This window comes from Bos taurus, chromosome 2 (assembly GCF_002263795.3).
Source record: "Bos taurus isolate L1 Dominette 01449 registration number 42190680 breed Hereford chromosome 2, ARS-UCD2.0, whole genome shotgun sequence".
Classification (NCBI taxonomy): Eukaryota; Metazoa; Chordata; class Mammalia; order Artiodactyla; family Bovidae; genus Bos; species Bos taurus.
Genome location: NC_037329.1, coordinates 112,581,210 through 112,725,388, shown reverse-complemented (window position 1 = coordinate 112,725,388; position 144,179 = coordinate 112,581,210). Strand labels below are relative to the sequence as shown.

At 38.2% G+C, this 144,179-nt stretch overlaps 1 protein-coding gene and 1 long non-coding RNA gene across 4 annotated transcripts; one reads left to right on the top strand and one right to left on the bottom strand.

Moving 5' to 3' along the window:
* Window positions 1–22,675: 22,675 nt before the first annotated feature.
* Window positions 22,676–25,439, bottom strand: LOC132343300 (uncharacterized). The gene is made up of 2 exons (XR_009492050.1): window positions 25,019–25,439; window positions 22,676–22,846 (listed from the first exon to the last, which is right to left on the bottom strand). It is a non-coding gene; the product is annotated as an uncharacterized lncRNA (long non-coding RNA).
* Window positions 25,440–25,760: 321 nt separating this feature from the next.
* CUL3 (cullin 3) lies at window positions 25,761–138,563 on the top strand. 3 transcript variants are annotated; one of them, NM_001192806.2, is made up of 16 exons: window positions 25,761–26,150; window positions 64,079–64,276; window positions 85,910–86,023; window positions 104,234–104,394; window positions 105,043–105,157; window positions 107,863–108,091; window positions 112,034–112,179; window positions 112,927–113,103; window positions 114,482–114,652; window positions 115,266–115,373; window positions 119,225–119,349; window positions 119,936–120,032; window positions 125,070–125,204; window positions 131,752–131,938; window positions 135,708–135,853; window positions 138,063–138,563. In NM_001192806.2, exons 1-16 carry the CDS (start codon window positions 26,085–26,087, stop codon window positions 138,192–138,194), a joined length of 2,307 nt encoding a protein of 768 aa, NP_001179735.1. In that variant the 5' UTR covers window positions 25,761–26,084; the 3' UTR covers window positions 138,195–138,563. The 3 variants fall into 3 exon arrangements, with proteins under 3 accessions (NP_001179735.1, XP_059731228.1, XP_010800729.1); XM_059875245.1 differs by lacking the exon at window positions 25,761–26,150 and adding an exon at window positions 26,354–26,929 and having other exon boundaries at window positions 138,063–138,532; XM_010802427.3 differs by lacking the exons at window positions 25,761–26,150; window positions 64,079–64,276 and adding an exon at window positions 64,858–65,560 and having other exon boundaries at window positions 138,063–138,532.
* Window positions 138,564–144,179: the final 5,616 nt, after the last annotated feature.

Here is a 144,179-nt window from a genome sequence, read left to right as displayed (position 1 = left end):
GTAGATAGTTGTGTATATCTCCAGTAAAACCAAAAGGGTTGGGGTCACCAATTGCAACATGTGGCTCCTCTTAATTTTGAAATCTGGATACAGACTTCTGTGTTGACTCTTAGGTTACAGACACAGTTGCAGCCAAAATCATTATTTTATGTCAGACTCCTATGGATCCCTCAGATCTCAATTCAGATGTCTCCCTCAAGGAAGTCCTCTCTCTCTTTCTCTACAGGCTAGGTCTGGTCTCTCTAGAAATGCTCTCAAAGTACCTGGTAGCTTTTGTGAGTGTGTGTAAGTCACTTCAGTCATGTGCAATTTTTTGTGACCCACGGACTGTGGCCCACCAGGCTCCTCTGTCCATGGGATTCTCCAGGCAAGAATACTGGAGTGGGTTGCCTTGCCCTCCTCCAAGGGATCTTCCCAACCCAGGGATCGAACCTGCATCTCCTGTGGCTGCTGTATTGCAAGTGGATTCTTTATCCTTGAGCCACTGGGGAAGTCAGGTAGCCTCTGTACATGGTACTTATCACACTTGTCTCTTACGGGCTTTTTCAGTGGCATTATTTGATTACTACTATTTTTATTATTAGTAGTATTTGGTGGCATCATTTGATTACTAAGAAGCATTCTGTTTTACCTTGTTATTCCTGGAGCTTAACACACAGTAAGCTTTGGTAAGTGAACACCATAGCATTAATGAGTAAAGGAATAAGGACTTACTGTATAGCACAGGGAACTAGACTCAATATTTTATGATAACCTATAAGGGAAAAGAATCTGAAAAAAATATATGTATGTATGTGCATAACTGATTCACTGTGTAGTACAGCTTAAACTAATACAACATTGTAAATCTACTATACTTCAATTAAAAAATAAATAAATAATGGAGAAGGAAATGGCAACCCACCCCAATATTCTTGCCTAGACAATCCCATGGGCAGAGGAGCCTGATGGGCTAAAGTCCATGGGGTCACAAAGAGCTGGACACAGCTAAGCCACCAAGCACATTACTAAGCAGGAAGGGAGAGTGCCCAAAGGGAAAATTTCTGTGTCTGCAATAAAATGGGTATATATTTTAAACAGAGTAGTGGAGAGATATTTTTCAAATAGAGCTTTCATCAGAATGTTAAAGAGGTCTATTGAAATTTATAAATTAAAAAAAACACTGTTCAGAACAGCATCAACTATTTTACTATGTAAATATATAGATTAGGGGTATCTTTCTAGATTATCACATGTCTGTGCTGGAGCAGGAAAGTAGAAAGTAATAAATAAGCAGAGGTTCAGTGCTGTCATATATATAATATCAATGCCATTTGATAATGATGGTTTATTATTTTAATTTACCCTCTTAAATCAATCACTTTACATAAGTTAGTGACTTCTTTTTCATGCACTCTACTGATGATGTATTACTTAAAAGATTTTTAAGCAATTTAAAATTGTATCTATCCCCTCTTCTTCTTTCATCATTTTGGATTCTAATCTCAATTCTTTTTGAGAATTAGTTGAGTTTTGCTTTTCATAATTAATTTCAAATTAATAAGGCATAGTAAACATCAAATAAATAAATAAAAGAATAAATAAATGTTGACTTTTTAAAATGGAGTTTAATGTCCAAGGAAGAATTCAAAGAAAAAGAAGAATTAAAATCCATTTTCAGAGGATATGAATTGATGTTTACATTTCAGAAGTAAGAATAATTTTAAAAATTTAAATAAATGCAGCAAAGAGATATTTCAAACAGTAATTACTAAATAAAGATGTATTATTTTTATAAGTATGTATATACACAGACTACTTAAAACATTTAAAATAATTTCTTAGCATCCATAAATCTGTAATACAATTTGAACTTATTTTTTAACTTGACTTATGTACTTTCTTAATAAGAGCATCAGTTAAATCATGAATTTTTTTTTCTCCCTAATGATCTGTTTTTAAGATAAAAACATTTGATTCATATTATCTATAGCAATATGTTTTATTAAAATGATGCTGAGAGAGGGAAAAAAATGGCTAGAAAATTCAAGAAATAAAAATAATGCTATAGTATATATGAATTAAGTTTATATGAAATTTTATTCTACCTCCTACTTAGAAAAATTTTATAGGCCAGTAAGACATCAATAAAAACTTTTTTAAGTTGACTAATGTAAGAAAAGAATGATTATAGGTTTTTCTAACTTCTCTTGGTCTATAATAAAAATAAGTAGCATTTAATAGAATTCAAATGTAAGACATTTAAATGTGGAAAAAAAGAAGTACCTAAAAATAAAACGTCTCATTAAAACTGTCAAAATCTTTCAGTCTAAACACTGGTAAGATATTTATAGAAAGATTACAGTTTTCTTAACTTTTAAAAAATATCCACATATATGTGCATTAAGATAGCTTCAGATTTAGACATAGAAAATAATATCTAAATTAGCAACTGCAAAAGTGAAAAAGGATTTTGGACAAAAGGCTTGAGACAATTTCCTCAATATAAAGACTTAACATAAAAACTTAAAAGTCTTAATATAAAGACACATAATACATATATAAAAGTGAGAATTCTTTAAATAGATTAAAAGTCAAAGCAGAGCAAGGCAAGAGGACTGTTTGGGGACAATTAAAGGTAATGGAGATCAAGGATTTTATTAGATTAGGAAATAGGCAAATCTGTAGACTTTTGAGGGCTTCCCTGGTGGCTCAGCAGTAAAGAATCCACCTGCAACGCAGGAGATACAGGTTTGATCCCTGGGTCGGGAAGATCCCCTGGAGGAGGGCATAGCAACCCACTCCAGTATTCTTGCCTGGAGAATTCCAAGGACAGAGGAGCCTGGCAGGTTATAATCCATAGGATCTGTAGAGTCACACATGACTGAAGCGACTGAGCACGCATGCATCCATAGACCTTTGAAGAGCTGGTTTCCATAAATATGTCTGTTCCTTGGTAAACTGTGATTTCCTTCTCTTGTGTTTAGCATAACAGCAGAATTTAACCAAGAGAATTACTAAAATTCTTGAGTGTTTTCCTTTGGTGAATTCCATAGTTACCATGATGCTGATTTGCAGGAGCCTGACATAAATGATACATAATGCTAGAAAATTGAGTTTAAAATATACTTCTTTTTTATAGTCTCATTCCCATAATAGAAGAATAGAAAATTGAGTTTAAAACTGCTGTGTTACTGACACTTCAAATAAAGTTTAATTGGTTTCTCTGACAAAGCAGTTAATCTTTAAATTAAAGAGTTTAGGAGTGCCTAGCCCCATAAAATTCTCTAAGGAAATTTAAATAGGAATAATAAGTTTTAAACACATCTTTCTTGGTACCTCCCATGAGACAGCCAATGTTGGCCCTGACAAATGGCAAATATAAATACACCTTGAATCTGTTAACAGTCCATCACAGGCAGTTACTAAAATCAGACTTCTTGATGTTTGGGCATTAGAAGTCGACCTCCAGAATATCAGAGAATGATATGGAAATACTAATCAATCAATAAATGTCATCTTCTTCTATAACAATAGCCAACATTTTATTATGTGCTTAGGAAACGCTATGACCTACTTTAAGTATTTTACATGGATTGAATCTGGAATCCTTCTCTCAACCCTAGGTGGTTGGAGCTATTATTATTTCCATTTTATGGAGGATGAAACTAGGGCTTAAACAGGTTGAGTGACCTCCTTGGAATATATTGATAGAGGATGTCTGTAGCAAAGGCTGTGGGTGTGCCAACTATAGTTCCTTGGCCTTATCAATGTAGTGCACACCCAGGCCATACTTCCAACTGCCAGGGCCTGCTGCAGGCCGCTCTGTGTACATTTTGCTGTATGTGAGACAGGCCAGAAAAACTTAGAATCTGTCCCAACATCCTCCCAGGAGCCCTCAATCAATGATGAATGGGATTTGGTATAAAATATCTCAGGTCCCTCACCCCTCAGACACATGTTCTATATTGCCTACTAAGAGTTTCTGAGTGGAATTAAACTTTTGTTACCCATAGTCATAACTTACTTAAAAATTCATCATTTATTGGCAGTCTTCCCTCCCCTTTTTTTATTTCCTTAGTTCCTACCAGTAATTTCTGGGATTACCTCCCAAATAAACTGTTTTCTCTCATATCCTTATCTTAGAGTTTGTTTCTGGAGGAATTCAAACTAAAAAGAGCCCTAGACATGATTAGAACCCAGACAGTCTGGCCACAGAGCCTAGTGTTTATCCCTACCACATGCTTCCTATTCTCCCCAAAAGATGATATATATTTTGTAAACTTGGTCTCAAGACATGAGAGGCAAAAGAGTTTTGTCTCTGTTATACATCCCAACTTCTTATCAAGAACTGTGAGGGGTCTGAGATTTTACATTTCTTGCCAACAAAGAAATTAGCCTGCCATAGGCTAGCAGAGTTTTGCCAAGAGAACATGATGGTCATAGCAAACATGCTTTTCCAACAACCCAAGAGCTCTACACATGGACATCACCATATGGTCAATGCTGAAATCATATTGATTATGTTCTTAGCAGCCAAAGATGGAAAAGCTCTAAAGTCAGCAAAAACAAGACCTGGAGTTGACTGTGGCTCAGATCAGGAGCTCCTTATCGCAAAATTCAGGCTTAAATTAAGAAAGTAGGGAAAAATCACTAGGTCATTCAGGAATGACCCAAAACAAATCCCTTATAATTATACAGTGGAGGTGATGAATAGATTTAGGGATTAGATCTGATTGACAGAGTGCCGGAAGAACTACGGATTAAGATCAATAACACTGTGCAGGAGGCAGTGACCAAAATGATCCCCAAAGAAAAGAAATGCAAGAAGGCAAAATGACTGTCTAAGGAGGCTTTAAGAATAACTGAGGAAAGAAGAGAAGTAAAAGGCAGGGAGAAGGGGAAAGATATATCCAACTAACTGCAGAGTTCCAGAAAATAGCAAGGAGATATAAGAAGGCTTTCTTGAATGAACAATGCAAAGCAATAGAGGAGAACAATAGAATGGGGAAAACTAGATATCTCTTCAAGAAAATTAGAGATATCAAGAAAACATTTCATGCCAGGATGGGCACGATAAAGGACAGAAACAGTAAGGACCTAAGAGAAGCAGAAGAGATTAAGAAGAGATGGCAAGAATACACAGAAGAATAATACAAAAAAGGTCTTAATGACCTGAATAGCATGATGGTATGGTCACTCACCTAGAGTGGAACATCCTGGATTGCCAAGTCAAGTGGGCCTTAGGCAACATTGTTATTAATAGGAACAAAGCCAGTGGACATGATGGAATTCCAGCTGAGCTATTTCAAACCCTAAAAGATGATGTTGTGAAAGTGCTGCAGTCAATATGTCAGCAAATTTGGAAAACTCGGCAGTGGTCACAGGACTGGAAAAGGTCAGTTTTCATTCCAGTCTCAAAGAAGGGCAATGCCAAAGAATGTTCAAACTACCTTACAGTTGCACACATTTTGCATGCTAGCAAGGTTATACTTAAAATCCTTCAAGCTAGGCTTCATCAGTACATGAACCCAGAACGTCCAGATGTATAAGCTATGCTTCGAAGAGGCAGAGGAATTATATATCAAATTGTCAACATTCGATGACTCATGGAGAAAGGAAGGGAATTCCAGAAAAATATATACTTCTGCTCCATTGACTATGCTAAAGCCTTTGACTATGTAGGTCTCAACAAACTGCAGAATTCTTAAAGAGATGGAAGTACTAGATCATCTTACCTGTCTCCTCAGGAAATCGTATGTGAGTCAAGAAACAGCAGTTAGAACCAGACATGGAACAATGGACTGGTTCAAAACTGGAAAAGGAGTATGTCAAGGCTGTATAGTGTCACCTGCTTATTTAATTTTTATGCAGAGTACACCATGCAAAATGTCAGGCTGGATGAATCCCAAGCTGGAATCAAGATTTCTGTGAGAAATATCAACAACCTCAGTAATGCAGATGATACTACTCTAATGACAGAAAGTGAAGAGGAACAACAGAACCTCTTGATAAGGCTGAAAGAGGAGAGTGAAAAAGCTAGTTTGAAACTCAGCCTTAAAAAACTAAGGTCATGGCATCTGGTCCCATTTGCTGCTGTTGCTAAGTCGCTTCAGTTGTGTCTGACTCTTTTCAACCCTTTGGACTATAGCCTGCCAGGTTCCTCTGTCCACAGGATTCTCCAGGCATGAATACTGGAGTGGGTTGTCATGCCCTCCTCCGTGGTAAATAGAAGGGGGGAAAGTGGAAGTAATGACAGATTTTATTTTCTTGGGCTCCAAAATCACTGAGGACAGTGACTGCAGTAATGAAATTAAAAGATGCTTGCTCCTTGGAGGAAAGCTATGGCAAACCTAGACAGTGTATTAAAAAGCAGAGATACCACTTCATTGACAAAGGTCCATATAGTTAAAGCTATGGTTTTTCCAGTAGTCATGTATGTATGTGAGATTTGGACCATAAAGAAGGCTGGTGTGCTCAGTTGCTCAGTCATGTTCGACTGTTTGCAAACTCATGAACTGTAGCCCACGAGGCTCCTCTGTCCGTGGGATTTTCCAGGCAAGAATACTGGAGTGGGTTGCCATTTCCTTCTCCAGGGAAATAAGGCTGAGCATGGAAGAACTGATGCCTTCAAGTTGTGGTGCTGGAGAAGTCTCTTGAGAGTCCCTTGGACAACAAGGATCAAGCCTGTCAATCCTAAAGGAAATCAACCCTGAATATTCAATGGCAGGACTCATGCTGAAGCTGAAACTCCAACACTTTGTCCACCTGATGCAAAGAACTGACTCATTGGAAAAGACCCTGTTGCTGGGAAAGACTGAAGGCAAAAGGAGAAGGGGTTGGCAGAGGAAGAGATGGTTAGATAATATCTCTGACTCAATGGATATGAGTTTGAGCAAACTCTAGGAGACAGTGGAAAACAGAGGAATCTGGCATGCCACAGTCCATGGGATTGTAAAGAGTCAGACATGAGTTAGTGACTGAACAACAGTTTCATGAAGACTGACAGAAGACACAAAACTCCTGGGTCAGAAACAAGAGCTCTGTTCTATTATATACAGCAATGATAGTAGCTAAAAAATCTGCATTTGCTCCCCAAGGTCCATTTCTCACAGGATGACACAAACAGGCCCAGATGGATAACTACACACACAGAGGACTGTGTTATGAGAGAAAGGACCCTGAGGTTAGAAAACCCAAACCTTTTATACAGGACAATAAACATGACTGTTCTTTGCTCCAGAGATAGTCACTACTTCTGTCTTTCAAGGCTGTTACCTATACTAAAATCTTTGAAAAGATAGTCCGTAACAGAGGATATCAGCGTCTCACTTGAATGTGTGCAGCTATGCAAGCCACCCATAAAGAACTGTTTTCTTTGTTCTGAAATCACAAAAGTTTGTTCCTAGTTTCATCACACAATGGAAACATAATTATGCCTTACAGAAAATGGCAAAAACAAATGGCAAAATTTAAGAACTGTTCATTGCATGGTCTTAGTTTTTATGGTTTTGTCATTTTGCTTTCAAGGTATAAGCGGGCTTTCCTGGTGGCTCAGATGGTAAAGAATCTGCCTGCAATGCAGACCTGGGTTCCCTCTCTGGGGCAGGGAAATCCTCTGCAGAAGGGCATGGCAACCCACTCCAGTATTCTTACCTAAAGAATCCCTTGGACACAGGAGCCTGGGGAGCTACACTCCATGGGATTGAAAAGAGTTGGACACAACTGAACGACTAACACTTTCACTTTTCAAAGTATAAACACATTTTCCTTTGATGCCAGCAATAATCCTGTGAGGTAAGTAGTTATTTTATGACTGACGGAAAAATGACTTGGAAGATAAAGAGCTTCATTATACTCCTCTAGTGAGTGGTGGGCCCAGAGGTTAAACCCAGGATTTCTTATTTCCAAACTGCCAAACACTTGACCAATAGCACTAGAGCAGATGAACATTTGCTGAGAACTTAAAACCTGAAAGCTTTAGTGGGTCTCTTCATTTCCTCAGTGCTGCCACACTCCCATGGCAGAATTTTGGGAGCAGAATTGAAGACATAAGCTGGAGGGAACACAAGTGGAGGAGAGGATATAAATATGCCCTCTTTGTCTTTTGATGCTCAACTTCCCTTTTCTACATTCATTTTTTTTTCCTTTTGGTGGTTTGCACTACATAAATCAGTCATTGCTTAAAAAAAAAAAAATCCCACAACGACATGAATTTGGAATTAAACTGTGAAAAAAAAATCCATAGTTATCAGAATGATAGCATTTTCATTCAAATGGATGGATGCAATACATATTTTATTTTAGAATTTTGTGTGTTTCTCCCACCGGAGAAGTATGCACAATTTCAGTGCATTCAAAACTTCAAGGGAATTTACATTTTTTGGACATACGGTTCATAGCATCTTGGTGCTGCTGTTTATGACATATACAATACCTGAAAAAAGTACACAGATCAAATTCTGCTACATTGTATGATAGTTGGAGTACATTATAGAAATCTGTTACTTAAAGGAATCCTATAGAGAATCCATTTTGTAACAAAAACAAAAAAACTGTACCTTGAGAGATATTATGACTTGTGGCAAAAACCTTGATCAAAGAGTAGAAATTCTGGGATTCTAGTGCTACATCCCCTTTGTGTCATTTTTACCAAGGAATGGGAAAATATAATCTCTAAACATCTCTAATTTAAATGTCCTTTTCCTGGGGACTTCCATGGTGGTCCAGTGGTTAAGATTTCACACCCCCAAAGCAGGGGGCCAAGCTTCAATCCCTGGTCAGGGGAATAGATCTCACTCATGGCAATGAAGATCCCACAAGCCACAACTAAGATCTGACGCAGCCAAATAAATTAACTTTAATAATAAAAGATTTGCCTTTCCTGGAGTGCAATGACTTATGTGGTTTGCCTCTCAACTGTGTAGCTTACTGGATATACACTTTCCTGCAAGTCATGTAACTTTTTTATATCTTATCCTAACTTGTGAAATAAGGATGATAATATGTACTTCAAATAGTAATTGTATTATATTAAATTAGATAATGGGCTTCCTGGTGGCTCAGCAGTAAAGAATCCGCCTGCAATGCAGGAGACGGGTTCAGAATCCCTGGGTCTGGAAGATCCACTGGAGAACGAAATGGCAACCCACTCCAGTATTCTTGCCTGGAAATTTTCATGGACAGAGGACCATGGTGGGCTACAGTGCATGGGGTTGCAAAAAGTCAGACATGATTTAGCAACTAAAGAACAACTACAAAATTAGATAATACTTATTAAGCAGTTTGTACATACTAAGCACTCAATAAATTGTAGTCAATACCATTAATTCTACATTTTAATGTATCAAGTTCACTTACAGTGAGACTTCCTATAACACATACATTTTTTGGACTCTTCAATTAAATCTGACTATAAGCAATTTTTTTCAGTAGTCACGTATGGATGTGAGAGTTGGACCATAAAGAAGGCTGAGCATGGGAGAATTGATGCTTTTGAATTGTGGTGCTAAAGAAGACTCGAGAGTCCCTTGGACTGCAAGGAGCTCAAACCAACAATCCTAAGGGAAATCAGTCCTGAATATTCATTGCATGGACTGATGCTGAAGCTGAAGCTCCAATACTTTGGCCACCTGATGCAGAGAACCAACTCACTGAAAAAGATCCTGATGCTGGGAATGATTGAAGAAAAAGGAGAAGGGGGCAGCAGAGGATGAGATGGTTAGATAGAATCACTGACTCAATGGACATGAATTTGAGCAAGTTCCGGACGTAGCAATAGACAAGGGAGATTGGTGTGTTGCAGTCCATGGAGTCGCAGAGTTGGACACGACTTAGCAACTGAACAACAAAATAAGTAATTTAATCCACACATTCATATTTTTTCTAACATTTTATTGAAAAATTTTAAATCTACCTAAGGTTGAAAGAAATATGCCATGAATACCTATCCAACCATGGCCTGGATCGTACAATTAACATTTCCCTGTGCTGTGCTTAGTTGCTCAGTCATGTCCAAGCTCTTTGTGGCCTCATGGACTGTAGCCCGTCAGGCTTCTCTGTCCATGGGGATTCTCTAGGCAAAAATACTGGAGTGGGTTGCCATGATTATCAAGGATATTTATATTATCACTTATCTGTCCACTTATTCCATCCACCAAAGCTTCTTTTCTAATGCAGTTCATATTCTATGGGAAACATCAGTACACTTCTCTCCCAAAAAATATCAGCCTGCTTATTGTTAAATAGAATCCAGACTTTGTTTGGGAGTCTTTTTTTCCCACTTGGGGTAAAACTTTACATATAGGGAAACTCAACATTCAGAAAACGAAGATCATGGCATCCGGTCCCACCACTTCATGGGAAATAGATGGGGAAACAGGGGAAACAGTGTCAGACTTTATTTTTCTGGGCTCCAAAATCAAGACAGATGGTGACTGCAGCCATGAAATTAAAAGACGCGTACTCCTTGGAAGGAAGGTTATGACCAACCTAGATAGCATATTGGACTGTGAAGAAGGCTGAGCGCCGAAGAATTGATGCTCTTGAACTGTGGTGTTGGAGAAGACTCTTGAGAGTCCCTTGGACTGCAAGGAGATCCAACCAGTCCATTCTGAAGGAGATCAGCCCTGGGATTTCTTTGGAAGGAATGATGCTAAAGCTGAAACTCCAGTACTTTGGCCACCTCATGCGAAGAGTTGACTCATTGGCAAAGACTCTGATACTGGGAGGGATTGGGGGCAGGAGGAGAAGGGGACGACAGAGGATGAGATGGCTGGATTGCATCACTGACTCGATGGACATGAGTCTGAGTGAACTCCAGGAGTTGGTGATGGACAGGGTAGGCCTGGCGTGCTGTGATTCATGGGGTCACAAAGAGTCGGACACGACTGAGTGACTGATCTGATCTGATGCATTTCTTCTTATATTCCAGGGTGATTTAAATATTTCAAGTCAACTCTTTTGTGGTGACTTAAATACTCAAGTTAAATCGCCAATTATATTTGCTACAACCCATAATATAATGCATTGAAATGCCTTCAAAATCCTGGTATCAAAGAGCAAGCTTGTCTGATAGGTCAGCTGAACCATATCAAGTTTCTCTTTGCTGATTGTTTGATTTGGGCATTTTCAGTTTGATCTTGTGTCATAAATCCAAATCCATCTGGTATATCCATTTGTAATTTAAAACATAAAGAAGTTCCACCACAAGAAAAAAAATTGTAAATTTGTAACTACATACTGTGATGATCATTTCACAGTAATCATCATATTGGACACCAAAAATAAATAGAATGTTACCGTGTCAATTATATCTTGATTTTTAGAAAGAAGAAAAGGAAATAAACCTATAAATATGTAATAAAACCTCAGAAAATAGAAAAGACAATGAATATTGCAAGTCAATAAAATTAGCATGATGACAAGGGTCATGTTCTGGTTCTCCAGCTTTTGTTTGATTCTACCATGTCAGAGCACCTAACTCAATAGTTCCCACATGTAACACTATGGGGACAATGTGGACAATGACTGATGAGATCCCCTACCAAAGGAAGGGTTTTGACAATCTTAGTCTTTTTATGTGTGCTCCAAGAAAAAAGATTTCAACAAAATTATCCTCTAACATGTGCCTGCTCAGCGTATTTTATAATTCACACCTACTTCTTCTCATAATATAATTGATGTAGAAAGTAAACCCTGGACAGAAAACAAAAACATTCCAGTACTGTTAATGAAAAAAGCAACACATAATCACAGTTGGGACCGTCTCATCTATCTATCTATACATTCTGGTGAGCTAAAGAAATGAATTTCACTCCAAAATCTCTGTTGAAACTTCAGTTCTTTTCTCTACCATGTGAAGAACATACTCAGCAAAACAATTTTTCCTAGCTAACTTATATCTTAAAAGACATAGAGATGGTCTGCGAGTAAAGATCACAGCAATCTTATTACATTTTCAGGTCATCACTGAGAATGGCAACAAAATACAGTTATCTCTCAGTATTCAAAGGGGATTAAGCTCCAGGACCACCACGGATGCCCAAGTCCCTTCTGTAAAGTGGTGAAGTATTTGCATATAACCTATGTACATCCTCCTGTGTACATCAAATCACCTCTAGATTACTTAGGATATCTAATTCAGTGCAAAAATAATTGCAATGTGTGGCAAAGTTTTGCTTTTTGGAACTTGGTGGAATTTTTTTCGCCAAAATTATTTCATTCCTTTAATTGGCTGAATCCCTGGATGCAGAAACCTTGGATACAGGGGGTCAATTGTAGTTTGTCAGTAAGACCCCTAAGGGGGTTTTAGGCATGGACTCTCCATCATTCAGCATTTGGCAACATCCACTTAGGGCCCTTAAGTACAGATCACTAAGGAAGATACAAAAAAAAAAAAATTCCACTCTCCAAATTTTAGGGAGCTTCATCCTATTATCCTGTGTGGAACAGAGCAGTGAAATAGATGATTCAGCAGGAAAATTTACTATTTGTGAAAGATGCAGACTCTAGAAATGGATAAACCTGAAATTAGAAAAAATTGTTCGAATTCCTCTCTCATGATTTATTAATGCAGTGACCTTAGGCAAATAACCTCTCTCAAATATGACAAGTTACATAATCTCTTTGAGATACGACTTTCTGATAGGTAAAATAAGAAAAACAATAAAACAAGAGCAGATTTCTATTCAGTTCTTATTATTGCACAGTCTAAACTTGAACCAAGAGTGTTGAAGATTCCTTAACTGATTTAATTTTTAGAGCAATCTCATGAGGTAGGTTACTATCTTCTTCTGTAGGAGAGCCCAGGTCGTTCAGCTTGAGTGCAGTACCTGGGTTTGAACCCAGAGCTCTTCATCATTTTATCCTAGTAAAACGGAATTGCAAAGGGTTGCTTTCAAGAGAAGTGGGCAAAACTGAGGCATGAAAGACATGTGTTACTGCTAAGTCACTTCAGTCGTGTCCGACTCTATGCGACCCCATAGACGACAGACCACCAGGCTCCCCCATCCCTGGGATTCTCCAGGCAAGAACACTGGAGTGAGTTGCCATTTCCTTCTCCAATGCAGGAAAGTGAAAAGTGAAAGTGAAGTTGCTCAGTCGTGCCCGACCCTCAGCGACCCTATGGACTGCAGCCCACCAGGCTCATCCGTCCATGGGATTTTCCAAGCAAGAGTACTGGAGTGGGGTGCCATTGCCTTCTCTGTGAAAGACATGTAGTAGATGTTCAATCAACGGTAACCCCCTCTCCTTTGCAATCTGAATCAGAACATCCAGAACTTATACTTTAGATATTTTTAATCTATTTATTATTGAAGTATAATTGATGTACAATATTGTATGTTACAGATGTACAATATAGTGATTCACAATTTCTAAAGGTTAGATACTTTCTTACTCTTAGGAAGTTAGTGAATCAAGCAAACAAAACAACAATAGATCAAGAATCGATCTGACCTAAACATAAAGTACGAACTTCTATTCCCAAAGGAAAGCTTCCTTGTTACACTGGCTCTTTACATCTTTGGGGGACACACACCTTTGCTATCAAATAGTAAAGACAGGATCAAGAGCCAGAAGGGCTCCAGAATGATTAAAAAACCTTTTGACATCAATGAAGTACAAACATTTCTGAGCTAAATATCCCGATACAAAGTTCTCACATTCCTATTCATTCCCTTGTTGTTGTTTAGTGGCTAAGTCATGCCTGACTCTTTTGCAATCCCATAGACTGTAGCCTGCCAGGTTCCTCTGTCCATGGGATTTCCCAGGCAAGAAGACTGGAGTGGACTGCCATTTCCTACTTCAAGGTATCTTCCTGACCTAGGGATTGAACCCTCATCTCTTGAGGCTCCTGCATTGGCAGGTGGGTTCTTTACCTCTAGCACCACATAAGAATACTGTCGTGGGTTGCCATTTCCTTCTCCAAGGGATCTTTCCAACCCAGGGATCGTACCCATGTCTCCTGCATTGGCAGGCAGATTCCTTACCACTGAGCCACCAGGAAAGCCCACTCACTCCCTTAGGAGGGTCTAAAATGATCCCAAAGTCATAGTTGATTCTTGGGAATATTGATTAATTTCCATTGTAGTGTGGAGAGCAGCCAGTCTCTCACCAATAAGCAGGAAGTGGGGTAAAGAACACAATCCCAGGATTCCCCTTGGAAGACAAGCCAGGGAAAGAGGAGATCCTAGAGGGCCACCGACCCTCTCCTGACAGGCTTAGTTCCTGGTTTCTTCCTCATATATTGGTTCAAGTAGGACACACGTTTGAATTTCATCATCACATTATTTTCTCATGTGTTTTACATAGACATGCTTGTCTTACTGGAAATCTAAGCAAACTGATAGAGCAGTTGTATCTCCCTTTTTAAAGATGCTATCCATCTAGGAAATTTGCTTGTTTTCAGGTACACTTAGTTTCTGTGATGTAACAATTAATGCCAGGGTGTTGGTGGCTTAATGTAATCTAATTCCCATAGACATTTACTTTTTCGGTGTTTTTTTTCTTTTTTTAATTGGAATATAATTGCTTTCAGTGTTGTGTTAGTTTCTGTTGTACAGTGAAGTGAATCGGCTATATGTATACATATACTCCCTCCCTCCCCCCTCAACCCATCCCACCCTTCTAGATCATCACAGGTCATCACAGAGCACCAAGTTGAGCTTCCTGTGCTTTACAGCAGGTTCCCACTTGCTATTTTATACATGGCGGTGTGTATATGTCAATCCTAATGTCCCAGGTCATCCCACCCTCCCCTTCCCTGCCTGTGTCCAAAAGTCCGTTCTCCAAGTCTGCATCTCCATTCCTGCCCTGGAAGTATATTCACCTGTACTATTTTTCTAGATTCCATAATGTTCATTGCAACACTATTTACAGTAGGCAGGACATGGAAACAACCTAAATGTTCAACAGCAGATGAATGGACAAAGAAGATGTGCTGCATGCATACAATGGAATATTGACTCAGCCACTAAAAAAATGAAATAAGGTTTTTTGTAGAGACATGGATGGACCTAGTGTCTGTCATACAGAGTGAAGCAGGTCAGAAAGAGAAAAACAAATATATTAATGCATATATGTGGAATCTAGAAAAAGCATTACTTTTTGAAAAAACCTGTAGGCATGCTTTATACAGTAGTGGTCAGAGAAGGCAATGGCACCCCACTCCGGTACTTTTGCCTAAAAAACCCCATGGACCGAGGAGCCTGGTAGGCTGCAGTCCATGGGGTCGCTAGGAGTCGGACACGACTGAGCGACTTCACTTTCACTTTTCACTTTCATGCACTGGAGAAGGAAATGGCAACCCACTCCAGTGTTCTTGCCTGGAGAATCCCAGGGACGGGGGAGCCTGGTGGGCTGCCGTCTATGGGGTCACACAGAGTCGGACACGACTGAAGTTACGCAGCAGCAGCAGCAGCATACAGTAGTGGAACTGATGTCTTTGGGCTGAGAATGGGGTACCACGGGGGCTTGGAGAGACAGCACAGAAACTCTCTCCATATTTCATGGCTAGCTAGCTTCCTTGTCCATCTAAGCAGATGGCTAGTTTGATTTCTCTGTGTTTTTGTGCATTTCATTTCCTTTGTTTTTGAGGGGAGAATTCTGGAGGGTGGAGAGGCCTCTCCATTGCCTGTCATGTTGCTCTGTGTGGGCACCCACCTTGTGTGCATTTGCCTGTGGTGGTCCTGATCTATAGATCCCATTAAAACAGGGAGCAGAGAATAAGGTTTCTTCAGTACCTCTGAAAGAGAAACCTGTGACCCCTGAGAGAAGTGTGAAAGTGTCTGCGTACATGTGCATGCCCGTGGCATCTTTTTGAAACAAGCAACATCTTTCTGTGGATCCCTGGCTGTGATACACTTCTCTTCGATTTCCTTTTCTGTGTTTGAGAGCTATCCTTTCATTTCATTGTAGTTTGAGGCCTGAGATCATGCCCCTTTATTCATACACACACACACACACACTCCCTTTCCTTAATCTCCATGTAGACTCTCTTCACAGATAAATAAATGTGTTCTATACTAATAGTTGACTCCAAAAATCCATTTTACCCCAATGATTAGCATAAACTAAGGTCACTCTCCTTGCTACTGAGTGGGTTAAAATATACATGTAATCTAGTCTTGGCCAATGAGCCACAAGAGAGTCTCCTGCTTCTGGGAACACTTTCTGGCTCATTACACAGAGAGACAATTCTCTCCTTCCTGCTCTGTTGACTTTGTTGTGTCTGTAAGTGATACAGACACACATAGAGATACAGAGGTGACTGCAGCCACCTCTCCATCAGTCCAAGACCAGGGCCAGGAAGATTGTCACAGGCTGGACTGGAGCCTTGATGTTCCTACCTAGAACCCATGCTAACTTTGGACTTGCTATGTGAGACAGCAGATTTGATTGTTGCACATGCCTGTCTGAGTTGAGTTTTCTCTTACTTGCAACAAAATTAACTTGGCTGATTCAGATGCACTACTTTTTAAAATTTTATATATTATTTGTTTGTTTTGGGCTGTGCTGGGTTTTTGTTGTTGCACGCAGGCTTTCCCTAGCTGTGGTGTGTGGGCTTCTCACCGCTGCGGCTTCTCTCATTGCAGAGCACAGGCTCCAGGCACATGGGCTTAGTAGTGTGGCACAGGGGCTCCTTAGTTGTGGTTCATGGGTCATAGAGAAGGCAGGCTTCAGTAGTTGTGGCTCATGGGCTCAGTAGTTGTGACACATGGGTTTAGTCGCTTCGCGGCAAGTGGACTCTTCCTGGACCAGGGATTAAAGCTGTGTTCCCTGCATTGGTAGACAGATTCTTATCCACTTCACCACCAAGGAACTCCTCAAGTGTACTATTTTTATGGACAACCACAATTGTTCCTTGGCTTTGGTATAACCACTTGATAACTGCTAATATTCTTTAAGTTTAGACCATATGCCAGGTATTTCTATAAAGGAGAGTGTGCTGGCTTGTTTTAAAAAGTGATGTTTCTCATAATCAATTCATTCATAATCCTTCCCCATTCCTATGCATGGTCACTTGTTACATTAGTTCAAATGGTAGATGTGTAAATGCACCAAAAATTGATGGTGAATAAGTTGATCAAACGAGAGTCTTGTGGACCATTTCTATTACTTCTAAAAGTCTGGACACAATTATGGAAAGAACTGCCTACTTATCAATAGATATAAAAATACTTTAGATTTTAATATAGCATCATGCTGCTGCTGCTGCTGCTGCTAAGTCGCTTCAGTCGTGTCCGACTCCTAGCGACCCCATGGACTGCAGCCCACCAGCCCCCTCCGTCCATGGGATTTTCCAGGCAAGAGTACTGGAGTGGGGTGCCATTGTCTTCTCCGATATAGCATCATACTTTCAATCAAAACCTTAAGGACGAAGTTGTTATCTGAGATTAAATCAATGCAAGAGTGTCAAGGGGAGTTTTCTATCCACTCCTTTTAAACTGAGGTTTCCCAGGTGGCTCAGTAGTAGAGAATCCTCCTGCCAATGCAGGAGATGTGGGTTTGAGCCCTGTGCTGGGAAGATCCCCTGGAGAAGGAAATAGCAACCCACTCTAGTATTCTTACCTGGGAAATCCCATGGATAGAGGAGCCTGTCAGGCTACAGTACACACGGTCACAGAGTTGGACACGACTGAGCGACTAAGCATGCACGCCTTTTAAATTTGCATTCTGTTAATATTATTGGCAAGTATTAGGATTAAATGAAAATTTAAAAACATGTGCTGAAATATAATAAAGGTGAAAAGTGATGAGAACACAAAAAGCTTAAGGATTAATTTAATTTGTCATGTACTTAACACTGACATGAGACATAATTTTTCAGTTGTCAGGATGTCGGTTCGAGCCTTGCTGCTCTCTTGTGCACAACAAAAGTGACATGGCAGTGGAGAGAGAAAAGCGGAAGTGCAAATGATGATGAATTGCACCACATGTAATGTATATACCCAAGGTTTGTGCTTTGTATGCTTTGGAAGGTAAGAACACAGCATAAGACAGACCATGACAAGGGACAGTAGGGTTATATTGCTTTGTGTGTTTATTTTTCCAAGTCAATTTTCAGCCCTTAAAATAAGCATAGTAGATTTACAGTTTTAATCCTAGAATTGTGGTAAAGTCAAATCTTAAACTACAGAAAGGATATCCTAATAGTATAGAAGTTAGTGAAGATTTTGACATGACTGGAAAGTCAAAGCAAAATTCCCATCATTGTTTCTCCTTTTCAGTCGTTTTAGAAGACTTGCTGCTCCTGGGTCTCCCTGGGAAGACAGATACCGTGGGAGCAATGTTCATAGGTAAGAGACAGCTAGGAAATAGGCCTAGAGAAGTGAAAGTTGCAGGGAAAATGAAAGCTGATTGGAAAGTGATATGATTGACAGGATGATGGTAGTATAGGTAACCAGATACAGATGACAGAAAGGCTACTGTGTAAGTGCTGATGGTACTGGTGCCACCAAGGAAAGGATCAAGCAAACCGGATACTGGTGGCTGCAGGAATGAAAGTCAAAACACAGGGTTAGAAATTAACCATGGAACAATTCTTGTCGGTGTTGTGTCAAATACTTTACCTCCATTGTTTGTCTTAATCCTCATGTTAGCCTTGTCAAGCTGGTATTATTATTAACCTGATTTCACTGATGAAAATAAATGGTACATTTACAACAGACATGAACTTGGGCACACTTCAGGAGATGGTGAGGGACAAAGAAGCCTGGCATGCGGCAGTCCATGGGGTCTCGAAGAGTCAGACACAACTAGGTGACTGAACAACAACAAAAATTGATACACTGCAGAATTTGGTTTAGAATCCAGGTGCTCTGATTCCAGCATGGGCATGCTTAAGCACGGTGCTATTTTCTTTCATAGTTTAAAACTTTAGTGTATAGGTAATGCAATCACTGTTTGTCTACATGATAGGTTTTCAAAATAATTTTATTTCGTTGTGCTGCGTGGGCTTCTCGCTGTGGTGGCTCCTCTTGTTTCAGAGCACAGGCTCTGGGACTCACCGAGTTGTGGCTCCCGGGCTCTAGAGCACAAGCTCAAGAGTTGTGGCACGTGGACTTAGTTCCTCTGTGGCACGTGGGATCTTCCCGGACCAGGAATCAAATCTGCATCTCCTGCATTGGCAGGTGGATTCTTTACCACCGAGGCACCAGGGAAACCCTATATGATAGTTTTAATACAAATTAGAAAAGACCAAAGGGTCCTGCCCACCACCGAGGGAAACACAGACTCACAGCTGCATAGTTTAGAGGGCAATTGGCACTTCTGATCAAGGAAATAGGTTTCCTTCCTTCAAGTAATGACAGCCCTTGCAAGCACACCTGCTTTGGATATCACTTCTATTGACCTCCTCAGCGAGGCATCTCCTTATTGTGCACAGACTTTACAACTACATGAAGGGGTTTAAAAAAATGTGTATTTTATTTTTATCAGTTAAGTCTTATTCACAAGAACTCTACACAGATATTCCCTGTTCCCTTCTCCATTCTGCTCTGTGTTCAGGAAGGCTAACCTTTATGGGATGCATTAATGAGCTTCCTTGCCTTCTGGCTTCCAGTTAGCTTCATCCAATGGAGGTTACCAGCCAGAAATCTGGAGGAAGGAGAAGAGTAAGGCTCGGGTATTTTCTCCCGTCTGCCTCCCTACTGAGCCAGCAGCTTGGGTCCTCTCCTAAGGTCTCAGCTTCTCAGACAGCCCTGTTCCAAGGCTTCAGAGAGAATTCTGCCTCCAGGTTCTGGTTGCCATTTCTCATAGCCCTTCTAGTCTGGAAGGGATGCAAACCTCCCTTCTGTTGTTAGTCTTGAGATGCTTCATCATCCTGTGGTCACTCCCTAAATCTGCCCACACTTCTGTAAATAGTCGCCTGAATTAAACTTCTGAATTAAACTCGCCTCAATTTCCCTGTATGAGTGAGCCATCTGTTTCTTGCCAGGACCCTGACTGATACACAGTGGAAACAAACTTTAACTATTTTAAGTGAAAATGGAAATTGGGGAAAGCATGTTAGGAGTCACAGAAAGGCCAGGGAGGTGGGAAGATCAGGGTTGGAGAATAAGCAGGAACCCAGGGATCTCTGGAAAGCTGAAGAGCAGAAATGACACTGAAGTCATTCAGTGGGAGGCACCTAGGCCACCCACTGCCACTGCCCGTATGCCCACCAAATGTCCCTGTGTCCTTCAGCCACCAACTCAAGGAGAAGGCCCACTCACCTGAGTCTACATAATACATCCCCATGTTGAGCTGGGCAGTGGAAAGTGGGCATCAGGCCCCCTTGGCTATTGCGATAGGAAATGGACACCACTACCCACCAAGACCACACTCAACAGTTGAATCCTTTAAAACAAGAAATCAGGAGATGCTAATAGGAAGTACCACCCCCCAAACAAGCACAAACATAACTATAAAAATTAATAAAATAGCGTGAAACTGCCTTAACAATATGAGCATCTAAAGCAACTTTCCCCAAAAAATGAAGGTTCATGCAGAGATAAGCACTTCTCAACAAAGTCCCTTAGCAGAGAAGGACAATATCTAAAGTTCTTACACATGAAAAATTTTTACAAGGTTTTAACCTGGGTGAGATATAAAGTTGCCTGTTTCATCTTAACAGGGTGTCCACATTGTCCGTTTCTTAGAACCATCCATTCAGTGGATTGTCTGCCCCAAAACTAGCCATTCAAGAACCAGGAGGTTCAGATACCAGTAACTAACTTCAAATCAACTTATTGGTGGGAATTAATTGATTATATCAACTTGGGGCTAGAAATCGGCCCCAACAATTTAAAACAATAATCTGTAAGTTTCTTAACGGTAATTCTTCATCTCTACCAGCACTATTGAAAATGTAACAATAAAGAATATAGGTTTACTGTGAACTCAAAACAGTTTATTGAAGAAATTGAAAGATAATACTATTTTATTTGTTGACTGTTGTATTTATAGTTCACACAATTACTAAATGTAGCATAAAATTTAGACTATTTACATTTATAGTCCTTTGGAACTGCATTTTATCTCATCTTCAAAATTAACTTACTTCACAAAGACAGAGCTGAAGAGTTATAAATTTCAACATGCGTTTTACTCATCACGAAAGAAAGAGCAATACATATCCATAATTGTCCCCCAGAGGATTCTTGATATAGTTACTGTTATCAGTAAGAGGAAATTATTTGTCTTCAAAATAAAATTACATTGACACGATGCCTATAATTTTTAATTGAGAATATGTATTCTGTTAAATTAGGTTTGTCGGTTGTATATATAGACATTTTTATTTTCAAAATATTAATTTACTGGATAAATGTGGAGTAAACAGAACACTGTCCAGGCTAACTAGAAGATTTCCAGAGCTTCCAGTGAGATGATTTTGTTTAGCATGACATGTGATAAAAAATTGAGATGGGTTTTTATGATACAACGGGCATTTAAGATTTTAATTCAAGATGTAACTTGTTTCCTATGCTCATAGGTCTTACATGCTCTTGTATAGATGATATACATATAAAAAAACAGTAAAAAGTAGAAAAGATCTACAGTTTTTATGTCTGTGATTATGTTGTCAATCCAATACTCCTATGACATGTCATCTTATAAAGCAAACATGAATGCTACTGCTCTAAACATGTACAAATTTAATGGCCTACAATACTTACTAGTTGCCTGGTGGAGACAAGGAAGAAAGTAGGTTGAGCCCTTCTTTTCAAGGACGTGATAATATCTACAGATCTTTCCCTTCCAATTTGAAGAATGTGCATCTTCCCCTAACACAGCCTTTGCTGTTTAAAGCCAATGAGCAGATCTTTCCAAATAAATTGGTAGGCTGTCAGCTGTTTTAATAAGCAATATCTGCAGAATCAAATCACTAGGTATGATGCAGTGATTAATGTGGCTTGGTATCCTGGATACCTGGAAATTCATGGCCAAGAAGAAGCTATTGCCTTTCACTGGCTTCTCACAGTCTGTACTGCCCATCTCTAGACTGGGATGTAGAAAAGAGGCTGGTCCACTCAGCCTCCTGGCTTCTCTGACTGCACGTGCTCCCTGCAAATAAATGGAAATGGGGCCACAATTCTCCTGTGTCAGGACACGGTCAGCATAAGTGGGAATACCAACTGGCAGGCATGTAACATCTAGTTGGTTCCTAGTCCCGCGCTCCTTTCTTTGCTGGATCAGGTGGCAGTTGACAGAAAAAGGAATATCCTGAAAGTTCATTTGCTATTTGCAGGGCAGGGAACACGACTGGACTAGGGGCCTACTGCTGCTTTAGAGGGTATTTCATAGGCATTTTGAGGATGTTTATTTTCTAGGAAGGAAAAGCTCTGATTTCTGGACTACAGTGTATAAAAAAGTTATTGCCAAATCCAGCGTGGACCTGTCGTTTCCAAGTTTTGGGGATGGCGGAGGGAGGAAGGACTATATATTATGTGATGGTAGGTCTCATCTGTCTTATTTACCTTACCGCCCGATATATGGCAGCCATTAAATAAATATTTCTTAAATAAATGAGCAGTAGAATTTTCTATGGCAGTGGCAGACAAATTCATTTTTAAGAATTTTTCTGGGTCTTTGTGGTTAACAACCTAAAGGGAGACAGTAGAGAGTGATTCTTCTAAATGCAGCTAAATTTTGCTTAAGTAAAACCATAATATGAAAATCTGAGTTCACAAAACAAAAGGACATTATACGATTCACAATTACATGGATATATGCTTTAATGCAGGGGGGTTTCCTAAATGCTGGCTTTTAGTGTGGTGTTAATGCTGGTGTTTTCTCAGGTTCACACTGAAAGAAGAAAAATCACCTCAATGTATTGTTCTAAAGAACTGTTCTTCATTCACAAACTGATCTTCCTCCATTTCTGTGGTTAAAATACATAAAAAAGCAAAATAAAATAATGAAGCTAGTCTATACTTCCGGTTACTTATTTTCTTTTAATGCTCTTTGTTGTTGCTGTTTTACTGGCTAAGTTGCGCTCAACTCTTTTGCCACACGATGGATTGTAGCCTGCCAGGCTCCTCTGTCCTTGGGATTTCCTGGGCAAGAATACTGAAGTGGATTGCCACGTCCTTCTCTGGGGGATTTTCCCAGCCCAAGGATCAAACTGGCATCTCCTGTGACTCCTGCGTTGGCAGGGGGATTCTTCACCACTGAGCCACCTGGGAAGCCCTTTAATACTCTTACTTGCCAAATAACACTGGTTCTCTAATGTTTGAAAAAACTACTTTATTGGTTTCTGAAATCCAAGTAAGATTCATTTTGTAAAAGCATACAGCATTCTTAAAGAAACCTACATATTGAATAAAGGAAGACAGTATAAGCTGGGCCTTAATTACCAAAGATAATAGCAGCCAACAGGTTTTGAGTGACTACTCTGTGCTGAACACTGCTTTCAGGGTTTTAAAAAATGTATTTATCATCTAAATTTGAGTAGCCCAAGGAAGAAACATTCTTTTTATCTCCATTTCACAGATAAGGAACTCTAGACAAACAGCCTAGCCCTTGCCCCTAAAGACACAGAATACATCCAGTGAAAGAGTAGAAGGGCTTCCCAGGTGGTTCAGTGAAAAAAGAATCCTCCTGCAATGCAGAAGTGGGTTTGATCCCTGGGTCAGGAAGATCCCCTGGAGGAGGGCATGGCAACCTACTCCAGGATTTTCGCCTGGATGATCCCTTGGTCAGAGCAGTCTTCTTACATTAGAAAGAAACTGAGCCACCTGACCCTGCAACCAATACAAAAACATTGGTTGTTAGTATCATCTAATGATTATGGAAATGAAGTTTCAATCAGCACATAGATTATAAACTTCTATCCAAGACTCATGTGAAGTGAAGTGAAAGTGGCTCAGTCGTGTCCGACTCTTTGCGACCCCATGGACTTTCCATGGAATTCTCTAGGCCAGAATACTGGAGTGGGTAGCCTTTCCCTTCTCCAGGGGATCTTCCTGACCCAGGAATCGAACCGGGGTCTCCTGCACTGCAGGCAGATTCTCTACCAACTGAGCTTTAGTACGGTGAAGTCACTCAGTCTTGTCCGACTCTTTGCGACCCCATGGACTGTAGCCTACCAGGCTCTTCCATCCATGGGATTTTCCAGACAAGAGTACTGGAGTGGGTTGCCATTATTTAAATCAGAGTCCCTCCCATTGTTAGCTTATCAACAAAATTCTTGACATATTTTTAGCTTCAGTATTTACATAGATATTGCTTCAAGCAATATCCTTGTTTCTTAAGCTCTGTTTTATTAGCAAATACCAGAAAACAAAACAAGAAAATGTTTTCAATGGGGCATTTCAACCAAGTAAGGGGTGAAAGCACAACACTGGTGAATCTAGTTATCAGGATTAAGTTAATTTAGGGAAAATCCAACCTTACAGTGAACAAATCAAAAAGGTATATTCCAGTTCATTTATTAAAAAAAATAATATAAAAACCCCCAGAGTCCAAATGCTTAAAAAGATTTAAACTTCATCTTAAAAAAGGCATTAAAAATAAAATTTAAAAGTATTAATATTCTATTAATATTCATTCCAACAACAGGTTCTTACTTAAAATGATATCGTAAACTTTAGTGGGAACTCACATATTCCTCTGCAGTCAGAAATCCAAATATAACAATACAAAGAAGTAAATTAGGATGTAAAATTCATAATGAAAAGCAAAACTGATGAATCAAACTAGACTTTTTGAACGCAATGCCAAACTTTTATTCCCCCAAATTATCAGCAAACTGAAATGAAAGACAAAAATTTTGGCTTTCAAAATGTATCATACTCTTGAAATGGTAAAAATGATTTGGCAGGTTAAGGTTAGGTTTCTATCATTCTATTTTATATTTAACACCATTTACCAAAATATTGCACTGCGTTAAGGGAGCTGTTATTTCAATGGCAAAGAAATACAAATTTTAATACTAGTAAGTTCTAGGTCTCTCAGACAATAGTGAATCAAGAGCTTGTGCAGTTTAAGGAAATTTTATGGATTTCCACCCCTCAATCCTGACAGCTGGAGTGTGCACATCCAATCCGAATACCTTGTTAGGCATAGAGGACTCTACTTTCTGACACTGCATATATTAATAACTCCTGCACAAACTCTTCTTTCAACTTTCTGGCTTCTGGTCAAGTATCCATCCCTAGTCCACATGCCCTAGAAAAACACAGGAACCAGTTTCAGGACGTGGTTATCCACCTAGCACCCTACGCTCCACCCCGAGACTACCCTCCTCCCGCTCTAGCCCAGCCCATCCAGGTCGGCCCAGCTAAGCAGAGCCGAACACTGCCTACTACAGTCCGGCTCCGGCTCTCGGAACTTCCCCCGCCCACTCGGTCCACGTGAACAGGACCCCGCCCCCTCGCCGGCGCTCCACCAATCAGCAGCCCCTTCACCCAGGATCCGGTCTCCAACGCTCCCCTTTCAAAAAGTAAGCTCACTCCTCCCTCCTCAGTCCCGCCCCTTTCCTACCTCTCCTCCCCGCTGGCCCCTCCCACCTCCCCAAATCCCCGTTCCCTTCCTCCTCTCCCGTTGCCCCCTCCCACTCGCAGGCTTCGCCCCGCCCCGCCCGGGAAAGCGCGCTCGCCCTCTTCTCGCGAGACTTGAGCGTCCCCCTCCTCCTGCCGCGGCCGCCCGCCTCCCCCTCCTGTCCTCCCACCCCCCCTCCCCCCAATCTCTCCACTCTCCGGCTCTCCTCCCTCCCTCCTCCCCTCTCCACCCTCTGGGCCGGATCTCGTCTCGCTGAGGCGGAGGAGGAGAAGGAGGAGGAGGAGGACGTTCGGCCTGCGCAGTGAGATGTTTGTCCGTCGCCGCCGCCGCCGCCATCGCGGAGGAGCGCGATAAAGGGAGCCGAGCCGGGCGTGAGGGGGACCCCGCGGAGCCGCCGCGCCAGCGCAGTCCCCCAGCCGAGCCCGAGCCGCCGGATACCGAGCCGCCGCTGCCCCCGCCGCGGCCGCCCAGGGGCCGGCCAGCTCCCCAGCCCAGCCCGGGGGTCGCGCCGCCGCCGCCGCCCCCAGCGTCGCCCCTCGCCTGCCCGCCCGCCTTAAATGTGACACCGGCGCCTCGGAGTGCGACCCGAAGCCGCCGCCGGGGAGGGGACGAGCACCATGTCGAATCTGAGCAAAGGCACGGGCAGCCGGAAGGACACCAAGATGCGGATCCGGGCCTTTCCGGTGAGTCTCTTCTCGGCGCTTGGGACCCGGGGTCTGGGGGCCCGGCCGACAGCCGCACGCGAGGCCCGGGCTGAACTCCCCCCAACAGGCCGCAGGCCCGGCCTCCCATCCCCCACGCCGCCGGCCGCGGGGCGCGAGCCTTCCCGGCAACGGGGCGGCGCGGGGCCCCGGCACGGCCGCCTTCCCGGGCCGTTCCCCGCGCCCCCGGCGTCCGAGGCCGGCGCCGCGCTCCCGCCCCAGAGCTGCGCCTCCGGTCGCCCCGCGGGCGTCGGCTGCGGCCGGGGCCCCTCTGCCGGTCCCGGCACCTCGCCGCGCTCTTGGGGTGTAGGCCCAACCCCTAGCACCCCGCTCCTGCTCGGTCCCCGGGGCTCTCAGCCCTGCAGGGACGGGGACCGTCTACGTCCTCCCGGTGTGGGGCGTGTGTGTAACTTTTCACGTGAGGTTTCGCAGCAGTTGAAAAAAAATCACCATGCCTAAAGGATGGCCTGCTAAAAGATGCCGAGGTCGGACCTCTCCCGCTCTTCCCCTCCCCAGGAAGGGCTCTGCCGTTCACCTACCCTCGACGCGTTGACAGACGTTCCGCGTAATGCTCTGTAGTAATACACTAACAACGTCGGTGTGTTTACAGAATCTTTCATCCGCAACCTTCCAATGCACTTTACAAACTCTCCTGTGCAGGAATGGCCTAGCCACTCAAGGGGAAGTAAGAGAAAACAAATGGGACGATTGGTTCTTCATTTCTTAGCCATGGAAGCCCAAAAGAATAAGTAGTCACCACCGTGAGTTGCTTTACTCTAGGTTTTAGTGACAGCAAAAGTAATTTTGTTTAGAAACTTTTTTGGCCTTAAATTAAGTCATACCCCTGCGGTGTTTAGTATTACAGGGTATAACTTTGGATGTCATATCTGAATCAGATAGCCAATGGCAAGCAATTAGAGTGTACTCCTGGGACAGAGAAACTGGACATACTTGCTCATGGCCGCTTCTGTAACAAGTAGACGTCAAGGTGGACAAACTAGCAATTGAATAGAAGATTTTAAACCAGGAAAACTAGAGAAGAAGCTGTGGTTTCCTGTCTTAGAATCACAAGCACATTATATTGTGTGGTGGGGGGCATTGAAGAGAGGGTTTGTATTCACTTCTTAAAGCATGCTTTTTCTAAAGTGTAGTTCGCACTTTAGTGGAGAGATTAATATAATTGTCCTAGTTGAGTAAGAAACTGACTTAGAAAACTTGAGGACCTCCCTGAATTCTTTCGAAAAAATACACCTGATGCAGAATTCCCAGATGGTAATAAGAAAAATGTTAATGCCTATGTGAAAACTCTTGGGACTTTACGTAAATAAAGGTAGGATATAATCAGGAGAATTAGATGTTTTAATGCACATTAAAGGGATTTTTAATTTCTGAAGTTTTTTTCCTTAAGTAATCGTGAGAAAGTACAAAGAAAGTAAGAAATGTTGACAGAAGAGCACTAATGAAGTTCACTTGCACGTTTTCCTTTATAATGATAAACAATGAACTGGGTTTATGAATTCGTGAGTAGGGATAGTTTTCCTACTGAATCAGTTCCTACTAAGTGAGCAGAATCTAGAATTATTCAGAATTTAAAATAATTTTATACATTTTTAAGAAAAGTTTGCTATTCTTGAAGTCTGACTTCTAATACAGATTATTGTTAAAAGGTGAAATAGCTCACACTTGACATCAACTCACTGTTGTGGATATTCTGATTAATCAGCTCTGTCTTTATCTATGTGTAATCAACTCTTTGATCTCTTGGTTTGCCTGTCCCTACCTGTTCTTCCACTCCATTCATTTAGGAAATACTGAGGACTGTGTGCCAGGTACTGTTCTGGGGTCTTGGGATGTATCAGTATAGCTTCAGAAAACAATATCCCTCTTTTCTGGATCTTGTACTGTTGGGAAGAAGCTGTGGGAGAGAATTTTGTTCTTCTTTTAGCTAAAGAGTATCAGAGTATGTGACAGGTTACCATACAGCACTGAAACTGACTTTTTTTTTCAGGAGCATTATGGTCATGAGCTAATGTAGGCCTTTTCTTATCTGTAATTTGTTGCCCTCTTAAGTTTGTCTAAAATCCTTAAATGAAGTTTGCAAGTAGCTAGTGTTTGATATTCAGTACTTAGTATCTGCTAATTTTTAAAAGTGTCTAAGAGTTTTAAATTTTCTCATGGGTATTAACATTACTCATAAGTAGTTCCTACAATGAGAACCATTGCATTTCTTTAATACATAAATTTAAAAAATCATAGTTCTTTCAACTTTCATTAAGAATGGCTACATAAAACCTCAGTGGTGTGATATTTCACTGATTATTTGGTAAATGAATACTTACAGACTTTCAGAATTTTTTTTTCCTTCCAGGTTAGCAGTCATTTACCTAACTGTAGTCTGCATGGATTGCAAGTCAGAAGTAATAAATGCATGTTATTCCATAAAGAAAATATGGAATTGTGTATTCATGTGTGCAAAACTACTATATTTTACCATTTGAGATAAACAGCTACTCTAAGGGAAATTGTAGTGTAAGCAGAGGCCTCAAATACTCCTTTCAAAGTGTTTTATAAAACTGATCGGTGAAACAGTGTAAAAATATGTTTGAAGATTGTTTTGTTATCTTTACAAAATAGTAAGTGATGGTACAGGATATTTTGTAAATGTGTAAACCTACCCCAGCTGTAGTCTCATCAATAAAATCAGGTTCTGAGAAGTTGGTTCTTTTTAAGATGGAAAACAATGCAGAACTTTCTGTATGTAACAGATTGACGATGGAGGAAATATTTTATTCCAGTTTGTAAACTTTGCTGCAGTGGACAAAATATATAGCATCTCATATCTTTCGGAGTTTTTTGGTACCCAAAATGACAGCAAGTGACACAACACTTTTTTAAGAAAGGAAGCTGTAGTTGTGAAACTCCTGGAAACTCTGTGGCTTTGGACCAAAGAATGCTGTCCCAAGAAGTTCCTGCCCTTATTTCCTTGCTGTTGCCATGTGTTTCACTCTGTAGGATTAGTTGCTGTCAGGTGAACTTTTTGTTCTTATCTTTATAATAGTCATTCCTCACCGTCTGTGCTGTAGTTGGGTTGTTTGTCCACATGGGCTTGAAAAGCTTGATTGTATTGGAGGGGATATGGTTGAATGGGAATACTGGTCTCCTCTGATTTGCCTTTTTTGACTTAGACTTCAGAGTTTAGGAGACAAATTGTGAAAGTGATTTTCATTAGAATGTGATCTGAAAATGGTTTCACTTACTGGTTTATAGAAGCATCGTCAATCATGATAAGGAATCTCTGTCTGTGATGTGCATGCAGTAATTCTAGATGAGCACCACCTGTGTGGCATGGACAATAAGAGAAGTTATTGTTAAATGGAACCCACAGAATGACTGATACTCATTTGTTATGTTCTTAAATACTTAAGAGCACAAGAATTTAAGGACGAGGGAAAGTTAATGTTTTTGTTTCTCCTAGCTGTAGTGATATTTGTTAGATTTAAGGGAACAGCTTTAATGTTCAAAATAGGTTTCTTTTATTTACCACCTGGACTGTACATACAGAGAGATTGAATAAGAGTTTTGCAAATCACACAGGGTGCGGAATTAACCTCTCAAGTTTGGTTTGTTTTTTATTCTTTAATATTTTCTTATAGGGATGTTATGGAGATATAGCATTCATTAAAGTATTGCTTTCACTTAGACTGATTTTTTTTTTTTCTATAATGGTTTTAGGACAGCCAGCTGTTATAGTTAGTACCTCACAGGCTTTAGAAGCTTAAAAATAAAAAGATAAGTAGTTACAAAGTGTCTATTTTGTATTATCTTAGAAAGCAGTTCTGAGGAGCCAAGAAAATTATTACTACCAAATTATTAGTACTAAAGTTACTGAATTTGAAACAGTTTTAATAGTATAGAGTATAATGTGTGAATTTGACTTGTTAAATAATACAGTAGTCACACAATAAGTTCATTCAAACAAAATAGAGAAAGTTTCATTCATTAAATGCAGCTAGGTAATAATAGTGTTTTCTCTATTTCAACAAGATTATATAATTAAGGCTAGAAAAAATAGTGTATCTTCTCATTGTGTTATAAATTGGGAGACCTCAGAGATAATTTTTTGCTGTTATTCGAAAAAAAATTATCTGTTAATCTTAACAGCAAAACAAAATTTTGAAGTTTTGCTAGATTTTTATAAAAGTTCTGAATTTGAATGATGCGGTTGAAAGGCAGAGTCCAGGTCTTACGCAGTGTTATCATAGGCACTTTACAGGTGAGGACGATAACACACAGAAACTGTGAGCCACCGAACCACAGTTAACAGAGATGAAGTGTCATTTGAAGCCATTGGAAACTAATGAGCAATTAGGAGGCAAATTGTGATTCAATATAATAGTTACGACTTGTCTAACTACCAAAGTTTCATAACAACAGGCACCTCAGTGGGGTTCTGAATCCCCTGTGCCCAGGAACACCCAGGAAAAGAAGTAATAATACAATAACATCTTTGGTTTACATCCACTTTATGATTTCCAAGGTGCTTTATAGGGAGCTTCCCTTTCTTTTGGACTTGATGGCCCTGCTGCTTGTTTCCCACCTACTCTGGTCAAGGACTTCAAACCGCATGCAGATTATCTTGCCCTGCCCACTAATATCCACTGTCACTGACACTTGAGCTGGTTTCAAATGGTCGCAAAAGTTTTTTGACAACTGAGCAGCATTTGAGGAACCATTAAGCTGTATTTGTGCATATGTGCTCTTCATTTATCCATCTGCTCATTCAACTAGTGGTTATTGAACATCCATGATGTGCCAAGCGCTGCCTGGGTGCTAAGGATACAGCAAGGAAGAAGGCACAGCCTATGTAGCCACAGTTGTCCACAGCCCACTCATAGTCTACCCATCCTGGAGGTCACCTCCAGACAGGTCACATCCAGGCCAATGGCTTTCAGCCACTCTGTGCCTCAGGGTTTTCTCTGGTCCTGGCATCCTTGGCCACTGCAGAGGAGCATCCCTCAGCCCAGGGGAGGAGGAAGCTAGTGGATATGTGCCCCAGCTTCCTTGCCCTTAGGTGGGACAAGGTGATGTATGCCCTTTATAGACTATTCACACCTCGCCCCCAACAGAACTGAGCCCTAGTTCTAGAACCCAAATCTGAAATGTCATTCATGCTCCGTCCATTGTCTCTCCTTCATTTCCTATCTCACTTCCTCACTTGCTCACTGTGCTTCTTAGGATCATTTCCTAAATAAACTAATTACACCCCCCCCCAAAAAAAAAGTTATTGGACAATTTATAGCTTTAAATAACGGAACTTTCATAATAGTTCTTGTTTATCATTATAAAGTCAACAAAAAAGGTGCTACTAGTAAGTAATCACTGAGCTGAAACATTAATTACAGTTAATGTCTGTAAGTATATTGTGAAAATTATTCAGTTGTAGTCTAGCAAAGCTATGAATTCATTTTAGTAGGTTTTCTAGTTGTAAAAGTGATGCATATTCATGATAGAAAACTTAATAAGTATCTGAACTTCTAAGTAAAGTAATAGATAATCACCTGTAACCCTGCCACTTGGAAGTAAGCTGTATTAACCTTTTGATGTGTTTCCTTATAATCTTTCATACATGTGTAAGCACACAGTAAAATTGAGGTACCATCTTTTTATATACTGCCTTTTAAATACAGTATCTTACTATATTTATTTTATTTCCATTAATTTTATTTCTGTACTATATATATTTATTTCCATGTTAAATATATCAAAAACATGATTTTGAATCTGCAGTACTTTGGCTTATCCATTTCCTTGCTGACAGGTTTGATTGATTCCAGTGAATACATGCTTTCTCTATTACAAAGAATGCTTCCCCTGGTGGCTCAGACAGTAAAGAATCTGCCTGCAATGCAGGAGACCTGGGTTGAATCCCTGGGTAGGGAAGATCCCTGGAGAAGGGAATGGCTCTCTACTCCAGTATTCCTAGCCTGGAGAATTCCATGCACAAAGGAGCCTGGCAGGTTATACAGTCCATGGGGTTGCAAAGAGTTGGACATGACTGAGGGACTAAACAGTTTCACTTTTTCACTTATGATTATGGAATTACTGGACTCAACATAACTGATACATTGACCAACCACATTGACCTCCAGAAAGGTAGGAATAATAATAGTTCCACTTGCTGAATGCTTATAATGTGCCACACGCTGCTCTCTCTGCTTTGCATGTGTAAACTAATTTAATTTGCATAACTCTATAGGGTTCTATTATCATCTTTTTTACAAAAGAGGTCTTGAGATGTTAAGTAATTTGCTTAAGGTCACTTTGCTTGGAAGTACGAGAACCTAAGGTTCTTTTTAACCTAGGCAGTCTGGCTCTAAAGTGAAGGCTGTAGGAATTAATTATATCTCTCAAGGTTGTACTTCTACCCTGTAACAGTGTCTTAGATAAGATATCTTTAATTTCATAGGTGAAAAAATAGTACTTGAATGTTTTAATTTTTATTTCTTTGCCTACATATAAAACCGTGGATAGTCTGTAGGGAATTTTCATTTAGTTTCACATTTGAGTATTCAGCATAGGTTTAGAAACCTGACTAAAAAGTAAAAAGACTAGAGAGCATGAGTGTGGGCTCATACACTATCAGAGTTTAAATGTCAGCTGTGCCTCTTTCTAGTTGTGTGACCTTTAACACGTTACTTAACCACTTCTAACCTCAGTTTTCTCCTCTGTAAAATGAGGTTGTAGGGCCTGTCTTACATGGCTGTTGTGAGATAAAGAGAGTCAGGCATTAGAACTGGACCTAACATACAGTGAACAATTGTTATACCAGTATTTAGTCATGATTCTGCCACAGTTTTGGAGAAGGGCATGGCACCGCACTTCGGTATTCTTGCCTGGAAAATTCCATGGACTGCGGAGCCTGGTGGGCTACACAGTCCACGGGATCGCCAGGGTTGGACACAACTAAGTGAGCACTCATGCCACAATTTATGTTAAAATTGAAGGTTATTTTTGCAAGTAATTTTATTTATACAGTTATTTTAGTGATGCTGCCAGTTTTGGGTACTTAAATTTTTAGAACTTAGGTTTTGAGAAGCTTATAGATTCAATTTGTGGACCACATTAAGAAATCAGTCTCAAAGTATATGGGTTTGGTTACTGCTGGGGTGTTTGAAAAGAATGCCACTGGCTCTTGTGGGGTGGGGGTAGATTGAAAAGAGAAAATACGATAGTGATGGTTACTCATTGGGGTAAGTGTATAACCTTTCTGGGATAACTTTATTGAAGGAGTAAACACTCACTTGGTGTGTACATTCTAATATGTACATTAAAGGAAGTGTTAGTCGCTCAGTCATGTCCCAACTCTTTGTGACCCCTTAGACTGTAGCCCGCCGGCTCCTCTGTCCATGGGATTCTCCAGGCAAGCGGGCTGCCATTTCCTACTCCAGATATGTACATTAAGTGTTTATCTAAAAGTACATTTTGTTTTTATTTCCTTCCTTCTTTTCTTCCACCCTCTTTTTTTTTTTTTTTTCACTCATGAACTAGGTTATGGTTCCTGCCCAAAGTTTATACCAGATCCCCTTTTCAATCTTGAAGTGTTAGACATAGTGTGGATGGTTAGTGAAATGATTGATTAAATGAGAAACTAGTCCTTGAAGCCAAACCACAGTAATCAATGACTTAGCTAAGTCGATTCTGGGAGTATTCCAAAATATTTGAACTCTTTCAGCTGTAAGTGAAGCCTTAATTTGTAGGTCATTACTGATCATGTGGCACTTTTCCTTAAAGGTTAGTTAGCCTAGTCTCCTAAAACAGTGACTTGAAAGTAAAGATGTAGGTATGTATTAGCAGTTACTTTGGATTGCGTGTCGGAAGACTTACTTGCTAGCCTAGTCTTTTCTGTTCACGAGCTTTCTCTACATTTTACTCCCTCCACCATGACTTCTTCCTCCCAGCCAGTTAACCATAGCTGGTAAGGCCCTTCTTTCACGGCAGATTGACTACCATCTGTCATCTCTACCTGTTCTGGGAATTCTTCACCCTCTTTTCATCTGTAATTTACCTTTGACCTGAGGATACAGGCTTATCTTCTTGAATTGAGGTGTCCTCTTTCCTTATAATCCATGAATCATTGGGCCCAGATGCTAATGATTGCAACATCTATCACTCTTGCGGCTTGGCCCTTCTGTACCGTTCTTTGAGTGATTCCTGTGACTGTCTCCTAACTTCTTCCACATGCTCCCTCAGTCATTGAAGACTTGGATGCATTCTTCACAGATATTCTCTCTAGTTTAAACTAACTTTATCCAGTGTGTGTGGGCAGGCATTCATTTATTTATTTTAATACATGTTTATTACGTGTTCCTACTGGCACTAAATGGTAACGATGGGACAGATCTGGCCTCTTCTCTATTACTGTGGTCTTCACTCTGTCTTGAAACTTGTTATCCGCTACTTTAGAAATCTTAAAACTTCATACTACAGTCTGTCCTAGCTCCTTCATTTATTAGGTATAGGACTTGAGCAAATCACTTAACCTCTGTCTGTTTTCTCTTTTGTAAAAGAGAAGAAAACAGTAGTACCTACCTCGTAAGGCAGTTGTAAGGATAGGGTTAATACATACAAAGTTCTTACAAGTGGCACATAATAAACACTATAAATAAATCCAACCTGTTATTATTGAATTATTCTATCCTACGTGTTGCTTGTTTTCTTCTCACATTAAATGTGCTGTGGGATCTCAAGAAGACCCTTTTCATTCTCCCAGGATGTGGGGCCTGATACCATTTGCCACTTCTTTCCTGTTGTCTCCCAGGGTAAGGCCAGAAATATCAGCAAAAAGCATCTTGAACCATTCCATTCATCTGTCTTCATTGCTCATATTTTTTAAGACTATTGGGTACTCCTGGAGAAAATTACAAGATTGTGGTCTCTAACCTTGCTGGACTTTTCAGTGCCTCTGGGCAATTTTTTGTGTCCCTGTGAGCTTTGGCTCCCTTTTTCCTGCTTGAACTATTTCAAACTTTAGTCATTGTCCTCAAGCTCTTTATTGAGAATTCTCTTATCTCTCTTCTTCAGGAAATGTAACTACCAAAGTTATCTTGTGTAAGTACCTTCAGCTTTGATCTCTTGCAGTTTCATTCATTAACCTGTATCTTTACTTATTCTCAACTCCTTCCCTTGGGTCTCAGAGAAGTAGGATGTTCCTTTTTCTGTCTTCTCTACCATGGTAACTACCATTCCATCTCCTTTCATAGCCCCATCTTCAGAGAATAGTCAGTATCTCCTGTATTAGAATATGATTTTCTTTACAGAAGGCAGCAGATCTCTTTGTATTGATCTTTGTCAGTGCTTTACAGTAGCAACCAACAATGTTGAGTGAATGAGCTGACAGACTCTTTATAGTTCGTTTTCCCATCTTTTAGATGGGCACTATAGCAATCTTTCTCACAGATTAATTGTGAGGAATAAAAATAATATTAGAAAGTGCTTGCTAATAAACAGTAACATCACTGAGACTGCTAAAATCATTTTCTAATCATAAAGTTAGTATTTTCAAGCATAAGAGTAGTGTGTTAATGTAGAACAGTTATTGTCAAACTCTTACAGGGTCTCTGCTTAGTTCCTCAGTTGTGTCCGACTCTTTGCCACCCCGTGGACAGTAGCCCGCCAGGCTCCTCTGTCCATGGGGATTCTCCAGGCAAGAAGACTGGAGTGGGTTGCCATTCCCTCCTCCAGGGGATCTTCCCAACCGAGGGATCAAACCCAGGTCTCCTGCATTGCAGGCTGATTCTTTACCATCCGAGCCACCAGGGAAGCCCTAGGACTCAGGAAGCCTAAGAGGGGTGGAGTAGGTATCTTCAGAAATCTCCCTCTCTAGCCATTTAGAGCCATTTTTGTATTGTTCTTTGTATAGAAGACTTCATTTTAAAAAGTTCTCTGTTGTTTTAGAATCAGTGACCAATCCAGTGTTTTTAAAGTTGAGAGTCCTACTTTCCTAAGTTGCTGCCATTAATGAGAAATTGAGAACAGTCTAAAGTTGCTTTAACCACTAGTCCAGAGCCTTTTGCTACAAGAAAACATTCCTTCTTTCTTTTTTAAAAGTTGAAAATATAATTAAAATTTATTAATTTGACTTCCGTTTATTTAAGTGAACTTTGAGTAGGGCTTGGAGCTGAGTTTGCTCTTTAGATGAGAAAGGTTACAGCTAAGCAAATGAATAAAGACTTCAAAGAGATATCTTTTACCTACTTTAAGAAAATACAAGATTCCTTAGAGATGCTTTTCTGTAAAAGCAAGCCATCATTTCTAAGAGGAATGCTTTAACATCCTGATTGCAAGTCATTCTTATCTAAAGCAGCTCTTAACTGAGCAATACTTAGCCTCTTCTCTTCTCCCTATCCTCTTGAAAGTAATAATGAAAAACTCTTCCTCCTCTCCTTTTCAGTTTAATAGTATGAGAAATTGCTTTATAAGATTAATAACTGCATTGTGTTGAATGTCTACTTTGTGCTAGGCTCTGATTTAGGCTGTTTGAACTGTAATCTCAAATCCTCACAACAATCTTTAGATGTTACTTCTGAAGGACTGATGTTGAAGCTGAAACTCCACTGCTTTGGCCACCTGATACAAAGAGCTGACTCATTAGAAAAGACCCTGATGCTGGGAAAGATTGAGGGCAGGAGGAGGAGGGAACGACAGAGGATGAGATGGCTGGATGGCATCACCAACTCAATGGACATGAGTTTGGGTAAACTCCAGGAGTTGGTGACAGACAGGGAGGGCTGGTGTGCTGCTGTCTGTGGGGTCGCAAAGAGTTGGACATGACTGAGCAGCTGAACTGAACTGTTCTAAATCTGTCCTGTGGCTCAGAGTGAAGTCAAAGTCGCATAGTCGTGTCCGACTCTTTGCGACCCCATGGACTGTAGCCCGCCAGGCTTCTATGTATATGGGATTCTTAAGGCAAGCATACTGGACTGGGTTGCCATTTCCAGTAAAATAATGTGTATTACATATACACCTACGGAAGGGCAGAGCTGGGATTCAGATCCCAGGTGTATCTGACTCAGAAAATCATGTTCTTTCCATTACATCACACTGCCTTAATTATATTCAGTCAAAAACTTGCTGGATTCTGAAGAAGGAAATGGCAACCCACTCCAGTATATTTGTCTGGTAAATCCCATGGACAGAGGAGCCTGGCAGGCCACAGTCCATGGGGTCGCATGGAGTCAGACACAACTTAGCGACTAAACCGCCTTGCAATATATAATAAAAGTACTGGTTTTAAAAAAAAATTTACTAGTTTCTGATATTTACTTTCCTAATAGGAATATATTGGGAAGTTAATTCTAAGCTTGCCATTTAAATGATTACCCAGGGGTTAATCCAGGGCCCCTGAAGCTTATACACTTCAGTACTCTCTTTATAAAAAGAACTTAAAATTAGTTTCCAAGTCTTGGAAGGAGCTTTTGCAAGTTTAAACCTCACTAGATTCAAAGTGTGTGTACGTCTCACATACAAGTTATAAGAACTTTGACTCAATGGAATCCTATGTTGTTCAGTAAAATTTGACTGTATATATTGATTAAGGGGGTCCTAGTGTGTATTGACTTTAATAAAGCAGTCAAAATAATAGCCTATAAGAAAGATACATTAGTTGATGTATTTCTAAGTTAACACTTTTCTTTTTAAGTTGAAGATTCATAGTACACATTTTTAAACTTTTTTCAGTTATTAGAAATTTATCTTGTTAAACATTTTAAAAAGTGATTCCTTGAAGTTAATGTATTTAAGTGAAGGTGAAGTCCCTCAGTCATGTCCTACTCTTTGCAACCCCATGAACTGTAGCCCACCAGGCTCCTCCATCCATGGAATTTTCCAGGCAAGAATACTGGAGTGGGTTGCCATTTCCTTCTCCCGGGAATCTTCCCGACCTAGGGATCAAACCTGGGTCTCCCGCATTGGAGGCAGATGCTTTACCATCTGCTGCTACTGCTGCTAAGTCACTTCAGTCGTGTCCGACTCTGTGTGACCCCATAGACGGCAGCTCACCAGGCTTCCCTGTCCCTGGGATTCTCCAGGCAAGAACACTGGAGTGGGTTGCCATTTCCTTCTCCAGTGCATGAAAATGAAAAGTGAAAGTGAAGTCGCTCAGTCGTGTCCGACTCTTAGGGACCCATGGATTGCAGCCTACCAGGCTCCTCTGTCCATGGGGTTTTCCAGGCAAGAGTACTGGAATGTGTTTAAATACCTTTATATATAATTTTTTGTGTCTCAGAATATACTAAGAAGTAGGTTAAAGAGTGTATGAATTTTGGAGTACAAGGATCAGATACTTAAAATAGTTTGCTTTTCTTCATGCCATATGCAAATGAGATATGAAAGAAGTGTATTTTGATGAGCAGTGTTCAGTTGCTAAGTCATGTCCAACTCTTTGTAGAGGACATGGCTTCCCTGTCCTTCAGTGTCCCAGAGTTTGCTCAAACATATCCATTGTGTGGGTGATGCCATCCAACCATCTCATCCTCTCTTGCCTCTTCTCCTTCCCTCAGTTTTTTCCAGAATCAAGGTCTTTTCCAGTGAGTTGGCTCTTCACATCCAGTGGCCAAAGTATTGGAGCTTCAACCTCAGTCCTTCCAATGACTATTCAAGACTGATTTCCTTTAGGATTGACAGCTTCAGGAGACTCTCAAGAGTTCTCTTCAGCACCACCATTCGAAAACATCAATTCTTGGACTCTCAATCTTCTTTATGGTCCACCTCTCACATCCATCCATGACTACTGGAAAAACCATAGCTTTGACTCCATAAACCTTTGTCAGCAAAGAGATGTCTGCTTTTTTTAGTATGTGTCGTTTGTCATAGTTTTTCTTTCCAGGAGCAAGCGTCTTTTAATTTTATGGCTGCAATCACTGTCTGCGGTAATTTTGGAGCCCAAGAAAATGAAATCTGTCATTGTTTCCACTTTTTCCCCATCTGTTTGCCATGAAGTGATGGGACTGGATACCATGATCTTAGTTTTTTGAATGTTTGTTTTAAGCCAGCCTTTTTACTCTTTGACCCTCATCAAGAGACTCTTTAGTTCCTCTTTGCTTTCTGCCATTAGAATGGTATTATCTGCATGTCTGAGGTTGTTGAGATTTCTCCTGGCAATCTTGATTCCAGTTTGGGATTCATCCAGTCCAGCAATCCACATGGTGTACTCTGCAGATAAATAAGCAGTGTGACGGTAGACAGCCTTGATGTACTCCTTTTCCAATTTTGAACTAGTCCATTGTTCCATGTCCGGTTCTAATTGTTGCTTCTTGACCAGGTTTCTCAGGAGGCAGGTTAGGTGGTCTGATATTCCCATCTCTTGAAGAATTTTTCAGTTTGTTCTCATCCACACAAAGTCTTTCGCATAGTCAATGAAGCAGATGTTTTTCTCGAATTCCCTTGCTTTTTCTATGAGCCAAGAGATGTTGGCAATTTGATCTCTGGATCCTCTGGCTTTTCTAAATCCAGCTTGAACATCTGGAAGTTCTTGGTTCATGTACTATTGAAGCCCAGCTTGAAGGATTTTGAGCATTCCCTTGCTATCACATGAAATGAAAGTTTGAACATTTTTTGGAATTGCCTTTTTTTGGGATTAGAATGAAAACTGACCTTTTCCGACCTGTGGTCAGTGCTGAGTTTTCCATATTTGCTGGCATATTGAGTGCAGCAGCACTTTAACAGCATCTTTTAGGATTTGAAATACCTCAACTGGAATTCCATCACCTCCACTAGGTTTGTTTGTCGTAATGCTTCCTAAGACCCATTTGACTTCACATTCCAAGATGTCTGGCTCTAGTGAGTGAGTGCACCATTGTGGTTATCTGGGTCCTTAAGACCTTTTTTTGTCCAGTTCTTCTCTTTATTCTTGCCACCTCTTGGAAGCAGATCTCTTCTGCCTCTGTTAGATCCTTGCCGTTTCTGTCCTTTATTGTTCCCATCTTTGTATGAAATATATCTCCAGTTTTCTTGAAAAGATCTCTGGTCTTAATAATTAATTTGATCCTATTGTTTTCATATTTAATTTTAGTCTTTAAAAGCTAAAAAGACTTCAGAGAGAATCTGTTCTAGATCTTACATAATAGATGGGGAAGTGGAGAACTGGAGAAGGTGATTTACCCAGAGGATACTCATGTCTTGAATTTACGGAAGAACCATGACTTAAAAGCCTGGTTTCTGGTTAAAAACTTTTTTCTCTAGGCCAAACTAGAAAAAAGCATATAGCCTTGATAATTTGGTGTTAATATTAGCCTATTAATTATTAATTGATTTTGTAGTATCAGACACTCAGGTGATTTGGGTTAACATGGTTTAACAGAAGACTCTTGAGAGTCCCTTGGACTGCAAGGAGATCCAACCAGTCCATTCTGAAGGAGATCAGCCCTGGGATTTCTTTGGAAGGAATGATGCTGAAGCTGAAACTCAGGTACTTTGGCCACCTCATGCGAAGAGTTGACTCATTGGAAAATTGCTGAGAGGGATTGGGGGCAGAAGGAGAAGGGGACGACAGAGGATGAGATAGCTGGATGGCATCACTGACTCGATGGACGTGAGTCTGAGTGAACTCCGGGAATTGGTGATGGACAGGGAGGCCTGGCATGCTGCGATTCATGGGGTCGCAAAGAGTCAGACATGACTGACTGAACTGAACTGAACTGAACAGAAGGATCCTTAGCTTAGGACACATGGATTCCTTCATTGCTTTAACTAACTGAATAATTTTGGATAAACTCCCTAGCTTCAGTTTCTTCATTTGTAAAATTAAGAGATTTTAAATTGGGGTTTCCTTAGGCTCATTTCTGTTTTTAAAATTTCAGTCTAGAAACTGAATGCTGGTGTGTTCTCCTGTGCCCTAGAACATTTTGTGATGTTGCAAATGTCACTTGTCTTTTCAGCTTTAGAATTTCTTTAGAATAAGAATGGTATGTTTCAGTGATGATGATTAAATGCTAATATGAAGGAGTGGAAAAGTTGATTATGTTCTTATATACTTCTTTTTGTGTCAGTTTTAGAGAAATTTTGAGATGTGTTGTCAGATTTTTGTAATAATTTTATGAGCTAGGCCTTTTGCATTATCACATGTGGTTTATAATTAGAGTCATTCAAAGACAAAGCTAAGTAACTGTGGCAGCTTATACTGTTTTACTTTTTTTTTTTTTCCCTCTTTGGATCATGTGTAGCTTATAATGGTGTAAACTAATTTGTTATTGTCTAACAGTTTATACAGCTGTACGCATTATTTCCCAACCCAGGGATCAAACCCAGGTCTCTGGCATTGCAGGTGGATTCTTTACCAGCTGAGACACAAGGGAAGCCCACACGTTATCATAGTTTTAGAAAAACTGGGTTTACCCACTAAAAAAAAGAGAAACTTTAGAGATGAAGCTACAGAGAACAAAGGATTATCATTTTTAAATTAAAATTCATAGTTTTAGATTGTAGGGTAGAAATAGGAAACTCAGATATGCATTTAGACATGAAGTATTTCTGTCTGAAGCATTGCTTTTGAGATTCCATCCAAAATATATGATTCTTGCTTTTCTCTTATTTTTGTTTTCCAGATAGATGTTTAAAGAGCTAGTTTATACTCATGACCTCTTATTGTTAATGATTGGGATTTAATGGTATATTAAGAAAATAGGAAATGTTTTTATTTTAAATTGTTGATCTTATAGGTGTAATAACTAATTTTCTCAACAAGGAGAGTCTTTGAAGAGTTCTAGTGAATATAAATATTGTATTCTCGGGATAAAAGATGTTTTAGGATGCCAAGTAACATATCTTTATCAGAGAAGTAGCACCAATAGGATAGTGACAGACTTCTTGACTCAATGAGAATACGTAACAATTGCATCTTGTGGTCATTATCAGACTATGAAATGTTAGATATACATTTTTTCACATAAAATCACTGACAGATAACAGTTGAAAGAATACTGTTCATACTCGTCAGTTGTGACTTAACTGAACTTTACAGGCTAATCTGAAAACTTAACCTATGCCTTTGAAAGAAATTACTTCAAAATCTTAAATTGATTTTTGAACAGCCTACTCATGTTGAGAACTGAAATGCGGATTATAATAATTGAACCTTCTGTTGATGATTTAGCTTTCTCATTATAAATGTTACTGTTCTGTAATTTAGTGATGTTAGATGCCAGTTGAGTGTAGGTCAGACTTAATTTGTAATTTCATAGTATTGTTTCAGGCTACTGTGCTTTTCTAATTGATAATCTTTCTTTCCATCCTTGACATCAGTCATTACTTTTGGCAGCACAATTCCAGCACAGAAGGCTGTGTGTTGTTTCTTTGTAGGAAAGAAAGAAATTTATTGAGCAAGGGTTATATGTCAGATGCTTTCACAAACTTTGTTAATTGCTACACAATATACCACCTTTTCCCATTTCTCTTGTTACAAGCAGATGAGTAAAGTGAAGTTGGAAAGTTTAAATAACTTGCCCAAAGTCTGAGTGTGTCCCACTGCGCTGTTTTCCTCAAAGCTTGGATCTTTGACTATCTTTTTTGTGGTTGAGGATACTTAAAGATTAAGTGATGAGCAAATGGGATTATTTTAGACATCGTAAGTCGTTGTGTGAGCTATGGGTCATTAAATAAGATTCATCATTATTACTAACTCTTAACGGGACTGCCTTCAAATTATCTAGGCATCATGACATGTTTTAAAAAGGATACGGTAAAATAAGAGAACAGGCTTGATATTACTTTGAGATGCTTATAATCTGGGAGGGAATGTCCTTACAAAATTTATAGTTTTAGTTGTATTTGTCTAGAATATTGCCATTCCTCAGATATTTGTACCAAAACAACATTTTTTTTTTGAAGCTGAAGCTCAAAATTAAAATCAAGCATTTTTCCTTGTTTATTTTTTTCTAGCTGTGTCATTCTGAATTGCCTGGAATTTGAAATTCTCACCCTTTCCCCCCACCCACCCTGTTCTAAATTTCTTGTTGAAAATTATTCACAGGGGACTAAAGACTTCTTGTCCTCTGTGTGTAGTGAATGTGAAGAATACAGTTTTCTTCATTTTAGTTTTAATTGGCTCATGCTGCAGTTCTCCAGCTCTCAGTAATTACAGAATCTTCAAGATGTGTAAGTATATAATAGACTGACATCCTTTTAAATGTAGCATTTTGAAGGTTATGCTTTTATATCTTTTAATGTAGATGAAAAGGCAGAGATGTTTGTGAAAGAAAAGAGACTGTTAGTGTTATTTTTCTTATTTATGCTTACTAGCGGGGACATTATAATCCTGGATTGGGTACAGTAAGGGGGTGAAGTTCACTATTTTATTTCTTTTCTCTTTTTATTACTCTTTAAAGGTCACTTAAAAAAATTTATTTATGGCTACACGGCATGTGAAATCTTAGTTCCCCAACCAGGGATTGAAGCCATGCCCTGTGCATTGGGAGCTCTAGTGTTAACCACTGGACAATCAGGGAAGTCCGTTTTTTCTTTTTCTTTTCTTTTTTTAATATTTTATTTGTTTGAAGGTTACTTTTAAAAAGTAGTGTTAATTTGGTTTCTAAGAGGTCTCACTAAACCTTTCTTTACTTGCTAAATGAATTTATTTTGCTGACCACTTTGTAACGTGAGCTTGTTGGGGAAGCATGCAGTGTCTTCCTGCAATTGTGTGCGCTTAGTTGTGTCCAACTCTGTGACCCCATGGACTGTAGCCTGTCAGGCTCCTCTGTTCATGGCATTCTCCAGGCAAGAATACCGGAGTGGGTTGCCATTTCCTACTCCAGGGGATCTTCCCGACACAGGGATTGAACCTATGTCTCTTCCATTGGCAGGCAGGTTCTTTACCACTGAGCCACCTGGGAAGCTCCATATACCTAAAATTAGCAAACATTAAATGTGTATATAGGCGTGTGTGTGTGTGTGTGCATTTTATTGTTTTGCTGAAGCATTGTTAGCACATTCCTTCCTGAGTGTATTTGCAGTTACTGCAACCTGAGTGAGTCGGTTTCTCCAATGGGATAAATTCTACTCAAATAATTTGGAAAATTACTTTAAAGTATTAGGGCTTTTAAATGATTCTGGTGTTTTTTAATGGTTAACATTGATGACTTCAGAGTTTAACATTTAGTTCTTTTAACTTTTGCTGACAGTTAAAGTTGTGTTCTCTATCAAAGATGGGTGAGACATTCATGCATCAATTCATCACCAGTGCAGTTATCTAGCTGCTGTTGTTGACATGTTCACTGATGCCAAGACCAAAGCATGTAGGAACCTGCACTTGAAGCATATTTCCTTGGGTGTGTGGTTTTTGGACTTAGTTGATTTAGAGGAAGATTGTAGTTGTGGACTCCTCCTGAAGAGCTTTTTTATCCACTATTTTTCTCCTGCTGCTGCTTCTGCTGCTGAGTCGCTTCAGTTGTTCTGACTCTGTGCGACCCCATAGACGGCAGCCCACCAGGCTCCCCCGTCCCTGGGATTCTCCAGGCAAGAACACTGGAGTGGGTTGCCATTTCCTTCTCCAATGCATGAAAATGAAAAGTGAAAGGGAAGTCGCTCAGTTGTGTCGATTCTTAGCGACTGCATGGACTGCAGCCTACCAGGCTCCTCCGTCCATGGGATTTTCCAGGCAAGAGTACTGGAGTGGGGTGCCATTGCCTTCTCTGATTCTTCTCCTAGTTAACGTTAATTAATAAAATTAATGATTAAACATCCTTCTGAGGCATTTAGTTAGGTGAATGGGAAAATATGAAAATACTTGATATATGAAATTTGAGAATCCTTGTACATTATTTGAAAAAAGATAGTTGATTATTTTAAAATTAAAATTACACTATTACATAAGCACATCAAAATATTTCTGTTTCATTGTGCTTAGTAAATTCAAATGTTTGTGTTTTCAAAATTGCGTTGGTATAACATAGATAAAACAGCATTCCCCAGACATTTGTTTATGGCCTTCTAAGTGACATTGAAGAAAAATGCTGCACAGTCCGTTAAGTATCTCATAGTCTAATGGAGGAAAAAGATTCGCAAATGGATAATTATGGAGTAGTATGAGTGTAGTGATAGATATAACCTGAGTGTTGTGAAAAAGTTAAGAGTTGTTAGCTTTGCTTGAGGATTTCAGGGAGGGATTTTTGGAGGATGTGACACTTGAACTGTGTTCAGAAGCTATGTAAGATATCAAGAGGCAGAAGAGGGGTGTATCAAGAATGAGAGGGTGGTGTGTGGAAGGGAGGTGTGACAGTTCAGGAAGTGAATGTAAGATAGGTTGCAGTGAGTGACAGATGAAGTTCCAGAAGGAGGCATAGACTGGATCATCAAGTGTTGTGTTCGCTTTTAAAAGGGCCACTGCCTCCCCCCACCCATGCTAATAGGAGCTGGGTTTTGAACAGGGCCATGATGCTCAAGTGTTTTATTTTAAAGGGTGGATTTTGAGGAAAATAGATTCTAAAAGGTTATTAGAGTTCATTTCATGATGCCTGGAAGACTGTTGCAGTGATTTAGAAGAAAGTTTTAGGGCAGCAGTATTCAGATTGAAAGATTGGAAGCATGTTTGAGAAATCTCTTGAGCCTGACGTTGGTAGCCCTTGATGATTGGATGAGAGAGAGGAAAGAAGACAAGTTAAGGCTTATGCTTCCAGCTTGTATAACTAGGTGGTTTGTGTTGGCCACTACTGAACTAGAGAATATAGAAAGAAGACTTGGGTGGGTTTGAAGAGTGAGTTTACCAGAAAGTTTGGACATGATAAATTTGATTTGTGTCTGGAGGATTTTGTTGGGCATGTCCAGCAGGTAGTTGAATACCATAGTTTAGACTTTGGGGTTACTGCCGGGCTGGCAGTATAGATTGGGAGCAATTAACACGTAAGCCACTAATTTATCTTCTTTGAGATACGGACCAAATTTCTTCAGAAATCTGGTAAGAGCTATTGACTCACCATCCAGAAAAGAAGTATACACACAAAATTTTGCAAAATTTTCTATGTGGTTTTAGGGGACTTCAGAATCCCTTGCTGGTCTAAAACTTTGTACATTTTAGAATCCTGAAAGTGTTCATAGTAGTTGTAACCATTATAATAAATGGAAATGCATGCAGACCCAGTGTAGAGTGAAAAGAAGAACCAAGGACAGAGCTCTGGGGATTAAAATCATGTAAATGACACTGGAAGAATAGGAGATATGAAGTAGGGGGATACTGTTTTTGAAAGAAGGCTACATTTTATTGACTTGCATTTAGCATAGTTGTGCTCTTGTTCAGTCCCTTAAGTTGTGTCTGACTTTTTTGCTACCTCATGGACTAAAGCCCACTGGAAATAGTGGCAGACTTTATTTTCTTGGGCTTCAGAATCACAGTTGTGTTCTTAAGGTACTTCTGTTTTAGCTGTTTATTTGCTAAGCTTGAAAAACTGTTTTTTCCCTGACATTTGATTTCCATAGATGAGAGTTCAAGAGATCCTGTCACTGATGGTCAGCATGTGAGGGATTATATAGTAGTCCCTCAGTATCCTTAGGGGACTGGTTATAGGACCCCTGCAGATACCAGGATCTGCGGGTGCTCAGTGAAGTGCAAGTCGCTCAATCCTGTCCGACTCTTTGCAACCCCATGGATTATACTATACAGTCCATGGAATTCTCCACGCCGAAATAGTGAAGTGGATGACCTTTCCTTTCTCCAGGGGATTTTCCTAACCCAGGGATTGAACCCAGGTCTTCTGCATTGCAGGTGGATTCTTTACCAGCTGAGCCACCAGGGAAGCCCAAGAATACTGGAGTGGGTAGCCTATCCCTTCTGCAGCAGATCTTCCCAACCTAGAGATCAGACTGTGGCCTCCTGCATTGCAGGCGGATTCTTTACCAGCGGAGGTATCAGGGAAGCCCTTGAGGGTTCTCTGGTCCCTTGTATAAGATGCCGGAGTACAGTCTGCTCTGTATCTGTGAGGTCCGTGGATACGGAGGGCTGGCTATACTGTGCCTTGGCCTGGGCAGAATTTACCAACATTTGCGTTTAATCCTCATGATAGTCTTTTGAGATAGATGTTGTTATTAAAAAGTGAGGAAATAAAGGTTTGTTGTTATTTAGTCAGTCATATTCAACTCTTCTGCTACTCTGTGTACTATAGCTATAGCCTGTTAGGCTCCTCTGTCTAAAGGATTCTCCAATACTGGATTGCCATTTCTTCCTCCAGGGGATCGTCCCAACTCAGGGATCGAACCCACATGTCCTGCATTAGCAGGCAGATTCCTTACCAGTGAGCCACTAGGGAAACCTCTTAATAAAGATTTGGAGGAGTTATGTAATTTTGCCCAAGGTTGTGTGGCTTATGCATTTAGCAAAGCCATGACAAATCTAGGCATCGGGTCAGTCACTCAGTCGTGTCTGACTCTTTGCAACTCCATGAACCGCAGCACACCAGGCCTCCCTGTCCATCACCAACTCCGGGAGTCCACCCACTCATCTCCATTGAGTCGGTGATGCCATCCAACCATCTTATCCTCTGTCATCTCCTTCTCCTCCTGCCCTCAATCTTTCCCAGCATCACGGTCTTTTCAAATGAGTCAGCTCTTCACATCAGGTGGCCAAAGTATTGGAGTTTCAGTCCTTCCAATGAACACCCAGGACTGATCTCCTTTAGGATGGACTGATTGGATCTCCTTGCAGTCCAAGGAACTCTCAAGAGTCTTCTCTAGCACCACAGTTCAAAAGCATCAAATCCTTGATGCTCAGCTTTCCTCACAGTCCAACTCTCACATCCATACATGACCATAGGAAAAACCATAGCCTTGACTAGATGGACCTTTTTGGCAAAGTAATGTCTGTGCTTTTTATTGTGTTGTCTAGGTTGGTCATAACTTTCTTTCCAAGGAGTAAGCGTGTTTTTAATTTCATGGCTGCAGTCACCATCTGCAGTGATTTTGGAGCCCAGAAAAATAAAGTCAGCCACTGTTTCCACTGCATGGTGGGCAGCAAAATCTGTGTTCTCTGCTATGAATAATATACTGTACCGTGTTTACCAGGATTGTCAGTGATTACTGATACTGCTGCTTTACTTAGTTAGCACAGAGGAATGGTAGGTGAGTCCAGTGGTTTGGACTAGATTTGAAAATATGGATTCTGATTCCAGCTCTGTGATTTTTGGGTAAGTCATTTAACTTCTCTGGGTCTATTTTCGTCTTTGAGCATTTTTATGCTTCAGCAATCATGAGAAGAAACATTTTGTCCTGTGTCTTCCACTTGTACCTATAATGCACAAATACTGAGGAAAATAAACATAACATCTTGGATTTTAAAATAATTTATATGTGTGAGAAATGATTCTTTAAGAGTATTTGTACAATATTTGAAACTTGTTTATATTTTAGTTTATATTTGTAACTTCTATATTTTATACTAAAAATATGTTAAAAATACTTTACTTTCTAATAGAAAATTTAGTAATTCATGCTGAGTAGAGACCCTCGTGTATGTTTTTTTTAGCTTCCATGGGGTCTTCGTTACAGAGCCTGAAAAGATCATTTAAGGTTTTGCTGAACTTTTATTTAGCAGTATAATTATCTCTGGCATTTTCAGTCCACAGTTAACTTTTCTTTCTTTGAAAGTGTTTTCAACATTCTTTATATGTTCAGGATTTAACCTCAGGAATGGTGTCTTAGTCTGCTTTATTGTAACCTCTATATATACTGTCGGCAAACTGTTAAGAAAACCACATTGCACATGTATGGACTGTTCGAGGCCATCATTCTCACATTGTCTTGTGGCCTTTATTTGTGCAAAGTTGTAAAAAGTCACATCTTATTTATATTTCACATGGATGGCATTCTCTGTATAAGGGTTCGGTTCAGTGCAGTTCAGTCGCTCAGTCGTGTCCGACAATTTGCAACCCCATAAGTCGCAGCACACCAGGCCTCCCTGTCCATCACCAGCTCCCGGAGTTTACTCAGACTCACGTCCATCGAGTCAGTGATGCCATCCAGCCATCTCATCATCCTCTGTCATCCCCTTCTCCTCCTGCCCCCAATCCCTCCCAGTATCAGAGTCTTTTCCAGTGAGTCAATTCTTCACATGAGGTGGCCAAACTACTGGAGTTTCAGCTTCAGCATCATTCCCTCCAAAGAAATCCCAGGGCTAATCTCCTTCAGAATGGACTGGTTGGATCTCCTTGCAGTCCAAGGGACTCTCAAGAGTCTTCTCCAACACCACAGTTCAAAAGCATCAATTCTTCAGTGCTCAGCCTTCTTCACAGTCCAACTCTCACATCCATACATGACCACAGGAAAAAACCATAGCCTTGACTAGACAGACCTTTGTTGGCAAAGTAGTCTCTGCTTTTGAATATGCTATCTAGGTTGGTCATAACTTTCCTTCCAAGGAGTACGCGTCTTTTAATTTCATGGCTGCAGTCACCATCTGCAGTGATTTTGGAGCCCAGAAAAATAAAGTCTGACACCGTTTCCACTGTTTCCCCATCTATTTCCCATGAAGTGATGGGACCGGATGCCATGATCTTCGTTTCCTGAATGTTGAGCTTTAAGCCAACTTTTTCACTCTCCTCTTTCATTTTCATCAAGAGCCTTTTTAGTTCCTCTTCACTTTCTGCCATAAGGGTGGTGTCATCTGCATATCTGAGGTTATTGATATTTCTCCCGGCAATCGATGCCAGCTTGTGTTTCCTCCAGTCCAGCATTTCTCATGATGTACTCTGCATATAAGTTAAATAAGCAGGGTGATAATAAACAGCCTTGACGTACTCCTTTTCCTGTTTGGAACCAGTCTGTTGTTCCATGTCCAGTTCGAACTGTTGCTTCCTGACCTGCATACAGATTTCTCAAGAGGCAGGTCAGGTGGTCTGGTATTCCCATCTCTTTCAGAATTTTCCACAGTTTATTGTGATCCACACAGTCAAAGGCTCTGGCATAGTCAGTAAAGCAGAAATAGATGTTTTTCTGGAACTCTCTTGCTTTTTCCATGATCCAGAGGATGTTGGCAATTTGATCTCTAGTTCCTCTGCCTTTTCTAAAACCATCTTGAACATCAGGAAGTTCACAGTTCACGTATTGCTGAAGCCTGGCTTGGAGAATTTTAGGCATTACTTTACTAGCATGTGAGATGAGTGCAATTGTGTGGTAGTTTGAGCGTTCTTTGGCATTGCCTTACTTTGGGATTGGACTGAAAACTGACCTTTTCCAGTCCTGTGGCCACTGCTGAGTTTCCAAATTTGCTGGCATATTGAGTGCAGCACTTTCACAGCATCATCTTTCAGGATTTGAAATAGCTCAACTGGAATTCCATCACCTCCACTAGCTTTGTTCGTAGTGATGCTTTCTAAGGCCCACTTGACTTCACATTCCAGGATGTGTGGCTTTAGATGAGTGATCACACCATCGTAATTATCTGGGTCATGAAGATCTTTTTTGTACAGTTCTTCTGTGTATTCTTGCCACCTCTTCTTAATATCTTCTGTTTCTGTTAGGTCCATACCATTTCTGTCCTTTATCGAGCCCATCTTTGCATGAAATGTCCCCTTGGTATCTCTAATTTCTTTGAAGAGATCTCTAGTCTTTCCCATTCTTTTGTTTTCCTCTATTTCTTTGCATTGATCACTGAAGAAGGCTTTCTTATCTCTTCTTGCTATTCTTTGGAACTCTGCATTCAGATGCTTATATCCTTCCTTTTTTCCTTTGCTTTTCCCTTCTCTTCTTTTCACAGCTATTTGTAAGGCCTCCCCAGACAGCCATTTTGCTTTTTTGCATTTCTTTTCCATGAGGATGGTCTTGATCCCTGTCTCCTGTACAGTGTCACGGACCTCATTCCATAGTTCATCAGACACTGTATCTATCAGACTAGGCCCTTAAATCTATTTCTCACTTCCACTGTATAATCATAAGGGATTTGATTTAGGTCATACCTGAATGGTCTAGTGGTTTTCCTTTTCTTCAATTTCAGTCTGAATTTGGCAATAAGGAGTTCATGATCTGAGCCACAGTCAGGTCCTGGTCTTGTTTTGGTTGACTGTATAGAGCTTCTCCATCTTTGGCTGCAAAGAATATAATCAATCTGATTTCGGTGTTGACCATCTGGTGATGTCCATGTGTAGAGTCTTCTCTTGTGTTGTTGAAAGAGGGTGTTTGCTATGACCAGTTCATTTTCTTGGCAAAACTCTGTTAGTCTTTGCCCTGCTTCATTCCGTATTCCAAGGCCAAATTTGCCTGTTATTCCAGGTGATTCTTGACTTCCTACTTTTGCATTCCAGTCCCCTATAATGAAAAGGACATCTTTTTGGGGCGTTAGTTCTTAAAGGTCTTGTAGGTCTTCATAGAACCATTCAACTTCAGGTTCTTCAGCGTTACTGGTTGGGGCATAGACTTGGATTACTGTGATAATTAATGGTTTGCCTTGTAAACGAACAGAGATCATTCTGTCATTTTTGCGATTGCATCCAACTACTGCATTTCAGACTCTTTTGTTGACCATGATGGCTACTCCATTTCTTCTGAGGGATTCCTGCCTGCAGTAGTAGATATAATGGTCATCTGAGTTAAATACACCCATTCCAGTCCATTTTAGTTTGCTGTTTCCTATAATGTCGACATTCACTGTTGCCATCTCTTGTTTGACCGCTTCCAATGTGCCTTGAACCATGGACCTCACATTCCAGGTTCGTATGCAATATTGCTCTTTACAGCATCGGATCTTGCTTCTATCACCAGTCACGTCCACAACTGGGTATTGTTTTTGCTTTGGCTCCATCCCTTCATTCTTTCTGGAGTTATTTCTCCACTGATCTCCAGTAGCATATTGGGCCCCTACCATTCAGGTATGACCTAAATCAAATCCCTTATGATTACACAGTGGAAGTGAGAAATAGATTTAAGGGCCTAGATCTGATAGAGTGAGTGCCCGATGAACTATGGAATGAGGTTCGTGACATTATACAGGAGACAGGGATCAAGACTATCCCCAAGGAAAAGAAATGCAAAAAAGCAAAATGGCTGTCTGGGGAGGCCTTACAAATAGCTGTGAAAAGAAGAGAAGTGAAAAGCAAAGGAGAAAAGGAAAGATATAAGCATCTGAATGCAGAGTTCCAAAGAATAGCAAGAAGAGATAAGAAAGCCTTTCTTCAGCGATCAATGCAAAGAAATAGAGGAAAACAAAAGAATGGGAAAGACTAGAGATCTCTTCAAGAAAATTAGGGATACCAAGGGGACATTTCATGCAAAGATGGGCTCGATAAAGGACAGAAATGGTATGGACCTAAAATAAGCAGAAGATATTAAGAAGAGGTGACGAGAATACACAGAAGAACTGTACAAAAAAGATCTTCATGACCCAGATAATTACGATGGTGTGATCACTCATCTAAAGCCACACATCCTGGAATGTGAAGTCAAGTGGGCCTTAGAAAGCATCACTACGAACAAAGCTAGTGGAGGTGATGGAATTCCAGTTGAGCTATTTCAAATCCTGAAAGATGATGCTGTGAAAGTGCTGCACTCAATATGCCAGCAAATTTGGAAAGCTCAGCAGTGGCCACAGGACTGGAAAAGGTCAGTTTTCAGTCCAATCCCAAAGTAAGGCAATGCCAAAGAACGCTCAAACTACCACACAATTGCACTCATCTCACATGCTAGTAAAGTAATGCCTAAAATTCTCCAAGCCAGGCTTCAGCAATACGTGAACTGTGAACTTCCTGATGTTCAAGATGGTTTTAGAAAAGGCAGAGGAACTAGAGATCAAATTGCCAACATCCTCTGGATCATGGAAAAAGCAAGAGAGTTCCAGAAAAACATCTATTTCTGCTTTACTGACTATGCCAGAGCCTTTGACTGTGTGGATCACAATAAACTGTGGAAAATTCTGAAAGAGATGGGAATACCAGACCACCTGACCTGCCTCTTGAGAAATCTGTATGCAGGTCAGGAAGCAACAGTTAGAACTGGACATGGAACAACAGACTGGTTCCAAACAGGAAAAGGAGTACGTCAAGGCTGTTTATTATCACCTTGCTTATTTAACTTATATGCAGAGTACATCATGAGAAACGCTGGACTGGAGGAAACACAAGCTGGAATCAAGATTGCCGGGAGAAATATCAATAACCTCAGATATGCAGATGACACCACCCTTATGGCAGAAAGTGAAGAGGAACTGAAAAGGCTCTTGATGAAAGAGGAGAGTGAAAAAGTTGGCTTAAAGCTCAACATTCAGGAAACGAAGATCATGGCATCCGGTCCCATCACTTCATGGGAAATAGATGGGGAAACAGTGGAAACGGTGTCAGACTTTATTTTTCTGGGCTCCAAAATCACTGCAGATGGTGACTGCAGCCATGAAATTAAAAGACGCGTACTCCTTGGAAGGAAAGTTATGACCAACCTAGATAGCATATTGAAGAGCAGAGACATTACTTTGCCAACAAAGGTCTGTCTAGTCAAGGCTATGGTTATTCCTGTGGTCACGTATGTATGTGAGATTTGGACTGTGAAGAAGGCCGAACGCTGAAGAATTGATGCTTTTGAACTGTGGTGTTGGAGAAGACTCTTGAGAGTCCCTTGGACTGCAAGGAGATCCAACCAGTCCATTCTAAAGGAGATCAGCCCTGGGATTTCTTTGGAAGGAATGATGCCGAATCTGAAACTCCAGTACTTTGGCCACCTCATGTGAAGAGTTGACTCATTGGAAAAGACTGATGCTGGGAGGCACTGGGAGCAGGCGAAGGGGATGACAGAGGATGATGAGATGGCTGGATGGCATCACTGACTCAATGGACGTGAGTCTAAGTGAACTCCGGGAGTTGGTGATGGACACGGAAGCCTGGCATGCTGCGATTCATGGGGTCGCAAAGAGTCGGAGATGACTGAGCGACTGAAGTGAACTGAACTGACTGACCTGGGGAGTTCCTCTTTCAGTATCCTATCATTTTGCCTTTTCATACTATTTATGGGATTATCATGGAGAAGGCAGTGGCACCCCACTCCCGTACTTTTGCCTGGAAAATCCCATGGACGGAGGAGCCTGGTAGGCTGCAGTCCATGGGGTCGCTAGGAGACGGACACGGCTCAGCAAATTCACTTTGACTTTTCACTTTCATGCATTGGAGAAGGAAATGTTAACCCACTCCAATGTTCTTGCCTGGAGAATCCAATGGACAGAGGAACCTGGTGGGCTGCCGTCTATGGGGTCGCAGAGAGTCGGACACAACTGAAGTGACTTAGCAGCAGTAGCAGCAGCATGGGGTTATCAAGGCAAGAATACTGAAGTGGTTTGCCATTCCTTTCTCCAGTGGACCCCATTCTGTCAGATGTCTCCACCGTGACCCGCCCGTCTTGAGTTGCCCTACAGGCATGGCTTAATTTCATTGAGTTAGAGAAGGCTGTGGTCCTAGTGTGATTAGATTGACTAGTTTCTGTGAGTATGGTTTCAATGTGTCTGCCCTCTGATGCCCTCTTGCTACACCTACCGTCTTACTTCGGTTTCTCTTACCTTGGGCGTGGGGTATCTCTTCATGGCTGCTCAAGCAAAGCACAGCTGCCGCTCCTTCCCTTGGACGAGGGGTATCTCCTCACCGCCGCCCTTCCTGACCTTCAGCGTGGGATAGTTCCTCAAGGCCCTCCTGTGCCTGCGCAGCCACAGCTCCTTGGAGGTTCTGTTGGTCCTCCTGGCCACCGCCCCTGGCCTCAGGCGTAGGGCAGCTCCTCCCGGCCTCCACCCCTGGCCTCAGGCGTTGGGGCGTGGGGTAGCTCCTCCCGGCCGCCGCCCCTGACCTCGTTAGCAGGGTAGCTCCTCTTGGCAGTTCGCAGGGTAGCTCCTCTCGGCTGCTGCCCTTGACCTTGGACGTGGGGTAGCTCCTCCCGGCTGCTGCCCCTGACCTCGGAGTTGGGTAGCTCTTCTAGGCCGTTCCTGCGCCGACGCAGCCTGGCGTTCTCGGCTGCTGCCCCTGACCTCGGATGTCGGGTAACTCCTCTTGGCCGCCGCCCTTCGGGCATGGGGTCCTCCTGGCTTCTGCCCCTGACCTCGGACGTGGGGTAGCTTCTCTCGGCCGCGCTTAGTGTGCCGGTAGCAGCCGCCGCCGCCCTTAGGTTGTACTTTAGATACAACGGTAAAGTCTCTTAAGGCTGTTTCAGAGAAGTCTCTGATAGACCTGGATTTGAATAAGGTTTGAGAAACAAGAAAGTTGTTGTTTTCTAAAGAGTTCCTTTTTAAACTCTCCAGAAAAGATTAGAATAATAAGACTTAGTTTGAGTTATCTGCCTAAGAATCCTCTTGACTGAGAGTTGAAATTGTTTGACTGAAAAAACTGTTTTGCCTACCTACCTACTCCTTCCTCTTTTCACGTTCATACCCTTTGGACAGGACTTGAAGAGGATTCTTTTTTCTTTTTTTGTTTAATGTCTTTTTAAAAATCTCTTTATTGAGATAAGTTGTACATATTAAATGTATGCAATTTGATGAGCTTGGAGGTAAGTATTCATTTGTGAAGAGATCGCAGTATATGCAGTAAATATATCCATCACCTCCAAATTTTCTTACAGCTCTCTTTGGAGAGGATTTTATTCGTTCAGTATCTTATTCATTTCAAGTCAGAAGTAGACATGAGTCAGATGAGTAATTGATGTAGTGTTTCCCTGGTTGTGAACAGAGAACTTGTAGGTTTTATATGGCATGAAAAGGGCTGCTTAAGTCAGAGATAAGTAGAAAATTTATCAACAAGTGCTTGTTAAATGCCAGGTATTATTTTAATGGCTGAGTTTATTCAGTAGTGAGGAAAATCCCTGCTTTCATGGAACTGATATTTGACTGGAAAGAGAGAGACCAGGAAAAGAGATAATGTGAAGTTGGCATTTGATGGTCACTAGTAGGAGGGAGGGGCCTCCCTGGTGGCTCAGTGGTAAAGAATCTGCCTGCCAATCAATGCAGGAGACACGGGTTCCATCCCTGGGTCAGGAAGGATCCCCTGGAGAAGGAAATGGCAAATCACTCCAGTATTCTTGCCTGGAAAATCCAGTGACAGGAGCGTGATGGACTGCAGTCCATGGGGTTGCATGTTGTTGTGGGAGACAACAGCAGCAAGTAGGAGGAGGCTGTTGCTTTAGAGTAGACAGTTAAAACTTCATTTTAAGGTGACTTCATTAAAGGTTGAGCAGTGTTTGTGTTTGATAGGGGGATGAGACATGCAGATATCTGGGGGAAGACCATTTCCAGACAGAGAGAATAGCAAAAACCACCTTGAAGTGAACTTGTTTATCATGTTCCAAGGAATAACAAGGAGGCTTATAGGGCTGGAGCAGAGAAAGCAAGGGGGAAGGATAGATGAAGTCACAGAGACTGTCAGGTCGAGTAAGAGTTTGTAGGATAGTGTTTAGGACTCTTTATCTCCAAGAGAAGTCACCCACTGAGAGTTGTGAGCAACCAAGTGACATGATTTGGCTTGTTTTTCAGAAGGGTCACTCTGATTGCTTTATGATAGTGGGCCAAGAGCAGAAGCAGACCAGTTAGGACACTGTTGTAGTAATCTGAGAGATAATGGTGGTTTGGATTAGGCTAGTAACAGGGGAAGAAGTGAGGACTTAGTTTTGGATGCATTCTGAAGATCAGTTCAGTTGCTCAGTTGTGTCCGACTCTTTGTGATGCCATAGACTGCAGCATGCCAGGCTTCCCTGTCCGTAGTCAATTTTCAGAGCTTGGTCAAACTCGTGTCCATAAAGTCGGTAATGCCATCCAACCATCTCGTTCTCTGTCATCCCCTTCTCCTCCTGCCTTCAGTCTTTCCCCGCATCAGGGTCTTTTCCAGTGAGGTATTTTTTCCCCATCAGGTGGCCAAAGCACTGGAGCGTCAGCATCATTCCTTCCAATGACTATTCAGGACTGATTTCCTTTGTGGATGGACTGTTTGATCTTGCAGTTCAAGGGACTGTTAAAGAGTTTTCTCCAACACCACAGTTCAAAAAGTATCAATTCTTCGGCACTCAGCTTTTTTTATAGTCCAACTCTCACATCCATACATGACTACTGGAGAAACCATAGCTTTGACTAGATGGACCTTTGTTGGCAAAGTAATGTCCCTGCTTTTTAATATGCTGTCTAGGTTTGTCACAGCTTTTATTCCAAGGAGCAAGTGTCTTTTAATTTCATGGCTGCAGTCACCATCTGCAGTAATTATGGAGCCCAAGAAAATAGTCTGTCACTGTTTCCATTGTTTCCCCATCTATTTGCCATGAAGTGATGGGACCAGATGCCATGGTCTTAGTTTTCTGCATATGGAGTTTTAAGCCAGTTTTTTCACTCTGCTCTTTCTCTTTCGCTAAAGAGAAACTCTTTAGTTCCTCTTCACTTTCTGCCATTAAGGGTGGTGTCATTTGCATATATGAGGTTATTGATACTTCTCTGGCAATCTTGATTCCAGCTTGAGCTTCACCCAGCTGGCATTTCACATGATGTACTTTGCATAGAGGTTGAAAAAACAGGAAATGGGGACAATACACAGCCTTGACGTACTCCTTTTCCAATTTGGAACCAGTCAGTTGTTCCATGTCTGGTTCTTATTGTTGCTTCTTGACTTGCATACAGGTTTCTCAGGAGGCAGGTCAGGTGGTCTGGTATTCCCATCTCTTTCAGAATTTTCCACAGTTTATTGTGATCCACACAGTCAAAGGCTTTGGTGTATTTATTAAAGCAGAAGTAGATGTTTTTCTAGAACTTTGTTGCTTTTACGATGATGCAAAGGATGTTGGCAATTGATCTCTGGTTCCTCTGCCTTTTCTAAATCCAGCCTGAACATCTGGAAGTTCTTGGTTTACGTACTGTTGAAGTCTCGCTTGGAGAATTTTGAGTATTACTTTGCTAGCATGTGAGATGAATGCAATTGTGCACTAGTTTGAACATTCTTTGGCATTGCCTGTCTTTGGGATTGGAATGAAAACTGACCTTTTCCAGTCCTGTGGCCACTGCTGTGAAGTCATCTAGTCGTGTCCATCTGTGCGACCCCATGGACTGCAGACCACCAGACTCCTCCATCCATGGAATTTTCTAGGGAAGAGTACTGGAATGGGTTGCCATTTCCTTCTCCAGGGGATCTTCCCGACCCAGGGATAGAACCCAGGTCTCTCACATTGCAGGTAAATGCTTTACTGTGTCTGAGCCACTAGGGACACTGCTGAATTTTCAAAATTTGCTGGCATATTGAGTGCTGCATTTTCACAGCATCACCTTTTAGGATTTGAAAGAGCTCAACTGGAATTCCATCACCTCCACTAGCTTTGTTTGTAGTGATGCTTCCTAAGGCCCACTTGACTTGGCACTCTAGGATGTCTGGCTCTAGGTGAGTGATCACACCTTCGTGGTTATCTGGGTCATGAATATCTCTTTTGTATAGTTCTTCTGTGTATTCTTACCACCTCTTCTTAATATCTTCTACTTCTTTTAGGTCCATACTGTTTCTGTCCTTTATTGTGCCTATCTTTACATGAAATGTTTTCTTGGTATCTGAATTTTCTTGAAGAGATCTCTAGTCTTTCCCATTCTGTTGTTTTCCTCCATTTACATTGATCACTGAGGAATGCTTTCTTATCTCTCCTTGCGTTGTTTGGAACTCTGCGTTCAGATGGGTATGTATATCTTTCCTTTTCTCCTTGCCTTTTGTTCTCGTCTTTTCTTGGCTATTTGTAAGGCCTCCTCAGACAACCATTTTGCCTTTCTTTTTCTTGGGGGTAGTCTTGATCACTGTTGCCTTCCTATACAGTGTCATGAATCTCCATCCATAGTTCTTCAGCCACTCTTATTAGATTTAATCCCTTGAATTCATTTCTCATTTCCACTGTATAGTCATAAAGGATTTGATTTAGATCATACCTGAATGGCCTTGTGGTTTTCCCTACTTTCTTCAATTTTAAGTCTGAATTTGGTAATAAGGAGTTCATGATCTGAGCCACAGTCAGCTCCCGGTCTTGTTTTTGCTGACTGTGTAGAGCTTCTCCATCTTTGGCTACAAAGAATATAATCAGTCTGATTTTGTATTGACCATCTGGTGATGTCCATGTGTAAAGTTATCTCTTGTGTTGTTGGAAGAGGATGTTTGCTATGACCAGCATTCTCTTGGTAAAACTCTGTTAGCCTTTGCCCTGCTTTATTTTGTACTCTGAGGCCAAACTTGCCTGTTAACTCCATGTGACTCTTGACTTCTTACTTTTGCATTCCAGTCCCCTGTGATGAAAAGGGCATCTTCTTTTCATGTTAGTTCTAGAAGGTCTTGTAGGTCTTCATAGAACCTTTCAACTTCAGCTTCTTCAGTGTTACTGATCGGGGCATAGACTTGGATTACTGTGAGATTGAATGGTTGGTTTGCCTTGGAAATGAACAGAGATCATTGTGTCGTTTTTGAGATTGCATCCAAGTACTGCATTTCGGACTCTTTTGTTGACTCTGAGGGCTACTCTTTTTCTTCTAAGGGATTCTTGCCCACAGAAGTAGATAAAATGGTCATTCGAATTAATTCACCCATTCCAGTCCGTTTTAGTCACTGATTCCTAAAATGTCAATGTTCACTCTTTCTGTCTCCTGTTTGACCACTTCCAATTTACCTTGAGTCATGGACCTAACATTCCAGGTTCCTATGCTATGTTGTTCTTTACAGCATGGAACTTTACTTCCATCACCAGTTACATCCACAACTGGGCATTGTTTCCATTTTGGCTCTGTCTTGTCATTCTTTCTGGAGTTATTTCTCCACTGATCTCCAGTAGCATATTGGGCACCTACTGACCTGGGGAGTTCATCTTTCATTGCTCCATCTTTTTGCCTTTTTGTACTGTCCATGGGGTTCTCAAGGCAAGAATACTGGAGTGGTTTGCCATTCCCTTCGCGAGCGAACCACATTTTGTCAGAACTCTCCAAGATGACCCATCTCTCTTGGGTGGTCTTAAATGGCATGGCTCATAGTTTCGTTGAGTTAGACAGGTCTGTGGTCCATGTGATCAGTTTGGTTATTTTTTTGTGATTGTGGTGTCTGTCTTTCATTCTGTCTTCCCTCATGGATAAGGATAAGAGGCTTGTGGGAGCTTCCTGTTGGGAGAGACTGACTGTGGGAGAAGGTATTGGTGAGGGGCTATGCTCAGTAAATCTTTAATCCAATTGTCTGTTGATGGGCTGGGCTGTGTTCCCTCTCTGTTGTTTTTAGCCTGAGGCCAAACTATGGTAGGGGCAATTACAGTCTTGGTGACCTCCTTCAAAAGGACTTGTGTATGCACTGTTGTATTCAGTGTCCCTGACCCTGCAACAGTCCACTGTTGACCCACGGTTCCACCAGAGACTCGTGGACTCTCATAGGCAATTCTGGCTTAGTCTTTTGTGGGGATACTGCTCCTTTCTCCTGGCGTGCACAGAGTTTTGTTTGTGCCTTCCAGGAGTCTGTTTCCCTGGTCCTTTGGAAGTTCTATAATCAAATCCCACTGGCCTCCAAAGTCAAATTCCCCGAGCGTTCTCAGTCCCTTAGCCAGATCCCCAGATTAGGGAGTCTGTTGTGGGTCCTAGAACTTTCTTAACATTGCTAGAATTTCTTTGGTACAATTGTTCTGCAGTTTGTGGGTCATCTGCTTGGCGGCTCTGTGATGGGGTTAATGGCGCCCTCCTCCGAGAGGGGTTAACATCACACTCTGCATGACCCAGGTCTGCTGCAGCCAGAGCCCCTGTCCCTGTGGCAGGCCATTGCTGACCCAAATCTCCTCAGAAGACACTCAAACACTCAAAGGCAGGTCTGGCTCGGTCTCTGGGGTCTCTGGGTCCTGATGCACACGAGATTTTGTTTGAGCCCTCTGAGCGTCTCTGGCAGGTATGGGGTTTGATTCTGAATCTGATTTTGCCCCTCCTACTGCAGCCATGAAATTAAAAGATGCCTACTCCTTGGAAGGAAAGTTATGACCAACCTAGATAGCATATTGAAAAGCAGAGACATTACTTTGCCAACAAAGGTCCGTCTAGTCAAGGCTATGGTTTTTCCTGTGGTCATGTATGGATGTGAGAGTTGGACTGTGAAGAAAGCTGAGCACCAAAGAATTGATGCTTTTGAACTGTGGTGTTGGAGAAGACTCTTGAGAGTCCCTTGGACTGCAAGGAGATCCAACCAATCCATTCTGAAGGAGATCAGCCCTGGGATTTCTTTGGAAGGAATGATACTAAAGCTGAAACTCCAGTACTTTGGCCACCTCATGTGAAGAGTTGAGTCATTGGAAAAGACTCTGATGCTGGGAGGGACTGGGGGCAGGAGAAGGGGACGTCAGAGGATGAGATGGTTGGACGGCATCACTGACTTGATGGACGTGAGTCTGAGTGGACTCTGGAAGTTGGTGATGGACAGGGAGGCCTGGCGTGCTGCAATTCATGGGGTCGCAAAGAGTCGGACATGACTGAGCGACTGAACTGAACTGTCTTGTTGGAGCTTTTCCTTTGCCCTTGAATGTGGGGGGTATCTTTTCTTGGTGGGATTCAACATTATCCTGTCGATGATTGTTCTTCAGCAAGTTGCAATTTTGGAGTTCTTGCAGCAGAAGATGAGTGCACATCGTTTTACTCTGCCATCTTGAAGACTGAAGATAGAGACAACAGAAATTCCTCTTGGATTAGTAGTGAGGTGATAGACTAAAGGGGACTGACTGCAAACTTTTTGGCCTTAGCACCAGGAAAGATGGAGTGGATGTCTTCTCGCTGGAGAAGACTGTAGGGATGCCAACTTAGGGGGAAAGATTAGCCATTCTGTTCTAGATGTGATTGAGACCCTTAGTAGATTTTCAAGTATCAGTATTGAGTTAGAGGGCTGGATGTGGGAACCTGGTATTAAGTGGTTGGTGGGAGAGGGTGGCTCCCAACAGGATATGTAAATTTTGAGGTTGACTTAAAGCCAGGAGACCAGATGAGTTAACTTCACCTGAAAACTGAGTTTGGATAGATAAGAGGTTCTGACAAGAGTTGGAGGTTGTGGTGATGTGTAAGAATCAGTAAGCAGGCTGGCAAAATAGGAGCGAGTGGAATAGAAAGAAAAACAAGAGATGGTAGTGCTTGAAAGGCAAGGGAGGAATCTGTATCAATCTGAATAATTGGGCCTTTGAATTGCTACCAGAGTGGTCAAGTAAGATGAGAAGTGAGACTTTGTTAGAAATAGCAGTGTGGAAGGTCACTGGTGACCTTCTGTAGAGTAGTTTCTGTGAAATGGTGGAGTGTGCGTGTGTGCTAAATCGCTTCAGTTGTGTCCAGCTCTTTGCGAACCTATGGACTGTGGCCCATCAGGCTCCTCTGCCCAAGGGATTCTCTAGGCAAGAATACTGGAGTGTGTTGCTGTTTCCTTCTCCATGGAGTCTTCCCGACCCAGGGATCGAACCTGCATCTCTTACGTCTACTGCATTGGCAGGAGAGTTCTTTACCACTAGCTCCACCTGGGCTGGTGAAACGGTAGATATGAAAGCCTTATTAGAATGGATTCAAGATACAGTGGGCAAAATGTGACCTGGGGATAATAGATATAGAAGTCCTCTCCCTAGCTCTGTGATTGTGTTGTAAATGAAAAAAGGTTTTCTGATGGTGCTGGAGAAATATGTGGGATTGTGAGGATTTGTTTTTAAGGTGGGAAACTGAGGATATAAATTGCAGATGGAAATTACTTAGCACAGAGGAAAATTTTGATGATGCTGGAAAGGTAGATTGCTATAGGGAGGTCCATGAATAGGTGACTTGGGATGGACCTAGAGTAATACTTGTTAAACTTTGTTCTGTACAGGTATCACCTGGGGTGCTTGTTAAACTGCAGATACAGTTCCATTGGTCTGGGATGGGGCCTGAAATTCTGCATTTCTAAGTCCCTTGATGATGTCTGTTTCTGGTACCTGTGCTGTAATTTGAGTATAAGAACTTGGCACTTCAAGCACAAGAGCTAGCAGGTTATGTTGGTGTACAGTCATATAGGTTAGTGGATATGACGCTCTCTTCAGGTTGTTTCTGTTTTCTCAGTGGAACAGGAAGCAAGTCATTATCCTAGGGTTGAGGATGGAGGAGACAGCATAAAATCATCTAGGAAAGTAGAGTTAGACTAGAAAAGTAGAACCGTGGGATTGTATTAAGGGCCCACATATGGTTTGTGGTTATGAATTTAAATTGAGATGGATTGAATACGGTTGTATATATGTATGTCTGTAGTTACATTCAGCTTTGTGAGTGCCTGTGAGGGTAGGTGGGCAGTTGGGGTGTAGAATGGCAAGTATTTTGAAGTGGGGGAAAGAGACGAGTTATTTATGGGTGTATGCAACAGGGCTCAGAAATGACAGACCATGGAATCTAAACTGGGAAAGGTGGAAAATGAGAGAATACTAGGTTAAACAAAGAAAATGTGTGGATTTATTGTTGTTTTGTTTTTTAATTGCAGATCTCCTCATCTTTAATTTGCTAAGGAGCTCTGCAGATCTTCAGGAGAGGAAAATAGTGTTCATGTCCCCAATGTTTTTTCATCAAGGAACATATGAGCTTGTATCTACTAAATAAACTTAGGGAAAAGACGTCCTATATTTTTGGCTAAAACAAGTATTAACATCTGGAATTACGATTTTATTTAAAGTGGAGGGTTGTGCTGCAGATAAGGAAGGAGGGAGGTCTTAAAATGATATTTTAAAATTGCTTCTTTCAGCTCTAAAAACTATTTTAAATGTATTTTAAATTTAATTATTTCTGTTAAAATAGATTGTTAGCATCCTTGTAAGTCATAGAGATATGTAATCATAATCATAATAAAATATTTACTATGTGGACAAATCATAATCATATAATAAAATATTTACTATATGGACAAATACAGAAAGATTTTCAACCATTGGTTTTTTCTTTTTTTTTGTCTCTTTCTCTCTTTTGGATATTACAGATGACCATGGATGAAAAATATGTAAACAGCATTTGGGACCTTCTGAAAAATGCAATTCAAGAAATCCAGCGTAAGAATAACAGTGGTCTTAGTTTTGAGGAGCTCTATAGAAATGCATATACAATGGTTTTGCATAAACATGGAGAAAAGCTCTACACTGGACTAAGAGAAGTTGTTACCGAACATCTCATAAATAAGGTATCCAACTTTTAAAGGACTATTGCTAACTGTATTGAACCTAGAAGAATTATTTTTAAAGGTTCCAGGAAGCCTATAGAAATAATAGTAGCAATGTTGTAAAACCTCACTTAAAAACTTATATTCAGCTAAATTAGAATTTTTGATAATTAAGGGAAGGTGGAATTTGTGATCTTTGATAAGTATAATTTCAGAAATAAATTTAATATACATATGGTTGTTTATGAATAAGTTAATTATAGATTATCATTTTCTTTAAAATGCTTATCTGCCCATTTTAGTTTTGTCGTCTTTGTATATTTGAAAGTAAGATGACTACATTGTTTAAAAAATGATGTCTAAGACTTTTTACAAATGAAATTGGCCTTATTCATTTTAACTGAGTTTTATTACAACGAATAGGAATTTTTTAAGATAAATTAGTGTTGGAGTGTTAACATTATAAAATGGTTCTTTGGTTCCAAAAAGATGTATTTGTTTTTTTTTTAGAACAAATGTTTTTTATAAAGCAGACTCTTCCACTATAAGTATGTCCTGCTTTAAGATTGTCAGATAAGATGTAAAATACCACAGATAAATAAAAACGTCTCAGAGTTTTTGCGTGGTATTAGGGTATTTGTTTTTTAAATTTTGTTCTGAAAAAAAAATGGAAAAGTTGCATCAGTAGTACAATAATTTCTTTATATTGTAGATTTACCAGTTGTCAAGATTTTGCCACATTTTAGCCAATTTTCTATTGGTATTTGTTATTACTATTATTGGTATTATTATTATTGCCAGACAGAGAATTAGTTTTGGATTCGTTTACACTCAAATGCTTTGGAATATTTCTCCTAAGAACAAGGAAATTCTCTCACTTAACCAAAGAACAATATTTAAAACCAGGCAGCTTAACATGAACATAAAACTATTACCTAATATGATCCACATTCAGATTCACCGGTGTCCTTTGTGGCAGTGATGTCCTTTATCGCAGTATGTTTCCTGATCCAGGATCTTCATCCAGGATCACTCACTCAATTTCTCAGCCTGCTTTTGTCTTTGAGCACACTGACATTTTTGAGAGTATAGGTCAGTTGTTTTGTAGATTGTCCCTCGGTTTTTGGTTTGTCTGATTGTTTCCTCATGACTAGTTTCAGGTTGTGCGTTTTTGGCAGGAATTATACATAAGTGATGTTGTGTCCTCAGTGCAGCACATCAGGAGGCACATGATGTCAGTTTATCCCATTATTGGTGATGTTAACTTTGATCACTTGGTGTCCGCCAGATTTCTCCACTGTGAAGGTACCTTTTTTCCCTTTGTAATTCATAAGTAATTTGTTCAGATATATTTTGAGACTGTGTAAATATCCTGTTCCCCAAGAAACTTTTCATGTGATGGTTTTAGCATCCATTGATGATTCTTGCATGAATCATTATTTCTACAATGGTTACAAAATAATCACTTTATATTTCTACTCTTCTGTAATTCTTTTCTCTTAAATGGAATTACATGAGCAGGTAGCTAGTGTCTCATGAAGCAAGGGGATTAAGTTCTTCATTCATTCAGTAGTTTTTTTTGTTGTTGTTGTTAAGTGCCTAACTGTACAACTTTCTAAGAAAATGTAGTAGATGCAAACAGATATGATGCTGTCCCTTTCCAGGTTTGTTTTTGTTTTTATTCTGATGTGAGAGATGATATACATATTTAGATAACAGTGTGTGGCATTACATAATTAAAGGGCAAATGAGTTGTATAGGCAATAAATGGCTTAGTTATTCAAATGAGGGAGATACTACCGTGGGCTGTAACATTTCATAGGAAAGGATGAAATTGAACTGAACCATGAAAAATTTCGAATATAAGTGAACGATGCAGCAGGTGTTTCCAGGATGTCAGATGTCTCATGATTATACAGAAATAAACTTGGTGGTAAGTAGAGTTGGATTGAGGTGTGTAACAATTCATGGGGATTAGTGGAGTGTAGTGTTGCAGAGTTGATTTGGGAATAGATTGGAGAAAAACTTGAATGCCAAGCTAAGGAATTTGAACTTTACAATGAAGGTTTATTGGAGGTTTTTAAGTGGATGATAATATGACAGAATATTTTAAGATTAAGATGAGAGTGATATAAAGTAGAATTGAGGGAATGTGTGTGCTAGAAACAGAGGAAGACCTGGAAAAAGCTAATTAAGATGATAGTCTAAAAATGTGATGTCAACAATTCTGAAATAAGATAAAATTTAGTTACTGGGAGAGAATTACGGTGCTACCAAAAGAATTATTGTGAACTTCGGTGGAAAACGGATTTAGAATGGGTAGAGGAGATGAAAAATTTTGCTTTAGGTTAATATTGGAAACTTTTATAGTTAGAAGTCAACTTAGAAACCATTTTACATGTGAGGAAATTTGTGTGAGAGATTATAATAAGGTGTCCAAGTAGAGATATGGTGGGTTTGGAGCTTGGCAGGAACTCAGAACTGGAGAGTGAGATCTGACATTTGGTAGCTTGCACTGAGGAGTATGTGTTGGGAGTTCAAAAACGAAAACCCCAGAGCTGAGGGATGAATCTTCAAAAGCAAACTATGGTAAACAGGTGTGAGAAATGAAGACTAATTTAAGAATCTTGGCATCAAAAAAACAAAAGTAGAGTGGAAGAGGTTTGTTTAAAGCTGTAGAAGAGAAGTTTGGAGCAGCTGAAGTTTGGATATGAAGGGAATGTGAAATGGAACAGTGGAGAAGTAAAGGTAGAAGGGGAGCAGATTCTCACAGGGCATGATGATAATGATCCCAGCTAAGTCTTATTTAGCATTTACTATGTGCTAGGTCCACTTTTAGTGCTTTTGGATGTGTTCACTTAGTTAATGGTCACAACACAAGGAGCCAGATACTACTATTATTACCTCTGTTTAAAAATGAAGAAACCCAGGCACACAGTGTTGGTTATTTGTCCAGATACACGAAGTTAGGGACTTCCCGGTAGCTCAGATTCTAAAGAATCCGCCTGCGATAGAGGAGACCCATGTTCGATCCCTGGATCAGGAAGATCCTCTGGAGAAGGGATTGGCAACCCACTCCAGTATTCTTGCCTGGAGAATTCCATGGAAAGAGGAGCCTGGCAGGCTACAGCCCATGGGTTTACTAAGAGTTGGACACAACTGAGCGACTAACATTTCACTTTCACAAAGTTAGTAAGTATCCTAGCTGAAAACAGTATTCAAGCAGTGTGGCTTCAGGCTGAATCCCTAACTTTTCTATAAATCTGCTCCTGAGGCATAATGAATGGATGAAGATGCTGAAATTGAGGGTGCATGTGGAGTTTCATGAATATTGCCTCAGTGTTTATAAAACTGTAGTCCTTTAAATTTTAGTTTTTGGTTTATTTATGGTTAAAATCAAGGAGTTGGCAGGAGTATCTTTGAGATGCTTTAGTTCTAAAACTACTGCAAATCTAATAATTAAGCAGTGTATCTTCTGAAAATGAGATGAAGAGGCTTGGAGTAGCTCCTGTGGGGAATATACTAAGGAATTGGCAAGTGAGGGAAAAGATATCTCTGTGGGAGTTGGCCTGAATGTATGATTTATCTTTCTTCCTTTTTTTTTTTTTCCTTTTTTTTAAGAAGTGCTTTGCAGCTTGGGCACAGATGCAGGGAAAAAACCTCTATATTTATGTGCTTTGATTCAAAAAGTGAGGAGAGGAGGGAAGGTCAGAGTGAGAGGTCAGTGTTAATGTGACAGATTTTTGGACTCTGAAACATGGTTAGGTGGAAATTGGAGTCATGTGAACAATAACTCTGTGGTAATTGTTAAGAGCTTCATATAGTCTCTTAAAGTGGTCCCATATCTAAGATTAACTGTTATTTCAAAATATAGCCAGTTCTCTACATTATATTCCAGAGAACATGTATTCAAGTTGATTATGCTAAAGAATTAAAAAGTGAATCTGCTGAACTTTTATTTCTCCTATAAGTATTAATGAAATAGCAGCAGCATCTGAAGATGTTCTTTAATTTTTTTTTTCTTTCACAAATACTCATTTGACCACGTTAAGCTAGTTAATTTCTGACTAGGAAATGTGCCAGTATCGGCATATCTGATGATTTCTTTGTTTCAGTTGAATTAAGTTTTTGAACCTCTGGTGATATCTGTGCTTTCATTTTTCTGTTTCCTGTTGATCTTATTTCATTTTTAGTTTGATTTTATAAGACACTTGAAAAAAATCATAGAAATACAGTACTGTCTACAGGGGACACTATTACCGAAGTCTTAACTGACACAGCCATCATACAGTAGTGTAAAATGTTTGTCCTCTGATATAGGAAGTCCATTTGTTCTCCCAAATAGGACTTAGGGATGTTACTGATATAATGTGCAGAGAGAGAGTTTGCATGTAAATCAATAGTGCCTGTTTCTACATTGCACCTTCTGCCTGGAAGGTAAGAGAATGGTTTAGGGTTCTGTGGTATCAAAGTTCATAGAAAGTCTCTACAGAGGACTTAGCTTTTCTTCTATACACTGCTAAGAACTCCGTAATAATAAATAATAATAGTTTAATAATAAATAATTTAGAAGTAGATGCAGTGAAAAAAAGTACTGGATAGAAAGTAGGGAGAATGAGGCATTAGACCTGATTCTACCACTAAATATTGAATCAAATTACTAAATTTTTCTGAACTTAAGATTATTAATGTATAAAATGATTGGAATTAGTTAGCCTGAATGAGCATTAAATTTATATAATGATTATGTACCTTGATAATTTTGGTTCCTTAGGAAAATGATAGTTTTTGAGTTTACTGTTGTCCTTTCATGTGCCATAATACATGTTTAGAATAAAAGTTTTTCCATTTTTAATTGTTTCTTAAGGTCAGGAGAAACTCTTTGGTTTTAATATAGAAAAAACTTTATTATCCTAATCTTGTTATGAATAACAAGTTTCTTAGATTTGCCTTAAGGTTAATTTCCTCCTTTTTCCCCAAATTTCTACTTTTTAGTAATAATAGTAAGATAGCCTCATAAGTGAGTTTATAAAAACTAATTTCTGTACTGTAAAAGTTAGTTCTTTTAGGAAAATAGCTGAACAGAAAAGATGTTGACTTTTCAACTCTACTAGAAAGTTTATTATTGCTAAAAGAAATATTTATTCCAGTGGTTTTCAAAGTCCTATCTTGTTCTTCAAATAATGTCTTACTTTGATGGAATCAGTGTGAGGAAGGCAGAGTAAGAGGAGCTTCATCCTCTTCACTTTTCATTCATTCAGAAAACTGCCTATTGAGGACCTGTTAATGCCAGGCACTGGGCTATGCATTTGTGTTAAATCAAAGGTCTCCATCTTTCTGAAACTTAGGTTACAGACTTATATACTTGAATCTGTGCCTTGTAATCCTGATGAGTTCTAAGCACTCTGTTTTTCAGGTAGGAAAAATGATGCTTCGAAGGAGAATAATTTCAATTTTTAAGTGACTTCCTGTTGATTTTGTGTGTGTGTGTGTGTGTAAATTCTCTTTGTAGAATAACATATGCTACTGCTTTTATTTTGCTGAAAATGATGTTTCTATGTAAACTACTTGCTCAGTTTATTAATGTTTCTCCTCATCTTTAGAGAGAGAATGGGAAGAACTGGAGTTTTAAATACTATGTTTATTCATAGGTAAATTTAAATGTTTATATAGTGGTACTAATTGAGAGAATGAAGTTGGTAATTTTATGGTAAGCTCTAGACTGTTTTGTAGGCCACTTACTTAAGTAGACTTAGCTTTTATAATAAAGTTCTTTTGGTGCTTTTCCTTTCTAGGGAAATATAAATGGATGTAGAAGCACCTTTTAAATAGCATTGTATGCACAAAATATATCGTAAATATAGTGATTGCTGTGAATTAAAAAGGACATTGATAGAAACACTAGGGAATAAGATTTTCATTAGCAAAGTTCAGAGGTCCCATAGATACTGAGTCTCTCCTGTGGCTTACCCACCAGAAAAGAATTAAGACACAGTGCCTATCAGCAGGAAACCTCACCTCCCAGTTTTAGTGAGGTAATCAGATTTGAAGGGGAATTATTTTGCCTGAAGAATTCAGGGCAAAGTAGAAAGAGGAGGTCATGTTTGATGAGCCTAAAGTATTATAGAAGATTCATCATGTTAAACATAGGCAAAAGATAATCTCAGTAAGGGAAATGGCATGAATAAATAAAAAGGTAGGTAGGTAGGAGCATAGTATGGTGGACCAGTATAAGTTTAAAGGGAACATAAAGGACTTCACTTGGATTTGTAGGAAATGAGAATGATAAAGTTAGCTGGCCTAACTTTGTAGGGGATTTGGCTTTTATTCTGTGGGTGCTAGGAGCTATTGGGTTTTAATCTTCAAAAAGCCTGAAGTGGAAAAGATGGAGTAAAATGTTTAAATAGAAGTTCCATTTTCAGTCCTTCATTGCTACTTACCTTTCATTCTCGTGCCATCTTGTCCTTTTTTCTAAATTTAAAGTTGTTGGAAGAAACTTAAGAACCCACTGAATGTTAGAGTCACTTAGGGTGACACTGACAGTCAGAAAGAAGAGGAAGGCTCTCAGCTAGGTGTACAAACCCTTAAGGAATAGGAGTGGAAAGAATGACTTGAATATAAATAGGATGATAGAGATTATTAAGGATAGGGATAGGGTGAGGAGTAGGGATTAATGGAGAATCAGAAAGACAGCAGTCAGAATATGAGGCGGGTAGGAAATTGAGTAGTTTCTACTTTAAAAGGATTGAAAGAGAAATGCTGGGGAAGAGCGAAGTTTAGAGTGTTATTTAGTTAAGTTCACCCATGTTAAACACCAGCTATTCCTACTTAAATTGTGGAGTAGACTATAAATTCTGTGAGCTCAGTGCTCATAATCTTGATTGTATTTTCTAGTGATGTTCTTTTAATATTTATTAAGCTAGGGCCTGTTTCATTCATCTTTGTGTCTTCTGCTCTCCATATACTTGGCATCAATAATTGTCTATTGAAATGAATCTCTAAGAACACTAGTAGTCAAATGGAAGCCATTATGGTTTATATCTATGAACCGTATGAACCGCTGACATCTGTTTTGTCTTCTGTATATGAAGTAATACTTCTGCTTACCCAAGTTCGTTACTGAATCTTAACTACTATAAAGCAGTGTTTCACCATTTTAAAGTGCAGTTTAGTTTTGGGGCTGAATACCTTTGATTTCTTGAGTCAGGAGTCTCTCAGTTTGGTGGGAACTCTAGATTGTGTGATCTTGCAGAACTGTGTTTTTTCTCTTCATGATACCTAGGAGAGGGTAGTTGCTTTATTGCCATACTTTGTATATGTTTTACTATTTGTTTTGTCAGTGTCCCTGTTGTTCAGAGTTGAACTATGGCATTAATGCTATAATGTACTGGTGCTTTTAATGTATTTAATGTAATGTATTTAATGTATTTCTTAAACATTGGGAATGAAGTACTTGACAAATGATAATCATATTGTCCTGTGGTATACTGCTTTGTTCTTTGTTTTCCTTTCCATCCATTAGGTAAAAAGCTACCATTTTTCAGGGCATGACTTCATCCTTAAATCCTGGTTTTCCAAGTTGTGTTATTTTAAAGTTTTTAAGAAGAATGTTTTTGAAGTAAGAATGTATTTTTTTTTTTTAATCCCAGATTTAGGTGTTTTTTTAAAATCTTCTTTAACATGTAGCAGATTTTCTTTATGAAACTATGAAAACCTGTTGTCCTAATAGGCATCATGTGCCCCTGCTTTGACTTCTTTAGTACTGTTCATTGAATTCTACTTTGTATTGAGGTCATATGAATGCTAATATTAAGCTCCTCCCTTCTACCCTCCTTTGTAGAGATTGTTAAGTGAGTGCATTTTATATTCCCCATGGTGCCTAACATCCTGCTTGCTTGTTGAAACTAATCTTTAAATATTAGAATTGTCAGCTCGGGGGAAAAAATTTTATGTATCCATTTAAATTAAGACCTTCATTTTGGACACTTTGTGAAATTCTTAAACTTAGTTAATAACTATGTATACATTAGTAAACTTACAGAAGAATCTTTTGACAGTGGTCAAAAAAACGTTTCCCTGAAATGGCTGTCTTTAGTTTTGATGATACTGGTTTAAATCCTCTGATAAAGGTGGCCAACTTTTATCCTAAAAATAAGTGAAGATAATGAGAACAGTACTGTGAATCTAGAAGATATCAAAAGGGCAGTGGATTTTATTCCATTCAGGAATCTCTTGTCATTAGTGAATTCTTAAAGTATCTACAAAAGTAAAAATTAATTCTCCTAATCTTTAGTAGGACAAACCTACTAGACAGTGTATTGAAAAACACAGACATTACTCTGCTGCCAGAGGTCTATATAGTCAAGGCTATGGTCTTCCCTGTGGTCACATGTGGTTGTGAGAGCTGCACTGTAAAGAGGACAGAACGCCAAAGAATTGATGCCTTTGAACTGTGGTGCTGGAGAAGACTCCTGAAAAGTGCCTTGGACAGCAAGATCAAACCAGTCAGTTTTAAGGAAAATCAACCCTGAATACTTGTTGAAAGAACTGACACTAAAACTGAAGCTCCACTATTTTGGTCATCTGATGCAAGCAGCCGGCTCATTGGAAAAGTCCCTGATGCTGGAAAAGATTGAGGGCAGATGGAGAAGAGGGCATCAGAGGATGAGATGGCTGGAAGGCATCACCGACGCAATGGACATGAACTTGGGCAAACTCTGGGAGATGGTGAGGGATAGGGAGGCCTGGCATACTGCAGACTATGGGGTTGCAAAGAGTTGGACACGATTGGTCGACTAAACAAAGCAACCATTAGTAGAAGTTTGCTTTGAAATACAAGTCTTAAGCTTGTTATATGTATTTTTAATTAGCTATATCTATTCATCAGATTTAATGGAGGTTGGCTGCATTATGAACTCCTCAAAATATGAAGTAAAGTAATTCCTTCTAGTTATGGAGAGATTTTGTTCTTTAAAAGAAGAGAAAGAAAGCAGTAATCAAGTGGAAATGGAGAGTTGAGAATCAACAGTGTATAAAATATGTGAATGTATATGTATGTGTGTTTGTGTTTCAGAAAATTTTCTGAGCATGTTGTTAAAATGCAGATTATGATTCAGTGGGTCAAGCTTACAGATGATGAATGTGGTAATGAGGATATTGACCATGATTCTACCCTGTGCAGACGACACTCTCAGCAAGATTCCAATAATTTTATAAATAATGTAACACAAGTAATATTGTAATGGAAGCAAATGCTTATGTAGCATTTAATGTGGGCTAGGCACTGTTCTAAGTATTTTGTGCATGTTGACTCATTTTATCCACACAATAACTCCTTGAAATAAGTGCTGTTTTATAAAAACTGATACACAAATGAAGGCTTCGCTGGTAGTTCAGTTGGTAAAGGATCAACCTGCAATGCAGGAAACCTCAGTTTGATTCCTGGGTTGGGAAGATCCACTGGAGAAGGGATGGGCTATACACTGCAGTGTTCTTGGGCTTCCCTGGTGGCTTGGTAAAGAATCCGCCTGCAGTGTGGGAGACCTGGGTTTGATTCTTGGGTTGGAAGGATCTCTTGCAGAAGGGAACAGGTACCCATTCGAGTAGTCTGGCCTGGAGAATCCCACGGACAGAGGAGCCTGGCTGGCTACAGTCCATGGGGTCGCAAAGAGTCGAGCATGACTGAGTGACTAACACACACTATCATTTTCACACAAATGAAGTCTCAGGGTCACACATCTACCTGATGTCAGCTCTATGATTTGAATCAGGCAGATGGGCTTTTTAAAAAGCATCTGTATTCCTGTGTTGCCTTTATTTACCATGTAATCTTTTAGATCAAGAATCTTTGCATAAGGGGAAAAGCTGTGGAGCATTTTTTCAAAGGATGCATCAGATTAGGAGAGATATCTTCTACACTTTATGGCTTGGCTTCTGTTGAGATTCACTTATATATTAAGCCATGTTTATTGATAGGTTTATATCACATCACTTCATATTTTGAGATCTTCAGGAATTATTTTTTAATGACGTTTTTAGGAAATCCCTGCCTGCTTGCTTAGTTGTGTCTGACTGTGACCGTTTGGACTGTAGCCCACCAGGCTCCTCTGTCTATAGAATTCTCCAGGCAAGAATACTGGAGTGGGTTTCCATTTCCTTCTCCAGGGAATGTTCCCGACCCAGGGATCGAACCTGTGTATCCTGTGACTCCTGCGTTGCAGGCGAATTCTTCACCTACTGAGCCACCAGGGTAGTCCATTTTTAGGAAAAACAGGATTTATATAACTGGTAAAATCTGTAAAACGATAAGTTCCCAGATTATATACGCAGGGCTCTGAAAAATTCAAATGTTGTGAGAACTTAAATGCTATTTTTGATCATGGTAAATGTTTCATATTTTTGTAAATACTTGGTTTCATCAAGTGAAACAAGCAGTGTGCTTTGAAATTTAGAGTCAAGAAAAAGGTACTTAGCGCGTATCCAGTGGCTCTGTCAGTCTCAGGCACACCTTGTTTTATTGTGCTTTTGCTTTACTGCACTTAGCAGATGACAGCATTTTTTACAAATTGAAGGTTTATGGCAACCCTCTTCAGCGTGTTTCTGATGAACATTCCTGATGGGTGGGAAGAGGTCAAAATACCAATATTGACACAAGTTTGGAAGAGGTTAATTCCTTGGATTACTTTGAAGGGCTCACAAGTAACTTCAGATGTGGTGCAAGTAGCAGAAAAACTAGAATTACAATTGGAACCTTAAAGTGTGTTAGTGGTTCAGTTGTGTGCAACTCTTTGTGACCCCAAGGACTGTAACCTGCCAAGCTTCTTTGTCCATGGCGTTCTCCAGGCAAGAATACTGGAGTGGGTTGTCATTCCTTCTCCAGGGGAATCTTCCCGACCCAGGGATTGAACCCACGTCTCCTGCATCGCCAGCATCACAGGCAGATTCTTTACTGGCTGAGCTACCAGGGACGCCTATGGGTGGACAAAGAAAATGGTTTCTTAAGATGAAATGTACTTCTGGTACAGATACTGTGAAGGCTGTTGACATGACAACAAAGGATTTGTTACATAAACTTAGTTAATGAAGCAGGTTTGAAAGGACTGACTCCACTTCTTACTGTTGGTAAAATGCTGTGAAACAGCGTTGCATGCTACAGAGAAATCATTCCTGACAGGAAGAGTTTATTCACGTGACACACTTCATTGTCATCTTATTTGAAGAAATTGCCACAGCCATCCCAGCATTCACCAGTCACCCCTGATCAGTCAGCAGCCATCAACACCTTGGCAAGATCTTCACCAGCAACAAGATTATAACACCTTGAAGACTCAGATAATGTTAGCATTTATTTGCAACAAAGTATTTTTAAATTAAGATATGCATTGTTTATTATAGACATAATGCTATTGCCCACTTAATAGCCTACTGTATAATGTAAACATAAGTTTTATATGCAATAGGAAACCAAAAAATTCATGAGACTTGCTTTAACAAAAACTGTCTGTGTGACTTGTTTTGTTGGCAATGCTTAGTTTATTGCAGTGGTTTGGAATCAGAACCATGGTATCTTCAAGGTATGCCTATATTTTTAAAACAGTGGAAAACCCTACTTTTAAAATCACACAAAACTGGTATCAGTTCATTTCAGTTCAGTTCAGTCGCTCAGTCATGTCCGACTCTTTGCAACCCCATGAATTGCAGCACGTGGGGCCTCTCTGTCTATCACCAACTCCCGGAGTTCACTCAGACTCACATCCATCGAGTCAGTGATGCCATCCAGCCATCTCATCCTCTGTTGTCCCCTTCTCCTCCTGCCCCCAGTCCCTCCCAGCATCAGAGTCCTTTCCAATGAGTCATCTCTTTGCATGAGGTAGCCAAAGTACTGGAGTTTTAGCTTTAGTATCATTCCTTCCAAAGAACACCCAGGGCTGATCTCCTTTAGGATGCAGTCCAAGGGACTCTCAAGAGTCTTCTCCATCACCACAGTTCAAAAGCATCAATTCTTCGGCGCTCACCTTTCTTCACAGTCCAACTCTCACATCCATACATGACCACTGGAAAAACCATAGCCTTGACTAGACGGACCTTTGTTGGCAAAGTAATGTCTCTGCTTTTGAATATGCTATCTAAGTTGGTCATAACTTTCCTTCCAAGGAGTAAGCGTCTTTTAATTTCATGGTTGCAGTCACCATCTGCAGTGATTTTGGAGCCCCCAAAAATAAAGTCTGACACTGTTTCCCCATCTATTTCCCATGAAGTGATGGGACCAGATGCCATGATCTTCATTTTCTGAATGTTGAGCTTTAAGCCAACTTTTCCACTCTCCTCTTTCACTTTCATCAAGAGGCCTTCTAGTTTCTGCCTTTTCACTTTCTGCCATAAGGGTGGTGTCATCTGCATATCTGAGGTGATTGATGTTTCTCCCGGCAATCTTGATTCCAGCTTGTGCTTCTTCCAGCTCAGTGTTCCTCATGATGTACTCTACATAGAAGTTAAATAAGCAGGGTGACAATATACAGCCTTGACGTACTCCTTTTCCTATTTGGAACCAGTCTGTTGTTCCATGTCCAGTTCTAACTGTTGCTTCCTGACCTGCATATAGGTTTCTCAAGAGGCAGGTCAGGTGGTCTGGTATTCCCATCTCTTTCAGAATTGTCCACAGTTTATTGTGATCCACACAGTCAAAGGCTTCGGCATAGTCACTGGTATAAATGATATTAATTAGGGGAAACAGCCCACCCTGGAATGGTTCTAAGGCATTGCATGAGTGCCATTGATCTGATCAACCTGTCATATTACAGGAAGAGGAACTACAGAATGTATAGGTTAAGTAACTTGATCAAAGTCCTTGTAACTGCCCTGGGTAACTGTCTGCAAATACAAATTTGATTCTTTAGTTCCTGAGTGAACACTGAAATGCTACAGATTTCTAAGAAGTCACATGATAGTCTCTCTGTGGTATCCTTAAATGTTTTCTTTTTTTTTTTTTTTTTTATAAGCACATGAACCATATTAGTCATGTACCTTTTGATGTTTTAATACATGGTGTATGTTTCAGTGGAAAATAATGTCAAATACAAATGTCCATATTTTTCATAGGTTTATCTATATTGGAATTAAGTTTTGTCCTGAGTTTGAAGATTTTTTAAAGAAGAAAGTCCTTCTCTGTATTCCATATCATCATTAATTATATGGCTTAGTTCTCGTTTCAGTAAAGTTGAGAATTAAAATCTTAGTTATTACTTTTAGTTGATAAAATTTCTTGGTGTTACCTAGATATTAGGATGGGCTTGCTGGGATTTGCCCCAGGCATTTAAACTTTAGAGCATGAAAAAGTTTTAATTAATGATTAAGAATAAATATGTGTGTGTGTGTTAGAGGGTGGGGAGTTAATGTATAGATTATTAATAATCCTTCAACTCTCTAGCCATGAGCTGCTGGCCCAAGGGCAGCCTCCTTGTCCTTTGAGCTCCCACTCATGCTCCTACCTGCTGCCCTCTCCTGTCATTACCCTTTCCACCTTCTTCCCTTCGCCAGTAATTTGATTGATGTGAGAATGTATTTCTTACAACTTGGATGTCAGTTTATCATTGAACACAGTGAACTTACGTTATTATGGCATTGAAAAATAAAGGTTTTGTTTTGATTTACTAATCCACTTTAATCTTTGCTGAGGGTGTAATAAAAAGGACAGGGAAAGCTGTGTTCACAGAAATGGAGGATGTAGTATGTCCATTTGAATTATTGCAGAGGCCTCTGTAAAGGTTGGTGTACTCAAAATAATGATTCTTCATTGTTTGGCATTCAGGTTGCTTTTATGAATAATAATTGTGGCATCATAGCTTATACAATAAGGAAACAAGACCCAATTTGAGAACATAAACGTTGCAATTTAAAAAAATCAATATACAATAAAATTAGCCTTTTAATTTTTATGTACGATTCTGTGAATTTTAACCCATGTATCAGATCAGATCAGAAAAGTCGCTCAGTCGTGTCCGACTCTTTGCGACCCCATGAATTGCAGCACGCCAGGCCTCCCTGTCCATCACCAACTCCCGGAGTTCACCCACACTCACGTCCATCCAGTCAGTGATGCCATCCAGCCATCTCATCCTCTGTCGTTCCCTTCTCCTCTTGCCCCCAATCCCTCCCAGCATCAGAGTCTTTTCCAATGAGTCAACTCTTCGCATGAGGTGGTCAAAGTACTGGAGTTTCAGCTTTAGCATCATTCCTTCCAAAGAAATCCCAGGGCTGATCTTCAGAATGGACTGGTTGGATCTCCTTGCAGTCCAAGGGACTCTCAAGAGTCTTCTCCAACACCACAGTTCAAAAGCATCAATTCTTTGGCGCTCAGCCTTCTTCACAGTCCAACTCTCACATCCATACATGACCACAGGAAAAACCATAGCCTTGACTAGACGAACCTTTGTTGGCAAAGTAATGTCTCTGCTTTTCAATATGCTTTGTAGGTTGGTTATAACTTTCCTGCCAAGGAGTAAACGTCTTTTAATTTCATGGCTGCAGTCACCATCTGTCGTGATTTTGGAGCCCAGGAAAATAAAGTCTGACACTGTTTCCACTGTTTCTCCATCTATTTCCCATGTATAGGTTTATGTAATTGCTATCACAGTCAGTATGGAATATCCTTCAGCCCCAGAAAATTTGTTTTTCCTTTGTTGTCACGTCCTTCTTCCACCGTTAATACTTGGCAACCACTGATCTGTCTGTGTAGTTTTGTTTTGTCAACAATGTTGTATAAATGGAATCATACAGACTAACTTCTTTCATTCACATAATTATTTTGCAATTGAACCAGTCTGTTGTGTGTATCAATAGTTTGTTCCTTGTTATTTCTGGGTGATACTCTTGTTATCAGTGTATCAGTTTGCTTATCCTTTTACTTATTTATTTATTGCAAGACATTTGGGTTGTATAGTTTCTTCTGGTTGTGAATAGAGTCGCTGTGAACATTTTTGTGCAAGTTTTTGTGTGGATACATGTTTTCCTTTCTCTAGGATAAATTCCCAGGAGTGGGATTGCTGGGTCTTGTGGTAAGTGTATATTTAACTTCATAAGATAACTGCCTGACTGCTTGTGGGATTGTGCCATTTTGTATTCCCACTAGCGATGTATGAAAGTTAGCTATTCAGAATCTTTGCCAGCACTTGGTAATGTCAATATTGTAGCCATTGTAATGGATGTGTGTAGTGGTATCTCATCATGCTTTTAATTTGCCTTTCCTTCCTTCCTAATGTTGGTGAACATCTTTTCATGTGCCAGATTGCCTTTTTATATCTTAACTTGGTTGAGTGTCTGTTCAAGTCTTTTCCCCATTTAAAAATTCTGTTTGCTTTCTTTATTGATTTATAAGAGTTTTGGGGTTTTTTGTTTTTATTTTTGGTACAAGTCATTTAATACTTCTTCCCTGTCAATAGTTGGTCTTTTTATTGTTTTAACAGTACTTGCAGAACAAAAGATTTCAATTTTGATGGAGCCCATTTTATCATTTTTGTCTTTTATAGCTCGTGATTTTGGTGTTAGGTTGAAAACTGTTTAAATCTCAGATAATATTTTTTTCCTTACATTTCATTCTGCTATACCCTTTTTCTTTGAATTATTGTGCTTTGGAAATGATAAAGCAAGAAACTTGTCTCCTAAAGTAAAGGTTAATGTTGAATTTTAACAGTGGCTTAAGAAAATCAGGACTTAGAACCACATATAGGTATTATAACTATATAAAAACATTCATACTGAGGAACTTGTGCAAAGGGAAGGAACAAAAATAGCTGGTGTGGCTCTTTAAGTCAGTGGTCCCTTAATCCTGGCTGTTATATCAGAATCACCTGGGTAGCTCTTTAAAAACAAGAATACCCAGATTCTCTTTCTCTTAGATTCTGTGTGGGCCCCCGACTTTGTGTGTGTGTCCCCGACTTTTTGTGTGTGTGTTAGTCCCTCAGTTGTATTCAACTCTGTGGCCCCATCAAACTGTGGCCAGCCAGGCTCTTCTGTGCATGGAGTTCTCCAGACAAGAATGCTGGAGAGGGTTGCTATTTCCTTCTTAAGGGGATATTCCTGACTCAGGTCTCCTGCATTGCAGGTGGATTCTTTACCATCTGAGCTACCAGAGAAGCTTTTTAAGATAGACTCTTATTTTTTATAGCAGTTTTTGATTCACAGCAAAATTGAGCAAAAGGTAATAGAGATTTCCTATATGTCCACTGACACATGTACAGTCTCCCTCACCACAAGCATCCCTGCCAGAGTGGTGCGAACAGTATTGAACTTACACTGACTTATCATTATCACCTACAGTCCATCATCTACATGATGTTTATTCTTGGTGGTGTTTATGCGTTTTGGCAACTGTATAATGAAATACCATTACAATAGCATACAGAATATTTTCACTGCCCTAAAAATCCTCTGTACTCTGCATATTCATTTTTCCTTTCACCCTAAGCCCTGGCAACCATTGATCTTTTTTACAGTCTCTTTAGTTTTGCCTTTTCCATAATGTCATGTGGTTGGAATCATATTGTATGTAGCCTTTTCAGATTGACTTCTTTCACGTTGTAGTATGTACTTAAGGTTCCTCTGCATCTTTTTTTTTCATGGGCTTGATAGCTCATTTCTTTCTAGTGCTGAGTGATATTCCATTGTCTGGATGTACTGCGGTTTATTTATTCACCTACTGAAGGGCATTTTCTTTGCTTCCAGGTTTTGGCAGTTAAAGTAAAGCTCCTATAAACATTATGTCGACATACGTTGTCAACTCCTTTGGTGTTTATTCTGGAAAGCATAATTTTCTGGATCACATAGTAAGAGTATGTCTAGTTTTGTAAGAAACTGCCACTGTCTTCCCAAGTGGCTGTATCATTTTGTATCCCTCCCAGCAGTGATTGAGTGTTCGTTCCTATTGCTCTGCATCCTCACCAAATTTGTCGTTGTCCTTGTTTTGGATTTTGGCCATTCTAATAGATGTGTGGTGGCATCCCATTATTTTAATTCAGACGTTGAACATCTTTTTATATGCGTATTTGCTATCTGAATATCTTTTTGGTGAGGTGTCCAGGTCTAGCCAGTTTTAAAAGTTGGATTGTTTATTTTCTTATTACTGAGTTTTAGAAATTATTTGTGTATTTTGATTAACAGTCCTTTATCAAGTGTATTGAAATTAAAAGATGCTTACTCCTTGGAAGGAAAGTTATGACCAACCTCAGTTCAGTTCAGTTGCTCAGTCATGTCCAACTCTTAGCAGCCCCATGAATCACAGCACGCCAGGCCTCCCTGTCCATCACCAACTCCCGGAGTTCACTCAGACTCATGTGCATCAAGTCAGTGATGCCGTCCAACCATCTCATCCTTTGACGTCCCCTTCTCCTCCTGCCCCCAGTCCCTCCCAGCTTTCCAGTGAGTCAACTCTTCGTATGAGGTGGCCAAAGTACTGGAGTTTCAGCTTTAGCATCATTTCTTCCAAAGAAATCCCAGGGCTGATCTCCTTCAGAATGGAACTGGTTGGATCTCCTTGCAGGCGAAGGGACTCTCAGGAGTCTTCTCCAACACCACAGTTCAAAAGAATCAGTTCTTCGGCACTCAGCCTTCTTCACAGTCCAACTCTCACATCCATACATGACCACTGGAAAAACTATAGCCTTGACTAGACGGACCTTTGTTGGCAAAGTAATGTCTCTGCTTTTGAATATGCTGTCTAGGTTGGTCATAATTTTCCTTCCAAGGAGTAAGTGTCTTTTAATTTCATGGCTGCAGTCACCATCTGCAGTGATTTTGGAGCCCAGAAAAATAAAGTCTGACACTGTTTCCACTGTTTCCCCATCTATTGACCAACCTAGATAGCATATTAAAAAGCAGAGACATTACTTTGCCAACAAAGATCTGTCTAGTCAAGGCTATGGTTTTTTCCAGTGGTCGTGTATGGCTGTGAGAGTTGGACTATAAAGAAAGCTGAGTGCCGAAGAATTGATGCTTTTGAACTGTGGTGTTGGAGAAGACTCTTGAGAGTCCCTTGGACTGCAAGGAGATCCAACCAGTCCATTCTAAAGGAGATCAGTCCTGGGTGTTCTTTGAAAGGAATGATGCTAAAGCTGAAACTCCAATACTTTGGCCACCTCATGCGAAGAGCTGACTCATTTGAAAAGACCCTGATGCTGGGAAAGATTGAAGGCAGGAGGAGAAGGGGATGACAGAGGATGAGATGGTTGGATGGCATCACCGACTCAATGAACATGGGTTTGGCTGGACTCCGGAAGTTGGTGATGGACAGGGAGGCCTGATGTGCTTCGGTTCACGGGGTTGCAAAGAGTAGGACTTGACTGAGTGACTGAATTGAATCGAATCAGGTGTATGTGTCTTTTGTAAATATTTTCTTCCAGTCTGTCTTATCTTTTCATTTTCTGGATTGAAATCTCTTAGTCTCTATGGGATTCTGTCTCTTTGCCAGGCTTATGATTTATTGTTTTAAATTACTGTGTCTTGCTTTCTCCTTTGCAAGGCTAGATGCTTTGCAAAGTCATCAGTTTTCAGCTACTACTTTAGGCTCTTGTCACAGCTGGTGCATCATCCTGCTCTCAGCTTCCATGATCTTATTAAACTTGTTCATCATCTCATTCTTCACATTACAGCTTTTCATCTGCATAATGTTCATATAGATTTTTTAAGTAATGGATCGGGTCACAATATGATTGGTAGGACCCTTTGGTTCTGGTACCACCTTTATTTCAGGGTTCTTCTTCCCCTTTGCCTTTGCTAGTGCAAAAACTAACTATGGTTTTGGTAGGGTGTGAGATTGATAATGTTACATATCCCCCACTTTCTGTTTTAAACTTTCTGTATTGTTATGTTAATAATTTGTAAGATAAAGGTTAAATCTTTTGTCACTTTATGTGTATTTTGCTTTATATGCCAGCTTAGTCTTGAAAAAGCCTGTTTTGATCTTCATAAACATTAAATTTTCATCTCCTTCTACCATTTTATTGTAAGTTTGGACAAATAATCTTTCACTTTTCATGTATCAGTACAAAGATCCTTTTCGGAAACAGTTTTAAAGGAACAATTTCTTGATCATAGAGTGATCTGAATAAGAGATGATTGCAGCAAGTATATTTAAGGGCATTTATCTTTCATCTTTTAGTCATCTCTGTGTGTGATCATTCAAAAATAAGTATTAACAAAATTAACTCTTAATAGCAACTTCCTTTCTGCTAAGTAGAATTCACTATTACTGATTTGTCAGGATAATTTTTTGAAGTATAATGCAAATAAAGCAGTGTTATTATTTCTGACACACTGTGCTAGTTGGTTACATTTTAATATTGTTGAAAGGCAGTATCTTATACTTGCTGATAATATTTTTAGTGTATAAATTAGTGGTTTTAGAAAACATGCCTTATTTTATAACTTTTAATAGGTAAATTTTTCATTTATTCAGCAAATATACCAAACATGTTTTTGCATTCCAAAATCAGAATGACTTTATAAATAGAGTTAACATATAACTTGATTTTATAAGAAAGGGAATATTTTCACTTAAATCCTTTCAAATGATTAATTTCTAGATTTTCCAGTGTTTAGAATGTCTAATACAGTTTCTCTAGTATTGTCATGATTTTAATTTAATTGCTACTCAGAGTTTAGAGGGTCAGTGAAAGAATATGAAGCTTGATGAAGAATTTTGTAAATAGGTACATTTTCAGCTTGCTGGGTTTTTTAATTTGTTTAGCATATGGGAGCTTGCATATGATGTGTGGTAGACTTAATTACTTGAAATATGATGTTTTACCACTTTGCATGAAAATGTTTAACATAGTACTGTCAACTGACATGGGTGTTTATCACTTTTAATATTGTCAACATATTTATAGAGTAATCTCTTAGTGATATATTTAAAGTCAAGTAGCTGAGTCTTGTGAACAAGAGTATATAATGAAATTTTGAATTATGTGGTATAGACTAGTGGTTTTCATATTGTATGTTTGGTAGAAGAGATTAATTGTCCCACCAGTAAAAATCTCCCACTATTTTTCCTCTACATGTAAGAAAAAATAAATTACAGTTTTCTCAGATTCAGCTTTCTCTCCCATGTATTCAGAATAACGTGTGTGTGTTTTAATCTTTGGCACTTAAAATCACTTTATTCTAGTTCTAATACACAATGACATTTGATTTACATGTGTTTATAATTTGGGTTTTAGGTGTCAGAAAGTACTGTGCCTTCAGATTCTTCCAGCCTGAAAAAGTTAAACCATTGCTGTAGATTATCTGTGGTGAAGAATGTTTAGAGATTAAAAAAAAAAAATATGTCTCTTTAGGCTGGAGTTACTGAGAGTTGAGGTGGACCGTGGAAGATTGGTTGGATTTGAAAAACTGGCATTAATAGTCCCAAAGTGTCATAGGAACTTAGAGGACAGATGCAGTACTTCATGACGAAGCCAAAACCAGAGTCTAGATTCTGTTTCCTAGTCAAAGAATTTTTCCATTGAACTGATAACATAGCAGGAAGAAGTAATGGGCAGTAACCTGTTACTGGAGAAGGTGTGAATATACTTGTGGATTGTGGAAAAAAATTCCTGAATTCTTATCAGAATTGCCTTTAAAGGGTATTTCAGGCTGGAAGGAACTTTATGCAAAGGCGGAAATGGTGAAAGAACATACCTTGTTGGAGGTGAATCATGGTATTGGAGAGTGGGTATGAAATAAAGGGTCTTTTATATGCCAGGCACTGTTGTAGATGTGGGAGGTACACACGGAGAAGAGAAAATCCCTGCTGCAATGGAGCAATAGTAAAGAAATAAATATGTAATATACTGGTAATTAGTGACAAATACTGTGAGGAACAATAAAGTGCAGGGTGAAGAAGTAGAGGTATTGTTATTAAAATAGGATAGTCAGGAAAGACCTTTTTGTGGAGGTTAAACTTCAGTAGAAGAAAAGGAGGGGAGTGAGCTGTGTGAACTAAGCAGAGGAGATGGCAGAGCACATTTGCAGTATGCAGCTTTGTGGTAGCTGGAGTACATTAAGTTAATGTATTTTATGCTTGTTGAGTGTTTGCTGAGTGTTAGGCACTGTCTTATGTGTATTTCAAGTGGTAATTCAGTCCTTAAAACAGTCCTATAAAATGGATACTGTTTTAGATATGAGGCAGCTGAAGCACGGAGATGAAATAATTTACCCAAGGTTGCACTCCTAATCAACTGGGATTCAAGCCCAGGTAGTTTGACTCCAAAGTCAGTATTATTGACCATTTTTCAAAGATGGGGGAGGGGTAGTGTAGTAGAAGGTTTAACTGGAGCGATAGAGCCTGGGACCAGTTCTGTGGCACCTTTGTAGTTCTTTTGTAAGTCTTTAGGATTTTATGCTGACAGGTTACATCATTGGAGGGTTGAGAAATGCCCAGGAGATTGCTTTATGATTCTGGAGGTCAAGAGACCTGTCTGGACTGTACAAAACATGTTTTGTTAGTTATCTGTATATAGGTTATATTATAGCTTAAAATATTTCTACTGGTCTGTAACATGTTTCTTTGATTTAAAATCGAAGATTTCACTTCATTATTTTGTTGAACAGATAATGTGCACGTATACATATGAGTGTGCGTTAGGTGTATAAACAAACTGTAATGAACCCTTCTGTTAATAGGTGCGAGAAGATGTACTAAATTCATTGAATAACAACTTTCTTCAAACGCTAAATCAAGCTTGGAATGATCATCAGACAGCTATGGTGATGATTAGAGACATACTAATGTATATGGTAAGTAGAGCTTTGTTGTTTTTAAGTTAAGCATTTCAAAACACATTGTCTTTATTTCTGTCACATTTAGTTAGATTGTGCAACTCGGTGTGGGAAACTTTTCTTCTTTTTTTTAATACCATTTATGTCATAAGGGCCAACTTTAGCTTATATAAATAAAATCTTAGTTCGTATACTTAAGGATTAGAAAGGAAAAGATGTAATCAAGCACTTACGCTTCAATATGGGAAATACTGAAAAGCCCATCTCTGAGTAAGGGGAGTTGAGTGACAACATGAGAGATGAAAGCTAAATATTCTCTTGCAGATTTTTAAACCCTAATGTCCTTATGTTTTCAGTTACCGTATTAATGCAACTTTTTTTGTAATAACTGTACTCTTAATAGTTGCCATCTGTCTCTCCCAGTGGTATGTGTGTGTGCTCAGTTGTGTCCTACCCTTTGTGACCCCATGGACTGTAGCCCTCCCAGGCTCCTCTGTCCATGGAATTGCCCAGGCAAGAATACTAGAGTGAGTTGCCATTTTCTCCTCTAGGAATGTGTGTGTATATGTGTACATGTACACACACACACACACACACACACACACACACATATGTGTATATATATTCTTCAGATATGTATTCCCTTTTTCACGTATAACTTTTTTGTTTTTATCATTCAAAAAAAAATACCTTGTTGATCAGAACAATTAGGAAAACATTGACTTGAGCTAGACTGTTTAATAGCTTTCAAGGAGATTAAAAACTGTCAGGTTTTTTTTTTAATACAATTATTAAAGATTCGTCAAGCTTAATTATTGTGTCTGCAGAGTCACCAAGCCCAATAACTTGTTTCTTCAGTGTTTGTGCTTGGGAATTGAACTTATGTTTGGGAATTGTACTTAATGATTTTCTTCTAAGATTTTACTCTCTGCTTTGGAATTTTTATTTTCAGTTTCTTTAGTTTTTGATTATTAGTTGTAATGGTGAGAGTGTATCCTATTTTCTTTACTTGGTAGAATGAGGCAGTCTTTGAAAAGAATTTCCAGTGAGATCAAAGAACTATAAAGTTTTTTGTTCTGCTGAGTGAATTCAATCAGTCCTATTACCCCAGGATTTGTGATGCTGGGAAAGATTGAATGCGGGAGGAGAAGGGGTGGCAGAGGATGAGGTGGTTGGATGGCATCACTGATGCTATGGACGTGAGTTTGAGTAAGCTCTGGGGGTTGGTGATGGACAGGGAGGCCTGGAGTGCTGCAGTCCATGGGGTCACAAAGAGTGGGGACATGACTGAGTGACTGAACTGAACTGATTGGCGAGAGCATCAAAGAGGGGCTACTTCATTTTTCAGGGTTTTGGGAAAAGGTTTAGCAGATTATTTAGCCTTTCTGAGCCTCATTTTCCTTTTCACAATAGTGATCGCAGTGTAGACATTTTGAGGTAAATGAGGTAGCCTGTGAAAACATATTATAATGTTTAGGATTTAAATGTGAAATGACTTCGCTTACTACTGTCTTTTTTAAGTTCCAGTTTGTTGAGTCTTTGAGTTTCAACACAGACACTGAGATAGAAAATCACTTGTGATTTTATAGTCCATTGCTCTATTGATCAGTATTTTGAAATAATATATACTTACTCTTTATACTCTGTGATTTTTTAGAATTTCTATTTTATTTCAGCACACACACCACATTTTTTGTTGGTGGGGGCACAAAAGAAATCTCACACTTTGAATCCTAGCTGTTACGTGACTGTAGTCAGGGAGCTAATTATGATAATCAGGGAACTAATTATTATTCCTTGGCTTCATTTATAAAATGAAAATAATATTGTACTCATGGGTAGAGTAGCCGTGAGGCTTAAAGGAGCCCTTCATGTGAAGCATTTATATGGCCTGGACTGCAGTATTGTGTTCAGTAAAAATTGGTAGTAATATTTCCCTTCATCTTTTCATCGAATCCATCTAGTAGTGTAACAGCCCTGGATAAACCCAGCCACTTGCCTTCCCTGGGCTTCTGCTGGTATAAACCCCACTTGGGAAACCTCATACTATGTGTCCATTTTCGTGAACGTCCTCTATCAACCTTCCACACTGCCCAGAAGTCTCTAGTCAGCTCATTCTACCATTTTGAAACAATTCTTTCTCTTCAAGCCTCCTGCTATCCTGCTGGTCCCCTTACTCTTAATAAACAATCTCATCTGCCTTTTAGAGAAAGAGAAAGCATCAGGTAGAAGCTGTATTCATCTCTTGCCTCTGAGTCTGCAAGTTTCCCTCTATTTTCTCCCCCTTCTCAGAATAGTATCCCACTAAATTTTCTCTTGGACCCCCTCCACTGCCACCCAGGATCTCCCATTGCTATTCACAGCTAAATGTCTCATAGGAAGTGTTGACACTTGCTTCTCTCTTTTCTCATCGGTTTGAATCCGCCTGCAAGGTAGGAGACCCAGATTTGATCCCTGAGTCGAAAAGATCCCCTGGAACAAGAAATGGCAAACCACTCCAGTATTCTTCCCTGGGAAATCCCATGCACAGGGGAGCCTAGTGGGCAAGTCCATGAGGTCGCAAGAGTCAGATACGACTTAGTGACTAAACCACCACCATTCATTTTGAGTATGTTTCAGTCACGCTTCTACCTCAGCTCTTCTGTTCTGTCTTGCTCCTACTAGGATCACCATGTTTGCACATCTCTGAAAACAAAGCGCACTGCTAATCCTCACTTGCCTTGATTTCCCAGCAGCATTGGCACGCTTGAGTACTATTATTCTGGCATGGTTGAGTGCTTATTTTCTGTCATCAAGTACTCCCTTGGTATACCTCTGGCCTTTCTGACTGTTTCTTCTCAGTCACTCTTCTCTCTCTTCTTGCCCCTTAAAATAGAGCCTTTCTTGGGGCTTACCCTAGGCTTCCCTCTCCTGGTACATGGTTTTTACTTACCTTGACTCTCTGTAGTGCCTTTGTGTAAATGATTCTCACCTTATCTCTCCAGTCTCATGCTCTGAGATTCAGACTCATAAATTCATTGATCTAGCTGGTGGCTCCCTTCCCTGTCTAGAGATGGTTCAAACTTGGCATTTCCAAGTGAGCTCATAATCAGTGTTATTCCATTTGGTCATGACAGGAACCTGGGAATTATTTTGTCAGTTTCTTCTCCCTTTTTTCCCACATCATATATTTCTAGAATGTGTAATTTCTCTATTTTCATATCTGCCACTCAAGACCAGAGCACTTTGATTTCTCAGTAGCTAGTCATAGAACATTAACCATGCTCTCCTCTCTTCTTTTTCACATGGTTCCTAGAATTATTACTTTAAAGTGCATGATTCTCTCTTATCCTTCTCTCTCATCTTGGAATTTTCATACCTGTGTTGTCGGGAAGTGTTTGCAGAATGTTTCCTTTCTTTTGTCATGTGTTTCTTCTTATCCTTTAAGACTTTGCTTAGATTTCTGGTAAGCTTTCCTTGCTCCATGCTTTGTACTGCCCGTGGCCCCAGCTGCTCTCATTGTACCTAGCGCTACTCCCTTTGTAGTATTTATCATTACTAACAAGTGCTTAAAGCCTCAGTTCCTCACTAGACTGGACTGGGAGGGGTGGGGACGGGACAGTGTTTGTATCATGGCTCTGTCTCCAACACCTAGCACAGCCTCCTGCACAACCTAGGCACTCACTACATCTTAGAATTACTATACACGTTGTGTTTTAATAGATGGTGCATTTTTTTCAAAATGCTTATTAAAAAATGCAAAATTTTAGATTTAGAAAGAGGTTAAAGTGTTGATAATGTATTTTCATATTCCACAGGTATAATTCTTTCATCTTTCATTCTCTTCGTTTTGCCTTTTTATGTGTAGTATTCTGGGCTTAACTAAATAAGTTTTTTTAAAATTAAAGTATAATTAATTTCAGTTAACATTGAAATGTGCAGAACTAAAGTGTACAAAGTTATTTTTGACACATGTATGCACATGTGTAACCAGAGCTTCAGTCAAGATAAATTCTTCTAATTTTCCCAAAACTCCTCTCCTCCCCCCCAATTTTTTTATATTGACATCCCCGTTATTTTCTATGAAGCTTTTTACCCTCATTCCAAACTTATCAGATCACTTTACCTGCTAGATAAGACATATACCTAGGCAGATTTCTTCTTCCTGTGAAGACTGGCTCTGACTGTTGGAATATTAGAACTTAGGCTCATGGGAGAAGAGAAGATGCTGCACTGTCTTCCACCTTCCTCCTCCTCAGCTAGCTGACTTTTACTCTGACAGGGAGATGTCTGTATCTAAAATGCCCTGCACCAGCCTCAGTGTATAGATAACGTGGGAAGCACTGGCTCTTGAAAGTGAAAATGGAATCACAGGTTACATGGAGGCAGCTATTGGTCAAAATTTGTCCCTGAACACTTTGTTGGCAGGTTCAGCGTTCTGGAAAGAAAAGTGTACACATATCTCAAAATGGAACATGTGATTCTGCCACTATACTTTTTCTAACATTTGAGACTTAATTTACCTGTTTTGTCCCTGAAAGCATTGGGGTTTGTAATCTGCTTTATTTTTAATTCATCCTTTTCTTTAAGAAAAGTTAACATGTTAAACTTCTAAGATTGGTTTGGGGCTACTTAGTATGTTATCTTTTAAGTTTTGTAATTTTATGAAGAAAATTTGTTATAGGTTATATAATAGCTTTAATTATCAAAATAATCCACAGATATATTAATATTCATGCATTTCTCCCCCTGTAAACTATAAAATAGCTATTATATGGATGGCATTCTGTAGGTTGCTTTGGAGCAATTAGAATTCATTTCAAAAGAAATAGAAAAGCATTTCCTATTGTGTGGAAGGTTAATAGAATTTTCTGCATAAAACTTTGTGATGATTTTCCAAGATACTTTCATATTTTTACTTATTTATCTATATTCCCAGTCATTTTTACAAATAATAAAGATACAGTTCTGTTGAGGTTATCCTTAAAGACTAGAAGCTATAAATTCAAAGTCATGGGGGGAGAGTTGACCCAGGTTAAAAATGGATCACTGCTTCTTTGAGCTATTAGGAAAGTCATTAGGATGGGTAAAGAGGTGAAGTAGAATGTAGGAAGAACTTTGTGAAGAGGAGAGAAGCGAGGATGGTCTCCTTAATAAAGTAGAGCATGCGACAGTCGTTACTGGTCGCAGAATCATGTGAGGTGCTGAGGAATGTGGTAGGCTGAGTAATGGACTCCCAGATACGCCCACGACTAATCTCTGGAACGTAGAGGTTGTCACCATATTCGGCAGAAGGAACTTTGCAGAGGTGGTGAGGTTGAGGATCATGAGATGATAGTTGTCTTAGGTTATCCTGCTGCAGGGTCTTTATAAGAGAGTTGCAGGAGGGTCAGAGTAAGAGAAGGCAGTATGGCAGACACAGAGATTGGAGTCATGCGCTTTGAAGATAGAGGGGCTATAGTCCAGGAATACAGGTGACCACTAGAGATTGAAAGAGACAGGGAAGTGAAACTCCTCAGAGCTTCCAGAAAGAACCAGTGCTACTAACATCATAATCTCTTCTAGTGAAACTGTTTTCAGTCTTGTCAACTCTGGAACTGTTACAGAGTAAACGAGGTACTGAAGCTGGTCATTTGTTCTGCAACAATAGGAAACTAACACACAGGGAGGTTTGGAATATCCCCTGTGCTGGGTCAGCCACCTAAGTGGGTCATCTGTAATTGTGAGGGGATAATTTAAGTAAGTTGGCACAAAGTTTGTATAGTGACGGCAGTCAGTAGCCTTCATACTTTCTTTGGAGGGACTTAGCAATCTCAGAGAAGAATATTCAAAAGCTAAGGAAAACCTACGAATTCAGTTTGGCTTATTGGGTACGGGGAATAATTCTAAGATCGTAGCATTGTTAAAATTGTTGGTTGTCAATCTGTGCTATTTTAAGAAGCGGGCAATTGAATCACAAGTTCCCAGGAAACAAGTGTTCCATGTTAGAGATCAGTAGACATGAAGTTCTAGTTGAAGTGAGGAGCTGTTGAAATGTACACAGGGAGAGGTGGGAGGAAAAAGAGGACCTTTAATACAAGAGATATTTGAGGTCTTATAATGATGAAGCTGAAAGTCTGTCCATCTCAATATGTGGGTGAAGGGATTCCTGATAAGATGGGAGATGAAAATTTAGGCATCTGTAAGGAGTGTGTCAAATTGGTCATTATTATGAAAATTACAGTTATCAGAGGTGATATCAAGGAACCAAGTTGAGAGATAATATAAGCTGTTTGCTAAAGCTACCAAGGATTTGTATGTCCTTGGATACCAGAAGATAGGATGAGAACATGGAGATCACAGAATTTGAGAGTCTGCCTTTTCTTTTGTAGATTTTGGTACTTTTTAGATCCAAAAAAATATTTCTTCTTTACTGTATTCTAGATTGAGCACTGAGAAAAGTTTGAAAACAGCTGTATTCTAGAGGAGCACAGATAGGTTGTTTAAAGTCTTCTTGGTACTTTCTCTGCTTTCAAAATGATATCTTAGAGGAAAATAGGATGTGGCTTTTGGGCTGTTAAGCTTCACACTTTTTAATTTTTTTTTTTTCTTTAACTTACTCCTTTTGCAAGAAGGGCCTGTACAAGACGGGCTCCCCATATGTGCTCTAGTTTTTGCATTTGTGACTGATAGTATAATACCTTGGTGTCTTTTTATGGTTAGTTCAGAAGCCGAGTACTGGGCATTTATGTAAAATAAAACCAGGGCAACATCATAAGTACTGTAAAGGTTAAGCATATTGGGCTTGATAGTTTGGATTTCCTTCCTTGCCATCCATTTAAGTTCCCCTTTCAGCAAATTAACAAGCAAATATTGGGCTTGATAGTTTGGATTTCCTTCCTTGCTATCCATTTAAGTTCCCCTTTCAGCAAATTAACAGAACCATAAACACTTTTGATTACTTATGCCCTGTGAACTGTTTTTTTGTGTGTGCAGTGATGATGTAGCAATCCATGACATTGAGTTTAGGGAGGGAGGCTGCTGCTGTTGCTACGTCACTGCATTCGTGTCCGACTCTCTGCAACCCCATAGACGGCAGCCCACCAGGCTTGCCTGTCCCTGGGATTCTCCAGGCAAGAACACAGGAGTGGGTTGCAAGCAGGTTAATCCATCATGGGTAGGTCCTGTGGAGGTGCACTCATAGAGCACAGATACCTTGGTGTAGGAAAGGAAGATGAAACTTTGTCAATAAAGGAGACTTCACACTCACACACACTGACACATACACACACACTTATATGTTTATGATAATTTATTTACACAGAGTTGAGCTAACATTTATTCACCTTTGTTGCTTATGTGGATAAATTCACTCAGCAGGTATGCTGTGAATGTGTATTATATGTCAAACACTATTCTAAACAACTGGGTTTCTTTTTCCAATTTCTTCTGTCATTGGGCAGTTTTATAATGTGGACGTCGCATTTGGGTAGATAATCCTGTTTTCCCAAGCCTATAATTTAAGAAAAGTGATTTTTATCAATGATCCAAGTGTAAGCTAAGAAAGCATATTAGAAATTTTAGCACTGTTTTCTCATTTTTAAATTTTGAATCTGATGGTAAAATTCTCATTAAAGAAGTGATTTTTCTAAGGATTTAGACAAAAATTGTCATCAGAAGTTATTTAAAACCATTATTATTAGAATACTTAGAAACTCAGCAAAAATATTAGATACTGTAGCAGTTACAGCAGTTATTCTAACCACTAATTCAAAAGTCCCCTTTTAATTTTTTCAAAAACAATTTATAACAGGGAGAAGGAAATGGCAACCCACTCCAGTATCCTTGCCTGGAGAATCCCATGGACAGAGGAGCCTGGCGGGCTACAGTCCATAGGGTCACAAAGAGTCGGAGATGACTGAATGATGAACACTTGTGTATAACAAATTAAACTACACATTTGCCCATTTTTTTTTAATGTGGGTTTTCTGATTTTTTAAAAAATTTGAGAGAGTTCTTTGTATGTTCTGGATAAAAATACTTCATCAAATAATAAATGTATTGTGAGATATTGTCTTTCATTCTAGATATCTTTTTTCCTAATGGTGTCTTTGAAGAGAAGTTTTTAATTTCAGTTGGTTTCAGTTTTTCAATCTGCAGTTGTTGGAGAAAGTGTTGTGTATATATCAATTGGTCAGATTTACTAATCAAGTTCAGATCTTACCCATCTTTACTAATTTTTTTGTCTGCCTGTTCTATCAACTACCAAGAAATATTAAAATCTTCAGATTTGATTTGGGTCTTATTTCTCCTTTTAGGTTATATATTTTTAAGTTTTGTTATACAGTGAATATAAATTTAGGATTATATCCTTCTTTATCTTTAGTAATACTTCCTGCTAAAAGACTACTTTGTCTAGTATTAGTATGAGCTTTCTTATAATTAATGTTTTCATAGCAAACTTCATCCAACTGTTTGCTTTTCACCTTTTTGCCTGCTTATATTTAAGGTGTGTCACTTGTAAGTACCAAATAGTAACATGCTTTTTAACCCCATCTGATTATCTTTGTTTTTAAAATGAAGCATGTAGTTCTTTTATGTTTAATGTGATTACTGACACATTGGGGTTTTATGTTTGCCATCCTGCTGTGGTTTTCTTTTTTCTGTTTGTCTCATCTGTTCTTTATTGATTTTTTTTCTTTCAGTTTTCTTTACTTCTTTTAGGTGAGTCAAGTATGTTTTATTACTATACCCCCTTCCCCCATTAACTATTATTTATATATGCTTTTATTATTATCATTTTAGGGATTTAGAGATTACAACACAGACCCTTGATTTACAGTTTACTTTAATTTGTTTGTCGTTGGTTTGTTCTTAAACACTTCTGGATAGTTTGAGTATAGAATACTTTTGACTTCCGGGGGCCTTTTCGTCTTAGTTTTTAGACATTGGATCCTGGGGTGTTTGTTTTGTTGTGCCTGGTAACTTTTCCAACATTGTATATGAAAATTTGTGGAGGCCCTGAGTGATGATAACCTTCCTTCTTAGGAAATGCAGTTTTCTTCTGGCAGACAGGCACAGTATGGGCAGATCACCATAATCTAGATGAAACTGGCTTTTAGGCTTTGTTAAGGTTGATCTGTTTTTAGTTTGCCTTTTTGTTTTCTTCAGACCATCCCTTCTGGGGTCTCAGTCAGAAGCCTGAGTTGTTTACGGTTTGGTCTCCACATTAGTGCGCCTTAAGATAACACTGACTTGACCTCACTGCAGGGCTTCTGGCAGTCTCTGTTCAGCTCTTAGTCTCCCTGCGCTGCTTTCTGTTTGGAGTTTTGGTGTCTCATCCATGCTTAGATGATGTGTCAGTAAACGTCTCAGTGAAGTTTGCTTGCACAACTTTGGTTCTTTTCTTTAGACTTTTGCCTCAGAAGCCTTGGCTACTTGATAGCCATTCCACCTGTGACTTTCTGCTTGGCCTCCAAGTATTGTGAGAACAACAGATGACCCAAGGGAATGAGTGAAGGCAAATGTAGGACTCTTCTCAGTATACTTGCCTTTTTCCCAGAACATTGGTCCCGCAAATCCAGATGGCTTTTGGTGCTCTTTGATGCTTTTAAACAGTATTTGTTTGTTTGTTTTATTTTAAAATACATATGATGTTAAATACATTCATACTGTTACACAGCTATCATTGCCTCCATTCATCTCTAGAATTTCACCTTGCAAAACTGATACCCATTAAACGGTAACTCCCCATCCCCCCCACCCTATTCCTCAGTCCCCTGGTCTCCACCACTGTACTTTCTGACTGTATGAATTAGTCCACTCTAGCTACCTCTTAAAAGTGGAATCATAGAATATTTGTCCTTTTGCAACTGAAGTTTCATCCATGTTGTAATCTGAGTCTGAGTTTCTTTCCTTAACAGATTAGTGGTTAACAGAGGGAAAGGGGAGTGAGGGCAAGGCAAGATGGTGAAACTGAACTTGTGGTGAGCACGTTGTAGTGTATACAGAAGTCATAATGTTTTACACGTGAAATGTGTTACGTCAGTTTTTAAAATTGTCTTTCTTTTTAAGGCTGAGTAATACTCAGTCATATGGATATGCTACAGTTGCTTTTCCATTCGCAAGTCAATGGTCTCTTGGATTTTTTTCCCACCCTTTGCCTATTTTGAATAACACTGCTATGGATAGGAGTGTAAGAATATTTCTTTAAGACCCATCTTTTGAGTATAAACCCAGACAGTAGAATTGCTGGATTACATGATAATTCTATTCTTAATTTTTAAGTAACTACGATCTTATTTTTCGATAGCAGCTGAACAATTTTACATTCCCAGCAATATTCAAAAATTCCGATTTCTCCGTATTCTCACTATGTGCTTGTTGTTTTTCCTTTCTTTACCTTTTATTTTAAAGTTGCAGTATAACTGGTTTACAATATTGTGTTAATTTCTGCTGTACAGCAGTGTGAATCCGCTGTATGTATACATAGTATATTTCCTCCTGGGCTGAACTCTGCTATATAATGACTTCTTGCTAGCTATCTGTTTTACACATGGTAATGTACATGTGTCAGTGCTACTCTCATTATCCCACCCTCTCCTTTACCTGCTATGTCTATAAGTTCATGCTCTACATGCAGATAGGTTCATCAGTGTCGTTATTCTAGATTCTATATATGTGTGTGAATATACAGTATTTGTTGTTCTCTTTCTGACTTCTTCACTCTGTATGACAGCCGCTAGGTTCTTCCACATCCCTTCAGATGGCTCGATTTCAGTCCGGTTTATGGCTGAACAATGTTCTTTTGTATATATGTACCACGTCTTCTTTATCCATTCATCTGTCAGTGGACATCTAGGTTGCTTCCGTGTAGTGCTGCAGTGAACATTAGGGTACATGCATCTTTTTGAATAATTATTCCTTTTTAATAGTAACTATCTTGATGGCTGTGAGGTGGTAATATTGTAGCTTACTTTTATAGTTATTGTGAAAGGAGTTTGTTTTATAAAGGGTATTCTTTCAAGACAAAGAGTGAAAGTACGTGATAATAGCTTTTTGAGATAGGTGTTATTTTATATTGAAGAAACAAACACAGATGTTAAGGTCACACCTAGTAAATGGTAGAGATAGGATCAAGACAGCCTGTCTGGCTCATAAATCTGTGCTTATGAACACTGAATGATATCGCTTCTCTGATACAGGTCTTCTTTTCTAAAAATCTTATAATCACATTATTAAAATTGGTATGGTTCTAATAGGGACAGTATTCTAGCGTTGTTGCTTTATTCCCCACCATTACATTGGTGAAATTTTGCAGTAGAAACAGTGCTTTTATTTTGTGATTCGGTGCAAGTTATATAGCTTTAGAGAAACATGACTAGGGGTTTGTTTTGTCACATATCCTAAGATAAAGTTCTTGAGATGAACGGGAATTATTGTAAAGTAGAATTTCTTGGGGACCTCCCTGGTCGTTCCAGTGGTTAAGACTTCATTTTCCAATGCAGGACCTGTGGGTTCCATCCCTCCTCAGGGGGCTAAGATCCTACACTCCTCATGGCCAAAAAACCAAAACATAAAACAGAAGTAATATTGTAACATTCAGTAAAAAGACTTTTTTAAATAATAGAATTTCTTGGAGCTGCACAGCCTTAAACGGCCTTCATGTTCCCAAGAGGGAGATTGGGGCCCATTTTATATTGGTGGAAATTATGACTTTGAACTTTAGTTATGCAGCTAAGTTTTCAAGCCAGGTTTTTGGACACTGTATCCTGTGCTTTTTCATTCACTTTATCCAGAATTAACCAGTAACATTTCTGTTAAATTCAGAAGTATTAATCTGGGCAGTTTACTATTTCATATCTTATGGATGCCTTTTCAGCAATGTAGTCAGACACTAGCATTCTGTAAAAATATCGGGACACTTCTTCAACCGTTGCTCTGATTAGACTGTTTTACCCCTACTGTAAACTCTGCCATAGAACCTTTTTGTTGCTTTTCTGGGGTTTTGTTTTGTTTTTAAATTTTCTATTTCTGTCTTCATTGTGTTAATCCATCTTAACTTGTGGTTAGAAAGTGAACCCTGTTTTTGAAAACACTTAAATTTATAACTTGTTGGTAAAAGATTGCCTGGTGATTAAATTTGGGAAAGTAGGTTCAAACCTACAGTAGCTACTTATTATAGCGGTATTTTCTTGTGTGTGTCTTTTCTTTTAAATGAGTCTAATTTTTCAGGATTTATCTCTAGTTTATGAGTAGGATAAATATTTAGTATTGATAAAGATTTTTAACCTGATTTACATTCCTATTTTTCTGTTCTCTTGTAAAAAAAATAAATGAAAGCAGTTATAGGTCATCTTGCCTTGAGATGTGGGAAAGAAAAATGAGTGAAAGTGAGAGAAGAATTAAGTTTTATTAACCATCTTGGCAATGTACTTGATAAACCAACTTTCAGAGCTATACACTTAGATTCAAAAAGTGCTCTTTGCCTAAAGAGCTGCCATTGGTCATAAGTGGGATCAAGCAGGAAGTGTAGACAAACGAGTACTAAACCATAACTGCTCCTAGTTCCTTAGTGTTGTTACCGAAAGTACTGAACTACTGGAATTTGAAGCAAAAAAATGATGAAGATCTGCCCTAAATTTTATAATTGAGGCAAAGGAATGTTGTATATATATTTATAGTGCTAAGTTTTCAGACTTGAATATTACCCAAAGGTTAGAATTTGCTCCCTGAGTACCCATTTAATCTTACAAGAAAACATTGTTCGGTGAGACTAGATATGAATGATACTGAAAGAGCTTATAATTTGTTCTTTCCTTGGCTGTTTCATGACATGATGACTGTTGATTGAAAATATTTCCCAAACCATTTATTGTGGGTAAATTAAATAGTATGAGTTACTTTTTGAACTTCATTACCAAATTTTTGTTACTGTTTTTATTTATCCCTGACTCCATGAAACTATTTAGCCCACTTACACAGTCATTTCTTGACTTTGCATAGATTTAGCTTTCCTAAAAAATTTTCTTTTTGCATAGTGTGTCTTGGACCATCTGAGAATACTTTTGCATTCTGAGTTTGACCTCTTATATATTAGTTAGGTATTTAGGTATCGAGGTGAATTAGGTGTCTCGGTGAAGCTGTCAGTTAAGGGGAAAAGGTTTGCTTAGCCTAGGAATAGCAGTTCCCGAGAGGGAACCATAGAGATTTTAAATGTAGTTTTATCTCCGTAGTGATGAAACATGGATTTTTCAGAACATTTTTGAATTCAAAATGCCTTAAAAAGGAATTTATTTTGGCTTTAAAAAGTCAAATAGAAGCAACCACCAACTTTCTACCTGTGCTTATCTCTCTAGTAGATAACTGACTGAAGTTGAACTCATACAAATTACATTTTGGTCAAATTAAATATCACATAGACACATATACAAAATAAAAAGTCCTGCAGTGATTTAAATGATTACAGCTAAATAGATACTGTATTAACATAAAGTTAGCCATTTATTTTTTTAACAAAGATTCCTATTAGAATCTGTTATGAAATGCTCTTGTGTACCCACAGGCTGAAGTCCTTCTGATAGTGCTTAATAAACAGTAAAAAGATTTAGCACGTTCATTCAGCAAATATTTTAATATTTATCATGTTCAGATCACAAGTTTATTGTGAATGTGTGCCTGCGTTATTGTTCATACACATGTAAACACCTAAATGTGTGCATGTGTAGCTTTTACTTTGCTTGATGGCTATCAATCACATGTACCAAACAATATAAATGACCATTTGGTATTACTCATTTTAAGTAGCCACACTCAAGGTTGCAGGTTTTCCTTCTCTATTTGTTAGTTCTCTGGTATCCATAGTCAAATTTCAGGGTTAACAGGTTTTCTTAATATTATGTCATTTAATTATGATCATTATATACACCTTGACAGTCTCACATTGAAAGACAGGGTTTAGCATCAGTATTTCCCATGTCCTCAGTTATTTTCCATGGATGTAAATTTTGTGTGATTTCCTTGAATACCCTAGCCATGTGGTCCCATTATACCTGGCTTCTCCTACTCTGAAGCATTGTTTGTCTCTGTATGCAGTATACCTGAAGAGCTTATTAGCTGCACCAGGCTCCCTTTCTGTCTTTTTGCCAGAAGACTTAAGATAGCAGTTTCTATAGGCCATATGCGGAGAGGGCAATGGCACCCCACTCCAGTACTCTTGCTTGGAAAATCCCATGGATGGAGGAGCCTGTTAGGCTGCAATCCATGGGGTCGCTAAGAGTCAGACACGACTGAGTGACTTCACTTTCACTTTTCACTTTCCTGCATTTGGAGAAGGAAATGGCAACCCATTCCAGTGTTCTTGCCTGGAGAATCCCAGGGACGGGGGAGCCTGGTGGGCTGCCGTCTATGGGGTCGCACAGAGTCGGACACGACTGAAGTGACTTAGCATAGCATAGCATAGGCCATATGGTTATAGAATGATAGCATCACTGTGTTTAGGATTGAGAGGGGAAAAACCCAGGCCAGAGGAGACTGATAACAGAAGGAAAGAAGTAATAGTGATACATGTCTTGATCCCTAGTATATGCTAAGTCTTGATCAGAGAGTTAAGCTTCAAAGGAAATCAGAGTAAATTTTAGAGAGTATTTTTACCAGCCCTTTGTGTTACCCAGGACCAGAGTGGATAAATGATTTACTCAGAATCAAACCAGCAGTTAATGGTAGGGCCAGACATCTTAAGAAGAATTCTGTAACTGACATGTCCACTTTAGAAAGCAATTTGGCTATTTCCATGTGGCCAATACTTCTGCTCATAGAAATCTATCCAAAAAAAAAAAAAAGAAGGCATACATCCTACAAGAAGATTGTACCCAAGTGTGCATAGCAGCATTACCTGTAGGAGACTGGAAACAACTGGTAAACTGAAACAGCCCTAGATATCCATTAGCTGATAAATGGGTAAACTAAATGTGGCATATCCATGCAGTGGAATACTATTCAGCACTGAACAGGAAAGAAATACTAATATGTGTTACATTAATGAACCTTAGCAATCTTAACGCTTAGTAAAAAATGAGACTCAAAAAGATTACATATTATATGATTCCACTTCTATGAAATGTCCAGGAAAGGAAATTATAGAAAAAGCAGAGGTGCTGATAGTGACAATTAATGTCAGAAGGGCTGGAGGGATTTTTTGAGTGACGGAACTATATTCTATAACTGGATTATTGCAGTGATTACACAGTATAGAAATGGACTGTGAATTATTGAACCATACTCTTAACAATGAGTGAATTTTTTATGGCATATAAATTAACTACAATAAAGCCAAAAGGGGGAACATTAAAAATTTTCACTTTAACACTTTTAATTTACTCTGAAGGTTACATTGCTGCATCTTTTGTTCTGTAATTCTTAAAGGTAATTGCCTTTCACCAAAACCAATAAAATCCGATCTAGTTCTTTGACATTTCTCTTATCCTAAATTAGAAACATTTGGTTTCTTAAGAAAGAGGTATTTTAGAAGGCATATGTTCACTTTGCTAATATGTATTATGTATATGTATGTTATATATCTCCTACAAGATGTGCTGACGGTTACAGAGGCATGTAATACATTGAAGCTTGACAGTACTTGCTGGAATTGACAGTACTTTCTGCTCTAGCCGTGAAAAGCCTGATTGGTAGACATTCTCTCAGTGCTATCCCACTACTTTTCAGTATATCTTTGTCTTGTTCTTTTCAGTTGAGCTTTCCTTACTGAGAGTCAGTTGTATTTGTTTTCAAATTATGCTAATTGTACTTCCTGTTTCTACATAATTTTATATTGTGTCAATCAGTAGAATAGTGTGTAAAACAATACAGTTTGTTATTTGGCAGACTAGATTGAATGTTTTGGAAAGACTTGACAAAGGCAAATCGCTAAATATTGGGTTATTTGGTAATTTAAAAGTCTAGGGTGGAAACTAAAAATTTAGAAGGCCTTTTACAGTTAGATTGCCTCACGATTATCTCTGGTCACGATCCATCTTAATAAAACTGAAAGTGGAAATGCTAGACAATTTACATTAAATGAGTATATTTGAGAAAGACAGCATTGACCTCTAATAACAGGACGCATGTTCAAATAAAAAGTATTTTAGTGAACACGCACATGTTTTAAAGTAAAATGTTTAAGGTGCAAGTGTGGTGTGTGTATGTATGTAATGGTTTTCCTGTTTCACCACTTTAATTAATCAGTTAACTGGTTTTGGTGGCATTGGGTAAGAGTGATTCTATATTTGGTCCAGATTCTGTGCCATAGATATTTATGTTCAAAATTGAAAAAAATTTATAAATAATTTATGCTTTAATTGGAGTGACTATTTTTATAATAAAAATAATTCTCATTGCTTTATGAATTACTGGGTTTTTGTCAGTTTTCATTGAATACGTTTTGTTTTATGCTGAAAAGTAAGCCAGAATCAGGATGATACTGGAGGGTGGGGGAGAGTTGGACCTTGAAGTTCATGAGTAAGCTTCAGTAAAAGTGAGTCCGTTAAAAAAAGAGGGATGTGCACAGGGTGAAACTTAGAATTTAAGATCTCAAGGAAAGAAGTGTGAAATTCAGGAATTTATTGAAGTCACCGGTGAAAATTTTGAACTTAACTGAAGTTGCTACCACAGTTTGAAAAATGTGGTATAAAATGTACAAAGTAAGCACCAAAGATTAACAAAAGAGCAGCTTTCCTTGTAGCGTAGGAATGGACCATTGTTTGAGATGAATGAAAGTTGGAGGAATAGTGTCTGAAGAGAGGCTATACTACTCTCAAAAAATTAGATAAAAATTGGTTAGAAAGGTCATGAGTACATGTATATTTTATGTACAACTATAATTTTATATGTTTGCATTTTGTATATTTGTATTTTTACATAAAAACAGAAATGTCATTTCCTGCCATTGGAAAAAAAAAGATGAGTGTCATTTAATGCCTATTATGATATGATGTTCATGTTTACTTAGCTTGTACTTTATTTGGTATTGCTTTTAGTACAGTGTTCCTTTGAAAGTTCAGAGATACAGTTTAGTGGATCTTGTTTGGGGATTACAGATTCCTTTAAGAATCTGGTGAAAGCTATGGACTCTTCCCAAAATACTTACGTATTAATATGAACAAACACAAAATAATTTTTAAAACTTCCGAAGTTTGCGGGCCCACCAAAGCCCAGAGACATCCTGGTTAAGAACAGAATGGAATTCTGTTACTAATCCTTTTGTGAATGAAAAGGAGTAGTTTTATTTCAGTGTATCTTGATGTAAATACAGATTTCTAAGTATTTCACAAAATGAGCCTTCCATGACCAATAATTTTGGATTATCTGTGCTATATTAAGTGAAACACTGGTAACATGCTGGTAAGAACTTGAAAGTAAGATGACTGACTACTAGTAAATAATCCGAAATGGCATTAGCCAGGGGTGTTTTAATTATGTAATACTGAATGCTGCTCTGTTATAAGCATTTAGGAACTTTTAACATTTAACGGCACCCCGCTCCAGTACTTTTGCCTAGAAAATTCCATGGACGGAGGAGCCTGGTAGGCTGCAGTCCATGGGGTCGCTAGAGTCAGACACGACTGAGCGACTTCCCTTTCACTTTTCACTTTCATGCATTGTAGAAGGAAATGGCAACCCACTCCAGTGTTCTTGCCTGGAGAATCCCAGGGACGGGAAGCCTGGTGGGCTGCCGTCTATGGGTCGCACAGTCGGACACGACTGAAACGACTTAGCAGCAACATTTACCAATAAGCAGCCAGCTTAAGTCACATGTATCTCTATTTCATTTAGCTCTCGATTTTATTTAAAGAATATCACCTTCAGGTACAGTATTTAGGAAAATAAGAACCATGTTCATGCAGGGTATGGCTTTGGGGAAAAGGGAAGACCTGCCTGCCTGCTGTCTACCTTTCTCCTGTCTCCTTTCTGCTGACTTGTCTCTCTCCCTGGGTGGAGTGCTTTTTTTTCCTCCCTTTTACTTATGGTAAATGGGTCATCTTCACCTATCACCATTGTTTCAGTAGCCATTGTAAATAGTAAATACTTAACTATGTATAACTTTTATATAACTTGGGAGGTACTAGAAAATTCCATGCTGCCTGAAGTGTTTCTCACCTGAAAAATTGACCACTTTTGAAATTGTATTTCCTTTGCTTTTGTAACACAAAATGATTATTTTTCTGTACGCAAGAGTTTACTAATGTTTATATTATGATTTTCTTTTAACTGCAGGACCGTGTATATGTACAACAAAATAATGTGGAGAATGTCTACAATTTGGGATTAATTATTTTCCGAGATCAAGTTGTACGCTATGGGTGTATTAGGGATCATCTCCGGCAGACGCTATTGGATATGATTGCCAGGGAGCGGAAAGGAGAGGTTGTAGACCGGTATGACAGTCTTTCTAAACTCTTTGGGTTTAGGTTTTTAGTGGTTATATCTTGAGAATTGATTCACTGTCTTAATTTTAAGTTTGTCTAGCAGCAGCATGTTATAAAAATACTCAAAAACGTTATGTCACAGTTAGCAAAGTTAGCTAGATTTTAACTGAAAAGCAGACATTTATTTTTAGAAGAAACCATCCTAAAGCTTTTGTTTAATATATCTTTAAGAAGCAAATCAACCATTAATCTTTTTTATTTTTTGTGTATTTTTTAATGCTGACATTTTGTTCTTTTTTCTGTTTGATAACATGTTTGTCTGTCTTTTTTTGAAGGGGCTTTTGGTTAGCATTTATTTTTAATGTATGTGAAGAAAAAAATGTCGAACATAGTCTAAAATGACTGAGAACTTGTACCCGTTTTGTTAAGTCATATTCTAAGTTACAACAGCATGAGGACAACTCGAGATAAATAACTGTACAGTGTGCTTTCCAATTAAAATTGTTCTAAATCCTCATGTTATAAATCGGTTGCTTATGGGAAATTGAGCACTTTCGTTAAAGTTGTTCTGAAAGTCTTTCTCGCTACTTCTGTTGCATGTTTCACGTGAATCTTTAATGTGTTTTTACTATCAAGTGGTTTAACTTCTTTTGACAGAGGCGCAATAAGAAATGCTTGCCAGATGTTAATGATATTAGGTCTCGAAGGACGATCAGTCTATGAAGAAGATTTTGAGGCTCCTTTTTTGGAAATGTCTGCAGAGTTTTTTCAGGTAATCAGTTATAAGATACAAATATCTTATGTATTTATTTGTATAAGATATAAATACATACTTTTAAGATGTTCTTAAGATTACCAAATATAGTTACTAATTTAAACACTTTGACCTTTATGTCCTGAGGCCCATTGGGGAAAAGAATGCAAATTTTATACCCTTCAGCACACCAACCCTACATGCTCACATTCCAGTGAAGGAGCTTATTGGAAATAAATCGAAGAGGTTGGACTTAGACATATGATTTTTTTTAATTTATTTTTAAATTGAAGGATAATTGCTTTATAGGATTTCATTGTTTTATGATTTTTTGAAATTATATGCATTTTCCTAATGGTCCAGTGGTTGGGACTTTGCCTTCCAGTGCAGGGATGTGGCTTCAGTCACTGGTCAGGCAGCTGATATCCCACGTGCCTCTCTGCCAAAAAACAAAATGTAAAACAGAAACAGTGTTGTAACGAATTTAATTAAATCTTTAAAAATGGTCTCCATCAAAAAGAAAAATCTTTAACAAATTTTATGTTTATATGTTTCTAAAACATAGAAACTAAGGAATAACCTTAAGTTTTATAATATTTATATGTTACTGTAATTTGCCATAAATTCACAGGCAGTACATCACCAATGAAGTCTCATTATTCAGGCTTTTGGTAATTTACTAGTAAATATAGATAAGATAATAGGTATGATCCCGTAGTGCATCTATATGTCTTAAAAGCTATTGATGAGGAAATTATAAGATACAAATTTGCAGCTGTATCTACAACCCCAAACCAACTGAATGGCCAAAAGTAAGGATAAACTAGTACTGATTTGTAATGAAATAACAATGACTGAGTACTGTGACAGACAAGACAGTCTTTATAGAGTCATGGTAATTGGGCATTCTTCCTGAAAGCCTCAACCATCTGAGCAGTTTATAGTAGGAGCTTTGTAGTACTGCTAAAGTAGACTCAGTTAAAACTTTACTATTCAATTTCAGTAATAAACTTTTTAAAAATAAGCAGAAAGTTACAATTACTCTACAGTAGGTCATTTTTAAGAGCCATTCAGATCAGTTGCTCAGTCGTGTCCGACTCTGCGACCTCATGAACCGTAGCACACTAGGCTTCCCTGTCCGTCACCAACTCCCGGAGTTACCCCAACTCATGTGCATCGAGTCGGTGATGCCATCCAGCCATCTCATCCTCTGTCGTCCCCTTCTCCTGCTGCTGCCGCCAAGTCACTTCAGTCGTGTCTGACTCTGTGTGACCCCAGAGACAGCAGCCCACCAGGCTCCCCCTCCCTGGGATTCTCCAGGCATTGCTACTGCTAAGTCACTTCAGTCGTGTCCGACTCTGTGCGACCCCATAGACAGCAGCCTACCAGGCTCCCCTGTCCCTGGGATTCTCCAGGCAAGAATGCTGGAGTGGGTTGCCATTTCCTTCTCCAATGCATGAAAGTGAAAAGTGAAAGTGAAGTCACTCAGTCGTGTCCGACTCTTTGCAACCCCATGGATTGCTGCCCACCAGGCTCCTCTGTCCATGGGATTTTCCAGGCAAGAGTACTGGAGTGGGGTGCCATTGCCTTCTCCATCTCCAGGCATTGGGTGTATATAAATGTGGGACTCCTGAAATTTTGCTGTCACTTACCAGTAAAGAAACAAACGAACGTACTTGCACACTGCCGCCCACATCACCCTACCACCACCCCCGCCACGGTTTTTAAAAATCAGTTTGTAACCTATCAGGAAGATTTTTATGGCCTGTACTGGTAAGCCTGAACCATGCTTTATGAAATGCTAATTTTATGATGTAGGAAACTATTTTCTAATAACGCAACAACTAGTTCTGGATATTTTTTACAGTGTTTTTACATTTGCATTTGTTTTAATTTCTTTCATTACAGTGTAGAAATAAAGTAGAAAATTGTCAGGTTTCCAAAATATATTACAGTGATATATATATTAATGTAATAGTGAAGTGGTTGTCTCACCATGATTTTTGTTTGGTGTGATAATGTGTATCACACCATTATCACACACACCTAAAAACTTAAATTATTTCAAACTACTTTTTATTAAGAGAATGGAAAATACTATTACATTTGTATATCATTTATATTAATATGTCTAACATTATATAATTTTTAGATATATTTGTTAATTTTATTATGAGGTTAAAGTCAGGGTCAGCATTTAAAACTTACTGAGATTTCTCTGTAAGACTGGTGTTAGCAGACAAGATTGATAGTTATTGAAAAGCTCTTTCTCAGACTTTATATATATTCCTTTGAGAGTGGGAGTAGGGTGGCAGGAGGACTTTAGTAACTACCAGTATGGCAGCAAAACTATGATAAATCGGATGAATCTTTTTAGGCATAATTTTACATTAAAACAAATAATTTTTCACTCTCACTTGAAGTCAGATGCTTCATTGTGTAGTTTCAACTTTTACTGGCATATGCTTACTTTTTCTGCTATTCGGAATACACTGGCAAAGTTTGAAAAATGCTGCTTAAGGATAATGTATTAATTTAGTTGTATGTAATGCTTTAAAGGATATGCTGATGCTAGGAGTATTTATAGACAGTATATAAAATGTTAATAGCGCTTGGGATATTTAGTTTGGTTTATGAGAAACACTATAGAAACCGAGTTGAAAGCAGAAGCACATTTTGCTGCTTTGTTTAAAAAAGAAAAAAATCATGCTTTTTGTTTGCAGATGGAAAGCCAGAAATTTCTAGCAGAAAACAGTGCTTCAGTATATATAAAGAAAGTAGAAGCTAGAATTAATGAAGAAATAGAACGAGTGATGCACTGCCTTGACAAATCAACTGAAGAGCCGATTGTAAAGGTGGTTGAGAGGGAACTCATTTCCAAGCACATGAAAACTATAGTAGAAATGGAGAATTCGGGACTAGTACATATGTTGAAAAATGGCAAGACAGAAGGTAAGTGTTAGCAATTGAAAAACAATTAAATTCTTGTAGGTCTGCCAGGTTCTCGTTTTTTTTTTTTTTTTTTTCTATTGAAGATTATGAATATCAGTTTTCAAGAAGTCATGATGTTTGATCACTTTATCACTGTTGGTACTTTGATAGGATTTTACAGTAAAGCTTTACACTTAATAAGGTTTCTAGATGTTGCTAGTGAATTGAATAGCTGATTTTTTCTTTCATCTTCAGTCTCCTCACTTTGTGTTTTTCTTAACCCAGAAGATAAAGCCTAATGATGTTGATGAGGCTGGTGAGCTCCTGACCTGCTCCTGTACTTTATTTTTTTATGCCAGGGCATTTAGAGTCTTTTTTTCATCCACACTCTCCACAGTCTGAAGTTCCAGTCTTAAATTTTTGTATGCATTCCTTTGGGGAGTTGGTTGTGATAAGGGTACCAAAAATGCAAAAATTTGTGTGTCTTCCACGTTGACATGTTTAGATGAACTCTTAAGTTATAGACTGAACAAGGAGAAAGGAGTATTGCTTACAAGTAAACATTTTGGAGATAACTAACATTTACTCTTTTTTTGACTATTTACCTTATTTTCCTGAAGTGATAGGGAATACCCTGGGACAAATTACGAAGAACAGTTATGTTGTCCTCATTCTTAATTTCTGAAGCTTCGCATTAAAACTGGAACTTGCTAAGTCACTGATACAGTAATAAAAGGGTAGTGCTAATGATCAAGAATCTGCCTGCCAGTGCAGGGGACACAAGAGATGTGGGTTCAGTCCCTGCGTCAGGGAAGATCCCATGGACAGAGCAGCGTTGTGGACTGTCTGTGGGATTGCAAAGAGTCGGGCATGACTGAGCAGACGAGCACATAGAGCACATGGTATTAAAAAGTAAATCTGGTGCTGGGTGAAGTCTTAGCAACATTATAGCCACGTACTTATAAAAGAAATACATACTGCCTATGACCTATGACCCTACCTTGACTTCCTAGGTAGGGAGTGAAACAATTTTTTAAGTTAATAATTTAAAAGACAGGAAGACGTAAGAGAAGGGAAAAGAAAGATAGTAGGAAGAGAGGTTGTTCCATTCTTCTTCTAGTGGAATCTTTGCCTTGTATTTTCAGATGATTATGTTTCTATATATGTTTTAACTTCCAGAAAAGTTGCATGTAAATTTGTTGTCTTTATTAAGCTAGAGAAAGTTACTTTTTAAAAACACTCCGATAAAGCTTTTTTGTAAAAGCAAAACAAAAATCATTTTTAAGGATATTTTCCAAAATAAGCTACTCCTGGATGCCCATTGTCTTAAGTCAGGGATTGGCAAAATTTTTTTCTAAAAGGAGAGAGAATAAATAGTTTAGGGGTGTGGACCATACAGTAAACTACCCATCTCTGCTATAATAGAAAGTAGGTATAGACAATAACATAAATGAATAAACTTGTATTCTTATAAAATTTTGATTTTTATTTTTCAACCATTTAAAATGTGAAAAGCATTCTTATTTTGTGAACTGTTTAGTAACAGGCAGTGGCCTATACTTGTTCCATGGGCTATAGTTTGATGACCCCAATCTTAATGATCTCTGGCAGATGAGGACTTTATGAAAAGCAATTTTCCTTACTTAAACAGAATGAGAATCAATTTTCTAATGTATTGTTTAGTTACTGAGTTAATGCTTTCTTATTCATGTTTGGTGGGGGTGGCTAAGAGTTGGGAGATTAAATGTGCTTGAAGATTAAGAGGCTAGGAAATGTTTGATGGAGAGATGATTGAGCACACCTGAATTATAGTATCTGTAGCCTGCATGGAGACTTGTGTTAAAGGCATTAAGTATATCTAACACGTGGCAACTGCTTAATAAGCACCTAAATGGTGGAGTATCAGAATAGCCACTTACCATAGTTTCTGTTTAGTGCTTAATGTTCTCAGCAAGTAAGCAGCTTTCTGTGATGCTAAATTAAATTTAAAAATCATGGCTTCAGTTTTCCTGGCTTTCCACTAGAAACCTAATTGCAAAATGTCTTAATTATGCTAGGACCTGCTCTTGAACAATATGTCAAGAATATGTCAGAGATGCAACTTCACCATTATGAAGCCAAATGTCTTATAGATCAGAAAGTGAAAGTGTTTTCCCACCATGAGTAGAGGATTAGTTGGATTGATCATGAAATGCATATGGCACTATGAAATTAAGTTCACATAGTATCATTTTATTGTTTCAGTGTAAACAAATAATATTTAATTGCTTGCCAAATAATTTTTCTTCTCTTTCACTTTCTCCACTATGCCATCCATTTATTTACAGTGGATTACATATAATGAAATTTTATTAGTTTATATACAGTTAAATATACAACATATAAACAGAACTATAATAGCATAGGAATAAAGAATACAAAATTGGAAACTGTTTTGTTAGAGGTATTTGATAACAAAAGCTTACTGTAGTACATATCCATAAATTTCTGTTGCATTTGTAACATGGGCCATTCATTTTAACATGGGCCAACTTGGTTATAATTTATACCAAATGTGAGATACTATAAGATTTGCTCTGTGTGGATTATTTTGGACATACATTGTTGATGAGAATACTTTGTCCAAAAACTTTTGAAAGTCATTTTGAAAGTCATTTCAAAAAAAGTTTGTCCAAAAACTTTTGAAAGTCATTGAAACAAATTTTGAAGCCCTTTTTATAAAAGTTGCATCCATGTATTTTTAGGATCTAAATTGCTCTTATAAATACAGACAAGGTGGGCAAATTACAGCCTGTCAGATCTGGCCCACTACCAGTTAGGCTGGAAAAAAAGTCAAAAGAGTAATATTTCATTACATATGAAAATTATATAAGTTTTAGATCTCAGTGTCTATAAATCAAGTTTCATTGAAGTACAGTCATGACCATTCATTTATGTATTAGCCATGGCTTCTTTCTGGCTACAATGGCAACATTGAGTAGTTGGAACAAAAACCATATGATCCATGGTTTAAAACATTTACTGTCTGATGCTTTACAGAAAACAGCCCCTGATCTAGAAGGTGCTGTTCTAACTCCATTTTTAAAAGTTCTCAGTTATAAAACCTTTTTTTATATCATTGTAAAGTTTTGACATTGTATTCTTCCAGTAAGTTCTTATTTCAGAGATACATTAGACATACAGGAAAGCAGTATCTCAACTCCACCTTTTATTTCTGTAAAAGGCAGTCTAGAATTTTCATTCTAAATAAAAACAATGTAGTGAGATACGCCAGTTTTTCAAATACAGATATTGGCTTAGATCACCTCCTAAAAAATACCAGGGATTGCTCCGAGGAAAATACTAAAACATAGGAGTTTATACTGTAAGTTTCACATGAATTTTACCATGATGTGTAATGAAATTTATTTCTTGCCACTATTGGCATTGAACTTTTGAGATAGACATGCTTCAAAAATACCTGTAAGACTTTTCTTGGTTTTTAAAGTTCCTCTTTTTACATTAACTGTCAGTTAAACCACATTTATTTTTTTAATTGGACATACCAAATTTAAAGTTATTCTTTTGATAGTTGTTTTGTTGTATTACTAGTTTCTAAATTAGAATTATATTGGATAAATTACATAGGAACCCAAAAGTTCAGTTTTCCTTTTTTGTGACTTTGTTTCTTATGCTATTTGGACATCTCTTCCATGCAAACCAAAACTTGCCACAACCGTTTATTGATGCTTAGTATCTCATCTGTATGATGTATTTTGTAAGTTGCAATAATAATCATTAACTAGTTTTCCCTCATCCCAGCCCCATTTTGCTGCAATTTTGTTTTTTAGTAGTTTTTTTATGGGGTCATCAAATTATCATAATGGAGCTTCTTTAAATATCACAAATCAGCATGAACAGATATTCAGTTTTTTTTTTCTTAATCTTTAATGTAGCCAATTTGTGTGTTCATTCTGATTGCAGACCTTGCTTGCATGTACAAGTTATTTAGTCGTGTGCCAAATGGTTTGAAAACGATGTGTGAGTGTATGAGTTCCTATTTAAGGGAACAAGGTAAAGCCCTTGTTTCTGAGGAAGGAGAAGGAAAGAATCCGGTAGACTATATCCAGGTAAGTAAATACAGAAGATTCTCTTTATCATAAAGTAATTTTGTTGTGCTAAAAAGATCACTTTTACAAAGTGATGTAGTATGTATTTTGACTGAATTGTTCCAGTGGTAGGTTAATATGTGTAATTATCGTAAATATTTCAGGAATTTTGGAAAGTACGTATGTTTATATCAGGGAGCCAAACTCAGCCACTTCTTTTTATGTATTAGCTTATCTGATGAAGACCTTATTTAAATAGTGTCAAGAATGAAAGTTTGTTCTTCTTTGTATGCCTTAGTGTTTATATACCCTCATGTGTTAGAAAAAATAACTGTTTTAGTGACTTTTTGTTTCAAGATATTTTGCTTTCAAACAGTATTATGAATATATTATGCTCTCAAATTTTTCATGTTTTAGTATCAACAGTCAGCTTTCTCTGTGTGTATTTTTAAAGCTGATTTTCTTAGGCTCACCCATTCAGTCAAGATAGAGGAAGGTAGGGAGAAACGGTGAAACGGATCTTTGTTTCACCTTCAGTAGAGTAATACATAAATGGAAGATAGAATACTTCTCTCACCACTGATGTTTTTAATACAGGCTTTTAGATACAGGCTCGAAAATAACAACGTAGAATCTGTAAATTTAACACTGAGTGCACACATTTATTACTAGCGAAGTCAAAGGTAAATGTGTAGTTACACATGTGGTGTTTATCGAACATATATTAACATGTATCCTAAATTTCTTTCTTCTTTTTTTATTTGGAAGGGCTTGTTGGATCTGAAGAGTAGGTTTGATCGCTTCCTCCAGGAATCGTTCAATAACGACAGGCTCTTTAAACAGACTATTGCGGGTGACTTTGAGTATTTTCTCAACCTCAACTCCAGGTCCCCTGAATACCTCTCATTATTTATTGATGATAAGCTGAAAAAGGGAGTCAAAGGGGTAAGTGTTAAAGCATTTGAAAGTACATTGTTTTATTTGTAGATGTAACATTAGGAAATAAAACATAATTTAGACAATTTTGTATATATAAAGTCTTTTGCTATGCTTGGGCTTCCTTGATGGCTCAGAAAGTAAAGAATCTGCCTCCAATGTGGAATACCCGGGCTCGATTCCTGGGTTGGGAAGATCCTCTGGAGAAGGGAATGGCAGTCTACTCTAGTGTTCTTGTATGGAGAATTCCATGGACAGAGGAACCTGGCAGGCTACAGTCCATGGTATTGCAAAGAGTTGGACAGCACTGAGCGACTGACACTTTGACTTTTCACTTTTGCTATGCTTAAATGTGCACTGTGATATTTGAAAGGCTTGTTTTAAGTGCTTGAAGTGGTCAGAAGTGCTTTGACATTTCACTTAATGTGTCATTGGCGTCAGAAACAACCACACAGCCATAAACTTTTAGATTGTGAGGGTTATATATAAGTGATAATAAGAAACTAGAAAACAGGTATACATTGCACATAGAATATTGCTTACTCTTATCTGGTTCTGGAGGTTATCTATCCAGTAGTACTTGAGTGTCAAGAATTTGAAGACCTAGTCTAGAATAAGTATCAGAAAATACTTTGATAGCATATATGGCAGCTCAATTTCAAGTGTTTATAATGTATCTGGGATCTTGGAAGTGCACTATAGCACAGAAAATCAAAATAAACAGATTGGGATTATGTGTAAATTGGTCTTGCTGACTTCATCTTGGGATTTGTGAGACATAAGGGCAAAGCAGCAAGTAGGTAGTAATAACAGAAACGAGGAATATTACCATGGACACCGAATAGAAGAGACACATCTAAATAGTCTTCCGTAATTTTTAATATAAACTGAATACAACCTGCCACAGTATCATCTTGCCCTTGTTTAAAAGATTAGGGGCAAGAGGCCTTTTTGCTTTGGGAAATATAACATATTGTTATGCTTCTGTTTGAACAATTTAGATTTTGAATGAGCTCATATAAAAATAACTGTCTTTTGGCCAATATGTTTTACAGTACAAGGGCACTGTAAAATTCTCTTATGTGATTAAAATTTCATTTCAGCTATTCTCAGTCATCCTCCAGCCATGTATCAGCCTCTCCCTTTCAGAGTTAGCCCACTGGGGAGTGGAGTGCCATTCCAACTTCTGATTCGTGTTGCACTGGTTCAGAATGTAAGAACCGAGCTGTAGGAAGTGGGCCATATTGTCTCATGTTAGATCTCTTTTCTGACATGGTCAACCAGATATTTATGTTTGTTATTAATGTTGTTTTAAAACTGAACTGTGATACTGTTTTTGTAGAATTAAAGCTATGTAATTGTTAATTGTCTTCTAATTGATTTGCAGCTAACAGAACAAGAAGTAGAAACAATATTGGATAAGGCAATGGTCCTTTTTAGGTTTATGCAAGAAAAAGATGTATTTGAACGTTATTATAAGCAACACTTGGCAAGGAGACTTCTTACAAATAAAAGTGTTTCTGATGACTCTGAAAAAAATATGATTTCTAAGTTAAAGGTAAGGTGTATTTAGGATGGAATGGAGTGCCCTTAACTAATGTTTATCACATAATTGAGCACCAACAAACAAGTAATTGGGAAATAATTGATTTAAAATATTTGTTTCTGTAAATGAACAAAGCTAGATTTTGAGGGACCTGTGGTTTTTTTGTTTTGTTTTTTAAAGAGAAAGTTGTATTGCGATTTGTTCAAGTTCTGGGACGTTCACAGTGTACTGAAATTTCTCTTGGTGAGGCAGATACATTTATGGCGATCTGGGGGAGGATCAGTACAAGGAAAGCAGTAAGTGGAATATGACATACACTTCTGTTTCACACAGTGTGATCCACAGGCCACCTGTACACATATCACCTGATATGGGTGTTTCTTGTTAAAAACACAGAGTTCTGGGCCCTACCTTCAGTTGGCTTTATGAAAATCTCAGAGTCTGGAAATTTGCGTTTTAAAATAAAATTCTTAGGTTATTAATCCCACTAAAGTTGGTGCCTACAGGCATAGAACAACTATTATTAGAAAGATTCAGAAAGGATGACAGTAACATGGAAGAGGTTGTATGTTTCCTCATAACAGAATCCATCATTTGTTTGTGTATGTTTGTGTTTTTCTTCTAGACTGAATGTGGATGTCAATTCACATCAAAACTGGAAGGAATGTTTAGGGATATGAGCATCTCAAACACAACTATGGATGAGTTCAGGCAACATCTACAGGCTACTGGGGTGAGACTCTTCATTAATTTCTACTTATGTAAATGTTTTTTATATATAGTCTTTTGTAATAGGCATTTTCATCCATTTAGATAACTGAATTGCTGGTGTCATTTCTTTAAATGTCATTAGAGACAACATATGTATTTGTGAGTGCTTTAAAAATTATTTCACCCATACAACCTGTTTTTCTAACTTTTCTATTCTTAAAATATATTCTCTTATTCTTAAACAACTTAGTTTATCCTCCCTACTTGAAGGAATGCACTGAATATTTAATAAATAGAGTTATGTTATAACCATTTACAGATTATGGAAACAATACCAGGCTTAGGCAAACTTCTTGTTGCTTAATTGCTCAGTCGTGTCTGACTCTTTGTGACCCTGTGGATTCTAGCCAGCCAGGCTCCTCTGTCCACGGGATTTTCTCAGGCAAGAATACTGGCTGCTAAGTCACTTAAGTTGTGTCCGACTCTGTGCGACCCCATAGACGGCAGCCCACCAGGCTCCCCCGTCCCTGGGATTCTCCAGGCAAGAACACTGGAGTGGGTTGCCATTTCCTTCTCCAATGCATGAAAGTGAAAAGTGAAAGTGAAGTCGCTCAGTTGTGTCCGACTCTTAGCGACCCCATGGACTGCAGCCCACCAGGCTCCTCCGTCCATGGGATTTTCCAGGCAAGAGTGCTGGAGGGGGCTGCCATTGCCTTCTCCAAAGAATACTGGGGTGGGTTGCTATTTCCTTCTCCCGGGGATCTTCCTGACCCAGAGATTGAACCTGCATCTCCTGCATTGGCAGGCGGATTCTTTACTGCTGAGCCTCCAAGGAAGCTCCCTAGGCAAGCTTATTGAGTTTTAATACTTTTTCTTTACCCTAGGATGGTATTGTCTTATAATTGTTACCTGAGCTTCTTGTACCTCATTATTCTTATTCATGTGAAAGATTAGGATAAATGGGCCTGACATCCTCAGAGTTGGTAAAGGGTGAGCTGAGAATAGCAATGCTGATGCTGGTGTGTTGTAAGTGTGCTTTTGTATTGTGATTGCCAGAAGTTCAGTGAGCTGCAACTTACAGTAAGACTTTGGAGTCCAGTGAAGTTTTTGAGAAGATTTCAGTAGGGTATGATGAAGTTCAGAATTTTCTCTTTTTTGTTAAACTGTTTTTCAACTCTGCATTCACCTTAAGGTTTTGTTTTTTTGTTTGTTTGTTTTATTTTGTTTTGTTTGTTTTAAGTGTCCAAGTACCTTTTCTATGATAGTTGAAGGTCTTTTGATTGAAAAATTGCCATCTTTATTTACTGTTGACCATTCTTTGGAGATCAGTTCTGGGTGTTCATTGAAAGGACTGATGTTGAAGCTGAAACTCCAATACTTCGGCCACCTGATGCAAAGAGCTGACTCATTTGAAAAGACCCTGATGCTGGGAAAGATTGAGGGCAGGAGGAGAAGGGGATAACAGAGGATGAGACGGTTGGTGGCATCACTGACTCAGTGGACATGGGTTTGGGTAGACTCCAGGAGTTGGTGATGGACAGGGAGGCCTCGTGTGCTGCAGTCCATGGGGTCACAAAGAGTCTGACATGACTGAGCGACTGAACTGAACTGATTCTTTTGCACTGGGATTGTTCAACACGATCATTTCATCAGATTCTGTTTTCTGTTTTCTTTCTGTGAAGTTTGTGCATTTTCTCTTCTTTCATTTTGACTGTTCAGATACATCCTGCACTTTATGGTGGAATATTTTTTTTATAATTGTTAACCCATTAAGTAGAGTACTTGTCGAGATGCTCAGAGTTATATATCTGCTGATCTTGTTGCATCTTCCACTTTGTAGAGCCATTATTTGCGTACAATTCCTAGCTATTTTGTAATTGTTTATACAATAAGCATCTTAAGCTTTAAGTCTCCTAAACCTTTATTTTCATTAGAAAGATTTGATGAAAAGTGACAGAGAAAAACAAATCTTGAACTTTGTGAAATCTTGGAGCCCTTTTAAAACATCAGCAATCCTCAGATATTTCTGTTACTATCTTAAAGGTTCCTGACTTGTTGAAATAGAATGACTCTTCTGTTTACTTTCAGAAGTCATATAACAAGTACTTTCTTAAAATTCTGAATACTTGTAGTATACTTTATTTAGACAAGTCATATTTATTATGCTGAAGGAAATTTAAGTATTTGTGCATTATTTCCTGTGTTTTACTTTTTTCATGGGGATAAGGACGGGAAAACCACCTTGCTGTCATATTTCTGTTCATTTATATCAACAAATTGTATCCAGACAGACTTTTCTAGTACCTTGTCGTTTGTGTACTTGTCTCTGTCATGTAGTGTCTTTGAAAATAAGCTGAATGGCTTAAAAATACTACTACAATAGCTAGAAATAAATGTCCAAACCATTAGAGCAATAGTTCTTGAGGTTCTTTCTCTTTTTAATTTAACAAATAATTCACTGTTTCTATGCCAGGCATTGTTCTAGGCACCGGGTATACAGCAGAGAATAGGCAAGAATCCCTACCTTGATGGAGCTTTCTTTCTAATTACAGAACACTTCAGCTGGTGATAGGAGATGTAGAGGAACACTGTAGCCAGGAAGAGTGGTCAGAGAAGGCCTCCTTTAAAAAATGACATTTTGAAGAAAGACTTGGAAGATTAGGGAGCAAGATATCTGGGGATATGAGAAAAGAGATAAAAGACATTGTTATTTGGGTGCCCCTTCCCTGCTTGCAAATGTGTAAACAGTTCTCAGGCCTCTTCGATTCATCATCTAAGCATCTTTGCTGTGATCTTTCCTATGTGTCATCTAAGGTTTCTGGGTTCAACTCTTTAAAATGGAGTAACCCATTTAAGAGATAATTATGAAGAAATCTAAATGTGGAATACATCTTGATATTTATAAACTTGTTCTTTTTTTAAAATTTCACTGAATCATTCAGGATACATAAAAATGGAACAAGCTGTGAATCTTAATGATAAAGCTGAACAGTGATTGTTGTTCAGCTGACTATTTGCGACCTCATGGAGTGTAGCATTCCAGGCTCCTCTGTCCTCCACTATCTTCTGGAATTTGCTTAAACTCATGTCCGTTGAGTTAGTGATGTTATCCACCATCTCATCCTCTGTTGCCCCTTTTCCTTTTGCCCTTAATCTTTCCCAGCATCAGGATCTTTTCCAATGAGTCAGCTGTTCACATCAGGTGGCCCAGAGTATTGGAGCTTTTCCCCTTAATAATGTCTGTTGATATGCTTTGTTACCGTTTTCTTAAAAAATTATCTTGTTAAGAGATCTGTTTAAAGGGAAAAAATAACCTCATTGTGACAGTAATGCTAGCATGTATTTTATAGAGGTAGTCAAACATGCAAATAGTTACAGAGCACCGACTGTGTAGAACTGGGCCTAGCGTCCTATGCAGAGATTGATAGAATGTGAGCTACATGTGAAAACCTGAAAGTTTTGGTCAGTTTAGTTGAAATGTGATTGGGATGTTAGAAATATTTTGTTTCTGTGTTAAGATGGCAGGAGTACTTAAAAACTGAGATGAAAGGTATTATTCTGGAGTTTTCTCTAAAATGATACTGATATGACCCCTTGGCATTTTATCTGGAAAAAATCTTAAAGGCCTCAAACTTTGTACATTTCAGTGACACCAGTAAGACTAAGCAAACATCTTAAGCAATAAAATTTACCATAGTTAAAATTAGGAAAACATTGGATGAGTCTAACTTTTAAGAAGATGTGTTTTATTTGCTGGCTGTTGGACCTGGAGATAACTACTTTGATAACTCTGATAACTCTCACAGTGGCTTGGCAACAGATAGCACATCCTAGCTAACTTGGCGCGGGGACAATTTCTTCTTTTTGCCGCAGGTATCTTTAGGTGGTGTTGATCTCACAGTCCGGGTGCTCACAACAGGATACTGGCCCACTCAGTCAGCCACACCAAAGTGCAACATCCCACCAGCACCAAGACATGCTTTTGAGATATTCAGAAGGTAAATGTAGATCGAACTTTGTATTTCTAAGTACAAATTGTCCAGAATTGAGATGAATCGGAGCAGTTAGTGTCCCTGATTGAAGAGGAATATACTCCATTTTTAATCTTATTACCCTTTATGCTTTCAATATGTAAGGATGAATTGCATAATCTCTTTTCAGAGGAATACTAATACCCTTCTTCAGCATTAGTGCATAGTTAGGAGTATATTTTGTATTGATGTTTTCCACTAGGTGGGGGTGAATTGTTTTGGGGTTAATTATGGAGAAAGGTTGTCTTAAGAACTGCGGTGGCTGAGCAGCAGCCAGGACAAATAAATATACAAGTAGAAAGTATTTAGTGTACTACTTTTATCACTTACTGTCTAGCTAAGTTTCTTAGGTCTGTCTTTTTTCTGTCTCTTTTCCCCCACCCCTTAATTTATAGTTTCTTTTCTATAAAAAATTGGAACTGAACTTGATTCCTGAGATTTTTTTTTTGCTTTTGAAGTCTCCCTTACATAAATGTTTGTTAAAGATTGGAAGTTTATAATTTCAAATAAATAAGTTGTGTAATTCTCAAATACCTGGTTTGATTTGCTGAAGGTTTTACTTAGCCAAACACAGTGGTCGACAGCTCACACTCCAGCATCACATGGGTTCTGCAGATCTCAATGCCACCTTCTATGGACCAGTTAAAAAGGTAAATATTAATAGTTTGAGCATATTTTTATTTAATAACTTAGAACTGATTAGTGAGTTTTGTTGATTTGGGTAAATTATTTATTTCTTTTATTTCCCTGCCTGTTTCAAATATTTAGAAGAAGGAAACATCAGCTTTGATTCTTTACTTCTATTCCTTCAGTTACTAACTTCCTTTGACATTACGAAGACTATGCCAGTAGCCTTCCTTATGGAATAAGTAATATAATTACATTATTTATGAGATTAGACTTGAGATAGTATTGCTTAAGATAATAAAATGCAAATTGATTTGAGAGCATACAAAACCCATCAGTCCTTTCTCAGAATTCTCAGTCTCCTATAATCCTTATTTCCAATAAATTGAAATCAGGAAAGCTAACAAGATTTGTGAAATGTGCAAAATGTTACCAAAGTGATTATTTAAAAATTAGCAATACACTAGTAAATTGCCTTCATTTTTAAAAAAGTAACTTCTTTTTTGTATGTAAAATTGTGAGCTTTAATTTACTTCCATTGCTCAGTATAAATAAAATCAGTCATTTGCCTTAAAATGGCAAAATAATAAAAAGCTTTTAAAAAAATTATTGAAGAAAAAAATACCCAAGTTGTTATCTAGGCAGCAAGTAAGTTTCATTAAACATTTTAATTAAAATCTTAACTTTTTTTATATGTCACTGTAACACCAAAGGTTTTTTTTTTTAATATTGTTGAAAATGCCTATAGTTACAAAACTACATATTGTAGTTTTTTATATTTAATTGAAGTGGGAAATATTCCTTAGAATTCATTTAGTTGAATTAGGTTTAAGACTGTTACATGTTTAGTTGTAAGTGGGAAGGTCAAGGATATTAAAGAACTCACTCAGCTTTTTTTTTTTTAATTTAATTTTATTTTTAAACTTTACAATATTGTATTAGTTTTGCCAAATATCGAAATGAATCTGCCACAGGTATACCTGTGTTCCCCATCCTGAACCCTCCTCCCTCCCCATACCCTCCCTCTGGGTCGTCCCAGTGCACCAGCCCCAAGCATCCAATATTGTGCATCGAACCTGGACTGGAGACTCGTTTCATACATGATATTATACATGTTTCAATGCTATTCTCCCAAATCTCCCCACCCTCTCCCTCTCCCACAGAGTCCATAAGACTGATCTATACATCAGTGTCTCTTTTGCTGTCTCGTACACAGGGTTATTGTTACCATCTTTCTAAATTCCATATATATGCATTAGTATACTGTATTGGTGTTTTTCTTTCTGGCTTACTTCACTCTGTATAATAGGCTCCAGTTTCATCCACCTCATTAGAACTGATTCAAATGTATTCTTTTTAATGGCTGAGTAATAACTCCATTGTGTATATGTACCATAGCTTTCTTATCCATTCGTCTGCTGATGGACATCTAGGTTGCTTCCATGTCCTGGCTATTATAAACAGTGCTTCGATGAACATTGGGGTACATGTGTCTCTTTCAATTCTGGTTTCCTCGGTGTGTATGCCCAGCAGTGGGATTGCTGGATCATAAGGCAGTTCTATTTCCAGTTTTTTAAGGAATCTCCACACTGTTCTCCATAGTGGCTGTACTAGTTTGCATTCCCACCAACAGTGTAAGACGGTTCCCTTTTCTCCACACCCTCTCCAGCATTTATTGCTTGTAGACTTTTGGATCGCAGCCATTCTGACTGGCGTGAAATGGTACCTCATAGTGGTTTTGATTTACATTTCTCTGATAATGAGTGATGTTGAGCATCTTTTCATGTGTTTGTTAGCCATCTGTATGTCTTCTTTGGAGAAATGTCTATTTAGTTCTTTGGCCCATTTTTTGATTGGGTCATTTATTTTTCTGGAGTTGAGCTGTAGGAGTTGCTTGTATATTTTTGAGATTAGTTGTTTGTCAGTTGCTTCATTTGCTATTATTTTCTCCCATCCTGAAGGCTGTCTTTTCACCTTGCTAATAGTTTCCTTTGTTGTGCAGAAGCTTTTAAGTTTAATTAGATCCCATTTGTTTATTTTTGCTTTTATTTCTAATATTCAGGGGGGTGGGTCATAGAGGATCCTGCTGTGAGGTATGTTGGAGAGTGTTTTGCCTATGTTCTCCTCTAGGAGTTTTATAGTTTCTGGTCTTACGTTGAGATCTTTAATCCATTTTGAGTTTATTTTTGTGTATGGTGTTAGAAAGTGCTCTAGTTTCATTCTTTTACAAGTGGTTGACGAGTTTTCCCAGCACCACTTGTTAAAGAGATTGTCTTTAACCCATTGTATATTCTTGCCTCCTTTGTCAAAGATAAGGTGTCCATATGTGCGTGGATTTATCTCTCGGCTTTCTATTTTGTTCCATTGATCAATATTTCTGTCTTTGTGCCAGTACCATACTGTCTTGATAACTGTGGCTTTGTAGTAGAGCCTGAAGTCAGGTAGGTTGATTCCTCCAGTTCCATTCTTCTTTCTCAAGACAGCTTTGGCTGTTCGAGGTTTTTTGTATTTCCATACAAATTGTGAAATTATTTGTTCTAGCTCTGTGAAGAATACTGTTGGTAGCTTGATAGGGACTGCATTGAATCTATAAATTGCTTTGGGTAGTATACTCATTTTCACTATATTGATTCCTCCAATCCATGAACATGGTATATTTCTCCATCTATTAGTGTCCTCTTTGATTTCTTTCACCAGTGTTTTATAGTTTTCTATATATAGGTCTTTAGTTTCTTTAGGTAGATCTATTCCTAAGTATTTTATTCTTTCCATTGCAATGGTGAATGGAATTGTTCCCTTAATTTCTCTTTCTGTTTTCTCATTATTAGTGTATAGGAATGCAAGGGATTTCTGTGTGTTGATTTTATATCCTGCAACTTTACTATAATCATTGATTAGTTCTAGTAATTTTCTGGTAGAGTCTTTAGGGTTTTCTATGTAGAGGATCATGTCATCTGCAAATAGTGAGAGTTTTACTTCTTTTCCAATTTGGATTCCTTTTATTTCCTTTTCTGCTCTGATTGCTGTGGCCAAAACTTCCAAAACTATGTTGAATAGTAATGGTGAAAGTGGGCACCCTTGTCTTGTTCCTGACTTTAGAGGAAATGCTTTCAATTTTTCACCATTGAGGATAATGTTTGCTGTGGGTTTGTCATGTATAGCTTTTATTATGTTGAGGTATGTTCCTTCTATTCCTGCTTTCTGGAGAGTTTTTATCATAAATGGATGTTGAATTTTGTCAAAGGCTTTCTCTGCATCTATTGAGATAATCATATGGTTTTTATTTTTCAATTTGTTAATGTGGTGTATTACATTGATTTGCGGATATTGAAGAATCCTTGCATCCCTGGGATAAAGCCCACTTGGTCATGGTGTATGATCTTTTTAATGTGTTGTTGGATTCTGATTGCTAGAATTTTGTTAAGGATTTTTGCATCTATGTTCATCAGTGATATTGGCCTGTAGTTTTCTTTTTTTGTGGGATCTTTGTCAGGTTTTGATATTAGGGTGATGGTGGCCTCATAGAATGAGTTTGGAAGTTTACCTTCCTCTGCAATTTTCTGGAAGAGTTTGAGCAGGACAGGTGTTAGCTCTTCTCTAAATTTTTGGTAGAATTCAGCTGTGAAGCCGTCTGGACCTGGGCTTTTGTTTGCTGGAAGATTTTTGATTACAGTTTCAATTTCCATGCTTGTGATGGGTCTGTTAAGATTTTCTATTTCTTCCTGGTCCAGTTTTGGAAAGTTGTACTTTTCTAAGAATTTGTCCATTTCTTCCACGTTGTCCATTTTATTGGCATATAATTGTTGATAGTAGTCTCTTATGATCCTTTGTATTTCTGTGTTGTCTGTTGTGATCTCTCCATTTTCATTTCTAATTTTATTGATTTGATTTTTCTCCCTTTGTTTCTTGATGAGTCTGGCTAATGGTTTGTCAATTTTATGTATCCTTTCAAAGAACCAGCTTTTGGCTTTGTTGATTTTTGCTATGGTCTCTTTTGTTTCTTTTGCATTTATTTCTGCCCTAATTTTAAAGATTTCTTTCCTTCTACTAACCCTGGGGTTCTTCATTTCTTCCTTTTCTAGTTGCTTTAGGTGTAGGGTTAGGTTATTTATTTGACTTTTTTCTTGTTTCTTGAGGTATGCCTATATTGCTATGAACTTTCCCCTTAGGACTGCTTTTAAAGTGTCCCATAGGTTTTGGGTTGTTGTGTTTTCATTTTCATTAGTTTCTATGCAAATTTTGATTTCTTTTTTTGATTTCTTCTGTGATTTGTTGGTTGTTCAGCAGCGTGTTGTTCAGCCTCCATATGTTGGAATTTTTAATAGTTTTTCTCCTGTAATTAAGATCTAATCTTACTGCATTGTGGTCAGAAAAGATGCTTGGAATGATTTCTATTTTTTTGAATTTACCGAGGCTCACTCAGCTTTTAATTCTTCTTGCTTGATTGCTTCTTTTTAAGGAAAAGGTTTTTTCTTAAATAATCATGTTAGCTTCTGCAGTTTTATTAAACAGATAAGTAGGTTTTGAAAAGATAATTCATATGTTAATTATTGAGGACTAAATTTGTACTTTTAAATCATAGAGCAGCAATAGGCTTTAAGGATGACAGATTCCCCCCTCTCCACCCTATGCTATTATTTAATCTCTTACAATGATCAGATCATGCAAAAAGAAACCTAACCCTATTACTTAGGGTGGCAGTATAATGGCAGTGATATCTTAAAAGTCCAGTTTTATCCTTGTATGTCCTATTACCATAAATTTTAGCTATAAATAAAAGGAATTATTGATTCATTACTTGTTCAGATACATTAGCGTGTTCATAATGGGAAAAAATGAGACAGTCCCAAATAAAGACTGTGTGTGTGTGTGTGTGTTTACACACACATATATATACATATACACTTTTAAAATAACATTTCTTTTTTATGTAGGAATGAGTCCTGTCATTTTGTTAAGGCGGGTTTGGGCAATGCAGAGCTTATTTCACAAGCATACTGGTAAACTTATCAGAAGATAATTATATCTTGGTTCTATTTTTATGTTTAAAAATTAAACAGGAAGATGGATCTGAAGTTGGCGTTGGAGGCGCACAAGTAACTGGCTCTAATACACGGAAGCATATATTGCAAGTCTCCACTTTCCAGATGACCATATTAATGCTTTTCAATAATAGAGAAAAATACACATTTGAGGTATGGGTTGGTTTGTGGATTTTACCTTGTTGTGTTGTTACTTGAGTCTTTTTCTTGTTTGAATAACCTAATGCAGAATTATTATTGAAAAGGATCTGAGTAATAACCTTTCAGAATATAATCGGAGAAATATGTATAGCATAAAATTGGACCATGGAACCATGAAACTATGAACGTTATACGCTTCTTGGGTCATGTTTCATTTGGTTTTTTAAGTCAACTTTGTTGAAATAGTACGTTTTATATAGTAAAACATAACTCCATCTAAGTTCACAGTTTGATGAGTTTTAACAGATATATGCACCTCTGTAACAAACACTGAACTCAAGATACAGAATATTATTTGGTTGTTCAGTCACTAAGTTGTATCTAACTCTTTTGTGACCCTGTGTACTGTAGCCTGCCGGGCTCCTCTGTCCATGGAAATTTTCAGACAAGAGTACTGAAATGGTTTGCCCTTTGCTTCTCCAGGGCATATTCCCCACCCAGGGATGGAACCCACATTTCCTACATTGGCGGTTGGATTCTTTACCACCTAGCCACCAGGGAAGCCCCCATAGAATATCTTCCCCAATTTTTATACTCTGTTGCAGTCATTTCCCTCACAGTATCTCCAGACTCAGGCAGCCAGTTGTCTGCTTTGTATCAATGTAAATTAGGTTTGGGTTTCTAGAATTTCTTATAATTGGAACCAAATGATACATATCACTTTTTTCCAGCTTCTTTTACATAGTCTAGTATTTTTAAGATTAATCTATGTTGTTGAGTATATAGTTCAGTAGTTTATTTTTATTGCTGAGTGATAACTCTGCTACATGGATCTGTTATGGTTTCTTTATCCACTCACCTCTTGATAGGCATTTCGATTGTTGGGTTGAATTTAGATCGTAGTGAATAGAGCTGTATGTTTAAATTTTTTTTGCACTTTGCACTACTGTGCTTTGCAAATCCAATTTTTGAAAACGATTATTTTTTTAATTGGAGTATAATTGCTTTACAGTGTTGTATTGTTTCTGGGGCATAGCATGAATCAAGCTGTATGTATACATAGATCCTCTACCCCTTGATTAAGCCTCTCTCCCACGCCCATCCCACCCTTCTAGGTCATCACAGACCACTGAGCTACCAGGCTGCATCCTGGAGTGATTTTACTTTTTCCATTTCTACCAGCAATGTAGGAGAGTTCTGCTTGCCCCACATATTCTCCAAAATCTAATATTCTCAGTCTTTTAAATTTTAGCCATTTTAGCTAGTGTGCAATTATACCTATTCGTTGTGAATTTAATTTCTTACTTTGATTGCTAATGGTGATGACCATTTTTTTGTTAATTCATGTGCCACTTAATGTGTCTTGTTTGATGAGTTCTTTGTTCATATAACTTTATTGGGTTGTTTAAAAATTCTTTATAAGGTTTGGATACAGATCCTTTGTCACCTCTATGTACTATGAATATTTTCTCACAGTCTGTTATTTGCCCTTTTATTTTCTTAATTTTACTAAGAGCAGAACTTTTTAATATTGACAAAGTCCAGTAGCTGCTGTTTTATGGTTTGTACTTTTGATAGTCTAAGAAATTATTGGCTGTTGTGTGGTTTCAAAGATTTTCTTCTACATTTTCTTCTAAGTGATTTATAGTTTTAGCTTTTTGCATTTAGATATATGATCAATTTCAAGTTAATTTTTTTGGTATGGTTATAGGAAGGATTAAGAATTATTTCCTCTGCCCACATATATTCACTTGTTCATTCAACATCATCTGTCAAAAGCACTAACTATTCTTTTCTCATTGAATTACCTTAGCCCCTTTATTTAGAAAAAATAAAATCAGTTGACCATATGTATGTATTTTTACACACTCTGATCTCTGTTTCATTAGTTTATGTCTGTCCTTTTGGTAATTTTACACTATCTTGATAGTGTCAACTTTCTTCTTTTAGAGTAACTATAAAAATATACTTATTACTTTTTTCCCCCATTAAGTCATGATTTGATTGAATTATATTCAGTTAGTCTTTTCCCATATGTTTAATGAGTAGGTTGGAGTTGAAATGAGGATCATGTGATATTTTTAAATTAAGTTTAAATGAAAGATAATGAATATTTTAAAAGCTGTAGAGTTACTGCCATTTTTACACTTAATTGAAAAAGAATTTTCAGATACAGGTGAACATTGGAAGTTTTAAATTTGAAATGAACAATTAAATTCTAGGCCTATTTTAATACTCATATTCTCTTTATGTGATGATAATATAGTTCAGAGATGACTATTTTTACATGATAATGCTTCAGAGAAATATTTTGAAACCTTAGTGTTTTAAGTCAGTGGCTAAGCCAAGAGATTTTGCTCTTGTAAATTTCCGGGTGTGTATTAACTTCGGGAATAACTTAATTTCCAAACACAAAATTATATGTGATTGAATCCTAAGATTATTGATTTCAAGTAAGTATTGAGTACCTTACCCAAACATTGTAAAGCTTTTCAGGCAGGTAGAACTGAATTATCTATAACAGCTTGGATGTTTTAGTCTGGAGCTATCATGGATAATATATTTTAAACAAATAAGCTGCTTAATAAATACTAGATTTGGTTTTCAGAGTCCTACTTTATAAAGAGCTGGTAAAAATAATAGGATAAACAAAATCATGAATGCATTTTCTTAAACCATTATTGGAATTGCTAGTAATTTTAGTGGTTCAGGCTTTTCTCCTTCCCTGTCTGGTTGGGATCGTTGAGGCTTAACAAGAAGTGACTTAGGTAGAAGGAAAAATTAAGTAGAAAATTGCTCTAATATTTTAAATTTTAGCTGTGTCAAACCAGAATCCTGAGCATAAGTGGCATATGTAAAATGCCATTCCTGTGGCTCCAAAACCTCTGCTTGCATCTCGAACCAGGCAATGGTGAAAAGGCTCATGACACACATTCACACTGTGTGCTTAGAGTCTGCTGCATAAGTTTTATTAGACAGCTATTTTGCAAAAATCTTCACATATTAGAAAAGATAGTTAAAAGTATTTAATAATTATTAAAGGAAGCTGATCTCTTCAAATATTCTTTATGAGTTCCATAAAATAGAGTATTTTTTATTTAATGCTACATAACAAATCTCAGCTTCATGTTGTAAAACAGCTACTAACAATTTATTATCTTTTGTGGTTTCTTTGGCTTGGGGATTCAGGAGCGGCTTGATTGACTTGTGGCTTGGAATCTTTAATGAGGTTATGTTAATATGTCAGCTGGGGCTTCAGTCATCTAATGTTGTCAGGATTGGAAAATACTATTGGTATGCACCTTTTTCCACATGACTGGAAAGTTTGTTTTGGCTGTTAACCAAACTTAGGGGGGTGTTAGATTCTCTCCATGTGGTCTTTACCAGACATGGCTGTTCGATTGTCCTTGTATCTTGGTGGCTAACTTTCCCTAGAGTGAGTGATCCAAGAGACCCAGGCAGAACCTGCAGTGCCTTTATGATCCAGCCTTGAAAATCACATATTATCACTTCCTTATTTTGTTGGTCACTAACATCACCCCAGTAAAGTGAGGGGACCACACAAGATTAAAACGTACCAAGGTCACTGTGGGCCATCTTGAGAACTGCCTTCAAAAGGTAGCATTTATTATAGTGTCACATTTAATCCATAGTAGTCAGGCTGCAGAGACTTTTTCCTCTTTTTATGTATTTTTTGGAATGTAGTCCATATTGTGATGTAGAACAGCTAAAATACCAAAATATATGTTTAATGGTAGTCTGTACCTTAGATTTTAGTAACTAGCATTTAATTTTTGAAAGAGGTATGGATATTAATACATGTTTTTCTGAATGTTCTTTATTAATACTTTTGAAAAATTTCTGAGTATGAGACTAAAAGCTAATTATTGACAGTAGCAGAATTAATGTCAGACAGAATTTACATAGACAATCATTAAACACCAGTGGTATTTCACCGAGAAATTATATCATTATTGTGACATAACAATGCATAAAGGAAAATGATTGGAAGTACAAGGAGAAATAGGTTAACTCCATTGTTACAGAAAGCCCTCACATATGTACTGACTATACAATAAAAAAGGATATTAAAGATCTGAATTAACACAGCAAATTAAAATTGAAAGTTATACTGGGAACTTTGAACCAGAAAACAAAATACACAAATTGTTCTTGAGAAATACCTTAGGCTACATAACCTTATTACTAAAACTGAACTAGGAAAATACAAAAAAGATAAGGAAGCTATAGGTTATTCAAAATAAATATACAAATCTTAAATAAAATATTATTAGCAGGTTATATTCAGCAGTGTATTGAAATAATAATCCACCCTGTCCAAGTGGGGTTTCTTCCTGGAATACAGAGAAGGAGTTTGTCAACAGAGAGCTATTGAGATTTTATAATAATAATACAATTAACTGAGCAGACATCAGTTCAAGGAGAAAAATCAATGATGTCTATGGATGTACGCAAAGCATATGAGAAAGGTCAGTCCTGATTTCTTAATTCCAGATGGGGCACTCTTAGCCACCTAAGAATAGAAAAAGTACCTTAATGGCATAAAGGTGTACCTAATGAGAGATCTAGTAAGGAAGCAGTAATTAGTATTAAAATATTAGACACCTTCCCCTTAAGGTTAGGAACAATTTATACCTGCCTTTACTCCTACTGTCCAGCCTTGTTCTGCAGGTCCTAATGAACACACTAAAAAAGAAAAAGGAATGAAATTTACCAATATCAAGAGTTGACAAAGTTTATAGACAGTATGACTGTCAAGTATAATAACTAAGAAATTATTTTTTGAGGAGAATTTGGGGTTGAAAAATCTTTCTATAAATCAGACTTATAGTAAGTCCCTTCTCTCTGCATCAGAATTAATTGGAAAATAACATGAGGAAAGAGATATTTTAATAATTATAATCTTTCTGGGAATCATTCTAAACACAGAAAGTACAAGACTTAAACCAAAAAGGCAATAAGAGAAAAGAATACGGAAGGGTACATGTATCTGAATGAGAAAGCTATGTGTTATAAAGGAATTTGTTTGTTTTTTTTTAAGTCACCTATAAATTCAGTGTCTCAATCCAAACCTGTAGATTTATTTTCTATGAAATTTGACAACTGATCCCAAAATTCGTCTGGTCAAGAGAATGCACAAGAATAGGCAAGGAGGGGCAGGGGTTTGGAGATGGGAAAGCCCAGTGAGAGGAAAAGGAATATGTCTTAATATCCAAACATAACTCGAAGTTAAAATTGTTTTTAACATGTGTGAACAAATAACTCAATTTGAACAAAACAGAGTCCAGAAACAGAGTGTTAAATACAGAAGTGTTTGGGATGTGATAAATTTGCCATTTCTAATAAATGGAATTGAAATAACTGCTAATTCATTTGTGAGAATGGAAAGAGAGTAGTTCCATATGTCATATCAAATGCAAAATCATAATCAAATTCCACTGATCTATTGAGATAATAGAGATTTGACACTGTCCAATTTATTGATGGAACATGAATTTCTACCTAAAAAGGCATTTCTGGTTCTTTGACTCTGGTTAAACAATAATATAAATAAGCCACTTTTAGCATGTACATAATAATTAAAATTAACATTGTTTATTAAGAGCACGTATTTAATTTGCTAGGATTGACATTGATGTGTCTAAAGTTTGTAGACATACTGAGATCATTGGAAGCTAAGGGATGTGCATCATCACCACTAAAACTGACATGTCTCTCAGTCCTCACCTACCTGTAGTGCTCTGAAAAAGCCTAAAACTCTTCCTCAGGATCTTGTGAAAGGACGACGACTTGCTCCAGATCGGTTACACAGTCTAAATAACACCGTCTTTATGCCCATTCTTCCTGTGCTGCATTTGAGGGAAAAAAACAGCCTTATACAGTGAATCAAAATGATACATCCCAATGTGAAGACTTGAGCCATGCAGTACCTGTCGATGTATATCATATACATGTACAATTCTCTTCCTGTCCCACTGACATAAAAAAGTATACAATGAATTTACTGCTTTTCATGTTTAATATAAATTACCAAGTATTTAAATTTTTTTTCATTTGGTTATACAGGCAGTAAATATGGTCAACTTGGATTGTAAATTTTTGATGGTATACTTTGGTTATTTCTAGGAAAAAGTTGCTAAGCAAAGAGTAGTATGGATAAACTTGGGAGGAAGATTGTAGACTATTTCTAAAGTTAGCATTAGTATGTTGGTTAACACTTTATTTTTACCTAAATTTTAAAGTAGGCCCCTACTAATCTCTGTTGGATGACATTCTTAGACTGGGCTTTATATCCCTGCAGGAAAAAACATAGCTTTTCGATGTTCAGTGACTTGAACCACCTTTTTCTCTAGTGTGTTCAAATAAGTGAGATTTTAGTGAAGTGTCATAATAGAAAGATTTTGGTTGTGAATTATTTCTTAAATGGAATTAACTCTCTTAACTATTGCCTGGTCAATTTTACTTACTAATTAACTATTTTAATCTTTCACACTGTTAATCTGGCCTGTTAAACTCTGTTAATCTGGTGAAATTTCAGGAAATTCAACAGGAGACAGATATCCCTGAACGAGAACTTGTTAGAGCCCTGCAATCCCTCGCCTGTGGTAAACCAACACAGCGGGTCCTCACCAAGGAGCCCAAGTCAAAGGAGATAGAAAATGGTCACATATTTACAGTTAATGATCAGTTCACATCCAAACTACACAGAGTCAAGATTCAAACAGGTATCTGAAATTATCTTTTTCTCTTAAAAATTACATACATATTTTTTCTTAGAAGTTCTTAATGTTGGATTTCTATTTTTTAAAAAGTAATGTTTTTCTGTGTGCTGCATGATACATAGACTTACAAGATAAAGTGACTTTTATCATTGTATGTTCCTGTCAAAATGCAGTTGAATCCAAGTTCAGTAAACATTTGAAAAAGTAATTCATAGTGTGAACAAGTATTGTTTTCATATGGTTTTCAGCAAGTGAAATACAATTTTATGAATGTTTTCTTATAAAAAAATTGTTTTTAACTGGTTAACAAATAGTGAAGTCTGTTTTTAAAACTGATGTACAAATTTTTCAAAATTGTGAGTTATCTATTTAAAATTTAATCTTTAGATGCAGCTGTTTATATTCTGATAAATATTTGTTAAATTTCAAAACTTTAAAAACCCATATGATTTCTCTAATTTAAAAACAGAGATAACCCTGTTGTGAACAGTTTTTGCTTCAGCTTTTTTTAGGATGACAGTAAACGTCCTATCTATTGTATATTTAACAGTGTAAGGTGTATATTTTCTATGTATTTAAGAAGGCAAAAAGGTACTTCACCTTTGCTGAATATTTAAAAGTCTTAGTGTTGCTTGCTACCTGGTTTTTAGGTGAGCTTCCCAGTGATAATTTATCCAATACATGTAATGTATCTGTGTAATAAAACCGTATTTTAAAATAAGTTAAGCATTTAAAATGACTTCACTTTTCTGATTTTTATATATTAATAATAAAAGTGTTAAAATTTTTTTAATATTAAGTATACAGTTGATTGCCAGAATACACTGATTTAAGAACTTTGTATATACACTTTAGTTTTTCTTTTTGACTCTAAATAGGATATTTTTTTCACAGCAAAGTGGTATCTTTTTACAGCCATGACTACTTTGTTTATTCATTGTAAACCATATCATTGATCCCTATGTTTGGGACACAGATGTATGTTAAAAAATAGAACAGTGCTAAAGGGTGGTTGTGGAATAAAATATCTTTTTCACTAGTGTAAGACATAAGACTGCAGTTTTGGGCAGAGGTAGGTTTTGGATTTCAGAAGTTACTTGTATCTCAGATTTGAAGGATGTGTGGTGATACAGATCTGAATTACCTAGCCTCAGCCTGCTTAATCCTAAATAAATGTCTTTGTAATTCAAGATTCTATCATGCCCAGCTAATATTGTCAGGTAGTATTATGATTATTTTTAAAAGTCTTCTTCTTAGATTTTTAATTTTTGGTGTTAAGTATATAGTATGAAATACAGTTAAATGTGATGAAAAATTTGACTAGATGACCCTTTTTACAATTCTTTTCAGCTATCAAATTCCATAAAGAAAAATGTTTTATTTTTGAAATGGTACTTAGATTATCTTGGCTCTTACTGATTTTTGTGGAAGTTCAAATTTTCTCTCTGGTGCTAAGTATATTTCTCCTGATACATCTAGATACTTACGTACCCAGTTACGCAGCAAATATCCTTGTTATACTTCTCTTAAACACATAATATCATGCCAGGGTCTGGGAGTGAGCTCTGTCCTCACGTTTTTAAAAACATAATCCACAGTCTTGGAGTATATTTATTTAGGTGACCAAATTTAGATGAACTAAGTGAGTTGTTAAAAAATTTTTTCCCTCCACTGTTTTATCTATTTTCACATCAGCAGAAAAAGTGAAAAATGCTGTAATAGATACTCAATTAAATTTTGCCACATTTGTTTAAGCACCTTTATTTCTACCTTCCCATTCTCCCTCTCCGTTCATATATGTTTATAGTTCCTACAGCGTTTGGACTTAATTTGCAAACATCATAACATAATTTGCAAACATCATAGCACTTATCCCTTAAATACTTGAGAATATACTTATCTCAGAATTAAGATTTTACCACAAAATTGTTGTACTATATCAGACCTAGAAATTAATTATTAATTAGAAATTCCAAACATCTATATGCATTACCCATATTTGCATGTCCACGGTTGTCTAATTTTCATGATCTTATTTTTTGGGTCCAGGATTCACTCAAGAGCTCCACATTACAGTGATTTTAATGTTTCTTTAGTTCTATTTAAACCAGTGTCTTTATCTTTGTTTTTCCCCTTATGGTATGGAATTATTGAAGAAAAGCATTTTTCTTCTTTAGTTGAGCATTTTAATCTAATTTTTTTTTTTTCTTGTTAGTTTGTGGATAACTTGGGAGAAGACCCTGAAAGTAGAATTCTTAACCAAGGAATTCTAATTAGAAATAACTGAATGGGCACACCAGAATGATCTTCTGAATTATAGTCTGCTGTCTCATGGGTGTGCCCAGGCCTAAGTCAGCAATATTTTATGTGGTTCTTTGTAATATTTCAGTTTTTACTCCAGAAACTTCACATCTGTCTACTGTTGGTAACCAAATAAACTGCATCAGTTACCACTTTGTTTCTCTGCTACTTCAATTAGAGCAAATTATAAGAGAAAGAACTTGTATACTTAATTCTTGAGAAGTTGGCTTGAAGACTGGGGAATAACACAGTAAGACAAGACTACTCTGCAAGAGTGGAATGTAGTTTACATTGTTGTTCAGTTGCTCAGTCAGGTCCGACTCTGTGACCCCACGGACTGCAGCATGCCAGGCTTCCCTGTTTTTCACTATCTCCCGGAGTTTGCTCAAACTCATGTCCATTGAGTCAGTGATGCCATCCAACCATTTCACCCTCTGTCGCCCCCTTCTCCTCCTGCCCTCAGTCTTTCCTAGCATCAGGGTCTTTTCCAGTGAGTCGGATCATCACATCAGGCGGCCAGAGTATTGGAGCTTCAGGTTCAGCATCAGTCCTTCCAGTAAAAATATTCAGGGTTGATTCCTTTAGGATTGACTGGTTTGATCTCCTTGCATTCCAAGGGACTCAAGAGTCTTCTCCAACACCACAGTTAAAGCATCAATTCTTCGGTACTCAGCCTTTTTTATTGTCCAGCTCTCATTTCTCTGTGATTACTTGGAAGAACCATAGCTTTGACTATATGGATTTTGTAGGCAAAGAATGTCTCTGCTTTTTAATGTGCTGTCTAGGTTTGTCATTACTTGTATTCCAAGGAGCAAGTGTCTTTTAATTTCATGTCTGTGGTCACCCTCCCCAGTGATTCTGGAGCCAAATTAGTGATATTGTGACATTTAGGAATTACTAAGATAAATAACAAGAAATTGTTAAATAATTGATGAGGTGTCCAAATGGAGTTTTGTTAAGAGACATTCTGGTGATACTTGAAAATTTTTTAATTTAGCTAGCTAAATCTTGGCAATACGTGCTCTTTTGTCCTCTTAAAGTCCCCACGTTTCTCCCATTTGAGGTGGTTTTGGTGAGACTTAACTTGAAGTCATATTGGTAAGATACTACTTAACTTCTGGAAGTCACAAGCAGTGAAAATTCTTTACTGATAATTTTACTGCTAACTAAATGTGGCTTCCATTTTTCTTCTAGGAAAGGAATCATTCTAGTCTATAAAAATAAAATTGGTTTTATTATCTCTATAAATTTAAGCTCCTAATATTTAAAAAGAAAAATCCAGAATTAAATTTAATCAGTAAACTTTGAATTAGGTACTTTTTGTATGTTTATTTGAATAGAAGTATGTGTGTAGTGTATATTCAGAGGTTGAAATTGATTTTTTTAGGTTAAGGTTGTTTATAAATAATTTTTCATTGTGTGTGAAATTTGCATGATAATCACATGGTAAATGTCTTTATTTCTCTTTTAGTTGCTGCCAAGCAAGGTGAATCCGACCCAGAAAGGAAAGAAACAAGGCAGAAAGTAGACGACGACAGAAAACATGAGATAGAAGCTGCTATAGTGCGGATAATGAAATCTAGGAAGAAGATGCAGCACAATGTGTTAGTAGCAGAGGTGAGGACTCTTCCAGACAGCACTGATGTGGAAAAGGCAAAATTACTTGAACAGCTTAAATTTAGGAAAGTACTGTTGTATTTTAAAATACAATCTTCAAATTTGAAAACTGTAGTCAATTCACACAGTATTAAACATCTGGCACTTTCTTGATAGCTAAACATAGCTGAGCATCAAATTATGTGCACACCTTAAAAACAAACATGCTTGTAGTAAAGATGTAAGATCTATGTGAAGCCATTGAAATAGTGAGGAAAGAGGTGATTAGGGTTGAATAAAGTATTGGGTGAAGATAGAGAACCGAATGAAGACAAATGGGAAGAGAAATTGACAGCATGGGAAATGAAAAAGAGGAGTGGAGGTGACTCTTAGGCCCCTAGCTTGATTGTCTAGATAGAGGTTGGTTTCTTTAACTGAAAAGGGAGTGGGTATGTACTGCTGTGTTCCACAGGTCAGTTAAAATCTTTTTTATAAGTTAACTTTGTATTTATGTTGACAAAGGAAGAGAATTATGGGTGAGTGGTCAGTTAGTAATTTCGAAAATCATTTAAAAACCAAATCAAGTAAACATTTAATATGTGTTGGCAATTAGGTGACTGATTAGTTTTCCCATTTTCATTGGACTGGTAAGAGTGAGCATTTGGTGGCAGTGCCTTGAGAATAAATGGAGCTGAAACCACCAAGTGAGTGGCTTGTCCTTTGGGATGCTGTCTTGTGGGAAAGGGCACGAAGAAGAACATCTAGAGGATTATGTGTTGAGATGAGGGCATCTGAACAGTTTTTTTTCAAATGGGAACACGGAACACCTTGTGTTGCATTTATAGTCTAAGGATAAAGAAAGGATGCTTAAAAACAAAAGGAAAGAACAGGGATGAGGGATAATTGATGTACTAAAGTCTAGAAAAAGAAAGACAAGAGAATTGTGTAGAGAACGCACAGGCAGTCAATGTTAATGAATGCTACTGAATACCTCTTCCTGAAACCCAGGGCAGGAGGCAGGGGTGGTTCTAATGAAAGGTGGATACATGCTTGGATAAACTGGTTAAGTGCAATGTGGTGGGAGTTAGAGGAGTTTCAAATGAAAATGACTTTTTTTCTTACGTAAAACAGGATGTGAGTTTATGGTGCTTGGAAACTTGCTATACTTGAATACTATAAATTTGTGTTATCAGTCTGTAGCAGAGATTGGCAGCCTTTTTTAAATGGCCAGTTGTAGCATGAAAGCACCCATAGATAACAAATGAGGGTGGCTGTTCCAGGAAAAATTGACAACAGGCAGTGGGCTGTATTTGCCTGTAGGGTGCAATTTGTTGACTCCAGGTCTACACAAAAGGTATAAAAACTACAACTTAGTAAAGGACTGAATAGTGGCTGTTGGAGTGTTCTAGAATGGGTGCTTATGGAATAGAACCAAAGGAATCAGGGGGTTGAAGGTACTGTTGCAAGTGTAGCTAAAGTGATCTTACATGAAAGAAGGAGGCAAGATCAGAAAGATTTAGATTCTCATCTCTTCTGGTTCTGTTTGCTACTTACAACTTATCATTTGTCTTCTCTGGCTTATTTTCCACTTTCGTAAAATGAGACAGCCAACTTTGCAGGGTTAAGAGTATCAAATAAATATATATAAAACTGACATATATATAGAGTGTATACTCAGGTTGCAGCTACTGTGCTGGAGTTACTGTTTGGTTATTACTGATGTAACAAGACCTGAAATCCTGACAGCTGTTGAAGAAAAGAATACTAACAGTAGCACTTAACTGTGGGACAACGCATTATTCTGCATCACATCTATTAACTCATTTAATACACACAACTTAATGAGGTTAATAATTTCCCAAGGACCCAGAGCTAGTGAGAGAGCTGGAATTTGAATCTCTGAATTAGGATAGTAACTTAGAAGGCATTAAATTATAGCTTCAAAGTGGATAAACTATAAGGTTGTATAAATTGATATGAATATATTCCAATTCATCTACTAATCCATTTGAGCATTCACATCCTCATATGAGGAGATATGTTCTAGCCAGCCACACAGGACGTTTTCAGTAGTATCATTTTTAATTTTCATAATCAAATTACTGAAGTTTGATCTGAGTCTTAAAATGGTGCAATTTCTTTTCAAAGATAATTGTGTGTTTATATGGAAATATTTTTTGTTTCCGATTTTCTGGTAGAAATTAGTTTATTTTTTAACCTTCTCTTTTAGGTAACTCAGCAGTTGAAGGCTCGATTCTTACCAAGTCCAGTTGTTATTAAAAAACGTATTGAAGGACTTATTGAGAGAGAATATTTGGCACGAACACCTGAGGATCGCAAAGTATACACATATGTAGCATAAAATGCGTTCAGAAACTTGATTTATTATTGGACTGTACTCTTCGCATGGACTGGGAAGTTCTTTTAAATCATTAAATATTAAGACGACCATCTCTTCTATTAAATTACAGTACATGTTCTAGACCATTCAGATCAAGCCTTTACTCCCTTTGAGAGTTTTCAACATCAGTTGATTGAGCTTCAGGCTTTACAGCGTTTATCCCTGTAGAGATCATCTTTACAGTTCCTCGGGAAAATGTGAATGTGCTGAGTTTTGTTTTCAATACTGTATGAAAACAGGAAAAAATAAAACAAAATTTAGAAAATACAGCTCATTAAAATAAAAATTGTTGGATTTCATTTCCCCAGGTCTTCAGTGTTCATATAATTGTGTTTTTGTAGCGTTGCTTAGCACTTTGCACATTGTATAAGTTGGGTAACAATAATGGTAAAAGCAGTGACACGATTCCCAGTTATCTCGCTCTGCTTAAGGCATTTCTTTAGCTCGTCTTGTTTAATTTAAAGGTTTGATTATATACAGAGACCCAAGCATAAAATTTGAGCATGCTTTATTCTACCACTTGCACTTACTAATCTAATAGCCTTATGACCAGGAACCTTTGTTTTGGGCTCAGTACACACCCTGATTTGATTTTTCCCTACTGTAATTTGAGATGTCCCAAATTCTTAACAATGATTAGGTTTTGTTCTGCATTATTTCTAGAGAAAGAAAATATTTTAGTATGTATAAATTGTACAATAATTTTTTGCTGTTGTACTCACTGCTAATAGTGGATTGTATAGGGCAGTGTTTTATTTCATTTATTGTAGGCAAACATAAATGAGTTTAGTATACATATACTCACTAATTCAAGTATGTCAGAGCACAAAGTTGGCAGCTGGTTATATTTAATTCAGCCCTTCTGAAAAGCACATGTGGTCTACACTTTGTTTCTGAATATCTTAGGTTCCCCCTCTCAAATATATATATTTTGGTGAAGCTGGGATGCACTGTTAATTTTCTGCTTCAGAATGCATTCTAAAGATGCAATAAATATGATTACCTTAATATTTTTTAATAAGATCTTCAGTTCTTACAGCTGCAATTTGGAAAGTGATTAAGCAATATTTTTCAAACATGATGATTCTTGGATATTTAGCTCTTATAATCCAAAGAGTCATCATTTTATGTTTTCAAAGATGTGCTCTGTGCTGAAGATTCACGTCAGTTATCCTGTGCTTCCAACTTTCACCAATATTTTTTACCTGACTGATCTGCCAAGGATTATAGTTTGCTTTATTTTAACTTCAGAGTATTTTTATCTTCAATTTTATTTAATTTTGTTTCATTCTGTTTTCATAAGACAATGTTTCAGATATGTAATTGGGGCAAACCACTATAGATTTCTGTTGATAGAAAGATGAAATGTTACTAATAAGTTTGAGTAACCAACTGACCCTTGGTTGACTATGGTAAACTGTTGATACATTTATTAGAATGTATGTCTCAGAAGATGATATCTGTTTAAATTTATGGTCAAGTTAAAACTGAATTCTAATATGGATTAAAAACTCCACGTCAATATTTTTTCCCCATGCGTCTTGGGTTATAATTTTCCTTTCAGACTTGGAAATATGCTCTTATTGCATTTAATTTCGTCTCCATTTGTGTTGTAGAAATACAGGCCGCCTGCTCTTCTCAGTGCTTTCCAGTTTTGCATGATAGAGTTAAAATACAAGTGAAAGCTATCATGAACATTATTCTCAGGATGCTTTGACCATACTTGAGCGGTAGTCAGTCAGGTGTGACATGGGAAGATGAAAGGTTTCCCTTTCAGACTACACAATTGGAATTTCTATAATGATAGGGTGTTTATCTACAAGAAAATACTGGTATTGCACATTTCATATATTTTTTTTTATTGGTCTCAGTTTCCAATTAAATGATTGATATATATATATATATAAAACTTTAGGGAATAGAATACTGTCAAGTTAATATGAAAGATGTAAAAACTTCCATTTGAAGTCTAAATGAGACATTAAAACAAAAATTTAGGTTGTGGTTTGAATTAAAAATCAGTCAAGTTAAATTTGTGTCATTGTCTCAAGTATGGATATACAAATCACATGTAGAATTCAGAGACACACTTGTTAGTTTTGGAGAACAGGTTTGATATCTATGCTTCTAAATGCTTATAAATACATTAAAACATTTCTCAATTGCAGTTGAACAGTCAGCGAATGCAGCCATTTTGCATTCAGTTGCATTTCAGTCAATTGCAGTTGAGTTGAATGGTCAGAAAATGATGCTGTACTGAAAAACAAAATTGGATCACCCAACATGTTTTAAATGTTTTAGTGCATTAGCTTTATTTTAGTTCATAAAGCTCATAGTGATACATTTTGACGTTGCTTTCTTTTCAGGAGAGGTCATTCATGCTGTTTTTCTTCTTTGTTTTTTAATGTCTTAATCTCAAACAATGATCCTAACCATTCATTTAATCCTGTTGATGTGAATAGATATTGGTGACTTACTTGAAGAATTTTAAGGAGGATGGATACATAGTTTTTCAACTGCAAAAATGATGTACTCTTTGTTCACTTGTTTAATTGTAATTCTCTGCTATCATTTTTGAATCCAGGACAGTGTTTATTTTGAATTGTTATATAGTTATATTATTTAAAGATTGAAAACTCATTGCAATTAGGGAACACACAGCCTCACAAAATAAACTGTGGTTGTGATTGTAAGGTTCTTATGTCAGTGAATTTTAAAAGGGGGCGGGAGAGGGATGTATTTCTTGCTAAAGAATATACTAAAATCACCCATGTAGCACTGTAAACATAGACCGGTATCACCACCACCCCCAAAGACGCTGGTGTATTCTCTTGGCAAAAATCTTGTCAGCAAAACACTGATGATGCTCCACCCGCCAGAATGTACATTGGGTAGCAGGAAAGGCTTAGGTGACAGGCAGTGATCTTACAATTACGTCTGCATCCCTAGGAGACTAGTTTGCATGATCTCAGCTTTCTAAGTATTTAGTTCCCAGTTCTAGAAAATAATTGTATGTTCATTCCAAATAATGCTGTTTTTGTTTGCAGTTTTAAGTACATATTTTGAATAAGCATTACAGGGTTTTATCTTTGCCTGCCTTATAGCCTTGATTATCACCTGGTATCTCATGAATGCTATTTTTGTCCAAGTCTAGGGAGGAGAGCAGTTAACGTACCACAGTTGTAGATCATGTATTCAGTATGATGCATATAGTCAGGCAATAAGTATTTTGTACACTATCAGTAAGAACATTAAACCATTTCAGGTTAGCAAAATCAGTTCAGTTCAGTTGCTCAGTTGTGTCCGACTCTTGCGACCCCATGAATCACAGCACGCCAGGCCTCCCTGTCCATCACCAACTCCCGGAGTTCACTCAAACTCATGCATGTCCATCAAGTCAGTGATGCTTACAATGGACTGGTTGGATCTCCTTGCAGTCCAAGGGACTCTCAAGAGTCTTCTCCAACACCACAATTCAAAAGCATCAATTCTTCGGCACTCAGCTTTCTTCACAGTCCAACTCTCACATCCATACATGACCACCGGGAAAATCATAGCCTTGACTAGACAGACCTTTGTTGGCAAAGTACTGTCTCTGCTTTTCAATATGCTGTCTAGGTTGGTTGTAACTTTCCTTCCAAGGAGTAAGCATCTTTTAATTTCATGGCTGCAATCACCACCATTTGCAGTGATTTTGGAGCCCCCAAAAATAAAGTCTGACACTGTTTCCACTGTTTCCCCATCTATTTGCCATGAAGTGATGGGACCAGATGCCATGATCTTCGTTTTCTAAATGTTGATCTTTAAGCCAACTTTTTCACTCTCCTCTTTCACTTTCATCAAGAGGCTTTTTAGTTCCTCTTCACTTTCTGCCGTAAGGGTGGTGTCATCTGCATTTCTGACGTTATGTTCTCCCGGCAATCTTGATTCCAGCTTGTCCTTCCAGCCCAGCGTTTCCCATGATGTACTCTGTATATAAGTTAAATAAGCAGGGTGTCAATATACAGCCTTGACGCACTCCTTTTCCTATTTGGAAGCAGTCTGTTGTTCCATATCCAGTTCTAACTGTTGCTTCCTGACCTGCATATAGGTTTCTCAAGAGGCAGGTCAGGTATAGTTTAAATCATTTCTGTTCCCCAAAGCAGAAACAAATATATAGGTGTTAAACAGTGATGTAATAACTTATCACCATGTGCCAGACACTATTCTGAGTGCTTTGTGTATGTTATTTAACGTAGTTGAAACATGATCTCCATGAGATGAGAACTGTTGATTATACTAGTGTTGCCCAAGCTTAATACTGTGTGTTCAGTCACTTGTGTCTGTTTCTTTGCAATCCCATGGACTGCAGCACACCATGCTCCTCTGTTTTCCCCTGTCTTCTGGAGTTTGCTCAGGTTCATGTCCGTTGAGGTGGTGATCTAACCATTTCATCCTTTTTCCCAGCATCAGTGGGCAAAAGAGTTGGCTCTTCCATCAGGTGGCCAAAGTATTGGAATTTCAGCAACAATCCTTGCAATGAATATTCAGAGTTGATTTCCTTTAGGATTGACTGATTTGATCTTAGAGCCCTAGAAACTCAAGAGTCTGCTCCAGCACCACAGTTCAAAAGCATCAATTATTGGGCATTCAGCCTTCTTCATGGCCCAGCTCTCTCACCCATTCATGACTGCTGGAAAACCATAGCTTTTACTATATGGACCATTGCTGGCAAAGTGGTGTTAAGACGTTGTCTAGGTTTGTCATGTCTTTGCTTCCAAGGAGCAAGCATCATTTAAGTTCATGGCTGCAGTCACCATCTGCAGTGATTATGGAGACCAAGAAGAGAAAATCTTTCTGCTTGTACTTTTTCCCCTTCTGTTTGCCATGAACCGATGGGACCAGATGCTATAATTTTAGTTTTCTGAATGTTGAGTTTTAAGCCAGCTTTTTTCACTTTCTTTTACTTTGATCAAGAGGCTCTTTGCTTTGCTTTCTGTCATTAGGGTGGTGGCATCTGCATATCTAAGGTTACTGGTATTTCTCCTGACAGTCTTAATTCCAGCTTTAGCTTCATCTGGCTTGGCATTTTGGATGATGTACTCTGCATATAAGTTCAATAAGCAGGGTGACGATATACAGGCACCTTGTACTCCTTCCCCAGTTTTGAACCAGTCTGTTTTTCCACGTTTGATTGTAATGTTGGATTTTGACCTGCATACAGGTTTTTCAGGAGACAGGTAAGCTGGTATTCCCATCTCTTTTAAGAATTTTCCAGTTTGCTGTGATCCACACAAAGGCTTTAGCATAGTCAATGAAGTAGATGTTTTCCTGGAATTCCTTTGCTTTCTGCGTGATCCAGTGAATGTTGGCAATTTGATCGTTTACTCCTCTGCCTCTTTGCAACCCAGCTAGTACATCTGGAAGTTACTGATTCATACACTGCTGAAGTCTAGCTTGAGGGATTTTGAGCATACCTTGGTAGCATGTGAAATGAGCACAATTGTATAATAATTAGAACATTCTTTGGCATTGGAATGAAAACTCCCTTTCCCATCCTCTGGCCACTGCTGAGTTTTCAAAATTTGCTGACGTATTGAATACAGCATGTAACAGCATCATTTGAAATAGCTGACATTCTGTTACCTCCACTAGCTTTGTTCATTGTAATGCTTCCTAAGGCCCACTTGACTTCACACTCCAGGATGTCTGGCTGTAGGTGAGTGACCACACCATCATGTTTATCTGGGTCTTAAAGATCTTTCTTGTATAGTTCTTACTTCTTCTGTTAGGTCTTCACTCTGTCGTTTATTGTGCCCATCATTTTATGAAATGTTCTCTCAATATCTCCAATTTTCTTGAAAAGATCTTGTCTTTTCAATTCTATTGTTTTTCATTGCAATGTTCAATTAAGGCCTTCTTCTTGGCTATTCTATGAAACTCTACATTGAATTGAGTGTATCTTTC

Bases quoted from the DNA above. Each gene is read 5' to 3' on its own strand.
- CUL3 (NM_001192806.2), top strand. From the start codon at position 26,085: ATGTCGAATCTGAGCAAAGGCACGGGCAGCCGGAAGGACACCAAGATG. The intron at 119,350-119,935 runs GTAAATGTAGAT...GATTTGCTGAAG, and splicing joins GCTTTTGAGATATTCAGAAG to GTTTTACTTAGCCAAACACA. The intron at 135,854-138,062 runs GTGAGGACTCTT...CTTCTCTTTTAG, and splicing joins ACAATGTGTTAGTAGCAGAG to GTAACTCAGCAGTTGAAGGC.